General features: G+C 43.9%; 1 long non-coding RNA gene across 1 annotated transcript; it reads left to right on the top strand.

Moving 5' to 3' along the window:
• The first annotated feature begins 47,043 nt into the window (after positions 1–47,043).
• Positions 47,044–113,952, top strand: LOC123362838. The gene is made up of 3 exons (XR_006576594.1): positions 47,044–47,178; positions 61,989–62,089; positions 113,668–113,952. It is a non-coding gene; the product is annotated as an uncharacterized LOC123362838 (long non-coding RNA).
• Positions 113,953–144,179: the final 30,227 nt, after the last annotated feature.

Raw genomic sequence — 144,179 nt, 5'->3', positions numbered from 1 at the left:
AGTTAGATTTTAAGTGATTATAAGTCAAAGCACAAGAAGTCAGATTTGGTCAAATGAAATAAAAGCAAAACGCATTCTAAGCTGATCTTAACACTTCCAGTGACCTTACAAACTTAGATGCTTCTCACCACAGGCTGGCTGGTTGCCCTTCAGCCAGGCTCTCCCCATTGATAAGCGCTTCAGTCACTTGGTGGTGGTATCTGTAGATGGAGGTGGAAGAGAGAGGAAGAGCATGGCAAACATCTCTCCCTTTCATCATGTTCTTTCTTCCCTCTTAGCTTTGCCCCTCCACCCCCTTCAGAGTCAGGTGAGCATTACCTCATCATAGTCCCAAACTGACCAAGGGAAGGGTGGTGACTCACTTGAGAGTCCAACAGATCCTTTGTTGCTGCCTAGGCCAGTGTCCTTTGTGCCTGTGAGGCTGGGCTGGGTCTGTCCTGTACATGCCCTGATGAGGTGTGAATTGCCCCTCTGCTCCTGGAGAGTTTTACCTGGGCTTGTTTTAAACTATGAGGACACATTTTCAGCTTCATAACTATATACATGAAATTACAACCTATAACATTACTATAACAACAATGCTCAGTGCATCATGAGCCTTCCGAAGACACCTGACATGACAAACTTTGCACTGGATACCACACAATCATGAGGATGAACATGGGCGTGCAGGGTGTTCCTCCGAGGTACAGAGAGTCACCCAGGTACTGTGTCCCAATTCGGAAGGAAGCCATAATGCTTAGGATCAGGGTGTAGTAAAGGGAACTTTGAAAATGCCCCTTAGTCTTGCACTGGGGCTGTTTGTTCAGTTAAGGGCGGGAGCCCTCGCTGAAAGAACTTCAGTATCGGTAGAGCCCCCTAGTGGAAATGCCCTGCAGAGTCTGAGATACAGGCACTGTTGTCCCTTGCATGCATCCTGCATTTGAAAGAGGGAGGCGCTAGGCTGTTCAATTAACAGTGCATAGAATTAGGAAACTGGCAAATGTACAGCATTTCCCTTTGATTTGTTTTCCTTTCTCATTTTTCTGGCTGGGGCAGTGGTCCATGAGTCCCAAAGGCAAACTCCACTGCTTTGAATATTTAACCTAAAACATTAAAGTAATCTTTGCCTTTTGCCCCTCTAGACCTCAAGTGTTAGAACGTTTTGTTTGGTGCCCGGCTAATTAGCTCTCTAAGAGATGTTAATAGTTAAGCTAATACTTACTACACCTCCACAGCTGACCTTGAGGTAACTCTAATGCAAATACATTAAAGATTAATATAATTATTCCTGGAAAAATATCTTGTCAGAATAAAGTTATTAGCATATTTATAACTACTCCTTTCAGAAAACATGGGCATTCAGTAACTGTCAGCAGCATTAGAAGGTTGCTGAGTTCAAGCATCAGGACGGTGTGACTTGGTCGATAACATACCATCTTTCACCTGCGAATTTGCAGTTCAAATTCAGCTTGAGATCCTAAATGAATGAATCATGCTAGGTATTATTTAGTGCCATCCCTTGGTATGTATCTCTCTGGGGTCATGATGCATCCTTAGTCAGTAAGGACAAGGCAAACACAGGCACATGCTCTAAAATAGCTGTTTTTCTTTTTTAAGTTTTGCATGCAGTCAGATCAATGCTTTGTCCTGTACTGCTAGAGTATTGTTTTGCCAATAGGGTACGGTGGCCCTGAGAGGTGGAGGGAGGGGAGAAAACAACAGTGAAATCCCTTACAAGTACAGGAATAGAAAAACAAAATCCCCATACTACTGCATATCCAGAAGCCGCCTGATCAAATCCAATAGCACATAGAAATACAGAAAACATTAATTGTCATTGTTTTCTGCATTTGTCACCTGATACAGGTCTTAGAATATCAAGGTTGGAAGGGACCTCAGGAGGTCATCTAGTCCAACACCCTGCTTAAAGGAGGGCTACTCTCCACACAGATTTTTGCCCTGTCTCCCTAAATGCCCCCCTTAAGAATTGAATTCACAACCCTAGGTTTAGCAGGTTAATGCTCAAACTACTGAGCGATCCCTCTCCCCCATGGCTTAATCCTCATAGAGGATATAAGTATGTATTAGAACTATCCCGCTCTCACAAATGGGGAAATTGAGGCACAGAGGTGTTGACTGGCTTGCCAAAGTTCAAGCGGCAATATATTTTGCATGTGTGTGAGGGAGAGCAAAAGAGAGAGATCGTGTTACCATTATCCCAAAGGAGACCACAGGGGTCCTGCCATTGCAGCCCAATGGGGAAGATCTCCTTTAGATCAAGTGGTGGAAACCTGTGTTTCTGGAACCGCAGGACCCGTGTTCTTGTCACAGCTCCTGTGTGTGAGTGCATGAGAGTGCAAGTCATTGAAGGCCTCACTTTCAGAGGTGCAGAGCAGGTCAGGGATTTTTCAACTAAACTTTTTCTTGTTGGAAAATGCTAATTTATGGGAACCAAAACTTCCTGGGGAAACATATTAGCTTCAACAGGCCCAGTATGGAATTTCTGGTCCACACAAGACAGAAAGAAACCCCCAAATAGTCAACAGTCTATGCTTAGGGCACTCACCTGAGATATCAGAGAAGTGTGTTAAAGCCCCTGTTTTGAATCAAGCAGAGCAGGAGGTTTGACCCTGAGTCTGCTACATCCCAGCAGAGTGCCTGAACCAGTAGGCTAGTGGCTACTCTGATTTTTCATGACAAACTTTGAAAGGTCTCAGGTTCATCCTGTTGTGTAGTGAAATCAAATGCTGAAACCTCAACAATTATGGTGAAATTGAATTCTGGTCTTCTAGACAACCCGAGTGCTGAGCCTCTCCACTTCCCATTGATGCCCATTTAAGTCAATAAGACTACTTGGGCATGAAATTAATAATGGATTAAGTTGCTCTGTGGGGCTCAAGCCAGAGGTCTTAGCACCTTGCAGAGAAGAGCCCATAATAGCCCTTTAAGCGATATATTCCCTATTTGTTTCTTGTTAATTCTTATGATTTTAAAGTGGTAAGATAGCATGGGACAGTATAAAGTGATACTAAATAATTCACTGAAAATGGAGACTGACAAACTAAACATTTTCTTCTCGGACCAGCAAATATGCCAGCTTGCTGATCATTCACTTTATTTGATCTGGCATATCTGTAGCATGAGTCATTCTCTGCAGCCTTAGGAAAATTTGTTCTCTATAAGCATCTGAGAGTCATGAATGTCTCAGTGTTAGGGGACAGAAGGAAATTCCTTCTGAATATGTTTCATCAAAACAGAGTAGTTGATTTTCTTAAGGCTTGAAGCTTGCTATAAAAAGGGAAAATGGCACACTTGTATTACTACAAAGAAAGGGAGCTTAGTTTGCAGGCTGAGACACAGAGATAACGGAATCATGTTTCATAGAAAATGGAACACTGTACTAAATATGCCAGGCAGTAAATGATTTTGTGTACAGATAATAAGGGCCTGGGCCTGCTTCCATTGAAATTGATGGAAATTCTGCTGTTGCCCTTAAGAGTAGAATTGAACCTTAGATGATTTTATTATTCATATTATAGTAACAGTGAGGAAATCCAGTCAAGGATCAGGGCCCCATTGTGCTAGGTGCTAGACACCCCACACCCCAGAGCTCTCGCCATTTGCGGCAGGCAGAATGCTACCACTGGATGAAACAGCCAAACAGATGAGGTGGGTTAGAACAGAAACCAAGCTTGTTTAGCAGAAAAGTAGAAGTGTCAACTCACTACTATCATAGAATCTCAGGGTTGGAAGGGACCTCAGGAGGTCATCTAGTCCAACCCCCTGCTCAAAGCAGGACCAAACCCAACTAAATCATCCCAGCCAGGGCTTTGTCAAGCCCGACCTTAAAAACCTCTAAGGAAGGAGATTCCACCACCTCCCTAGGTAACCCATTCCAGTTCTTCACCACCCTACTAGTGAAAAAGTTTTTCCTAATATCCAACCTACACCTCCCCCTCTGCAACTTGGGACCATTACTCCTTGTTCTGTCATCTTCTACCGCTGAGAACAGTCTAGATCCATCCTCTTTGGAACCCCCTTTCAGGTAGTTGAAAGCAGCTATCAAATCCCCCCTCATTCTTCTCTTCTGCAGACTAAACAATCCCAGTTCCCTCAGCCTCTCCTCATAAGTCATGTGTTCCAGCCCCCTAATCATTTTTGTTGCCCTCCGCTGGACTCTCTCCAATTTATCCACATCCTTCTTGTAGTGTGGGGCCCAAAACTGGACACAGTACTCCAGATGAGGCCTCACCAGTGCTGAATAGAGGGGAATTATCACATCCCTCGATCTGCTGGAAATGCCCCTGCTTATACAACCCAAAATGCCATTAGCCTTCTTGGCAACAAGGGCACACTGTTGATTCATATTCAGCTTTTCGTCCACCGTAACCCCTAGGTCCTTTTCAGCAGAACTGCTGCCCAGCCATTCGGTCCCTAGTCTGTAGCAGTGCATGAGATTCTTCCATCCTAAGTGCAGGACTCTGCACTTGTCCTTGTTGAACCTCATCATATTTCTTTTGGACCAATCCTCTAATTTGTCTAGGTCCCTCTGTATCCTATCCCTATCCTCCAGCGTATCAACCACTCCTCCCAGTTTAGTGTCATCTGCAAACTTGCTAAGGGTGCAGTCCACACCATCCTCCAGATCGTTAATGAAGATATTGAATAAAACCAGCCCCAGCACCGACCCTTGGGGCACTCCACTTGATACCGGCTGCCAACTAGACATGGAACCATTGATTACTACCCGTTGAGCCCAACCATCTAGCCAGTTTTCTATCCACCTTACCGTCCATTCATCCAGCCCATACTTCTTTAACTTGCTGGCAAGAATATTGTGGGAGACTGTATCAAAAGCTTTGCTAAAGTCCAGAAATAGCACATCCACTGCTTTCCCCTCATCCACAGAGTCGGTTATCTCATCATAGAAGGCAATTAGGTTAGTCAGGCATGACTTGCCCTTGGTGAATCCATGCTGACTGTTCCTGATCACTTTCCCCTCCTTTAAGTGGTTCAGAATTGATTCCTTGAGGACCTGTTCCATCAATACTAACCTCACACATGCTTGGAAACTTTCAAAGCTTTGGCGGTTATATATTAATTTCATAGGTTTGTCTTTTTCAAGCTGAAGTCAACAAAAATAAATGAATTTATACTAGATGTACACTAGTGTAACTGAGAGAAGCACCTGTCGCCTAGACTATAAGATTTTTCTTATAGCAGCTCAGTTTCCCCACTACAGTTAGGGTCATGCCAAGTTTTCAGAACCCTCTTTTTCAGTCTTTTGTGTCTGCACAATTTCTCTTTACAAAGTGATAAACTGGGGGGAAGGGAGGAGTTGATTCTGATATTCTGGGCTAAATTTTCTGCCCCCAAGTTTCTCTTTTTGCACGTCTGTGATGTGAGGTTAAAGATCTAAGTAGGTATCCAGACATTTGTGAAATACATTAATTGAGTTTTGTGTGCGCTACAAAAACTGTGCTCTGCTAAAGTGAATCCATCTTTCTACACTTGATGTAAATGTGTCAAAAATCTACCCACATAGAGAAAGGAGGAGCTAGTTCCTTGAAGTATTGATCAGCTTTCCAAAGCTCCCCCTTCAGCCTCGATTCTTTTTGGCACCTCCCCTTTCCTGTTTGACACACATCAGCATGGAGCAGTCGGCCAAAGCAGGCCTCTTAACAGATTCAAACTGTTTCCCGTCCACTGACCTTCTCACCCTTGGATAATTCCTCTTGGTTAGGGCTGAGGGACAGTGCTGGAGAACTGGCACTGGTGCCATTCAGATTGTAGCTGTTCTGTGAATAAATAGAGAGTTTCCTTCTGCAGGGCTGTCATAAACAGTTAGTTAAGGGTTAAGGTTATTTTTCTACCTGTAAAGGGTTAACAAGCAGTACCTGTGAACACCTGACCAGAGGACCAATCAGGGACAAGATATTTTCAAATCCCTGTGGAGGGAAGTTTTTTTTTCTGTTCTTTGTTTTTTAGAGAGACTCTCTTGGGAGTTAAGGGAGTCCAGACATCTTACTCAAGTCCTCCCAGGTTTCTGCAATAAATTCTTCTATTCAAGCTAGTGAGTATTAGCAAGGAACTAGTATTCTTATACTTTTATTTCTGTATTTGCAATTCTGTGTTTTGCTATAGAATTTCTTTAATTCTGTACTGTTATTGCTTTTACTGAGAAAGAAAGGAGGGGGGATTCTCTCCAGAGATTGATAAGTTTAGACCCTGTGTATTGTTCCATCTTGGTATTACAAAGACAGTTACTTTCTTTTTATTCTTTAATAAATCTTTTCTGTTAAGGACTTGGTTGATCTTTCCTTGGGTAAATTCTCAGGGAAAGGGGAGGAGGGAGGAGGAAGGCATCCCTCTGTAGTTGGATCCCGGTATCTCTCCTAGGAAAAGGAAGGGGGGAGGAAGCAGGGGGGAATGATTTATTTCTCCTAGGTGTAAGAACTCCATGGATTTGGGGCTCTTGGGATCCCCAAGGATTTTGGGGAAGGACTGTGTCCCAATACACGTACATTATTGGGTGGTGGCAGCTTTTACCAGATCTAAACTAGGATTTTAGTTTAGGGGAGTCCATGCAGGTCCCCATATTGGAACCCAACAGCTCTAAGTGGGGGTGAGACCTATGACAAGGGCTGTTACTGTTTATGAAAGATGCTAGATTAAGAAGCAAATCCTAGTCTCTCTTGAGGCTTTTGAGGTCACCAGGGACAATGGAACTAGTGCAGTCTTGGGGGAGGGGAGCAGAGGAGCCAGGTATGGGCGGGGGCTGAAGAGTCCGCTGTTGTATGGATAGTCTGATCCTTCCCTCCCATGGAAGTAGGGGGTCATTGCACAGCACCCCGGCTTGCCATTCCCACTGGTGGTAGGAGTCACCAAATACACAACCTGACTTGCTGGGACAATTACTGAGGAGAGGATTTTGGTCTCGCTGCAACCGCATCTAAAACCAGTAATAATTTTGGTCTCCTGAAGGTAAAATCCAAGCTCCTATTCCCTTCTGTCCTGTTCTCCGGTCAGTGCTCTTTTCTCTTGCCGTCCGATTGCTATTCTTAATTTGTACTCTAAAATCTGTCATCTCCTTGGACCAGAAGTTTTTCTTTGAACTGCGTAGATCCCCGTTGTTGTCGAATGTTGTTGAAATGGGTGTGTTCTCAAGAAAGCGAAGGAGCAGATTTTTCTTCTCATTCCATATGTTTCCAAACTAGCAGGCCATATATTTTTCAAGCTGCACGGATAGACTCTGTTCATGAATTCTCAGTGCTGGGTCCTGCCCTCTGCAGTGCAGCTGGGGAAAGGAGCAGGATTCTAGTTTCTGTCTTATCTAGGTATTTAATTATAATACCTGGGTTTTGTATAGTACTTTTCCTCACTAGATCTTAAAGTGCTTTACAAAGGAAGTCAGTATCCTTATCCCCATTTTACATATGGGGCACAGGCTTGCACTAACAGGCTGATGCCAAAGTTGAGATGAGAACTTAGGTCTTCTGAGTGCTACTCCATTGAGCTACCCACTAGGCCAACAGTTCTCAAACTTTAATCCAAGGACTCTCATTTTGATTTAAAAAATTCAGGGCCCTCCCAAGCCCCCCCAATGCTCAGCCCCTGCCCCTTTCCCTGAGGCCACGCCCCTGGCCTGCCCCCTTTCCGAGGCCACAGCCCTGCTCAATAGATCCCCCCTCCCTCCATCGCTTGTTCTCCCCAACCCTCGTTCACTTTCACCAGGCTAGGGCAGGGGATTGGGGTGCAGGAGGGGATGTGGGCTCTGTGAGGGAGTTTGGGTGCGGGAGGAGGTGTGGGGTGCAGGCTCTGGGCTGGGAGTTTGAGTGCAGGAGGGAGTGAGTGGTGTGGGCTCTGGGCTGGGAATTTGGGTGTAGGAGGGGGTGCAGGCTCTGGAAGGGAGTTTGGGGGCTGGAGGGGGCTCGGGGCTGGGGCAGGGAGGTGGGGTGAGGGAGAGGGTACAGGCTCTGGGAGGGAGTTTGGATGTGGGCTCTGGATTGGGGTGTGGGAGGGAGTGAGGGGGGCGGCGCTTACTTTGGGCGGCTCTCAAAAGCAGCCAGCCCATCTCTGGCAGTGATTCCTAGGTGGGGAACATGGTGGGTCTCTGCACGATGCTCATGCCTGCAGGCACCGCACCCACGTAATTGTGGCCAATGGTAGCTGTGGAGTCGGTGCTTGGGCTGGGGGCAGCGCGCGGAGACCCCCTGCCCCTTTCCAGACCGCAGGGATGTGCTGGTCACTTCCAGGAGCGGGGCGGATTGTCCCCGCTCCTCCTTCTCCCTCCCAGTGCCTCCTTCATGCTGGGAGGCAGGGGGAGGAGTTGACGGAAGGAGGAGGGAGGAGTTGCTCAACGGGGACCCCCAGGGGACCGCAGACCTCAGTTTGAGAAACTCTGCACTAGGCCACAGTGTTTCTATTATGTGGCTTCCCTCATGAGAGAGCCTGAGCATCTCTCTAACACTAAGGAGTTTATCCTCAAAATACCCCTCTGACATAGGCACATATTAATAGCCCAGTTTTACATATGGAGAAACTGAGGCACAGAGAGACTAAGACCATGATCTGCAAATAATTTGCTTAATTTTAAACTTACTTATGTGCTTTGGTAGATCAGGACCAGAGTCCTCAGTGTCCTGCAGGCTCGAGCACTATATTAACACAATGGATGGTTGTTATTCATTTTAAGTATTTTAAGTATTGTTAGGGTTGGTGTCACCAGGTGGTGCTCTCGCATACAGTCTGAGTTCTCTTAGCATACCACAGTACACAGTTTGTGAAGACATGCTGAAGCATTCATTTGTCAGCATCGAACTTGATGTTGGTTCTTTGTTGCGGGCTTCAGCCTTCATTCCTCTAACTAGAGTAAATTCTTGGGACAGAGTTGCTTCCTTGGAATCAAGCATTGGTCTTTGGGCTGAGTTGTCTGAAATGGGGGGTTGCCTGCATGCTGTTTGGGATGATTGCTGTTCCAGGACTGGCTTACTTTGAGTAAATAAGACAAGCTACACTAAGAAGATACTTAGGGACTGTGTCTCTGATTTTCCTCCAATGGGAAGCTGATATGCAAGGCCCTGAAGTCAGGTGCTGCTCACCAGAGGGACAACAGCAAACTCCTATGACTAGGCCTTACTCACCAGGCTAAGAACGATTCATGTGAGTAATAGTTTGCAAAGTCATGCCCTAGAAATAGAGGCAGTATGTGTAAAATTCCTTGGGAACACAGGGCTGGTACAAGGCTCTCTGTACCACTTAATAGGGGCAATGTGGGGTTCTCTTGCCTGAATGGTAGCACAGAAGTACCTGTGTATCCACTATGCAGAGCAGAATTGGATGCCACACTAGTCCCCCCCAAAAGCCCTTATAGGGGTGGGGAGGAGCCAATGGAGGGGCTGCAGACTTGTATTTATGAAGATCCAGCAATCCTTGAGTTCTGAGAAATAGGCAGGGAGGAAATTTGGCTGTTGTCCAGCAGACTGAGCATGGAGCAGTGTAGGACAGCCTTGCACACGTGTGTGTGTATTTGCGTGCATGTGTGTGTGGTTCTTCTCTCCAAGCCCCTGCTCCCCACACAGAGAGCCTGGTTTACTAAGGATTTATTTTGTGGATGGAATAAATTTCATCCTATAAATATATTATTTTTGTTTTGTGCTCTTTGCAGCATTTCAAAGGATGCCTCAGCATGCTGCTCATTACTGAATCATTGAAAACATATAGAGAAAAGTATGTGGGCTGTGAAACATTTTGTTTTTGTAATGCTTGACTTCAATCTGTGCAGTATTTAATTTCCAGTTTAGAGTAGTTCATTTGAGGCATATAGGTTGTAATAATGTTTGACATGGGTGTCAGATCTCTTAGTCTAGCTAGAATAAATCCTGTTTTACTCTTCCATTCTTCTTTGCCAGTCCAAAACTATAGGAGGATTTCTGTCAAAAATGAAGACAAGGAGTTTTTGTCTTTGAGAAAGGACAAACTAGAATGTCAATTAATCTATTCTAAGGTCAAAATCACGGGAATAAATGCAATGTTATAACTTTGACAGCTGTGTTATCTTTCTGGTAACAGAAAAGAATTCGTAGAGAATATTATTCTGTTCTTTTTATACAATATATTTACATGCAGAAAATTATATTAGTAGTGGGATTATTTTTTGCAATGTTGTAATTTTTCTTTCTTGTGCTCATATGTCAAATTACTTTATATTGTCGGGGGAGGGGAGAAGCTGCAAATAAATACTAAAACAACTAGAAAAAAGCTCAGTTAATGGAAGTTTGGTTTTTAATGTTAATTACTGCTAATATTACAAACATATTTAGATAGGGATAGATGTTTCAATACATGCAAGTGACCATCCGTATGCTTGGGACTGAGGAACACACAAAGGAGCCAGAGGACACTATAAATTATGCTGCCCCCAGGAATACTAGTAGAGAGGAGGTCAGGAAGCTGGAGTATGGGTTGTTCTGGAGTTTTCCCTCACAATGTGTTTTCAAAAGAAAATCATAGAAGATTAGGGTTGGAAAAGACCTCAGGAGGTCATCTAGTCCAACCCCCTGCTCAAAGCAGGACCAATCCTCAGCTAAATCATCCCAGCCAGGGCTTTGTCAGTCTTGGCCTTAAAAACCTCTAAGAATGGAGATTCCACCAACTCCCTAGGTTACCCGTTCCAGTGATTAACCACCCTCCTAGTGAAATAGTGTTTCCTAATATCCAACCTAGACCTCCCCCGCTGCAACTTGAGACCATTGCTGCTTGTCCTGTCATCTACCACCACTGAGAACAGCCTAGCTCCATCCTCTATGGAATCCTCCTTCTGGTAGTTGAAGGTTGCTATCAAATCCACCTCCAGTGTATCTACCTCTCCCCACAGTTTAGTGTAATCTGCAAACTTGCTGAGGGTGCAATTCATCCCATCATATAGATAATTAATGAAGCTGTTGAACAAAACCGGCCCCAGATCTGACCTCTGGGGCACTCCACTTCATACCAGCTGCCAACTAGACATTGAGCCATTGATCACTACCTGTTGAACTCAACGATCTAGCCAGCTTTCTATCCATCTTATAGTCCATTCATCCAATCCATACTTATTTAGCTTCCTGGCATGAATACTGAAAAGCTTTGCTAAAGTCAAGGTATATTACGTCCACTGCTTTCCCCATATCCACAGAGCCAGTTATCCTATCATAGAAGGCAATCAGGTTGGTCAGTCATGACTTGCCCTTGGTGAATCCATGTTGACTGTTCCTGATCACCTTCCTCTCCTACAAGTGCTTCAAAATGGATCCTTGAGGACCTGCTCCATGATTTTTCCAGGGACTGAGGTGAAGCTGATCGGTCTGTAGTTCCCTGGATTCTCCTTCTTCCCTTTTTTAAAGATGGGCACTATAGTTGCCTTTTTCCAAACAACTTTTCCCCGCAATCGCCACGAGTTTTCAAAGATAATGGCCAATGACTCTGTCAAGGCTGAATCGCAACTCTGTCACTCCAAGTGCAGAAGTAGGGCCCCCAAGGATTTTAAAAATTAATACTGACCACTCCAGGCTTGTATTAAACTCCCAAGGTTACAGCTTTTCTCTGACCTTGGCTTGGTAAATGCTGCCACCACCCAAATGCAAAAAAAATCACTGTGAACCTAGGAAGGAGCACTTGGGAATTCCTCCCTGTGGAGTACCCTCAAGTCCTTTCACCCCCCCCCACCTCCAGGGAAGAGCTGAGAAAGAAATAAAGGAAATTAGCTGTCCTCTTAGGACACCAAAAATCCAATCCTGTTCTTAAAAAAGATAAATTTTATTAAAAACAAAAAGAAGAAAATACACCTGGAACTTAGGCTCTTGCTAGATTTTAAAAGAGCAATTCCAAAAATCAAACACCCAAAATAGCTTTCTTGGGGTTCAGTTTAAAGGTTACAAGCAAATAAAAGCATCTGGGGTTAGCACAGAGGAGTCCACAAGCCAATAAGAAATAAAAGAAATAACCCTAATAGCATTTAGCTAAGCATTCTGATCTACTTACACATTTGGAGTTCAGATAAGTAGTTCTAGGTGTGATCTGATGATTTATGATCATACTTGGCTTAAGTTGCTTACAGCATGGCTGTTCTCCCTCCAGCCCAGAGAACAACAGACAAAGGGAAAGTTTCTTTCCCCATTTTAAAAAGTTCTACCTTCCAATTTGCTCTTTTGGTCAGGTGCTCACTTTTTTTTTCTTTACCTGGGGGACTTTTTAACCCTTTACAAGTAGAGCAAGTAAAGAACAGCTACCAAGAGGGATTCTACAGCTAACTGACTGGCTGGGTGTCCATCAAAGGGAGCTATCCCCCACTTTATCTCTCACAGCTCTGCAATCACATCAACCAACTCCCTCAGCACCCTCGGATGCAGCGCATCCAGCCCCATGGACTTGTGACTGTCCAGCTTTTCTAAATAGTCCTTAACCTGTTCTTTCGCCAATGAGGACTGCTCAACTCCTCTCCATACTGTGCCGCCCAGTGCAGTAGTCTGGGAGCTGACCTTGTGTGTGAAGACCAAGGCAAAAAAAGCATTGAATACTTCAGCTTTTTCCACATCATCTTAACAGGTTAACAAGGTTGCCTCCCCCATTCAGTAAGGGTCCCACAGTTTCCCTGACCATCTTCTTGTTGCTAACATACTTGTAAAAGTCCTTCTTGTTATTCTTCACATCCCTTGCTATCTGCAATTCCACTTGTGCATTGGCCTTCCTGATTTCACTCCTGCATGCTCAAGCAATATTTTTACACTCCTTCCTAGTCATCTGTCCAAGTTTCCACTTCTTGAAAGCTTTCTTTTTGTGTTTAAGCTCACCAAAGATTTCTCTGTATCAGAGGGATAGCCGTGTTAGTCTGGATCTGTAACGTCTGTTAGTCTATAAGGTGCCACAGGATTCTTTGCTGCTTTTAAAGATTTCTCTGTTAAGCCAAGCTGGTCGCCTGCCATATTTGCTATTCTTTCTGCACATCGGGATGGTTTGTTCCTGTGCCCTCAATAAGTCTTCTTTAAAACACACTCCTTTCCCTCTCATATTAGCCTCTCAAAGAATCCTGCCCATCAGTTCCATGAGGGAGTCAAAGTCTGCTTTTCTGAAGTCCAGGGTCCGTATTCTGCTGCTCTCCTTTCTTCCTTTTGTCAGGATCCAGAACTCGACCATCTCATGGTCACTGCTGCCCAGGTTGCCACCCACTTCTACTTCCCCTACCAATTCTTCCCTGTGTGTGAGCAGCAGGTCAAGAGGAGCATGGCCCCTAGTTGGTTCCACCAGCACTTGCACCAGGAAGTTGTCCCCAACACTCTCCAAAAGCTTCCTGGATTGTCTGTGCACTGCTGTATTGCTCTCTCAATCAGGGTGATTGAAGTCCCCATGAAAAACAGAGCCTGTGATGTAGAATTTGTTAGTTGTCTGAAGAAAGCCCCGTCTACCTCATCCTCCTGGTGGTCAATAGCAGATGCCCACCACAACATCACCTTTGTTGCTCTCGCCTCTAAACTTAATCCAAAGACTCTCAACAGGGTTTTCTCCAGTTTCATACTGGAGCTCTGAGCAATCACACTGCTCTCTTATATACAGTGCAACTCCTCCACCTTTTCTCCCCTTCCTGTCCTTCCTGAACAGTTTATACCCATCCATGACAGTGCACCAGTCATGTGAGTTACCCCACCAAGTCTCTGTTATTCCAATCACATCATAGATCCTTCACTGTACCAGGACTTCCAATTCTTCCTGCTTGTTTCCCAGGCTTCTTGCGTTCGTGTACAGGCACCTAAGTTAACTAGCTGATTGCCCTACTTTCTTAGTATGAATTAGAAGGCCTCCCCTCTTGCGCCCTCCTCCTTGTGTTTCCTCCTGGTATCCCACTTCCGCACTTACCGCAGTGCTTAGGTCTCCATCCCCTGGCAAACTTAGTTTAAAGCCCATCTCACTAGATTAACAAGTCTGCGTGCGGAGATTCTCTTCCCTCTTTTCATTAGGTGGATCCCATCTCTTCCTAGCAATCCTTGTTCCCGGAACAACATCCCATGGTTGGAGAATCCAAAGCCCTCTCTCCGACACCAACTGCATAACCACACATTTACTTCCACAATTTGATGGTCCCTTCCTGGGCCTTTTCCTTCAACAAGGAGGATGGACGAGAACATGACTTGACCCTCAAACTCCTTTATCCTTCTTCCCGGAGCCATGTAGTCTGCAGTGATCTGCTCAAGGTCATTCTTGGCAGTATCATTGGTGCCCACATGGAGAAGTAGGAAGCGGTAGCAGTCTGAGGGCTTGTTCAGTCTCGGCAGACACTCCATCACATCCTGAATTCTAGTTCCAGGCAAGCAGCACACTTCACGAGTTTCCCGGTCTGGGCGGCAGATGGATGACTCCATCCCTGACCACCACCACCACCAATCACCTCCTCTTGGGAGTGGTGATCATGGAACCCCCATCCCTAGGACAATGCATCCCATGCCTTCTGGTCGATGGGGTCTCCTTCTGATCCTTTCCCTCAGATGACTTTTCCAAACCATTCTCCACCGTAGTATCTGTGCAAAGAGCCTGAAAACAGTTTCTTACCTCTATCTGCATTGGGGGTACATGGGTTCTCCTCTTTCTTCTTCTGGAGTTCACACGCTGCCAGTTTTCTTCCCTGTTCTGCACTTCCCTCTGTGATTCTTCAGCATGCTGTACTTGCAGTACCAAACGCTGGCTTCTAATCGGAAAGTCTTCATTTTCTCTGATGCAACACAGGGTTGATACTTGGGTCTCTAGTCCTTTAACTTTCTCTTCCAATATGGAGACCAGCTTGCACTTCATACAGATGAAATCTCTTCTATCCTCTGGGAGAAAGACAAACATGGCACATCCTGTGTAGATCACAACAGCTGATCGCTCACTATCCATATTGTCTTCCTTCTAAGAGCCTCTTCAGATGTTGTATTTACTGCTCACAGAAGCCTGAAAGGCAAAAACTCTATGGGAACTCCCAGGCAAACTACCTCTGTTTGCTTCTCCTCTGTTTGCAAAATGTGGTTTCACATTGATATTTTGGCTTTTCATATTGACTTGAGATAGAACTAATGTCAAAGTAGTGGCATTTCCCCGAATTCCTTTTTATATTGCACAATTGACCACATTTTCAACAGGTCTCAACTAATAGGCCTATGAAGTTTGTGGGCCTGCTTGTGCACTTAAAAAGGTAATTACAGACTGTAGCAAGGCAGTCACCCCACTCCAGGAAGGGGTTAAAAACAGCCCTGGGAAAGGACTGCCCCGGGGAGCCAATTAGGAGCGGGTTTAAGGCAGCCAATCAGGGCCGGGCTGGGCCAGTATAACGATAGCTAATGGAGGAGCTGGGTCAATCTCACTCCAGCCGTAGAGTGGGAAGGACCTAGCTGCCTGGGAGCACAGGGTACCTGAAGCAGAGCAGTGCTGGGGAGGGGCAGGCAGAGCTGGGGAGCTCTGGCCTGGCGAGTCCCCTGGCTGAGGCCTTGCTGAAGGCCAAAGGAGGTACTTGGGCTGCAGGGAGACAGCTGGGCCAAGAAAGGCAGCAGGTCCAACCCCCTTGCCAGTGATGAGTGGCCATCACATACTTCAGTTTGCCCCAGGGAATGGGGGCTAGATGATGACTGGCAGTAGACACTGAGGCAAGGTGGGGATAGAGGGTTGAGGGTTCCCCTGGAAGAGGAGACCCAGGGTTTGGAGGTATTGTGGTGGGCAGAACCCCAAGGGAGAAGGGTACCGGGGTCTGGGCGGGACATGGGGCCTGAGGCAGGAGAGACACCGGCCAGCAGGAGGTGCTCCAAGTGCTGGAATTGAGCAAATTCCCAGATGACCAGCAGGAGGTGCTGTGGTGGTGAGTGCTCAATCTGCTACACAGACAACTATGTATTTGCAGACCGGGTTGGTTGCCCGATATGGCCCTAATCCAACTCCCACTGAAGTCAATGGGAAATATCTATTGGCTTTAATGGGGTTCGACTGGGCCCTATGTGAAATAGAGATGGTTGCAAGATGGTGAAACATTTTCATAAAAATTGTTGAAAATTCTGCATAAGAAAATTTGTCACCTTTAAATTTGGAAATAATTTCCATCTCTAATGTGAACAGAGGAACCTTCACTTTTTGTGGGTGCATTAATGGATGCACTGAAGAGCCTGACACTGTCTGTTATATTTGATGTCATTGGAATAGGAAAGGCATTCAGACACCCAGAAAGAAGTGAAAACAGCTCATATATTTTTGTGAGTAAGAGTGAATGCCAAGAATTCAGCCACTGTACTTCAATTAACGCTGACCTTGGCCAGCTGCAAGTTACACAATCTTTTTTCTACCTTCTAATGCTTGAGAGCTTCTTGTCTATTGTTCAGAAGAAAGCAACCTTTTCTTGATTTTAAAGCAACTGTTACACAGACAGTTGTCCAATAGAGCCACCCAGGCACATTCATACATACAACCAATAGTAATATCAAACCAAACATGGAAACAATATCATGCTACAGGAAAAAATTAAGGTTGGGACTTTCAAAAGTGCTCAGAATTGGAATAACTCTGCTCTCATTGACGTTGTTACCATTGATTTCAGTAAGAACAGAGTTAGACCACAAGTGAGAGCTTCTGAAAATTCCACCCTAAACATACAAGATACTTTTCACAGTGCACGCCTCTTCATTCACGTTCTCCTTGAACCTGATGCTTAATTAGATACAAATGAGCTTAAGTTACCCATTACTTCAATACACTACAGAAATCACTTTACTTTGGAAATGATACAAGTACAATAACATGCAGGTGAAGTATGAGAAACTGATAGATGCAAATAAGCGAATCTCTAATGAACCATAAGTTTTGATGGTTACATGGGGCCAATATGCCTGGGTTCAGTTCTCAGCTCTGGTACTGACTTGCTACATGGTCTTTGACAGGCCACTTGGTTTCTGTCCTAGTTTGCCCAGTTATTAAATAGAGTCACAACCATTGTTGACTTCAACCCAGTGTTGTGGCTTGTGACGTTTAGTTAGTTAACAAATGGGAGGTGCGCAAACTGGGAAGGAGTGCACTGAGAATGCCCAAATTATTGATGCTGAGAACAAATCTCAGATTACAAACCCAAAACAAATAATATTTTAGGTAAAATATATCTGCCTTAGGCTTTTTTATTGGTAGTGCTGCCCATTACCCTATTGTCTGAGTACCTTCCATGTAAAATCAATTTGCAAGACCAGAAGTCCCTGGCAGGAATTTGTACATTAACACTGGTATTCATAGGCCATATCCAATACCCTATTGCCCTGCTGGGAAACATCACTTTGCAGTGATACAGAGAATAACCACCGTTTCCTGACAATCAAGGAAGAGTTAATACCTGAGTGTTCAAAAAAGAGCTCTTTAAAATGTGGTTGTACTCTGAGAAGTAATGGTAAAGCTGGCATTGTTTCTTGTCTCCCAGTGAATTCCAAATCAAATGTGCTCTCTCTACCAATAAAGATACAGGGTCAAATTCCAGTCTGACATAGTTCCATTGACTTTGGTTTTTTAGCATCCATCCCTGCAAACTCAAACTGGTTTGTCAGAATCAACCTAAGTTCTTTCCTTCTCATCCATCCATCACCTGCCGTAATGGTTCTGCAGGCCAAATTATGCTGTCAGTGCCTCCTGTGCAGCCCCATTGACTTCTGTGGAATTGCACAGCTGGAACTGATTGGAATTTAGTGAGCAATCTTGTGGAAGGTGCACAAGAAGGAATAAAATCCACCTGGCTTTTTGTCTCTTTATGCCATTTTGACTCTCAATGGTAAAAAAGCATTAAAAACTTGTGTTTAACACTAAAGCCAGCAGATGTGACTATGGATGCAGCTTAGGAACAGAAGTGTTGAGTAAGAAGGTGGCATTTTTACAGTCCCTTTTCAGAGTAGAACTGCACTTTAAATGCAAGGGCTATAGAAATTAAAATTATGATTATTATTTTATTATTACTAGAGTGGGTAGGCACGGTACTTAAGAAGGTTTTGGTAAACAAATCCTCTAAGATTGACATCCTCACTGCTTCAGAGAATCCTGAACAGATAGTATCACTAATGTCATCCATTCAAAAATCATGAGTCAGGCCCCCCAAAAATCACGAGATTGCTTTAAAATCATGTTTTGTTTTTTCAAAAAAATGTTGAGCTGCTTTCTGAGCCCTTTAGGGTGCACTGAGTTCACATATTCAAGATTTTTCTCTGCAACCATGAGAGCTAGAAAGTTAGTATTTTAAAAAAATAAAGCTGAGGTTCTCCTATAATCACTTGCAGCTGGGGATTAAGGGAAATGCCAAATATCGCGAGACTCGTAATAAAATTGTGCAAGTTGGCCATACTGAATATGTCAAGCACTACTAAGCTCATGGAGGATTGAAGCATTGAAGCAGGTCATTGTACATGTCCTATTTATTTCACTGGACCACGCATAAGGCTCCGGTATAGCAGTATAGCTCAAACTTACTCTTCATAGATCAGCCCTATAGGTTATCTTTTTTCCTCACTTTGTTTTCTCTGCTTCATCAAATGTAACTTAACAAGTTTATAACTATGAAGAAGCCAGTGTCATTCTTTTCATCTCTGATGGTGTTTTCCCAGCCTAAAAAATTCTTACCGGTATCACAAGCAGTGAGCGCAATTACCGCATCTGTTGCCTTTTTACACTAGCCTACCCACAAACTGTACTTGGAGAGCAGCTGGATTTTTGTGCCACCTCTTGTGTATGCACTTCATGAAAGCACTTCTCTCTTTTTCTTTGGAATAGAAGGACAGAGGACAATGCTTCTGAGCTAGTCACAGGTATGGAATCAGTTTTGTTTGCCTCTGCCTGGGATATAGATTCTTCTACACATTGATCTGTTTCATGTTTGCTTATGTTGGGCAACTCCTTTCATTGGTACGCAGTTGCTCACCCAAATGTCCCTATTAATGTCAGGGGGACTACTTGAATGAGTAGCCAGCACTGTGACAAAAGGGTTCATAATCTGACCCACTGCCATTTTCAGAACCTAAGACTGTGCCTTTTTTGATTGCTCCTCCATTAACTTTTAGTTGCCCAGTCTTTTCATGGAAATCACAATAGATAAGAGAGTATAATGTAGAAAGTTCTCCTTTTACATTGGCTTGAGATCTGTACTTAATTTTATTTCATTCATATACAAAAAGGTAGCCAACCTACAAGGTAGATCAAGAGCTTCTGTTCTCCCTGCCTCATTACACAAGAACAAGAGGAGTTTCAATGGAATTAAAAGGCGGCAAATTCAAAACTGATAAAAGGAAATATTTTTTTCACATGGCATGCAATTACATGGCAGAATTCATGGCCACAGGATGTTGTTAAGGTGAAAAATGTAGCAAGATTAAAAAAGGGACTGGATATTTATATGGATAACAAACATATCCAGAGTTGTTATAATTAAGAGCGACCAATTGTGGAAGGGATAGCAAACCTTATGGGATGAGGAGGAGGCCTGATGTTGGGGGCAGATTAACCCACATCTCCATAGTCTACTATGGAGTTTCTTACACCTTCCTCTGAAACATTTTATGTTGGCCACTGTCAGAGACAGCATACTGGACTAGATGGCCTGAGGTCCGATCCAGATGGTGATTTCTTTGTTCCTCATCTGGCCTGAAGTAAATAACTATAAATATGTGTGTATTATGTAAAAATGCATGCTTCCAGTCTCGGAAATGTACTCCTTATTCCACAATGAGCTGCAAGCATGCTTCTGCTCATTGACCAAGTGCTAGAGTGGCACAAAAATCGAACAGGGATGGTGAAAATGGACTATATATCACACATAAGAAAAATGAGTAGGTTACCTAAATGACACCACCAGCTGTTTAATTATGCAATGAAATTATTGTCTACCCTTCACTGTCTGTAAAATCTGGTTTACTGCAGTCAGATTTTACAGAGCGTCTATAAATCTAGGTCTAATGCCACAGTATGGCATCTTCCCAGATAATTCAAAAGCCTATCTCTTGAAAGACATTGTGACTGTCATTGTTACTTGACAAATTATATGTTTAACACTCAATGGCAGAGTCATGTGATATGCGCCATGCAGGGGGAGAACTCTCAAACTTTAGATGGGTCACTGCAGGGATCTGATGCTGATTTCCATAAAAATTCCTAAATTCAGTGACACCACAGGTTTGAATCATGACAGTGTTAGCTAACTCCATCCTCCTTACAGAGTACATAAAATGAGTATCATGTATCTAGCTCCTCAGCTGGTGTAAAGTGGCATAGCTCTATTGAAGTCAGTGTAAGGGTACGTCCAGACTACCCGCCGCATCGGCAGGTAGAGATCTATCTACCAGGGATTGATATATCACGTCTCGTCTAGATGCGATATACTGATCCCCGAACACATTCCCATCGACTCCGGAACTCCACCAGGGTGAGCGGTGAAAGCAGAGTCGACGGGGGAGCCGCGGGCATTGATCCCCTGCTGTGAGGATAGGAGGTAAGTCGAAATAAGATACGTCGACTTCAGCTACGCTATTCCCGTAGTTGAAGTTGTGTATCTTACATCGACACCCCTCCCCCAATGTAGCCCAGGCCTAAGTCAGCATAGTTCCTTTGACTTCACTAGAGCTCCATTGATTTACAGCAGCCGAAGATCTGGCCATGATAGTGGGTAAATTTAGAGAATTCCTTTAAAGATTGAACGAATATGTGGACACTTTTTATCAATATTTGATACTTTCTTTCTATTTAATCTGTTTATCTAATACATTTATAATGCCCACACCACCATGCTGATGACTAATGGAATGGATTGGCTCTGGTGTCCTTGGTAACAATTTCTTTTCCTAGTACAGAATGGCTGCTGCTTTCCACTTCAGAGGTGGCTGCATTTCAGTGGTGAAGTGATTCTTATATCCTGTTGGGATTCCTTAAGGCAAAAGGCACTGCATAGGGCATCATAGTATTTTCTTGGTCTAGGAGGACATGGAATATTGTTCAGGAGCATTTAAGGGATAAGCTTTATCATCTACAAGAAAAGAAAAATAATTCATTTAAAAGTAAACCTTCATTTGGAAGTCAGGGGTAAATTTTCAACACCGTGCATGGGGATTCACTTGCTAGATTCACGCAAATATATATCTGACAGAAGTTGTGTACCTCAGTCCTTAAGCTGTGCTGAGAACAGCTACTATTCTCCTTGAATTTCAATACACTCCAATGATTAAGCAACTTCGGTTTTGTTTTGTTTTTTGGAGTTTGAGTAAATCATGATGAGGTCCTGGGAATTTGGCAAGTGTGTTTAGTTAGGGTATTCCATACTGAGCAGTGCACACCATCTGCATATTAAGTGAATGGAAACATTTTTCTGTTTCTCCAACCTCAGCGTGTGCTAGTGCACTAATTACCACATGTGGGCAATCTGTGACTCCCAGGACAGATGGGAATCTAGCGCAGTAGCAAATTCACGCATTACTTGCTGTTAATACTGAATTTCTCCAGGACAACTAGCATGAATCCTGCATACTGATCAATGCAGAAAGATGAGGCTGACTAGGTAATGTTGGTAGCTCCTTATCCTCTGAGGTTGTTTGAAATTAACTAGTTGGCTTTTCTGGGTACAATCTTCTAAATCCTCTTTGAACTTACCACACAATAATTGTTTCTCAGTCGATAAGGACTATGAAGTGGATAGCAAGCTGGCTAGATTGTCCAGCTCAACGGGTAGTGATCAACGGCTCGATGTCTAGTTGGCAGCTAATATCAAGCGGAGTGCCCCAAGGGTCGGTCCTGGAGCTGATTTTGTTCAACATCTTTATTAACGATCTGGATGTTGGGATGAATTGCACCCTCAGCAAGTTCAAAGATGACACTAAGATGTGGGGAGAGGTAGATCTGCTGGAGGGTAGGGATAGGGTTCAGAGTGATCTAGAAAAATTGGAGGATTGGGCCAAAATAAAACTAATGAGGTTCAACAAGGAAAAGTGCAGAGTCCTGCACTTAGGAAGGAAGAATTTTCCTTCCAGAGGACCACCTGGCTAAGCAGCAGTTCTGCAGAAAATGACCTGGGGATTACAGTGGATGAGAAGCTGGATATGAGTCAGCAGTGTGGCCTTGTTGCCAAAAAGGCCAACAGCATATTGGGCTGAATTAGTAGGAGCATTTCCAGCAGATCGAGGGAAGTGATTATTCCCCTCTATTCGGCACTGGTGAGGCCACAGCTGGAGTATTGCGTCCAGTTTTGGTACCCCCACTACAGAAGGGATGTGAACAAACTGGAGATAGTCCAGCGAAGGGCAAGGAAAATGATTAGTGGTCTGGGGCACATGACTTACGAGTGTCCTTGCCCGCAGGTATATGGGATCTTGGGGAGCAATTACCACACAGGTGGGTAAACAGGTGGGTTTAATTAATTTCTTTATTAAAGGAAAAAGGAAGTGGTGGGAATTTAATAATGAAATACGATGGGATGGGGTGTATAGGGTGTTTACAATAGACAATGATGGGGGGGGGTTCTTCTTATTGAACAGTGTAGGGAGTTCTAACAGTGGGGTACAGTAAGTGGGGTTCAGCACAATGGGATACAGTACATCAATAAGCAACTCAACTTTATATAGGAACGACTTTAGATACAGTGTGGAATGCAAAATGTACCCAAAAGAAATGCAAAGTAAAATGGTAGCTTCAATGCAAATACAAGGTATATCAGGAAAGTGGAGGCAACCAATGGGGTGTTATAACCACAAGTAAAATGTGAATCACAGTGCAATGATACAATATGGGTGATAAGTGAAATTATGCAATGTAACAGTATAAAAGAAAATTAATGACTTAATCTGTGAGGCTGTGATAGCAGATAATCTGCAAGAGTGTACCTAAAGGCTGTGTTGAGAAACAGGAGTGGGGAGGGGGGTGAATGATCAGTGGCAACTGATGAGAGGAGAGTGCAGCTGCAAGCAGCGAGAGACTCTGAAGCCCTGCGGGGTGAAGCCCAGAGCAGTCTTCAGGAGCCTGCGGGCTGGACGTACGGGAGACAAGAGCAGCTGGAGCGCACTTAAGGGGAGTCTGGGAGCAGCAAGAGGGGAGGGCGCTGAACGTGCAAGCGATGGGAAGGCACGTGGAGAATGGGGGAGATGGCTGAGGGAAGAAGCAGGTTGCAGCAGTGGAGAGCACTTCAGGGAAGCTGCGGAGCAGTGGGGTGAAGACAAACGGAGCAGTGTGATGGTGATCTTCAGTAGGGGAGGGGCAGCGGAGAAGCGGGAGCACGAACACAGGGGATACAGGGAGAGGCAGCAGAGAAGTGTAAAGAAGGGCTAGAGGGAGGTTTAAGCAACAAGCGGACACCCCCAAAAAAAGGAAAGAAGTGGCAAAGGGTTTGGGAAGTTACACAGCGGGAGAAGCAGCAAGGGGTTTGAGAAGTTTGGAGGGTGATGCAGACGTGGGGGAAAAAGCAGCAAAGGGTTACAACAGGGAGACACAGAGAAGTTCACAGAAGGGGGAGATTGGAGCAGGGGAAAAACAGACATGGCAAAGTTCAGGGAGAGATCGGGACAGCGGGAAGACGAATTCAAACAGCAAAAAACCTTATCATCGTCTAACTTAATTAAACTTATATAAAATGACAAGCAGCTTATACAAAGTAACAAAACAGGTACAGAATACAACCAGGCAATGGCTTTTTTAAATCTATCTTAACCAATGACTAGGCAAAACAACAAATATCACAATTCTAAGCAAAACTATAACAAGCAACTATATGGAGCAACAAAACAGCAAACTATAGCAAGGCAGGTGAAACTTACAAGCGCTACAATCTTAGCAAACTATGACTTATTAGACTAAAAAGCAAAACCTATGGTGCACCTTATGCTATGGGGAAGTTACAGAGGGCAGAGTGGTATGTGCCCAGGATACAGCTCCCAAGGCAGCCCCCAAGGAAGCCAAGGGATGGTGGCTGCAGCAGTGGATACGGCTGAAAGCAGTGAGCCCCGAAGCAAAGCCCATTGGAGCAGAGCTTAGCGGCGGCACAAACTTATTTTTAGTGGCAAAGCGCCGCGGAGTTTAAGAGAGGTTTTAAGACACAGACCAAGGTTTAGCTTCAGTCTGTGTGCTGGGGAAACAGAGCCAGCAGCTAAAATAATAAAATAAAAGTGTAGAAAGTTTCACAGAGGGGTTCTTACCAGTCCCCAAGGCAGCAGCAAAGGCAGAAGCAGCAACAACATCAGAAGAAGCAAGGAGGACTCGGTACGGTCTCGATAATCAGGAGGTCTCTCAGGCAGCAATTCGTTCTTTGTGTGGGGGGGTTAAAAACGGGGGTACGCTCAAAAATAAAATGAGAGCGGAGAAAGGACCCCCCAGAACCCCTGGCTGATCAGACCAGGCAGCAATGCAGGAACCTTTCTGATGTTTGTTTCAAAATGCCTGTTTTTTAAAGACAAACTCAGGCAGTTTCCCGCCAGTAATCCTGATAGGCTCCCTCTGTCACAGGGGAGGAGAGACAGGGAAAAACTGCAGGTGAGCACAGAGACGTGCCTGGGCAGAGTCCTAGACAATAGGTGTGAGTTCACACCTCAGGACTCAAAAGCACATGAGGCCTATGTCTCATGCCCAGGTTCTCAAAAACACATTAGGTCTTGCAGCTCTGGACATTGCCTACCCTACACAAAGCCCAGGTTTAACAAGGTGATAACAGGACCAGCCCTTTGAACAGGGCAGTGGTCCCACTTAGCACGCAGCACAAGTGGCCATTCCTTTGAGAAGGGCAATGGCTTTTGGTAAACGACTTAAGGGGCCCTCCCTTTGAGAAGGGCAGTGGCCCTGGGAAACAACTTAACAGCCAGGGAGGAGCGGCCACAGGAGGAGAACAAAAACAAAATGGAGTAAGAAACAAAATGGAATAGGGGGAAAGCTGTAACAGACAACGAGAAGAGGCTGAGGGAACTGGGGTTATTTAGTCTGCAGAAGAGAAGAGTGAGGGAGTATTTGATAGCAGCCTTCAACTACCTGAAGGGGAGTTCCAAAGAGGATGAAGCTCAGCTGTTCTCAGTGGTGGCAAATGACAGAACAAGGAGCAATGATCTCAAGTTGCAGTGGAGGAAGTCTAGGTTGGATATTAGGAAACTCTATTTCACTAGGAGGGTGGTGAATCACTGGAATGGGTTACCTAGGGAGGCAGTGGAATCTCCATCCTTAGAGGTGTTTAAGGCCCTGCTTGAGAAAGCCGTGGCTGGGATAATTTAGTTGGGTGCTGGTCCTGCTTTGAGCAGGGGCTTGGACTAGATGACCTCCTGAGGTCTTTTCCAACCCTAATCTTCTATGGTTCTGTATATATTTGCTGCACTTATTCTTCATGAGGACTAAAAGCAACAGTGATGCCTCCTCTAACTGGTGACTGGTAAGGGATAGTTCTGATCTTTTGGATTAAAATGTATGCCTTCATAATTTCAGGTAGATTAGGCCTGAGTAGAAGCAAAATTTGTCACAGACAATACAGTGTCACAGGCATAGCTTCTACTTTTCGCCAGTTATAATGAGAGGGAAATCCATGTATGTGGTTTGACTGTTTAATTCCTTTATTGCTTCAGAATCATGTTTGAGTCTGAGTAATTTCTTTTTAGTTTATTCTGTTTATTCCTTCTTACATTGATGGATTCTCCATTATTTGAAGTCTTTAAGTGAAGACTGCATGTGTTTCTATAGGAATTCTCCAGATCATCCACAAGTATTGGATAAAAATCTATGGCCTGTATTATGCAGGATATCAGACTAGATGCTCAAAATGGTCCTTTGTGGCCTTCAGAGCTATGAATCCATGAATAGTCTATGTAGGTTGAATGTGTATGTCACACTTACAGGGCGAGCTGAGCTCTAGACTTCTTTTAATGCCTCTCAAGTACACCCCTTTGGGATCAAGTACACCCCTCTGTGAGCAGAACCACATGGTCTAACCATTCATATATTGGGTCTCTTGGCTGCAACACCCTCTCTGTTTACCAGTTGTGTTAACACAACAGGCACCTGTCAGCCCTTCTCCTCTGGGAGACTGTGACAGCAGCTGATTATGGTGACTTAAAAACAGCATCTTCAAAACAAAGCACTATTTATTTACCCAAAGGTACACAGCACACAAAGCAAAGGGTAAAAATATTAAAGGCCTATACACCTATTTCCCCTTACATTGGCCTTAATCTTATCTTGCATGGTCTGGTAAATTCCATTCAGCCCAGCTTCCTCCATCTCTGGATTGGGAGAAAGAGCCTACTTGCTGTAGTTTCTGTCTCTCTTTCTGACAGACTCCAGATGATGCTGACAGCCCATTCCACCGCCTTCTTCCCTAGGCTAGCATCTCTAAGGTTTTAGTATCCCCTTTGATCCTAGGTTTGAGATTAGGAAGAATAAATCTTGCCAGCCTCAGTGGAGAAAAGTAGGGGTATTTCTCATTTAATAATGTTCCCATTGTTTCCTCAAGAACTCTTGGTATTCTCTGGACTGTGCCTTATGTTGCCTTCTTTTGTTTTCTGTTTGTTTCCTATCAACTGCCTCCTGAGATTTAACTCTGTGCAGTCAGACAGATTCATATCAAACAGGTAAACTGAGCTGCATATTTATAAAAAATAATACACACAACTCCCTCATTCTCCACAGCGTATGTTGAATATTTCAGTGTGCATAATAATATTTTTCACTTATAAAGCATCGTTCATCTTTAGATCTCAGAGAACTATGAAAACATCAATTAACAATGAAAACTCACAGTACTTTTGTGAAGTGCAAAGGGGTATTGGTCCGAACATTTAAAAAAAGCATCCACTAGCTTTGATTGTTTCCATCTCTGGGTGCTGACTTTAGACAACCAGTACAGCCTGAAATGGTCTGTGCCTGCCTATATGAGAAACCATCTCTCTCCCTATGTAGGGTTGCCAGGTGTACGGTTTTTGGCTGGAACACCTGGTTGAAAAGGGACCCTGGCACCCCCAGTCAGAACCCTCACTTCCTCCCACATCCCAATTCCCTGCCCCAGCCTGGTGAAAATGAGCAAGTGAGTGAGGGTGGGGGAGAATGAGCGACAGAGGGAGGGGGGATGGAGTGAGCCGGGACGGGGTCTCGGGGAAGGGGCGGGGCAAGGCTGTTCAGTTTCATGCGATTAGAAAGTTGGCAACCCTATCCCTGTGTAATGCTGCTGCCAGGGCCGGTGCAACCATCTAGGCAACCTAGGCGGTCCCCTAGGGCACTAGGATTTGGGGGGGCGGCATTTTCTTCGGCAGTGACCGCGGCGGATGGATCTTCGGCCGCCCCGGTCGCCGCCAACATTTAGGCGGAGGGAGCTGGGGCAAGGGAGCGCAGGGAGGGCTGCCTGCAGCAAGTAAGGGGGGGGGGGTGGCACGCAGGGGAACTGCCCGCCCCAACTCACCCCTGCCCCGCCTCCTCCCCGAGCACGCGGTGGCTGCTTCACTTCTTCTGCCTCCCAGGCTTGCGGCGCCTAAGCTGGGGCGGGGGGGGGGAGCTGCCACGGGGGCGGGGGGCACCTCAGGGCAGGGGCTCGGGGACGGGGGAGGGCACAAGGTGGAAGTTTCGCCTAGGGCGCGAAACATCCTTGCACCGGCCCTGGCTGCTGCAGCTGTGATCAGTGGTGATGCTTTTTATTTCAACAAAAGGGGTAGAGGTGTTCTTCATTAGGGTCCTTCAGCTTCCATCATTAGTCTGAAATATTCCAGGATTATTGACCTTTAGGACCCACTGCAAGGTCCAGCTTTTTGTTTGGGCATCTGAACCAAGTGGGGCATGATTTAATGCTATTTAACATTTTTATCAATGGCCAGGCAGAAGACATAAAATCATCACTGATTAAGTTTGCAACTGACATAAAAAATTGGAGAGTGATAAATAATGAGGAAGACAGGTCACTGATTCAGAGCTATCTGGATCACTTGGTAAACTGGGCACGCACAAACAATATGTTTTAATATGGATAAATGTAAATGTGTACATCTGGTAACAAAAAATGTAAGTCATATGTGCAGGATGGGGGACTCTATCCTGGGAAGCAGTGACCATGAAAAGGATTTTGGGGTTGTGGTGGATAATCAGCTCCCAATATGACATTGTGTCCAAAAGAGCTGTTGCAATCCTGGGCTGCATAAACAGGGGAATCTGGAGTTGGAGTAGGAGTAGATTATTTTACCTCTATTTGGCATTGGTGAGACCACTGGTGGAATACTGTGTCCAGTTCTGGTTTTTCCCAGTGCAAGAAGGATGTTGATAAATTGAAGAGGATTCAAAGAAGAACCACAAGAATGATCAAATGATTAGAAAAAATGCCTTATAGTGATATACTCAAGGCATATAATCTGTTTAGTTTAACAAAGAGAAGGGAAAGAGATGACTTGATTATATTCTGTAAGTACCTACATGGGGAACAAATATTGGACAATGGACTCTTGAATCTGGCAGAGAAGGATCATTTTGCACCTAATGGCTGGAAGTTGAAGCTTCATACTAGAAACTAGATATACATTTTTAACAGTGAGGATAATTAATTATTGGAAACATTTATCAAGGGTCGAGGTGGATTCTCTTTCAATGACAATTTTTAAATCAAGATTGGATGTTTTTCTAAGAGATCTGCTCTAGGAATTATTTTGGGGAGGTTCTATGGCCTGTATTATATAGGAGGTCAGACTAGATGGTACTTCTGGCCTTAGAATTTATGAATCTATGATGAGCAAAATTGTCTATGGAAGGACAAGTTTGGTGGAGAAAGTCCCAGGTATTGGGTGGTGTTAAGGGTGGATTTTTTTTTTGGAGGGGTTACTGCTCATTTTGTTTGCTGTTGGTTGTATTTTAACTTTAAATAAAGTCAAAGGTGCCCATAGTAGCACACAGGTGCTTATTTAAGTGATTACAATAGAAAGAAATACAATAAAAATACTAAAGTTCTTGAGTCTGATTTTTTTTTCCAGAGGCTTTGAGCACCAACAGCTCTGTCTGAAGTCAGTGGGAGCTGCAGGAGCTCAGCATTTCTGAAACCAAGGCCCCAGAGGTATCAAGTTAAGTGACCAAAGACTGGGGCACATGGAAATAGTGATCATTTGAGAATTTTGGCTCAAGTTATTTCCCTAAAGTAGCCAAATGAGCAAAACAGACCCAGAAATAGAGCCTGATCCTCGACATTCTGTTCTAACACCTGCACAATGCTCTCCACTCTTATTTATACTGATCATTTAGGAATTATTGTTACAATATGGAGGTGAAATCCTGGCCCCATTGGTGTCAGTGACAAAATTCCCTTTGACATCAGCAGGGCTGGGATTTCACCCTAGATGTCAATTGCACAGTTATGGAAAAATTGATAGGCCCTTCATTACAGCCCTTCTTTATGGTGGTGGTAGATGTGTATGGGTTTATTTTTTTAAGATGTAACAATTGTGGCAAACCCAGGACAAATAGCTACCAAGGGAGGAGTAGTAATTAGTCCCAGAGGGGTTAAAAGGCCTCTTCCTATCCAGTGGGGAGAGATAGCCAAGGAGAAATTAGGTTCAGCTGGAACAGGGGTTACCAGGGAACTAATTAGGTTCAGCTGGCCCCAATTGCTGGAGACCTTTTTAAACCCTCCCTGGCAGGGAAGCAGGGGGGGGGTGGAGTGAGAGAAGCAGAGAAGCTGCCAGTGAGTAGGTGCAGCAAGACTCTACTCTCTTCCAGCAAGGAAGACTGCACTCTGTCCCCAGAAGGGGAGAAAAACAGCAAGGGACTGACTGAGAAAAGGATCAATCAGACCCTGGGTGACCGGGAAGGACTTTGCTTTGCCCAAGCCTGTGTCTCCAAGGCAAAAAGGGACTGAGTCAGCTGAGGAGAAGCAGGTACTTTGCCACACAATTTATAACTTGGTTTATTTGAAACATGTTCTTATTGTCTGAGAATTATTCTACTTGTGCTTTACATGTGTCAATAGAAAGACATCAGCAGAGTATTTCATTTTCTTGTGATCTGTATTGAATACTGATGTGCGAGAAGCAAAGTGTGAACAAAGAGGTAAAATTACACAGATAGAGACACATAAGAGTTAAGGGGCACAAAAGAGAAAGCACAAGCAGAAAAGAGAGAAGAATTACAGGAGATAGGGTAAGGACAACTGAAGTTGCCCACACATTCCAAGAGTGACCTATTAGCTAACACTGGGGAGAGAAGGCACCAGGGCACCCTTTAGTTTGTATGTACTAGAGAAGCACAGGGCAGGATTATATTTTCTAGTGCAGATGGACATACAGTGAGATCAAGGGCCATGTTCTTCTCTCTTACTTGGTGTGCATCGGAAATGACTCCATTGGTGTCAACAGAGTTACACTGGTGTAAATTCTACTTAATTTAGCAGAGAGCCAGACCCCTTGTGTTTCATTTGTTTGAATGAAAAGATACCAAGTGGAAAAATCTCCATGATGGGGTATAGGATTTAAAAGCAGAAATGAAGGGAAGCCAGCTCTTCAAATATTTCTGAGTAAATATGTGGGAGTGAATCAATCTACTGGGAGGTCAGAAGCTTGTGGGAATTGAACAGCCCAGCCTCTTAGAGACGCTAATAAAGCTGGCCTTTTAGTGAGGAGGATAAATATGTATTCAGAAAGCCTTGAATTAACTGACCTTCTCTTCAAATTTGAACTAATTTGTTAGTTTTGTGAAAGCCCTTCGGCACTCTCTCAATAATTATTTTTTCCTCATGGTTGAATTCTGAATGAATATTCATCCTTCTGAAGAGAAGAGAAATGACACAAAGCCTGGTCTACACTGGAGGGTGGGGGAGGGATCGATCTAAGATATGCAACTTCAGCTATGAGAATAGTGTAGCTGAAGTCGACGTATCTTAGATCGACTTAGATTGACTTACTTTGCATCCTCGCAGCACAGGATCAACGGCCGCTGCTCCCCTGTTGACTCTGCTTCCGCCTCTTGCCTTGGTGGAGTTCTGGAGTCGATGGGGAACGTGTTTGGGGATGGATGTATCGCGTTTAGATGAGACGTGATACATCGATCCCTGATAGACATACCCCAAAACTCCCTTCAATGGATGGAGCTGAAAACGACTCTTCCTGAAGGGTGAGGTAGCTCTTCAAGGAAATTTCCAGCCATGGGGCTTTTGCATTGTTCTTTTCTCACTTATTTTCATGGGGCTTTCCCATATTTTCTGCCCCTGAGGCAGGCAGGGGGAAGTCTTAGATAGAAGTGCAATGTGTGGCCACTGGTCCACCATGAGCAGAATTTCTCTTTTCTGCATGAGGGTCCCTTTTTAAAGCACTGTCCCAATGTGTGCCCACAATTACATGTGAACTTCAATGCTTGTGCAAGGCATTATAGTCACTTCCTAGAGATCAATGCCCTCTCTTTCTTTATGGAACAGGTACAATAAAGACAGCAATAATGAAAGCTTTCCCATCTATATGCCTTAAACCTTATGTAGAGGGACTACATCTAGATAGTTCATGCTTACTTTTGGCTGGTCAGTCATTGGCCTTTTTATGGCACAGAGAAATGAAAGTCCAGATCCACAAATTTACATTGAAATCAATGGATTGTGGATTTGGGCTGATATGACTTGCCTGAGTTTAGTGGCAAAAGCGGGAACAGAATAAAGGTCTCCTACCTCTGTTTCCAGTGCCCTATCCACTAAACTATGCTGCCTCTCCTTGGGAACCAATTAATGTCAGTTTTGTAGCCCAAACACCAGCAAAGGGACTGAGACTACCATCTATTTTAATTTAAACCAACCGTATCCCAAGCATCTCCCAAACAAAAAATTCAACGTTGAAGCAATATCATTAAGATTGTAAAGTCAAGCACTCAAAAGTTAGCAAAAAGTAGATTTAAGGTTGAGTGGACAACCTGAATTATTCATCTTTGTGCATATGCATTATGAAACATGATCACATATTATTGTTGCCACATCTCCCTTACCTTCTGTTTTCTCATTCCTTTTACACAGGAATTACTTTTCTTTGGGGAAAGGATACATTGCATAAACCTCTATCAAACTAATTTTTTAAATGAAATGTAAAATGAGCTATACTCTACAAGCCACTCCAATCTGTGCATTAGACAGCTATTGTTGCATTACTCGGGCAGGTGAATGCACAATGCTGATAACATGTGAGGCAGAGACAAAGGATTATCCAGTGGTTAGACCACTGACCTAAGACTTAGGAGACTCGGTTCATTTTCCTGCTGTGCCACAGACTTTTTGTGTCATCTTGGGGAAGTCACTTCATCTCTCTGTACCTCCATTCCCCATCTGTACAATGGGGATAAAGTACTTCCCTACTTTACTAAAGTATTGTGAGGATAAATACATTCAAGATTGTGAGGTGCCCCAATGCTATGGTGTTGGGGATGTGTGCCAATGGGCTAGTAATGTACACCCTAAAGTGGCTTATTGCTATAATAAACAATTCCTTTATATGATGCTGCTAAACACCTGGGGATTAAATAGGGTACTCTGGTATAAAAAGGGTTGTCAGTACTCACATATACTCATTCCAATTACAGCCATCGCTGTTATCCAAAGGTTTTTTTATTTAATTTTTACACATAAAGTGCTTTCCTTTGTGCTGGGAAGTTGTTGAAACCAACGCTATTACCACAATTGCTCGGTTACAAGCTTCTGAGAAATGAGAGTCAAAATCTTGTAGAAGATATTTGAAAAGAGCAGTTCCCCGCAGGTAACACTTTTCCATCGTTTTAAGCTTTTGTTGAATATCTCCACTGGTTGGCAACCAACACAATGGTTTTGCAAGAAGCCCTACTTTTAGTCAGTACTTTTTCTATAGATATCACTTTTAAACAATCAAAGGTTTCTTGTTTAATTGTAGAGTCATTCTCTGCTAAGAAAAAAAAACCTCAGCCATTTTATTAACTATGGTGGCAGTCAAACAACTATAATTGATTCTTATTCCCAATGTACAATTTACAGGCTAAACGCAGCAGGGGTGGGCAAACTTTGTTGTTTTGTCTAATTATGAACCCACTCAAACTGTGAGTATCCAAAAGATTGACTTGAACATGAGCATGATTGGGTTCATGTTGCCTTTAGGAGAGAACTTCAGAAAAAGGGAAAGTGGGGAGGAAAAAAATAGGGGGTTACATATTTATCTAAAGCAAAGTGTATTTTAAGATATGTTAAATGCATTTGTTGAAGTCAGGTACTGAGTATCAGTTAAACAATACAGAATCATAGGGGCTGGTTCTATTGTGTTACCCTGGTGTAAATTCAGAGTAACTCCAATTGAATTGAACTGGTGTATAACCAGCATGAATGTATTATTAAATTACCTACTATAGGCTTGAGCCTGTGAGGTAGTGGGCGCCCTCAACTCACACTGATAGCAGTGTGGTGGATGATGGCACCTCCCAGGAGCACTCAGCACCAGACTGAGCTCAAAGTGCCCCAAAGGGTGTTAGGTGCTTGATCAACCAACTAAAAAAAAAGACACATTACCTCCCCCAAGGAAGCTCCATAATTGGTAACGTGTGGGCAGACTGAGACACCTGGAAGGAGTCACAGTGGAGTCAGTGAGGCTCAGCATGAGTACAGCTATTAGGGTGGCCAATGAGGGCATCCCCAAAACACCGGACATTCTGGTACTTCTGGGAATGACCTGGATCTGCCGCGACCTGCATGACCCCACCCCTGCCAGCATGACCTGGAATGCTGGCAAGTGTAGAGCAGCGCACCCTTTAAAATGGTGTCCTCCGTCCCTTGCAGCATGATACCAGACAAAACCACGTCCATTTGAGATCAATACCGGACAGGGGACAAACCGTGAAAAAACAGGACCGTCTGGCTTAAAACTGGACAAGTGTACTGCCTAACCAAGACCTAGATGAAGACAAGAGACAATACAACGTGACAATGGAGATAGGAGGCCTTTCCTATAACTGTGTTGCCAGCTATATATATAGCAATGATTTAAACTGCGCCTGCCTAAACAGGCGATAGTTTCAAAATTAAAGCAGTAAATAATGGCCATGTTACTGAAGCAGCAATAACATGAAGGAGACATGTGCCATTTGCTTCTCAAAGGCATTCCAAACAGCAGCTGGGGAATGGCTACAGATGACATACATTGTTGCTACTAATATTGTATCAGTCTGCAATGCAGTGAAACTGTCCTTTAAATAGAACATGCCATTTAGAGCCACACCAAGAAGGCTGGCTGGAGTTAACATTGCTCTATTGGAAGCTGTTATTCATGAGGCCAAGCTGCCCTTTGAAGTTGATTGTCCCATTTGCTGTATTTATAGCTCAATCAAATATTCTTATTGATTTGAGGATTCAGTATTTTCTTTACTAAAGGCCTAATGAGGACGGGTGTCTGGTTGAGTCTCCGGAGAATACGGCTGCTTGTATGCTGATTAATGCTGATGCTGTCGGAATGTTGACCCAAGATTATGCTGCTCTACACTGGAGCATACTGTGTCGTGCCTTTCAATATCAGATCATGGCCTAATGAGCTGTTTTTAATTGAATATTACTGGCAATTAGCCTATCAGATGCAAGAAAAGATAGAACAGCTTTTCTTTCTAATTGTTGTAAAAATTTGTTACAGGCAATTGTTTAAATTTAATTAGGTTTTAACTCATCCGAGTTTTTGGAAAGGAGATACTTGTGCTTCCTGTCTTAAACCAATCTCAAAATTATAGGGGTTATGATGAGACCTTGTTGGGGGGCAGATAATCTCATGTTCCAACTGATGGGTTTCTTGCACCATCAGAAGTAAAATTTTCAAAAGTGCCTGTGTGACTTAGGAGCCTAAGTCCCATTTTCAAAAGCGACTTAGGCACTTAGGAGTTAAAGTCACATTGATTTTTTTCACTGACACTTAGGATCCTACAGCCCAGATCCTTTCCATGGGAGTTAGGTGCCTACATACCGTTGAAGATCTGGGCTTAAGTCATTTATGAAATTGGAACTTAGGCTTTTAAGTCACTGAGGTGGTTTTGAAAATGTTACCGCTGGTGCTGGCCGCTGCCTGAAGACAGCATACTGGACTCGATGGTCCCAGGGTCTGATCCAGTTTGTCAGTTCCCATGTTCCTATCCAATTGTCCTAAGCCTCTGAGCAGCAAAGGGATTTATGTATCAAATGTGCTGAAATATGCACATTACCAACAATGCTCAATCTACAGGAGGTCAGACTAGATGATCACAACGGTCCCTTCTGGTCTTGGGATCTTGGACTGTGAGTGGAAGATTCCGTTGTTCTCTTATGGGATGGGATGGAAACACTAAATTTTGAAACTGAAGTTGTAAGTGTTTGGGGTTTTTTTTCCTTCTAAGCTGTAAGACGCTCTCCCAAGGCCAGATTCTGTCATCCTTACTCATGCTATGTATACCGTGACCCACTGGTTGGTGACAGAATACATCCCCCATTTTACCATAATCATCCATCATGCAAAAGCCTGTAGTGAATGAAATGAGCAGGAGTCACTTGTTGTTTTGCAGCAGGAGAAAAAGTCATATGGAGCTGTAAAACACCATCCCGCCGGTAGGAGGGAAATGTGTCTGAAGATCTAGGGTCTGATTCTTACACCAATGTAACAGAATGAATGCCACTGACCTCCATGAAGTTACACAAGCATAACGGAGTAGTAAATGAGGTTCATGGCATTTGGATCTTCCCATATGATAAGGGTTGAAAAGAAGAAGCTTTATCTAGAGCTATTGGATTTAGTGCCTGTATTAAAATGATGCTGTTTTCTGTACCTAAATCATATAACCTAACTAGCTGTTTTTACCAATGACAAATCCGTGCTGTCATAAATGAACAGATCTCTGCCCTATTTGAAGACAAGAAAATGGACAATGGTTACAAAGGCTGTACATACAAGGCATGTGTTTATGCTGTTATGGATTGTTCTTCTTAGTGCTAGATATTTAATTTGTTTTTTGAAAATGTATTTATCATTTATAGCCCGGGGAAATATCCTGCTGCAGAATACAGTACATTAATTCACTCAAGTGGAGATATTTTGTAAGTGGATGAATCTTTGTAGAAATCAAACTAAAAACCTGAAATGATGGATTTAGCCACTAGAGGGTGTTTTGAAGAGAGGTCCATCCTTAGAATGTTTCTCTGGATGAATGTTTTAACCCAGTAGTTCATTCTTATAGCACAAGGTATTGAACATGAAGTATTTTGGCTGCAGAGTTGATGTATTTTTTTTTTATCCTCAGTGTTTTTGGCTGGGGTGAAGATTAATAAGGGCCAGGTCCAGTGAAACTTAAAGACTGGATGTTGCAGTGCAGAAATTTGTTAGCCAGAATTTAAGAGCTTCTGTGGCGTTCTGCTGACCTCCGTGGCATGACAACTAAATGTGATGGGCCCAATCCCTGGGCTGTGTCTGATTTCTGCTCAGAGCAGCTCAAGGATGGGCAAAAATAGCTATGAGTCTTAGGGTTGTTCTAATTTGCATCTGTCCGCCTACAGCAAGGAGCAACTGGCATAGCAACCAGCAATTGCCAGAGCTTGTGAATGGCTTGGCCAGACCCCTTTCTCGGGAAGGCAGGAAGTGGTATAGGAATTACACAGCTAAACCAGACCTTTGCCACTTGGGGTTCTCCCAGAATTCTCCCCTAGCTGAGCAGGGCAAAGATTTGTTGTGGATTAATTTGTTCCATCTATCTGTGTATTTTTATTTCTGTAACTACAGCTGCTTCAAAGCTGCCAAGAGCCCATCTGCTTCAATGCTACAAACCTAAGGAAATGCATTTATTGTAAGGTCACTTGTGTGAATATAAGCCAAGATTTATTTGTTAAAAATGAGCTCCCGAAGTTCCAAGTCTGCGGCCTTTGGGCAAACCCATGATATAAAGGTTTGATCATAATAATAAAGGGCCAAAGAGCAGCCCAACTTGCTGTGCAAGGACTAATGAGGCACAAGACTATGCTCCTGTGTGGACTATTCATGCGGTAGGTAGCTGTGCAGGGAAAGATGCAGTCTCCATGGCGCTATCACATTCCTTCCACACTGTGACTGTGGATGGGGTGAGGAAGGGACAGAAGCTAGGCAGAGTGACTCTGGTATTCCAGGATCTGTGCACTGCGCCACGTATCGAGCTGAGGCTGGTTATTTCTCCCTCAGAGCAAGGGGAAAAGTGGCAGAGTCTGAGTCACAATATGCCTCTCCAGTTCTGCTCCCAGGGCAGCGCAACAGTGCACAGCGCTTGTAGCAAAGCCTCAACTAAGCAAAGTCAGGCTCCTAAAAGTGTATGGAGGCACTTGAGTATGAGGCTTGATTTCCAAAATTGCTGAGCTCCGTTTGTTACTTTCTCCTCCCCCACCCTCTGTCAGGTTTAACAGGGCCTGAAAATAAGACACTGTCAAACCTGATACAGGCACGATTAGCCCCTGGCTACTTCACCTCTAAATTGAAATATATAAACAAAATACAGATGCAGCTAGAGCATTCTTAACACAAATAGCTTGAGGTGCAGTAACTTATAACAGAAGGGAAACTGCTATACAGATATATACATCGCTAACACCTTAACAAAAAAACAGCCATGTGCATTTTGAAGTGTATTACTGTGCAATAGAGAAGGCTTTAAGCAATCCTCTATCACTCCAAACAACAAGTGATCAATGTTTTACATGCCTTAAGAATTTCTCTCAAGCTAATTACCTATCATCTTATGTAGCGTTCGCAATAAAAAGCAAAAACAAAACAAAGTCTAAAAGTGCCCAGTGATAAACTACTCAATTTAACAACAAAAAATAATGGTCCTGGTTTTTCTTTTCTTTTTGAAGTATTTGCTTAGAAGTGCTTTTGCTGTTATATCATTAGCACAAACATAATGATATAATGGGAAAGATGAGTAATAGATTACTTACAGGACTGACTTTTTTCACTTAGAAAGCGTAAAAATGTGTATGACCTTCTCTTAAAAAAATTGTGTGTTGCCGAGGGTGATGTGGTATAATAAGGTTAATGAGTAAAGAAATAACAAAATCTATTTTCATCATTCTTCACAGAACCAAATCACAGTACAGGGGAAACAGATGCTTTGGAACCCAGCCGAGTTGCTGATCAGTAGAAGCTGATTATCTATTAATGAGAGGTTTTTAGTGGTGTACCCTGGTGTAAAAACCACTAGACTCTATTCAACAAGCCATCAGTTGCAAATTCCATGTATATGAATCACTTGATTGATGTAAAAAATTTGAAACAGATTTTCCCCAGTGCCCTGTGGGTTGTCATGCACTAGTGCTCTCTTATCTGTTTATGTTAATGAAACAGGATTCTTCAGTAAGTAAATATGTGTAGTATTTAATTAAACTCACTGCTGGGCTCAGTGTGAGAATGTAGCCTGTATATTTTTTTTTAGTATTATTTTACTGTAATTTTTTCTCTTTTTCCACCCACTTTTCCCTTCCAGCAGCCTCATTCCCTTGACAGAGGGAAGGTGATTCTCATTTTGGCTTTGTCTGTACTAGAAAGCTGTACTAGTTAAAGATCTGTCAGCAGAAAGCCACCATCACAACCCGTTAAGGTTGTGCTATATGTAGGAATGTAAGGTGCTACATGTAGGAAAGAAAAACCAAATACACAAATAAGAACATAAGAATGGCCAAACTGGGCCAGACCAAAGGTCCATCTAGCCCAGTATCATGTCTTCTGACAGTGGCCAATGTCAGGTGCTTTAGAGGGAATAAACAGAACAGGTAATCGTCAAGTGATCCTTTCCCTATCTCCCATTCCCAGCTTCTGGCAAACAGAGGCTACAGATACTTCAGAGCATGGTTTTGCATCCCTGCCCATCCTGGCTAATAGCCACCGATGAACCTATCCTCCATGAACTCATCTAGTTATTTTTTGAATCCTGTTAGTCTTGCCCTTCACAATATCTTCTGGCAGAGTTCCACAGGGTGACTGTGCATTGTGTGAAGAAATACTTCCTGTTGTTCATTTTAAACGTGCTGCCTATTAATTTCATTTGTTGACCCCTAGTTCTTGTGTTATGGGAAGGAGTAAATAACACTTCCTTATTTACTTTCTCCACATCAATCATCATTTTATGGACCTCTATCATATCTTCCCTTAGTCGTCTCTTTTTGAAGCTGAAAAGTCCCAGTCTTATTATTCTCTCCTCATAGAGAAGCTTTTCCATACCCCTAATCATTTTTCTTGCCCATTTCTGTACCTTTTCCAATTCTGATGGGGTTTTTTGAGATGAGACAACTAGATCTGCACACAGTATTCAAGATGTGGGCATGCCACGGATTTATCTAGAGGCAATATGACATTTTCTGTTCTATTATCTATCCCTTTCCTAATGATTCCCAACATTCTGTTAGCTTTTTTACTGCCGCTGCACATTAAGTGGATGTTTTCAGAGAACTATCCACAATGACTCCAAGATCTTTCTTGAGTGGTAACAGTTAATTTAGACACTACCATTTTATATGTATAGTTGGGATTATGTTATCCAATGTGCATTACTTTGCATTTATCAACATCGAATTTCATAGAATTTTAGAATATTAGGGTTGGAAGGAACCCCAGGAGGTCATCTAGTCCAGTCCCCTGCTCAAAGCAGGACCAATTCCCAACTAAATCATCCCAGCCAGGGTTTTGTCATGCTGGGCCTTAAAAACCTCTCAGGATGGAGATTCCACCACCTCCCTAGGTAACCCATTCCAGTGATTCACCACCCTTCTTGTGAAATAGTGTTTCCTAATATCCAACCTAGACCTCCCCAACTACAACTTGAGATGATTGTTTCTTTTTTTGTCACCTGCCACCACTGAGAACAGCCTAGCACCATCCTCTTTGGAACCCCCCTTCAGGTAGTTGAAGGCTGCTATCAAATCCCCCCTCACTCTTCTGCAGACTAAATAACCCCAGTTCCCTCAGCTTCTCCTTGTAAGTTATGTGCCCCAGCCCCCTAATCATTTGTGTTGCCCTTTGCTAGACTCTCTCCAATTTGTCCACATTCCTTCTGTAGTTGGGGGACAAAAACTGGAAACAATACTCCAGGTGTGGCCTCACCAGCGCCAAATACAGGGGAATAATCACTTCCCTCAATCTGCTGCCAATGCTCCTACTAATATAGCCCAATATGCCGTTGGCCTTCTTGGCAACAAGGCATACTGCTGACTCATATACAGCTTCTCATCCACTGTATTCTCTGGGTCCTTTTCTGCAGAACTGCTGCTTAGCCAGTCAGTCCCCAGTCTGTAGTGGTGCATGGGATTCTTCCATTCTAAGTGCAGGACTCTGCACTTGTCCTTGTTGAACCTCATCCAATTTCTTTTGGCCCAATCCTCCAATTTGTCTAGGTGACTCCAGACACTATCCCTACCCTCCAGCATATCTACCTCTCCCTCCAGCTTAGTGTCATCTGCAAACTTGCTGAGGGTGCAATTCATCTCATCATCCAGATCATTAATAAAGATTTTGAACAAAATCAGCCCCGGGACCGAACCCTGGGGCACTCCGCTTGATACCGGCTGCCAACTAGACATTGAGCCATTGATCACTACCTGTTGAGCCTGACAATCTAGCCAGCTTTCTATCCACCTTATAGTCCATTCATCAAATCCATACTTTTTTAACTTGCTGGCAAGAATACTGTGGGAGACCGTATCAAAATCTTTGCTAAAGTCAAGATATCACATCCACCACTTTTCCCATATCCACAGAGCCAGTTATCTCATCATAGAAGGCAATCAGCCATTTTGTTGCCCAGTCATCCAGTTTTGTGAGATCCTTTTGTAACTCTTCACAGTCTGCTTTGGACTTAGCTATCTTGGATAGTTTAGTATCATCTGCAAGTTTTGCTACCTCGCAGTTTACCCCTTTTTCCAGATCATTTAGGAATATGTTGAATTGTACTGGTCCCAGTACAGACCCCAGAGGGCACTACTATTTACCTCTCTCCATTGTCGAAACTGACAATTTATTCCTACCCTTTGTTTCCTATCTTTTAACCAGTAACTGATCCATGAGAGGACCTTCTCTTTTATCCCATGATACCTTGCTTTCCTTAAGAGCCTTTGGTTGAGGGACCCTGTGAAAGGCTTTCTGAAAGTCCAAGTATACTATAGTCACTGGATGACCCTTGTCTACATGCTTGTTGGTCCCCTCAAAGAATTCTAGTAGATTGGTGAAGCATGATTTCCCTTTAAAAAAAATTTTGACTCTTCCCCAACAAAGATAAGAATGGCCGAAGGTCCATCTAGCCCAGTATCCTGTCTTCCAACTGTGGCCAATGCCAGGTGCCTCAGAGGGACTGAACAGAGCAGGTAATCATCAAGTGATCCATCCTCTGTTGCCCATTCCCAGCTTCTGGCAAACAGAGGCTAGGGACACCATCCCTGCCCATCCTGGCTAATAGCTTTTGATGAACTTATCCTCCATGAATTTATCTAGTTCTTTTTTGAATAACTTCTCTGGCCTTCACAATATCCTCTGGCAAAGAGTTTCATGGATTTACTGTGCAGTTGTACGAAGAAATACTGATGAACATGATACGTGTCTGATAATTCTGTTCTTTAATGTAGTTTCAACCAATTTGCCTGGTACTGAAGTTAGGCTTGCCAGCCTGTAATTGCCAGGATCTCCTCTGGAGCCTTTTTTAAAAATTGGCATCACATTAGCTATCCATCAGTCATTTGGTACAGAAGCTGATTTAAATGATAGGTTACATACCATAGTTAATAGTTCTGCGATTTCACATTTGAGTTCCTTCAGAACTATTGGGTGAATGCCATCTGGTCCTGGTGACTTATTACTGTTTAATTTATCAATTTGTTTCAAAACGTCCTCTAATGACACATCAATCTGGGACAGTTCCTCAGATCTGTCACCTAAAAAGAATGGCTCAGGTTGGGGAATCTCCCTCACATCCTCAGTTGTGAAAACTGATGCAACAAATTAATTTAGTTTCTCCTCAATGGCCTTATCTTCCTTGAGTGCTCCTTTAGCATCTCGATTGTCCAGTGGCACACTGGTTGTTTAGCAGACTTCCTGTTTCTGATGTACTTAAAAAAAAATGTTGCTGTTACTTTTTGAGACTTTAGCTAGCTGTTCTTTGAATTCTTTTTTGGCCTTCCTAATTATATTTTACACTTCAATTGCCAGAGTTTATGCTCCTTTCTATTTTCCTCACTAGGATTTAACTTCCACTTTTTAAAGGATGCCTTTTTGCCTCTCACTGCTTCTTTTACTTTGTTGGTTAGCCATGGTGGCACTTTTTTGATCCTCTTGCTGAGTTTAAGTTGAAGTATACATTTAAATTGAGCCTCTATGTTGTCTTGAAAAAGTTTCCATACAGCTTGCAGGGATTTCACTTTGGGCACTGTACCTTTTTATTTCTGTTTAACTAACTTCTTCATTTTTGTGTAGTTCTCCTTTCTGAAATCAAATGCTACTGTGGTGGGCTGCTAAGGTGTTTTCCCCACAGGGATGTTAAATTTTATTATTTTATGGTCACTAGTACCAAGTGGTTCAGTTATATTCACCTCTTGGATCAGCTCCTGTGCTCCGCTTAGGACTAAATCAAGAATTGCCTGTGCTTTTGTGCATTCCAGGACTAGCTGCTTCAAGAAGCAGTCATTTAAGATGTCAAGAAACTTTATCTCTGCATCCCTTCCTGAGGTGACATGTACCCAGTCAATATGGGGTGTAACCGTGCCTTTGTGGGTCACAACTGAAAATACCAAATTCAGGACAAACGGTTGAGAAATAGGGCAGACACACCCCAAAACTGGAGGTTATTCTCCCATGAGATATACCAAACCAGCAACAAAATTAAACTTCTGTCTCACCACACTGGCCAACAAGAAGTCAGGAAAGCAGTTTCCTTAGATATTCCAGTCCTTGTATCACCACCAAAAACACTGGATTTAAAGATGAGTGGTTCTTTACGACCAGTCTCATCAAATACAGGGTTCTTCTGATCCCAAAGGACCAGCCACAGACCCAGGTCAATATATTACTCAGATCTTACCCCAAAATCACACTGATGCCAATCCTTCAGTATCTAAAATCTAAAAGTTTATTTATAAAAAGAAAGAAAGGTGAGACTTAAAATTGGTTAAAGGAATCAAATGCATACAATAAATGCGAAGTTCTTGATTCAGGCTTGTAGCAGTGGTGGAATAAACTGTTGGCTTAAGTCGAGTCTCTGGCTGCTTCCAAATCATTGAAAGCAGTCCCTTGGTTAGAATGCTCCCATTAGTATAAATTCATAGTCCAGAGCTTTGAGCAGGAAAGAGGCAAAATGGAGGTGTTTCCAGGGCCTTTTATAGCTTCAGCCATGTGGTGGGAAACCCATTATTTCAAACCAAGCCCTCAGCACAGCTAGTGGAAAATTACAGGTGACAATATGGGGTTTGGAGTCACATGGGCAAGTCAGATGTCCATGCATAACTTTGCTTAGTCACAGCAGCGGCCACCTATACTTCAGATGGAACATCCACAGGAAAGTCCGTTAAGTGTAGATGGGCATCTCCCTGGTCCATTGTGAGTTAAGTGTCCCTTGATGAGCCACTTAATTTGAATAGTCCCTTTAAGATGTGCTAGCTAACTACCTTGTGGGCGTTACTCTAGGAGCAAACATTTGAAATACAGGTATAGAGCCAATATTCATAACTTCAAATACAAAAATGATACCTGCATACCAATAGCATAACCATATTCAGCAAATCATAACCTTTCCATAGACATCTTACGTGCCACATTTTTTACAAGATTTGTTGTAAGTATATAACAGTGGTAGCAACAATGATCTATACGGTGCTCTTTTAATCAGATAATGTCACATGGGGATAATTGAAATTCCCCATTATTATGGAGGCTATTAAAAATAAAAAACTCTCTAATCTCCTTGAGCATTTCACAGTCATTATCATCATCCTGGTCAGGGGATCAGTAGCATACCCTTCTCCTATATTCAGAATGGGGGATAACAGGCTTAATAGCAGCACTGCTGAGAAGGAGTTGGGAGTTGTGGTGGATCACAACCTCAACATGAATCAGCACTGCTGATGCTGGGGGCGGAAAAAAAAAGCAAATGCAATTTGGGGTTGCATTAACAAGAGGAATAGCATGCAAGTCATGGGAGGTGATAGTATGCTCTACTTGGCACCGGGTAGGCCTCAGCTGGAGTACTGTGTCCAGTTTTGGTCACTGCTGTACATAAATGATGTAGCAAGACTAGAAAGGATCCAAAGGCGAGTGACACAGATGATCAAAGGGCTGGAATGCAAGCTATATGTGCAAAGGCTAAAGGACGTGGGTGTGTTTAGTTTGGAAAAGAGGAGATTAATGTGGGGATGAGATTGAAAACCACTAAGACTTGAAAGGCTGCCATAAAAAAGATGGAGAAAAATTGCCCTCTTGCCACAGAGGGCAGGACAAGAGGCAATGGGTTCAAACTACAACATACAAACTACATGCATGGGTTCAAACTACATGCATCCGACGAAGTGGGTATTCACCCATGAAAGCGCATGCTCCAAAACGTCTGTTAGTCTATAAGGTGCCACAGGACTCTTTGCTGCTGAAACTACAACATAGTAGATTTAGATTAAATCGCAGGAAAAGTTTCCTAAGTGTAAGAACAGTAGGACAATGTAATAAATTGCCTGAGGAAGTTGTGGAAGCCCCTTCACTGAAGGTTTTCAAAAGGAGTCTTGATGGCCATCTGTCTTAGATGGTTTAGACAGAACAAATCCTGCATCATGGCAGGGGGTTAGACTAGATGATCCTTGTGATCCCTTCTAATCCGATGATTCTATGTTGGTCCCAGGATATTAAAGAGAAAAAGTGGGTCCAACTTAAGTTGGTCCAATAAAGATATTACTTCACCCACCTTGTGTCTCAAGTGAACTTGGTTTAAAAATTCATGAGATTTTTTTTTCTAAGAGATTACATTTTCGGTTCATTTTATTTGCCCTCTGGCTTCTAAGCCTTTAGGGTTCATATTTCCAAACTTTTCTCCACAACTAAGAAAGCAAGAACAGCTCATTATTTTAAATGAAAGCTGAGATACTCTCATACTCAAACTCAAGAGCTGGAGCTTTAAGAAAACACTAAAGAGCATCAGACTAGCGATAAAATCACGTGTTGGCAGCACTGCAAACTTTCTCTTTGTGGATACAAGTGGAAATCCCCTGGGGTGAATCCTGGTCCCACTGAAGTTAATGGAAAAACTCCTATTATCTCCACTTGGTCCAAGATTTGCCCCCACCCCCACATGAAAGCAAATGATCAGTCAAAAGTTAATAAAATGAGAGCAGTTAGTCAAACAACCATCAGGGTGAAATTTTTTTATCTAAACTTTTCAACAAACATTACCAAAAAAAAAAAAGTCAAATATCACTTTAATTTTTTTATGATGAGTGAAAAGGGACACGTTTTGTTTAATAATAAAACAAACAATGATTTGTTGCAAATGGATGACCCAGTTGTGTTGCTAACTCATTCTTCTGCAGAGTGGAAGATCTAACCCTGCAACAGAGATAGAGAGTCACAAGCAGTTGGCTTTTTAAGAGGAGGTGGATCTTAGCAGGGCCGGCTCTAGGTTTTTTGCCGCCCCAAGAAAAAAACATTTTGGCTGCCCCCCGTCCCAGCCCTGGGCTCCCCCCTTCCCTCCCGCCAGTGTCCCCCACACACACCTCCTGCTGCCCCAGCCCTGGGTTCTCCCCCACACACACACCTGCACCCTCCTTCTGCCCCAGCCCTGGGTCACTGGTAACTCGCTCCCAGGGCGGGTCATTCAGCAGGAATTTTGGATGTGCACAAAATACAGACAGGATTGGGTCCCATATGGTTACAGAGCTGCATTAAAGTGGAACAATTTTCAGCTTGTGTGATTGGAGGATATCTGGATGCATATTATAGGACTGTCCTCCATAAATGAGGAAAAGTTGAGGTGCCTTTATTATTCTTTTGTTCCACTCTTTCTTTCTATGGGGAATTTGCCAATGCAATATCACTGTCTTCCTTTTAAACAAACAAACAAACAAACAAAAAAGGCAATGGCTGTTGAAAATAGCAATTCCAGTCCTAATAACCACTGGGAAGCATTTCTTGCTCAATTTTATCCTACTTTTTCTACAGCAAGTTACAGTGGATCAGTATATTTGATTTGGGAGAAATGACGTAACAGCTGCCCAAACTGAGCTTGAGCACTCCTGAATTTTGAGGTGTTCAAATCTAGAAGGCAGGTGCTCGGTGTGGGTGTGGGGCTGTGGGCTCTGTGGGGGAGCACGGCAGCATGTATGCAGCAGCGTGTCTGGAGCTGCGCATAGCCAGACACGCTGGTCTGAGTGGCACGGTAAGGGGGCTGGGGGTTGGAGAAGGGGTAGGGGGTTCCGGGGGGGCAGTCAAGGGACAGGGAGCAGGGGGGGTTGGATGGGGCGGAGGTTCGGGGGGCAGTCAGGGGACAGGCAGCAGTAGGATAGGCATGGGAGTCCCAGGTGGTTGTCAGGGGACAAGTAGGGGGTGGGGTCCTGGGGGGAAGTTGGGAGGGTCTCAGGAGGGGGCAGTTGGGGACAAGAAGAAGGGAGGCTTAGATGGGGGGGGTCCCGGGAGGGGGCAATCAGGGGACAAGGACCAGCGGCGCTTAGATAGGAGGTGGGGTTCTGGGGACAGTTAGGGGCAGGGGTCCCAGGAGGGGGCGATCAGGGGACAGGAAGCAGGGGTGGGGGGGTTGGAGTTTCTGTGGGGGGCAGTCGGAGAGAGTGGATGGTGGCAGGGTGGGGCTTCCCTCCCCCCGGAGTGTCCTGTTTTTTGAATGTTAAACTATGGTCTCCCTACCATTCACAGCACGTTGCCGCATGAGGTCCCCCTCCTTCCTTTCCAGTTGGTAGTGGCCAAGGGAATGCTGGGAAATGTAGTTCTTTCCCTGCTCCAGGGCTGGGTCTATAGGCAGGGAGCAAACCAAGGAACTACAGCTCCCAGAGCCCCCTGTTGGTTCTCAGCTCCCATGCCGCCCCTGCAAATGGGCTGCCCCATGCAGGTGCTTGCTTTGCTGGTGCCTAGAGCCGCCCCTGGGTCTTAGGTTTATCAGGTGGAGATAACTTGTCCCCCCACCAGATGGGGAAAATGGGTCATGTAACTCAATCAGGCTGAGGGCTGCAGAGAGGAGGGATAAAGTCTTCTGCAGGAGACCCTATGATTCCAGTGGAGAAAATACTCCAGCAAGGTAGGGCTCAGGACTGGTCTGCCAAAGCAGGGAAAAGCTGTAGGCTGGAAGGCCTGGTTTGGACTTTGAAGACTTTATTCTCACAGATTATTCAAAACAATAAAACTGTTTTTTATATATGGAGATATCCTATCTCCTAGAGGTGGAAGGGACCCTGAAAGGTCATTGAGTCCAGCCCCCTGCCTTCACTAGCAGGACCAAGTACTGATTTTGCCCCAGATCCCTAAGTGGCCCCCTCAAGGACTGAATTCAGAACCCTGGGTTTAGCAAGCCAATGCTCAAACCACTGAGCTATCTCTCCCTGCTGCCTTGTGTTATTAGCCAAGTAAAAAGTCGGTGTGGAGTTTGAAGGGACCTGGTAACAATGCTGGTTCTGGTGGGACCCAACTGAGAGTGCCAATTCAGGATGAATTGCTTAAAGCAGGGCAGTTACAACCCAAGGCTGGGGTTTTTCCACCTCTAAAGCAAACCAAACCAGCCAGACAGCGAGGACTTTGGTTTTACCCCACTGGCTAACCACAAGTCACACAAGCAATTTCCTTATACACTCCAGTTTCCCAGTATCACCACCAGCGCCACTCGTTATGGATATAAATGGTTATGAAAACCAATACCCCAGTAAAAAAAAAGAGGTTCTCTCTATCCCAATGGACCAAGCCCCAGACCCAGGTCAATATACAAATCAGATCATGCCCACAAATCATGTCATTGTCAATCCTTTAGAATCTAAAGGTTTGTTCATAAAATGAAAAAGATACAGATGAGAGCTAGAATTGGTTAAATGGAATCAATTACATACAGTAATGGCAAACTTCTTGGTTCAGGCTTGTAGCAGTGATAGAATAAACTGCAGGTTCAAATCAAGTCTCTGTAGTACATCCACAGCTGGTATAGGTCATTCAGTCCTTTGTTTCAGAGCTTCAGTTTGTAGCAAAGTCCCTCCAGACGTAAGAAGCAGGATTGAAGACAAGATGGAGGAAATACATCAGACTTTTATAGTCTCTTGCCATGTGGTCTCTGCTTTCTTTGTCCCAAAGACAAGCATTCCAGCATATGGCATGAAAAAACCTTAGAGTTTTGTCCATAGGCATGTGCCTGCATGCCTGGCTGAGTCACAAGGTGTATCTGCCTTCTTTCAATGGGTCACTCATATACCTGATGGTCCTTAATGGGCCATCAAGCAGGCTAGGCAGTGCTGATGCCAAATTGTCTGGGGTGTCACCCAAAATCATAGCACAAGTTTGAAATACAGACAGTGTAGAGCCAATACTTATTATATAGACAGAATAATCATAACCAGCAAACCATAACCTTGTCTTTGGCACCTTATTTGACCCCCTTTATACAAGATTTGGTGCCACTACAGGACCTTGGTTGCAAAAATAATCTATACAGTCCCAGTTTATGTCGCTAATGTCACACCTGCATAGATAGATTTGAGAGCAGGGAGCCTGAAAGGCCTATGCGGGGGGGAGGGCTCTGGAGATGGTGAACCTGTTACCAAGAGTTTGCAGCAGTTCTTTTAGGTCAGCAGTTCTCAACCAGGGGGATGCAGAGGTCTTCTGGGAGTACATCAACTCATCTAGATATTTGCCTACTTGTACAACAGGCTACATAAAAGGCACTAGCAAAGTCAATGCAAACTCAAATTTCTTACAGACAATGGGTTATTTATACTGCTCTATATAACTATACACTGAAATGTAAGTACAATATTTATATTCCAATTGATTTATTTGATAATTATATGGAAAACATGAGAAAGTAAACCAATTTTTAGTCATAGTGTGCTGTGACACTTTTGTATTTGTATGTCTGATTTTGTAAGCAAATAGTTTTTAAGTGAGGTGAAACTTGGGGGTAAACAAGACAAATGAGACTCCTGAAAGGGGTCCAGTAGTCTGGAAAGGTAGAGCCACTACTCTAGGTGCTGTGCTTTTATTGGAGGCAAAAGGCAGGGAGAGGGTAGTGCAGAGGCAAATGCCCCAATTCCCCTGCAAGTTCCCCAACATCAGCAAGGCAAATGCACGTAACTGTATGGGGGTGTGAGAGAGAAATACAAATATGTGTGTGCACATTAGGTATTTGTGCAGAAATGACATGGATTTTTAAATTCCGTCCCTGCAAAACATCTAACAAACTGAAATCACAGTAGCATCTGTGCAAACCCACAAATAAAGCATTAAACCTCAAAGTGTCTGTGCGCTATAATCCACAGATCTGCCCAAATTCTGCCTTTGTTCACTGTATCATCTCCCAGTGAAGTCACATGTGTACATCCAAGTGCTCAATTTGTCCCTTGCTGGATTATTTTACTTTGGTGTTTTTTTGATTTGATATATAAAGGTAAAACCAGCAGGCAATGCACATGTCTTAAATCTTGATGCTCTCTTCTGCAAACAATGAAAAGGCTGTTGGCAAGCACTGTAATTCATAAAACAGGGAGAGAGAAATGAGAACCCTTTAGATCAGCATAGAAGGACATGTTAAATATTCCTTAGCATGGCTAGCAGTCACCAAAGAGTCCCTCTTTGCCTGATCTTAGTAGTTTTACTGTGCAGGGACTGCAGGATTGAATCTATATTAGGGCTGATACAGGCTAGAGAAATTCAGAATATTATTGTTTGCTTTATGGTAGCACCTCGAGGGAATAACTGAGATCAGGGCCCTGTTGGGTTAAGGAGCGCAAACACACTAAAAGACAGTCCTTGCCCCAAAAGGATTAAACAGACAAAGGCTGGAGAAGGAAAGTATTATTATCCCTAATGTAAAGCTGGGGAACTGAAGTACAGCCTGGTTAAGTGACTTGTCTAAGATGGCACAGGATACCAGTGGCATAGTCAGGATTTGAATCTAGATCTCCTGAGTCCCAGTCCAGTGCCATAACCACAAGATCAACCTTCTTCTCTAGAACTAGCAAAAATAAGGTGACTCCTATGCTCTGGCCCTGAAAAGGGCCCAATCCTGTGAGGTGCTGAGGTCTTCTTAGAAGACTCCCAGCACCATACAGGACCAGTCCTGAGAGCAGGCAGAAGAGGTGGCATGAAACGATGAAACATCAAAGACCAAATTGCTTTGCTTTTCTCTAACAGGAAGATAATACAATTACTTTTGATCCTTAAGCTTAGTGACTGTTGTGAAACTTTAAAAGGAGAATCCAAGATGATGGCTGCTGCATCACTTCTTCTTTTTTTTTTTTAAGGGAGTATGCTCCTTAATTCACAATCGTCTTGAATCATTCCTCCAGACTTTCCATAAGAGACGTAGCATAATGGTCTTATTTTTTTTCTTCTCTTTTCTGAGTGTTTTCTTATTCAATATAGATGCTACAGTATTTTAAGAGCTTAAATGAGAAGAATGACCTCTTTCAGAATGACTGCATTAGAGAATATGCCTGAGGAGGATGCTTCAAAACCAAGAGGAGAGAAGCAGATGTTTCTATCTATTGCTCAGACTGTGCCACTTTACTCACTTATGTCTTTAGGAAACAAAGATGCACTAGTTGTGAGATTCACAACGTAAATGTGTGTGTGTGGGGGGGAAGAAGGGTAGAAGAAATAGGGACACAGAGGCAAGTTAAGATTCTTCTCCATATAATGAGAAACTGCTTAACATTCCTTTGTGTGTTCTAGATAACATATACAGCCAGAAATATTCTGTCTAATCTTAAATATATACTGACATAACTCCATTGACTTTGTTGGTGTTATTCCTGATTGATCCCAGTGGAAACATTAATTACCTTCCCTGTTAAACATTTATACCTTATTTCCAGTCTCGGGTTTTCTAGCTTCAACTTCCAGCTGAAGAGTTATTATTAAATATTTGTTCCCCATGTTGGTACTTATAGGCTGTAATCAACTCGCCTCTCCACCTTCTGTTTGTTAAACTAACTAGATTGAGCTCTTTGAGTCCATCACTGTAAGGCATGTTTTCTAATCCTTTAATCATTCTCGTGGCTCTTCTCTGAAGCCTCTCCAATTTATCAACATCCTCCTTGAATTGTGGAAGTCATTAAAATGTGGCACAGGATTTCAGCAGTGATCATACCAGTGCCCAGTGCAGAGGTCAAATACCCTCTCTACTCCTACTCAGAATTCCCCTGTTTATGCATCCCAGGATCACATTACCTCTTTTGGCCTTAGTGTCATGCGTCACTTTCAGCTGATTAGCCACCATGATCCCCAAATCTCTTGTGGAGATTCTGCATCCCAGGATAGAGTTTCCCAGTGGACTAGCTTCACTTGTTAGTCACTGTTAAGCTCCTGTATGTTCCCTGCTTATTTTTACTTCTGGTGCGTGATAGAAAGGGTTCCTTTCTTTTAACATCCTTATGATGCACATGGTACAAAACTGAGGCAATGCATTACTTACTGTGCCCCTGGTTTTCAGCTGCCTTTCTCTTGATAATAAATATGACTATTATACTAAGATAAAGGAGAAACAGCCCTACCACAATGGAGTCCACTGGAGCTTTGTTTATACCTTCCTTTTCCTTCAGGATTAGTTTTAAACCTTGCTCTCTCTCATTTTTTCAGTCCCACTATCCATGCTGTACACATTTGGTGCCTGATGTGGTCCCCTCCAAAAATTACCCACTAAGGGCAAATTATGGTTGAGGGGGTGTTGATACAGGAGAGGAGAAGATAAAGATCCTTTTCCCCACTCCACCGTGCAGGAAGCAACTATAATCTAGCTGCGTAGTACTTAAGTAGGAGAGCTGGAGCCTGTAAGGCTCCATGCTGTAGAATCCTGGGCCGTGTCCCCATCTCCTGCTCCCCTGTACAGAGATGAGCCCTGACGGTGTTAGGCTGGGTGTGCTGGTACAGCTTGCTAAAAGGGTAAGGAAGGGCCATTGTATAGCATGCTCCCCTTGGTGCCCATTATGCATGCATAGTATCTTGCAGTACAGCACTCGCTCCTTGTGTTCTCTTGTTGTTCTAGAACTATAATTCAGCCCAAACAGTACGGGCCAAAATCCAATCAGAAATCCAGGATTCTAGTCCCTGTGTGGAGTGGTTGGGGGCCACGTTAGGATACTTCTATCAAGAATTCTTTCCGCATACTATTTGCTAGATATGTGATAATATAGTTCCCTTGGCCAGAGCAGATAGCCTCAAGTGTCCAAGCTGACCAGATGAATGTTCTAACCTGTCTCTGATGCTCACTCCTTGGTGTAATATTTAATATAGAAAAAGTTGTTACCTGGGAGGAGATGGCTTGAAAACCCAATTTGAAACGAGAATTTATGTAATCTCTCTCTCTCTTACACCAAATTAGAGTGAAGAGTAATTTCAAACTATTACTTCTATAACTAAAGCATAATGTGATGCCCCAGGAAACCTGCAGGGCTAGATTCTGTCATCCCAAGATATTTTTTTCACAGAAGGCTCCCTTAGTGCAAACCCAAATACAAAGTAATAATTATTTGTTTAGAGCAAAGTCAGGATCAGAATTTAACTCTCTGGGGAGATGTGTAATTTTCGTGCTAACTCAGAAAGACGCTTCTCTCAATTCTGCTAGTTGTGGTTTTGATGCATTTGTACCCTGAACACCTGACCTATGCTGATAGGTAATTTAGTCTTACTTCAGCATGGTACTTGGGTGTATCTAGCATACAAATAGTTCTTAGTGTACACTATTGATTTCAATGGAACTACTCACGTGCTTAAGGGTAGCCGTATGCTAAAGTACCTTGCTTAATTGGGGTATATATTATTAGGATGGGGTCATTGTAATGAAAGTATCTTTTAGGTTTTTAGAGAATTATTTTTTGTTCATTTCATAGACTCTAGAACTAATATTTTTGGCTTTGAGGAATAGACAATCCCTGAAGTTAGATTCTAATATGGCTGTAATAATTATTTGCTGTCCAAGGATCGCCAAAGTGCTTCATGAAGGTGGGTATGGCTGGATCACTGGAAGTCAGGATTGACTCCTGGGATCTAAAAGCAATAGCCTCTACTGCCTGAAGTAAATACCCATCCCTGAAAGCTTGAATCCAGTCATAAATCTCTATGCTTTCCAGCACTAGAGGAAGACACAGAGCCACGCCATTAGTGTGAGTTACCCATGGATAACTGAGGCACCAGGAGCTGAGAGTCAGACTCTTCCCTATTTTAACCAGGTTTCCATTCTCTGCCCACCCTGTACAGGTTAAAATAAGTGGCAGAGGTTTGCACTCATAATAATATGAAGACACAGATAATGTCACTTGCCCATCTGATTACACCCACAACCATAGGTACTGAGTTTTTTTTTTCCTGGGAGTGCTCTGCCCCCAACTCTGCCCCCTCCCTAAGGCCCCCTCCCACTCACTGCTCTCCATCCTCTCCCAGGCAACTCCCCCAGCCTCCAATCAGCTGGTTGGGGTACCCTGATCAACTAATGGGAGTGCTGCCAAACAGCTGTGGCTGGTGAGTGCTGAGCACCCACTATTTTTTTTCATGTGTGCTCCAGTCCCAGAGCACCCACAGAGTCGGCACCTATGCCCACAGCTCAGATACTTCACGCACAAAAAATAGAGGCCAATGTTTTGAAAATATGGCCCTAACTGATTTGCCAAGGTCACACAACAGGGCAATGGCAGAGTCACCCAGCTCTCCAGATGCTCAGCCTTCTAAGCATTAGCCTATATCGCCTACATGTAGGTTTGCACTAAGTAAGGATGCAGTCTTGCAAAAGTATCTATTTGGACAGAGTCCCTGTGAATGTGGGCATTAAAATCAAACACACGATTGGGGGCAATTTTTTTGCTAGGTATTTCTGAACTGTACTTGTATTAGCTCTTTGAAATATGGATTGGCCTGGTAGCATATGTGCACATTGTCTTTCATTGTTAGGCTTAAATATGCGTGATTACATTAATTACATTGAAAATGTACTTCTTGATTATTAAATAGATTACCTTGCGTAATACATTAGCTGCACCTTGCCTCAGATCAGCATATAGTTTGTGTGTGCCAAGCACAGGGACAATTAACCTGAAATTTATTTATTTATTTATTTTTGCTTAGGCAAAATGACATAGAGGGTCACATTCTCTGCCTATGTAAATCTTTGTAGCTCCATTGACATCAGTGCCAATTTGCACCAGCTGAGGATCTGGCCAAGTAACTTGTGTAGCTAGGAGCAGCCTACGTAGATTTGTCCCGGATAGAGTCCACACTGTTAAAGTGCCTCTGTGGCAGGTCCTGTGATATCGTCTATTGACTATAAAAATAAGTTACTTTAGGAAATTAATGAAGGATTATTCACCTTGAGAGGAGCTTCACTGTCAATAGCCTCACCTCTTTCAGGCCAATTTCCTCCAGGAGAAGCAGGGGTGTGAACTGTGTGCAGAGGAAAAGGGAACCTGGTAGAAGGGCAGAGGTGAAAGTAAGCCAGGACCACCCGGTGCGGAGTACCGGTTAAAAACGGGGCAGTGGTGTACTGGCAAATAAGTGGAGCATTCGGTATTGGCTCACTGTCACCTCTTTTGGCTGCATAACAAAAAGTTCAAACTCAAAGCTAATAAAAGCTTGGAAAGGGAAAACTCACTGTCACATTTGTTTGTTGTTTCTCTCCCTCTCCTCCTCCAGCCAGGCTGCCCGACGCGGCTAGGCTCCCCGTTCCCCTGACTCCCCCACTCAGCAGGGGCTGCAGGGGCTCCCCTCTAGCTTGTAGCAGGGGGACTGGCTGAGAGAGAAGCCTCCCCAGGTAGCCTGCTGCCTGCATAGGAACAGTTTAAATTTAACTGTTTGCTCCGTGACCTGAACCAGGATTAGGGGCTGTTTCTCGCACCCTTTTTAATTTCACTCTTGGTTGTTGGGGGTGTGTAACCAAAGCCGGGGCAGTTCATTTATATTCAATTAATATTATTGTAGATCACCTCATCCAGGGGGCAGAAAAGAACTGCCCTGGCTTTGGTCACCCCCCACCCCCTCACCAGAGTAATGTAATCTTTAAATCAAAATAATTTAGTTAAGTACAGTCTCTCTGTACCTTAACAATAATGCAGCCACAGGGGGCCAAACTCTCAGAATGGTGATGTGTCCATCTTTGGACACCTGTCTATGGCACTGACATGGTCCCCATTACCATAGTATCTGAATGCCTCACAGTCTTTCATTTATTTATCCTCACAACAGCCATATGAAATAGGGAAATACACTATTAATCACTATTTACAATCGGGTTGCCAACTGTCTAATCACACAAACCCAAACACCCTTGCGCCGTCCCTTCTCCGAGGTCGCCCTCCCCCTTCCCTCCATCCCCTTCCCTCCATCGCTCACTCTCCCGCCCTTCACTCATTTTCACCAGCATGGGGCAGAGGGTTGTGGTGCAGGAGGGGGTGCAGGCTCTGGGCTGGGGCTAAGGGTTTAGGAGTATAGGAGGGGGCTCCAGGCTGAGCCTGGGTAGGAGGTTGGAGTGAAGGGGGGGGAGTTTGGGTGCAGGACGGGGTTCAGGGCTGGGGCAGGAGGTGAGGGGTGCAGGCTCTGGCCAGGCAGCACTTACCTCAGGTGGTTCCTGGTCGGTGGTGTAGTGAGACTAAGGCAGTCTCCCTGCCTGCCCTGGCCCAGCGCCACTCCCAGAAGTAGCCGGCACGTCCCTGTGGCCCCTGGGAGGGGGGCAGGAGGCACTGTGTGCTGCCCGCGTTCACTAGCACTGTCCCTGCAGCTCCCGGTCAATTGGAGCTGCGGAGTCAGGGTGGGGGCAGTGCACGGAGACCACCTCCCCTACCCCAAAGGCTGCAGGGATGTGCCGGCTGCTTTCGGGAGCGGGGTGGGGCCAGGGCAGGCAGGGAGACTGCCTTAGCCCTGCTGCGCTGCCGGACTTTTAGCAGCCTGAAATCTCCCAGATTGGCTTCAGTAGTGTCCAGGAGATAGAGCCTGATTCCGGGAGACTCCCGGTGAAACTGGGAGGGTTGGCAACCCTAATTTAGAGAGACTAAGTGACTTGCATAACATTATACAGAAAGTCTGTAGTAGAGCAGGAAACTGAATCGGGGTCTCCTAAATTCCAACCTAATGCCCTAACCCCCATACCATTCTACATACCTACTAAATATCTGCAGCTCCTACTGAAGAAGGAGAAACATTGGTGGAGTAGGTACAGCTAGTATTCATGTGTGTAAGGCGTCTGACTTAAATCACTTTTGAATTTAGCCCAGTCTGCGTCAGACCCAGTGGTCTGGGGAGCTGCACTTGGGACATGCCTAAATGTAAAGTTAAATCCTAAATCTGCAATTCACTTGTTGAGAAGTTCCACTCTAAAATCTCTGGAAGAGGTAATGATTTCCATTTTTGTACTACCCTACTATAAAATGACAGTGACCTTGCCTTTTCTGCCCTGTTCCCTATGTGCTAGAGGGTAATTAGCAAGCAGCCGAAAAACATAGTCAAAGAGGCTGGCATAAAGACTTTATTTAATGCTGTTGTGAAACAGCAGAGTACAGAACTGCAGCTGCAAATGAACCTGTTCTTTGCAATAGCTAATGTTCTGGCACAAAGACAGATACAGTGAGAATAAGAATGAGTTGCACAGTTATGGTAATATAATACAGAAAGTTTAATGCAATTACCATTGTTTGAAACTGGTATTTGCAGCTCAGCTTTCACATGTGGACTTCTTAAAATGATGCCCAAAGCCCAGCTGGATACTCCAGTTGGAATTTTAGAAGCATAAAATGGGCATTTATGTCTAACTGTTGATTAAGAGCTGCTTGAAGATTGGACTATTTAAGTAATTACTACTAGGACTAACTAATGTTTTATATTGTGTGTGTGTATATGCACTGAATAAATAGCACCATGTTTTTGTTTACATAAGTGCAGAATTTTCACTCTTGTTAGCCATGTTCAAAAGAGTCATCCCCCGATGTGGTATCAATACAGAAAACAGAAGTATAATTAATGCTAGTCAACATGGTTTTATGGAAATAGATCTTGTCAAATAAATCTGATTTCATTCTTTGAGATTAGGTTTTGGTCGATGAAGGTAACTGTGTAGATGGAGTATTTTTCGGCTTTTGGAAGGCATTTGACTTACCGTATTTATCGGCGTATAACACGCACAGGCGTATAACACGCACCTTCATTTTAAGGGGGAAATTTCAGGAAAAATTTCAGGGTGCGGCGCCTTGGGTGGGGGCGGCGGGCGGGCCGCGCCGTTCGCGGGGAGGGGGCTCGGGCCGGGCCGCTCGGGAGGGGGACGGGGGCTCGGGCCGGGTCGGGCCACGCCGCTCGGGAGGGGGGCAGGGGCTAGGGCCGCTCGGGGGGGAGGGGGGACGGGATCTCGGGCCGCTCGGGAGGGGGTCGGGGACTAAGGCCGCTCGGGGGCTCGGGCCGGGCCGGGCCGCGCCGCTCAGGCGGGGGGATGGGGCTAGGGCGGTGCTCCGCGGGTTAGGGCCGCTCGGGGGGGGGGGACGGGGACGGGGTCTCGGGCCGCTCGGGAGGGGGGCAGGGGCTAGGGCCGCTCGGGGGGGAGGGGGGACGGGATCTCAGGCCGCTCGGGAGGGGGTCGGGGACTAAGGCCGCTCGGGGGCTCGGGCCGGGCCGGGCCGCGCCGCTCGGGAGGGGGGCGGGGGCTAGGGCCAGGGCCGCTCGGGGGAGGGAGGGAGGACGGGGGCTAGGGCCGGGCCGCGCCGCTCGGGAGGTGGGGGCTCGCGCAGGCCGGGGCTCGGGGCTCAGGCCCCGCCGCTGGGGGGGGGGGGAGAGGGCGGGGGCGCGGGCCGCTGGGGGGGGGGGGGCTAGGGCCGCGCTGCTCGGGAGTGGGGCAGGGGCTAGGGCGCCGCTCCGCGCCGCTGGGGGGGGGGGGCGGCGCTTTTCTTTTCTGCCTGGGGTGGTTATATCGGCGTATAACACGCACACATCATTTGCCCCCTATTTTCAGGGGGGAAAAGTGCGTGTTATACGCCGATAAATACGGTAGTATTGCATGACACTGTGGTTTAAAAACTAGCACGATACAGAATCAATAAAGTGGCTATTAAATGGATTAAGAATAAGCTAACAGACAGATCCCAAAGTAGTCGTCAATGGGGAATCATCACTGGATCAGGTCGTTTCTGTTGGGTTCTGCAGGGAATGGTACTAGGTCTGATGCCATTCAACAGTTTAATTGTTTGGAAGTAAATATAAAACCATGGCTGATAAAATGTGCAGATAACATGCAGACCGGTAGAAAGGTAAATAACGATGAGGACCGGCAGCTATACAAAGGGATCAGGATCACTTGTCAAGCTGGGCCCATTCAGATCAAATGTGTTTTAATACAGTCAAATGCAAGGTTATACATCTAGTGACAAAGAGAGCAGGCTGCATCTATAGAGCAGAGAACTGTATCCTGAAAAGCAGTGACTTGGGAGTTTGTTCCAGTGGTAAAACAACTTCACTTTTAAAAGTTTGTGCTTCATTTCTAATATGAATTTGTATGTGTTCAGCTTCCAGCCATTGTTATGACTGTCTCTGCTAGATTAAAGAGCCCTTTAGTGCCTGGTATTTTCTCCCTGTGAAGGTACTTATACACTAATCACATCACCTCAACAGATTAAACTCTACGTGTCTCAGAGAGTGGCTCTTTTCTGTACCCTCGCTGGTTTTTCAATGTCCTTTTAAAAACACAGACACCAGAACCACAGGGCCACACAGAGACTTTTGGAGGCCCAGGGCAAAATCTGAAACTGAGGCCTCCCACCCTTCCAAAAAACCCCAAAAATTTGGAGACAAAGTTTAAGAGGAAGGGAAGGGACTGGGGGTCAGAAAGGGCCCAGGCCTGTGGGGTCTAAGCTATCCCCATTGGGACAGCGGGGGGCTCTGTTCTGCATGAAGTCAGGGTCACATGCCATCAATATAATATCTATAGGTTTGCCTGAATGAATCTATTAGCACCGTTTTATATTCAGTATCCCACACAGCCTAGAGCACTGTGGAATTCTGCATTCATATGAATTAGTGCCTAAATTATGACAGTGTCATTTGTTATCGCTTATGTTACATGTCTGTAGGGTTTAAACGTTTCACTCACCTTTTCCTGTATTAATAATGACACTTGGAATCAAAAGTATTCCACTGAATTGTAGTCACTGTCACCATCAAATGGCTTAAGAAACACCTAGAATATACTATCATTAGCCTTTCGAGCTGGAGATGGGGTTAAGTAAGGTCACTGGGCAGGGTATAATGCTCAGTGGGCCCTTAGGCAGATTAGAGCACAAAGGTGATGCCAGTGACAGGTGTGAGGCTTCTGACAATGAATTCGGAGTTTCTGTCAGGGAGTGTGAGGATCATGTCTTAAAATGAGAAGAATGGGAATCAGTGAATATGGAAAATCCATGAATGCCAAGGATTTAGGGCCTACGTGCACATTTCAAATGGAGTTGTTTGCATGTTCGTTTTTTCCCTCATCCTAGAGAATCTAAGCTTTAATTTTAACGAAACTGTTAGCTCTTCTGCCGATCATGAGAGCCTCCAAAAGACAAACTGTTGTCTTGAAGAACCCGCAGAGACACTAAAATAATGCTAAGACGTGTGAAGTCCCCCACCCCATGCTAATGGGAAGTTGGGAAGTTAAGTTATGTCTACTTAAATACCATCTCTGTAATCACTTCACTCCTGATTGTCCTATTAGAACACGTTCAGTTAACACCTGGATATATGTCATGTCCTGGTGTTCCACTGAGATTAAGGTAGTTTGCCTAGCAGTAAGGCTGCAACTTTGGAATGTGCAAGCAGTTGAATACTTAAAAAATCAGGCAGATAGGAAAGATGCATTATGTGTACTGATGTGGCTCCCTAACGCTGAGGACCTAAATTTTTAATGCACTTGTCCTCACAACACCCCTGTGAGGTAGGAAAGAATCATTACTCCCATTTTACAGATGGGGTACCCAGACACTGAGAGACGAAGGGCTTGTCTATATGGTGCCACAGACCATCCCTACAGGGGGTGTGAATTACGGAGTGCTCTACCATGTAGCATTCTAACTGCCCTGTTTAGACTGCTAGTGGAAGCTGAAAAGTACCTAGTACACAGTAACATAGCCCTGTTTGAAACAGGACTACATTGACACAAACTAGACACCTTTTCATTTTTTTTCCAGCAGAGTCTACATAGGGCAGTTAGAGTGCTACATGCTAGGGCATTCTGTAATTCACACCCTCCATAGACTGGTCTTCAGTGCCATGGAGACAAGTCTTAAGTGCCTGTAACAGAACAGGGAACTGAACTTGAGTCTCTCAAGTCCCAGGCTAGAACCTTAACCAGAAGATTATCCTGTCCCTATTCTTTCTTGAAATGATGCTATTTAGTATTAGATATCTTAAGAATGCTTTGCAAATATAAACTGGACTGCATAGTATCCTTGCAAGATAGAGATGAGTAATTAGTTGTTCACATTTTACAAGTGAGTAAACTGAGAATGGAGGAATTGAAATTTACCCAAAGCTACATGTCAAGATTAGAACTCAGGATTTCCAGGTTCCTCGCTATAACTACTAGACACACTGGCTCTGATGATACTGCTTGTAGTTTATCACCCTGCCAGTGCAGTATAAGTCCTAAGGGCTATCCTCTAATGGGCGTTAACTTAGATTGAAAGTTGTGTGAGTTTTTTGGGTGTGTGAGAATAGCCTAATTCACAGGCCCACAAGTGCTGGGTGAGAAGAGGGTTCGCCAGAAATTGTTAAAATTAATCTTCTACAGATTTCCTGAAACTGAGGCCAAACTTGTAAAATGTAGATGCCTAAAGGTAGGCACCTTTAGACACCTAATTTAAAGGAGGTCTCGCTTTCAGAGTTGCTGAGCACAACACTAGCATAGACATAAAAATCTGTCCGCCTGGAAAAAGGCGTAATTTGCATTTTTACAGAGAATCTTGAGTTCTTATATTTTGTGAAAAAATAAAAACATATATTACCAATTAACTAAATTTTACTGGAATACCAGCGTCACTTATTCAATGTGTGCAACCTCCCCCTCTTATGGTTGATTTTTTGAATGCTCTTTGAATTTATTTAGCTAGACATCCTTCAATAAACTGCTTCCAGCATACAGAGGTTACTCAACGGCATACAGGGGGTTGTGTTTTAATGCATCTCAAATTTCACTTCAGCCTCCAGATGTGAGTAATTAAAGTTATAAAAATATGCCAAAAACCTTAAAAAATCATCCCTGAAGACTATGTCACTGAGTTTTGCAAGAACAAATTTCATGTTGATGGTAATGTGATGTTCTGTATTGTATGCAGCAAGGCTGTAGATTATGTTAGAAGGCAGACAATTATAGAACACATGGGAAGCACTAAACATAAAAGAAATGAAAACAAGAGGCTGTAACAGCAGGGCCATCAACAACCCTAAAGAAACAATGCACTGTGACTGGATCATTCCAGCGTTTTACAACCAGCATCTCTGAAATTCAAAGCACTTTTATTTAAGTGTCTAACTTATTTAGGTGTCTAACTTAGGTGCCCATCTCTAGAAAAACTAGACACACAAAAACCGGCTTCAAAAAAATGAACCACACAGTAAAGGGATAATTTCACAAAACGCTATCTGATCTCTCTAGATCCCCTTTATTTTTTCTGCTTTTGTATCCTGGTTTGATGTTCACACCCTTCATAAACTGAGCTGTCTGTTCCTACAGATGTTTTAGCTGCTTCTGTGTTCCTTTGCTTGATGTTTTATTATGAGATTCTGGTTAAAATCCTCTTTAAAATCAGATGCTCACTCCATGCATGACTTTTATATATATATATGTATATATTCATCAACAAAGACACCTTCCACTTGACCTTGTCATCTAGACATTTGTCTCTGTCTTCTCAGGATTCCCTGAAACGCTGTGCTTCTCACTTTTTCATTGAACCACGTACTTGAGGGGCCTGCCTGGTTCCTTGACACCTTCACAGCCAGCACAGATTATAATTGTAAGTATTTCTTGCACATAGTGAACCAACTCCCAAAATGTTTCCTTACATTCTGTCTCCTGCAGAGCAAAGCTACTGATCTTGTTATCAGTCTGAAGGCAGAGCCTCAGCTGGTGTAAATCAAAGTAGATCTATGGGCTCAGTAGAAGAATCACTGGCTGAAATGCTATGGCCTGTGTTGTTCAGGAGTTCAGACCAGATGGTCTCATGGTCCCATCTACCCTTAAAATCTATTAATTTCAATGGAGCAACCCCAATTTTCATCAGCTGAGGATCTGGCTAAATATTATAACATGTTTTCCCCCCATGATGTGTATTTCTGAAATTCACTTACTAGCCCAACCTTTTTTCGTAATTGGTGGAAAATGTAAAGCTTTTCCCCTCGATGAATATTAAAAGGTCAAAGATTTATCCTGTATTTACTCTTACATACACATAAAATGTGTCTAACTCTTTTGGGTAACTATTTTTATAATAGTCCACCAGTTTTATCTCAGTTTTATCTTCCCTTCAAATTATCATATTATTTTGTTCTGTTACAAAATTGTGGAATCTTAGAGTGGTACATAATAGAATACTTAGATTTTTTTTTAACCTGTTCAGATATTTGGAGAATGTTAAGAGTATTAAATATAGTTGTTCACAACACAAAATTTGAAAATCATTTCATCCTAATTTTATTCCTTAGCAGACAAAAATTGTTAATATGGATGTTAAGGTTGAGGGCAAAATTTTACAAATTAATTCAGGGTAAAAAACAAGTAGCTTTAACTCTGAATTTCCTGAGCTTAAGTTAAATTTAAAAGAAATACAAACCTATTAAGATATGGAAGGGCACAGTTAAGGCACCCAAACAACCTTACTTCTGCTCTTTAGAAGCATCCTGCAGTAACAATACACTTATAATAAATGCCTTTACAGTGTGTGGTCTCAGGTTAGATTAAGCTGACTTTCAAAAACACATTTGATTACCCCCCATCACTCAGTGTCATTACAGGGCAGAGTTAAGGTTATTTAAATACCTTAGCTGTCCAAAGACTTGATGCAGCATTGTGCTGCACCCTATGCAATCATGTACACCATTTACACCAGTGCAAAGTAAGTGTAAAATATCAGTCAACTACACTAGACATGGGCAACAGGGAATCGGGCCCAAAGAGCAGAGAAGGATCAACTCTGGAGGGAGGATAATGATTGGGATCAAAGAAGAGAGGATGAAGAGGAGTAAATGTTTGACATTATGATGCACAGGGCCGGCTCTGGCTTTTTTGCTGCCCCACGGAAAAAAACAAAAAACGAAAAAAAACCTGTGGGGCGGCTGGACCAGTGAAGCGCAAAAAAAAAAAAAACCTGCGGGGTGGCCGGAGCCAAGGTGCAAACTTTCGGCTAGCGGGACTCCCTGTGCTGCAGACATGCCCTGGGCAGTGGAGTGTGCGCCCCGGCTAGCAGGGAGGAGGGGGAGGAAGTGGGGGGGAGAGAGAGAAGGGGAGCGGCCAGGACTTCCTTCAGCCAGGGCGCTCACCACTCGGCCCCTCCTGCCACCGGTCGGCAGGGAGGGAAGGACGCGGGCTGCCCGGCTTGCTGCAGACCTAGCATCAGCTGGGGCAGATGGAGCGTGCAGCTGGCTCCCAGCATGGCACTCCCCTCCTCCGTGCCGCCGCCCCCTACAGGGCGGCCAGAGCGGTGAACAAAAAAAAAGGGCGGCCGTGCCGCCCTAGGATTGGACGAAATGCCGCCCCTTAGAATCTGCTGCCCCAAGCACGAGCTTGCTTGGCTGGTGCGTGGAGCCGGCCCTGATGATGCACTTCCCTCATTTATCCCCCTCCTCCAAAAGAAATCTTTCTTCAAAAGTACTGAGGAGGAAGGAAAGCTCCTAAATCACTCCAATCCCCATACAAGAAAATATGAAACTAAAGTTCTAGGTGTACAAAATATATAACTAATAATCTTCTTACAGCTGATTGGAGAGCTCTGATTTAGATGGTTCCCAGATATATAATTGTGACATTATCCAAGGTACAATCTGGGCTGTTGAATAGCTCTGTCCCCTCAATTCTTTATCCTGGGATGCCTTTTACACTCTTTTGCAACCACTCCTGGTCTGCCCACACAGAGCTTCCAGCATGTAAATTACTCCCAGCTGTATTGTATGAGTGCTATAGCCAGCCACTCCTGAATTACACTGCAGAGCAACACCAGCGAATTTCCAGTTCCAGACTTCCCCCAGAAATGTGTCTTGTTCTGCCTACCATCTTCTGGACAACACAAGCTCCTATGAGGTCTGTCGTTTATTAATAGAAAATCCTGCTATCTCAAATGGAGTTTCCCAAACATTTCAATCCAAACACATTGGTTTAGCTAAAACAATAAAACAAATTTGTTAACTGCAGAAAGATAGATTTTAACTGATTACAAGTAATGAGGCATAAAAATCAGAATTGGTTACAAAGAAATAAAAGGTAAAATACAACTAATTCAACAAGCAAAGTGAATTTAAAGCAAAGGTGTCCCTCACCACATGTTCTAGCAGCCTTACTGGCTGAATTCCTTTCTGCCAGGATCCCTCCCCAGTCCAGTGATGCTTCCTTTGTTCTTCAAGTGTTATCAATGCCATGAGGAGAGATGAAGGGAGAGAGATTTTGGGGCATCTGACCCCCGTTGTTTACACCTTTCCCAGGGCTGGTGCAAGGATGTTTCGTGCCCGAGGTGAAACTTCCACCTTGTGCCCTCCCCCTTTCCTCAGCCCCCCTCTGCTGTGAGGCACCTCCCCCCGTGGTAGCTCCCCCCCTCTGCTCTGAGGCGCCTCCCCCCATGGCAGCTTCCCACCCTCCCTCCACCCTGAGGCACCCCCCCTGCGCCCCAGCTCACCCCTGCTCTGCCTCCTCCCCGAGCACGCCATCATCGCTTCACTTCTCCTGCCTCCCCGGCTTGCGGCGCCTAAGCTGATTGGCGCCGCAAGCCTGGGAGGCAGGAGAAGTGAAGCAGCCATGGCATGCTCGGGGAGGAGGCAGAACAGGGGTGAGCTGCTTCACTTCTCCTGCCTCTAGGCTTGCAGCGCCAATCAGCTTAGGCGCCACAAGCCTGGGAGGCAGGAGAAGTGAAGCAGCCACGGCGTGCTCAGGGAGGAGGCAGGGCAGGGGTGAGCTGGGGCGGGGAGTTCTCCTGCATGCTGCCCCCCCTTACTTGCTGCAGGGGCCCTCCACGCACCCCCCTGGCCCAGCTCCCTCTGCCTAAATGCCGGCGGCGACCGGGGTGGCCAAAGATCCACCCACCGCGGTCGCTGACGAAGAAAATGCTGCCCCCCAAATCCTAGCACCCTAGGCGTCCGCCTAGGTTGCCTAATAGGTTGCACTGGCCCTGACCTTTCTTCTTTGAGAGTCAGCTCCAGCTGGGGTTCAGGAGGCAGAAAAACTGTGAGGATGGAAACCTCCAGCTGTTTCTTTGCCAAAATGTAAATTTCTCTCTCACACCCTTTCTCCTGCCAAAGAATAGCTGCTTAACCAGGTGATAGTCCACTTGATTTTGCTGACACCTGGCTGAGGTATCAGTTTGCCTTTTGTCACAGAGGAACTAGTTTGTGGCTGTTTTCTAAACTTGGAGCATGTTTCAGTATGGTCATACAGTAGAATTTTAAAACTTTACATACAATGTTGCCGCACATATTTTACCAGGACAATAATGATCAGCAAATCATGAGTTTTCAGATGATACCTTTTATAAGGCATAGTTTCTACAAAATGTATCATAGCCCTGAAAAAGAGGTAGACGTAGGGATAAAGACTGTCACAACAATGTGCACCATAGTTAATAACTTAATTAAACATAACATCTCAATTCCCAGGGAGGACGACCTTCCTTTTAGAACACACAGAGAAGGAAGGCTTGGCCATATCAATAAGCATCTCCAAGGATTTATAATACCACTAAAACAATCAGTAAATGTTACCACAACCCGAAATATGTCTTCCAGAGGTGCTAAGAATAGGACAAGGACATCCATTAAATCTAAATTTTTAATCATGCTTAGCATGTTTCACCTTTACCCCAGCAACTATCCTATCTTCTCTCCTGGTTTACTGTGAAATTTAAGGCACAGCTTGATAGCTGTTTGGCCACCTGTTGAACTGTAATAATGCATAGCATTTATGTGGGCTACCGGGTAGGAATATTACACTTCAGCTCACAGAAGGGTTAGAATTTTGCTAAACAAATCATTTGTGCTGCTCTGGTCGCTTTCACGTTAGTAATTCAACAGCAATTTGTTCTCTTACTAGCTAGATGAAATTTTTGTCACCAGCTGCAATCTTCCCTGTTTGGGCTCATAAATAATAGGTTACGGCAGTGTAATATATAAATATTTTACTAGCCAGAGAGCTTATATTATTTTTTGTAAGCTGTGGAATTAAACCGGTACAGAAGAAGTTGTCTGTTAGGAATAAATTCTGTGAGTATTTAGAATATTTTTACAGCTCGATGCTCTCATTAGATTGCTCAGGAAAAAGGTTTGGGGAAAAAACAGGAATATAAATGTGCGCATCATAATTCTTGACAATGCAGATTAACCCCCCGCCCCCGTCATGTGAATTTGCAGAGTGTCACACATTACTCCCAGGCCTTATTTTAATTCTTTGACTGTCTCTAGTATCACAGCCTTGTGGGCAAACCTTGAACAGCTGTAGAATAGCTAAATTCTCTCTGAAACGCTGCTGGTTGGTGAGTCACAACAACAAGCAATGAAAGAAGAGAACCTAAAATATAATTATTCATTCTCTCCCCACCTCCCATCCTTCCCTCCTGCCTTTAACTCCAAATGCTTTCTTAAAAATGTATTCCCTCTGACCTGAAAACCTGTCTTCTGTGTCCTGTGGTTTAAATTCTGTAGGTGCCTGGTAATTAAATGAGTATTTAAAAAACCAAAAACCTCCAAATTTGTTGACAGCATAGGCAACCATCTCTTGCACGTTACCTAAGAGGCTCTTAATAATTTTTAATAAGCTTACTGCTGTTCCTGGTCTTCAAGATTACAATGCCACGGGTAAAGAAAAATGCCATTTTGGCTTCAAAGGAATGTAAAGAATGAGAAAGCAAAGAAGTGAAATGGTCTTTTATGAAATAACTATAATGTTTAATCAAGATAACATTGGAGAGTCATTTGCAAAGCCATTTTTTTCTGCTTTTAGGGAAACTATGAATGAATTTTTGTGTGACAATGCACTGAATAACAAACATAATAAGAAAATTTGGATTCCATCATCAATAACTCTCCATTTTCCAGACTGACACTTCGCTACAATATTGCTAGGCAACTTTGGACTCTAGATAGGTAGCACTGCAAAGCAGAAATTATCTCTTTTGTTTTAATTACTAACCAACTATGGTCATCTGTCATAGATAAGAACTGTGAGATGGGGACTCCTCATGATGCGAGTGAATGGATTGGCTATTAATATTATAATGTCTCGAATTTATATTACGTTTTGCATCCAAAGAGATCCCCAAATGTTTTGCAGACTGGGGTCTTAATTTTAAATCTGAGTAAACAATTCTGTATCTGAGAATGCAAATCAGTTCTTGGGGCCCAAACATGAGTCTTCTGTTATTATTTATTCATTTTTTTATTGCAGCAGCACGATGGAGCCCTAGTCATGGACCAGCACCCCATTGTGCTAGGCGCTGCACAAACACCGAACAAAATGCTGAATTCAGCACCCTAACTATGTGTCTTGTTGAAGCAATTAAGCCCCATCAAGTATTGTGTCATTGGCTGAAATTGCTATAGGCTCCATTTAGTAGTCCCTATGCACATAACCTCCATTGACTTCAATGGGAGTTCTGTGCACTTGTAGATGCAGCTCATAGGTAGATTACAAAGGAGAGAAGTGTCATTATCCCCAATTTATGCCAAATAAAATACTTTGAGATCTACTGATGCAAAGCAGTATATAAGAGCTGGTATTATTATTTATGCAAATCTCAGAGCATTCTCTTTGTTTCTAAATCAACTTTATTATATTTAAATGCTCAGATTTAATTGCAAAACTGAACAGCGCCAATGTAGGGGATACCGATCTAAGGGTATGTCTATACTACCCGCCGGATCGGCAGGCAGCAATCGATCCAGCGGAGGTCAATTTATCATCTAGTCTAGATGCGATAAATTGACCCCCGAGCACTCTCCCGTCGACACCTGTACTCCGCCGTCGCTAGAGGCGCAGGCAGAGTCGACGGGGGAGTGGCAGCGGTCAACTCACTGCAGTTAAGACACCACGGTGAGTAGGTCTAAGTACGTTGACTTCAGCTACATTATTCACATAGCTGAAGTTGCGTAACTTACATCCCCCCACTCTGTCCCCCCAGTGTAGACCAAGGCTAAGCGTCAGGCAATCTGGACTCAGTTACCTGCTCTGCCACTGACTTACTGCGTAACCTTGAGTAAGTCACTCTACCTCTCTGTGCCTGTTTTGCCTCCCACCCATTGTCTGTCACAGCTGTTTAGACTGTTAGCTTCTTTTAGGGCACATACTGTCTACTCTGTGTACTGTATGTGCATTTCCTAGTACAGCGGGGCCCCAGTCTTGGCTGGAGCCTCCAGGAGCACTTTTATACTACTCACAATAATAAAGATAGGAAAAAAGATTGCAGTCCAGAAAATTCAGAAGCCAATATCCTTCAAAATATGAATGCATTCCATAGCTTTATTAGCATCCTAGGTCTAGAGCATTCTAGCCTCATGCCATAACGCAAACCAACCTTCTCTATAACTGATGCATCCTGAATTCTGAGAGGTCCATCATCGACAAGCGAAATCAATTACAAGCTAAAATACACATTAGTTCTTGGCACATTCCCTGCTCCTCCCCACCCCTTACCATGGAACTGAACTTGGGTTGACCATACATAGGAGATGGGGGCATGTGGTGGATTGGAGGTCATAGTGAATCTTTGACTCATCAGTAGTGCTGGAAAGAGCCTCAGATTTGCTTCAAGCATCCCAAGTGTCAACAATATCCCACTGGAAACCGTAACGTTCATTGCATCGTTTTCGCTGCCGTCGATGCCTGCATGGGATCTCCAGACCAGAGACTCTCATGATTAGTATGCTCTAGTGATTTTCAAATGCTACTTTATTTATGACCCTACACAGTGTGCCCTTCTCTGTTTTCTAGTCCTTCTGTTTTGGAGTTGTTGGGTTTTGTAGTTTTGGGTTTTTTTTTCTGCATTCTGCTCCTACCTCCCTTACATTTACTGTGTAATAAGACACATCTGCTTCTGTTTGTTATGCAGTTCATGTCAGCTGTGTTGTGCTGTACATTTGTTGTTGTTGTTGTTTTTTGGCTACTGCCCAGCCTCAAACACAAAGGGGAGACACACAGTGCCTGATATATAGTGAGCCAATTAACATTCTGTCTGGGGCACTCAACAGACAGTTCTGCTGCATTACTCTGAGTGTTGTATAATGCTGAAAATGCCACCTAATCATTCTCTTGGATAGAAGAAATGGCTAGTACAATGGGAAAAAGCTTTCCAACTAACACCAGAAAACTCTCAAATCATGTTCTTCATTACTGATTTTTCCCAGTTCTTGCCACAGAGTGTTAAACTATAATTCATTACTATAATTATTGAAGGCCCTTCAGCTGGTTCTCAGTGGTATTAACCTGGAAGCTATCCAAAACAGGAATGTAAGAACTTTACATCTGGGTAAGTTTCTGTTTCATAGTCAACAGCTGTCAATGTCAAATCATTAGGGACATATTTCTCTGCTGAACTTCTTCCCTGCGCAATGATTATTCCAATTCCCTCAAAATTGATTTAAAACATGGTTTATAGGCAATGTTCCCGCCTTCTGCTGTGACTTCCATCAGAGCTTGTAAGCTCACGTGATCAAGCCTGATAAGGACTTGGAGGGGTATGCTCTGACCTTAACCTGATACACTACTGAATGTGCATTCCAGGACAGCGTTAAGAGTAAATAGGATTAGTCAGGCCTAATATAATTTAATGGTCATATCATTCTATCTGTCTACACCAGGGATCAGCAACTGTTAGCCCATGGCCCGCCAGGGAAATCTGCTGGCGGGCCGGGATGGTTTGTTGATCGGCAGCATCCAAAGGTTTGACTGATTGCAGCTCCCACTGGCCGCGGTTCGCCGTTCCAGGTCAATGGGGGCTGCGGGAAGTGGTGCGGGCGGAGGGGTGTGCTGGCCACTGCTTCCCGCAGCCCCCATTGGCCTGGAACAGCGAACCACAGCCAGTGGGAGCTGCGATCAGCCGAACCTGAGGACGCTGCAGGTAAACAAACTGTCCTGGCCCGCCAGCAGATTTCCCCGATGGGCCGTGTGCCAAAGGTTGCCGATCCCTGGTCTACACACACATGCACAGGAAATAAATGGGCTATCACTTGCTGAAAATGCTGGTGAGGCTTCATTGTTTATCAGGAAAACATTGCTCTATGAGCAAGTTTATCGGGGAGGGAGGAGAGAGAAATAGTGCTCAATGCACTACTTGCCCATACCAGAGATAGTGACAATTGGTTTTGATTTATGCTTTAGTAAATTGAGCTCCTGTGCTCAAATGTTCTAAACTTACAGTAATAACATTTACAAAAACAATAGGCAGTGGGCAAAATGAGTCTGGACACACTTTAAATTAAGGGTGCATTTATAAAAAGTTAATAAATGATTAATAGGCATTAGCATGTTACTGATATGAATATATGTTTATAGATGATTATAGTCACATCAGTAGAAGGGGTTATAGATGGCCATAAGCCATGATTATAGGTGACCTGTTGGATTCTGCAGCAGTCTATAATAATTGATTAACCATTTATTGAAACAGCTCTTAATCATTAAGTATTTTTAAATATACCCTTAATATAAAGTGTGACCACAAATCAGAAAATTCCACATCATATTTAGGGTATGTCTGTCCGGCGCACCTCTTGTGGTGGTGTGCAGGGTTTGTGTGAGTACATGGTGCAGTGAAAAGCAGGCTGCGTTCACACTGTGGTGTGTAGTTACATGTGTCAGTGAAAGGCTCTGGCAGATGGGGAGTGGGGAAAGACTTGGCAGTGGGGAGCTGCTGGAACCTTTTCCCCTCTGCCTTCTCCCTGCTGGAGGCTTTCCCCGCTGCAGGGCAAGACTCCTGCAACAGAGTTATGGCAACTCCTTGAGGTGGAGAAAGACTCCAGCAGCGAGGAGGCAGTGGGACACCACACTACTAACAATAGCAGTAGATGGGGGAGTAGAGAGCCTTGTAGGGTACATACCCACAGGGTTCAGGTGTGTCTTTGCTCACTTAAGCAGTGCCTGATCATGTACACTGCTGTTTATACCTGTGCTGGGGGGGCTAGCCAGGTATGTACTCTACATGCTGCCAAAAGGAGTGTGCAGTGTAGACGTACCCAAAACGACATCAGATATTTTGCAGAGCTATATTTATAGCTTTCTCGTGTGTGTGTGTATTATCCCAGAGCTATATGACATGTTACTAGGGTCTCCAGTGTACTTATGTGAGCAGTAAAAAATCCCATGCTAAATCACAGATTTAGAACAAATACAGGTGTACCGCAGAGACACAACGGATTACAGCTGGGTAGCAACATAAAATAGGATGATAAGGTTTAATGCAAAGTTCCAGAAGTTTGGCACATCTGGCTGTAAAGAAGAGAGAACAAATGGCTGCACGTGATGTTTTAATTCCAAACAGCGACTGAAATTATAATAATGAACAAACCACAGGTAAGTGCGTAAATCCTCCCCAGATGCCGAGACACTACTCCAGATCCAGGATTTTTCATTAAAATCAGGATGTGCGAGTACATGTAATAAAGGCTACTTTATCAGATGGAATGTTATTTCCTGTTAGGTACTTACATCATCTTCACAACATCAGTCCAAACCTATTGACAGCATCTAGTTTGTTTTAGAGTCAACATTATGGCAATTGGAAGAAAAAGCGTTGGTGGCTTCTGAAGAAAATGTGATTTGTGAAGCTCACAAGGTTTCCGTTCATGGTTTATGTAGTAAATGGGCCGCCACCGACACTTTGAATCCTCAGATGAAAACAAAGTGCTCCTTTAATGTGACATGTCATTTTCTATACTGTTGTTTCAGGTCCATTGCTCTTACAGTTGTGTTTCTAGGACTAATACAGGTGCATTGTTTCAGATACAGGAGATTAGCATTAGCAAGATAGTCAGCTGTTTCATGATACTTAAAATACTTGATCTGTCTGCTGCTTAATCCATGTTTATAGTTTAGGTATCCAATATGCATCCTATTACTGAGGCTACGCGGTAAAGAAACATATCAAGGGAATGCTTTAGATATAGTGTCATCTGTCTCTTCCACACATTGACGAGAAAGCAGTCCAGGCTCTTGACAGGTAAACTATGTTACAGTGATATTGTCCATCACCAGTGACAAGTTTGTTTCGGTCTCCTGATTCAGAAAGAAGCTCAATTCTACAATAGTAGTGTCTGCCCTCACGCCTCACCTCTTGGACTGGAGGGTGGGGATGGGAGGTTCTTAGGCATGCGGACGAGGAGAGAAGACCTTACAGGACTTAGACATGTTTTAGTTAAACTTCCAGCCTTTATGCTTATCATAAATGACACAGAAACTTCTGCAGTTCTAGTAATTGTGACTGTGATTTTTGAAGAGCCAAAGAGATTTAAATAGTGTTTGAGCACCTATTTCGGCTGGACCCCAAATCTCAAAGCCCCTGATGAAAGTCCCAGGCTTCAAGACTGCGTCTCGGCTTCACAGTTGGACGAAGACTGAACCCTGTTTAGTTTAGTAACTTTTGACTTTGTGGTGATTTTTGCTTTGTTTCCTCTGGGCTTGAAGGAAATACTTTTCATGAAAACACTTTAAAAAGATCATGAGAAAAATCATAGCTAAGTCCAAAGTCAAATGCAGTAAGCAAGGTGGCTAGGAGCAAAGAAAAGATCAGTAAAGGTGTAGAACAGTGGGAGTTTATGCGGAAATGGAAAATTCTTAGTTCCATAATAGATCTTCAGGAGGAGAGAAAACTATTGTTACTCAGTCATTTTTCTCTGTTCTGCCTTTCCAGTTCCCATATCAGGCCCTTATTGCCAGGTTCTGCCACCTAATATGGATTAACAATTTCCATTGGAGTGACAGTGCCTTTACGTGTCCTGGAGTAGAATTAGGTTCTTGAGTTGGATGCACAGAACTAATTATCCCATCCCTATCCTGTCAACTCTTAGCAACTTTTGCATTGCCAAATTTTTGTCTCATTTCACCATCACACACACTTCATATTTCCCATGCTTATATCCATTTAATCAGAGACGAACAAGGCTAATTAATACTACTGCACTTGTTTTCCTCTCTGTAATAATTTGTTCACTTGTAATGTACTGTTCAGCCACTATATGTCTCTGTGTGCTGTACAACATTCCAGTGTGGGCACTGGTAAATAAGGCAAATGAAGCTGGGACTCAAGCTGTGTGGAAGCTGTTTTTGTGTGTGTCTGTAGTTGTCTGTTTTCCATGATAAATTCCCCCTGTTTAACAAGATATGTGATTCCATATGGCATTCTCCCTGAATTCATGTCTGAGCACATGGTTGACAGCACATGATTTCTACAATATAATCTGAAATGCAGAGGAAGTTTCTTAATCAATAAATCAGAAATTAGTGATGGAAAAAGAGATTTTATATCATCTAGTCCATCTTTCTGTCAGAAGGATGCTTTCCTATATAACATATCACCAGTGCCTTGCCATACACTCTAAATGACCCAGGTGTTGGGACTTCCATCCTTTCCTTTGGGGGCAATTATTTGCAATTTGTTCTGGATGCTCAATCCAAATTTCCCTCTGCTTAATGTTCAGTACTTGAATTGGAACAGTTTCAGAACTGTCTTATATCCTATTCTGCAAAAATGTGTGACCACTATTCCACTGGCAGCTGACTTCAAATGCAATTTGAATTTGCTATTTTTGGTTCAGTAAATTTGTGCAGCTGTTTCTTCTGCGGTGAGATGTGCTAAATAATTAAATCTTAAAATGCTTCCCAGATGTTTTTCAATAACAAAACGTATCTGTTACATCTTGTAGAAAATTTCTCTAACAGATGTTCCTTTTTTGCTTGTTTGTTTAAGTGTGGTAAGGACATCTTAATCCTATTCTGGCTAAGACTGATAAAGCTAATCCTCATTATAAACTTGTCATCTTCTAAATGCATAGTCAGGCAGTGTTTTCAGTATAGTTAAACTCACTAGTGGTCCTTTATTGGTTTAGTAAGGATCAGAAGTGTGTTAAATCCTCAGGACTGACATGAGATCACAGTGGAGGGTATTGGACTGCAATAGATAGTCTTGTCACTGTTAGACATTTCTGTATACTTCCTGGGGAACACTGATGCTCTGTAGTTAGGCTGTTGAATGGGAGCTGAAGAGTTCTGGTGGTAGCTCCATTGGTGCACCTGCACTGGCTAACAGTGATGGTAAGTAATAACTGGCTAATACTGAGGCTGTGGTTAAGGTGCTGGCCTGGGACTTGGGAGAGGTGGGTTCAATTCCAAGTTCTGCCACAGGCTTCATGTGTGACTGTGAGCATGTCATTTAATCCCAAATCCTGCAATTTACTTTGTACAAGTTAACCCCTGCACTCAACTCAAGTCCCATTAGAGTCAATGCGGTTCCATATGGGGCCATGTTTCTGCCTCCCCAGAGTCGTTTATAGGATCAGGGCCTTGACCTTACTAAGTCTCAGTTCCCCCTCTGTAAAAATTGAGATATATTGTTTCTTGGCTACTTAAATTGTGAGCTATTTAGGGCAGAGTCTCTTATAATGTGTATGAACAGCACCTAGCACAATGGGACCCGAATCTCAACTGCTAGCATAATACTAATCAAATAAGTTGAGTTGAGAAAAGCTGTATTCAGCTGGGATCTTTGTATCCTGTGTGGATTTGCATAGAATAATAAACAGTCTACTTTAAAAAAAAATATAGGATGGTACCAACTGTTTTTAATCTGCCCCAGAGTTTGTTGGTGGCCAGCCACTGGTGTTTTCAAACCTGTGTTAGAGTCTACTTAAGAACCAAAGTAAATAGGATGAGCATCAAGAAATGTTGCTGGCCTATTGCTTTTCACTACTTGTAGGCAGACTGTAGGCCATCCACCTCTCCCAAACACTGCGGGTATTTGTGGATATCTACACGTGCATGGACGTTAGCTCTTATGACACAGGGACCACTAGACAACCAGGAGTCAGAGGGGTGGGCTCTAGAATTCTATGCCAATTCAGCATAAACTTTCATTCTTGCAGCAGCCTTTGATAAACGTGGTGGTGGATTTGTGCCTGTAGCATTGTGGGGTTTGCTGCAGAATTCCCCAAAACTACAAAGCAGCAACTGAATCTTACCGTGATAAATACTGATAGAAAACATTCTTTTCTCTGCCTCACTGATATAGAATCCTTTAATCTCTGTACATTATTTGGAGCAAGTCTTTTGCTATGCGTTTGTATAGCATCTAGCACAATGCAGGCCCCAAATTTAGTTAGGGCTTCTGGGTATATGTGTAATAATCCCTGGTGTAACTCCACTGATCTCATGGGATGAAAATGGATCTCTCCTAAAATATGTCCATATCTCATGCCCATTGAGCATATATATATAGTTCTCACGCCTAATATTTGACTGTTTTTTATTATAATGATAGCAAACATGTCATGATACGCAACTGGCATTTTAACATTACAGGACATATATTTCTCACGGCCCCATTGATATCAGGATGACACGCATTAGCAATCTAGAAGGCCCTGTGATGTTAATTTCCAGAGAGGAGATTTTTTTCCCCTTAAATACCATGAAGTTAGAATCAGCCTAAGGGGAAATGTTAGCAAATTAAAATTCCTAGAAGCAGCATGGAAGCTGCTTAAGATGCCATATTAGAGTCCAAGAAGGTATGCAGTACCATCAAATGGGAAAAGAAAAAGTTTAAAAAACAAGTTAAAAACTGTGTGGTTGAATGGAAAGGTTAGAAGAGTTTATTAAAATGGAAATTCACCCCTAGTGTCAGTGGGAACAGAATGCATACTCAAGTGAGAGATAGAATGGGTGTAGGGAAATCTAATGGACAAATAGCCAAAAAACAAATGAGAAATTCTTTAAGTACATTAGAAGTAAGAAGAAACAATGAGAGTCAGTGAATCATGTACATCACCAGGCTGTGAATGGAGAAATCAGAGAGAATATGGAGACTGGAGAGTTGTTTAGCACTCTTTAGCACTTCAAGAGACAGAGGAAGATACCTGTACAACAAGTAATCTTTACAGGAGAGTCGCAGTCAGAAGTATTTTCTGAATGGCGATGATGGAATACTGAGGAAATGAAGCTGCAACAAAGCATCTGGACGAGACAGGATTAATCCAAGAGTTCTAGAGGAAGTTAAGACTAATGTAGGGGTAGCTAAGCTGCTACCAATAACAAGCATTCTAAGAACAGCTAGAGGGAGTGAATGTCCCACGGGCCTGATAAGGAAGGTTCCATACCCCATTATCTTCACACAATAGCTGCAGTGCAGGAAATCTGGCTGGCAGAGGAATAATGGCTTACGATAGGGAGAAGGGACAGAACCAGGCTGGTATTGATTTATATTTCAAGAATGGTGCTTTTCTATTTTAAAGTTTCGTTTAAGAAAGAATAGATTTAATTAACACCTACAAGTTCAAGAATTGCAATATCTGCCGTTACAACTTAATAAGCACTGAGCCGGGCTAGGGGCTATCACTTGAATAATCTAGATCTAGAATAGGTACTCAGGTATGAAGTCCTGATTGACAATTCTATCTTCTCCCAGCTCCTCTCCCTTTGACTTCAGATAAGCAGTTCTCTTCACTTTGCCATATTCTTCTTACAGCCCTCCTCCTAAAACCCCTGGCTTATTTTCCCTAAACTCTATTAAAACAATAATCCCCTTTTGCCCTTTCTTGCTGTAGAAAGAGAAAAGAATATTGACACTCTCTGTCCAAGCAAAGAAAACAGGGGAAAGGACAAGAAAATTTTAACCAAGATAAAGGGATACTGCAGTTTCTGCTGCAGTACCACATTTCTACCACCATGAGGTACCATGTGATACCAGAAAGCCAAAGCACTCTTGGCCTCACTCATTTGATTTAAAACAGAATAAGCAAGTTCTGATAGCTTCCTCTGCCCCTGGCTCAAGAAGAAGATTGGACCCAGAACATTAAGGGGATTTCCTCTTTAAGTTGATACTTGCCTAAGATTAAAGAGTGCCCCACTTTCTATTATTATTTACAGAGCACACCAAGTGTGCTATTTTTATAGACAAATTGACAAGATCTGTCCTCGGAAGAGCTTGCAGTGTAAGGTATAGATTCAACAAATACTTAATCATATGGTTGATTTTAGTGTTGTGTCCAAGGTCCCTCCCCCACCTATCGATTAAGGGGTAGAACAGGATAACATTTGTATACTGACGTAGAAAATGAAGGATTGCTAATGGTAAGGCTAAAAACTTCCATAGCTATACTTAAATAATCTGTAATTCTGGATGTTGAATGAATATAGATTAACACTTACATGAAGGTCTTGCATGGCATGAGAGTGATTTTGTCAGTTCTTCTCTGATATAAATTGATGATTTGTTTAAAATGGTATTATTGCTGACAAAATCAGTAATGTGTCGCGTTGGAAGATGTAAATGAGAGGTACACAAGTATGTAAAGATAAATTAAAAACCCCTTTTTCTGGGAAAGCTCAGGACATGGGTGACACAGAACGACATGATACAGAAACTCCAAAACCAGCAGCAAGAATGCAAAAGTTGGGTGCTTGAAGCTTGTGCATGCATAATGTACAGGTTACATAAAACTAGCAGTGGGTAATGTGGTGAATGCTGATTGGAGAAAAGCTGAGTACTGGAGAATGTGAAAATGTATCACGATCCAAGTGAACATGGGCCCAGATTGGAAAAACATCAGACCAGAAACTGAAGGACCAGACCAGAAGATCAGTGTCAACCATCATGGAAGTTGGACAGACTTTCTAGTGCCCTGAAATGCAGTAACTTGGGCCCATTTACCTATTTCATCATGTTCATTATTTGTCTGAAATATATGTTCAGACACTATGTGACAATAATTCTGTGTGACATTGTATAAGTAAAGGCAAAAATTGATTTAAGCCTAAATTGGGTGGATTTCTCTATATTGAAACAAAGACCTAGGAAGTGAAAAGGGGCTAGGGTCTTCTTAGTAGCAGACTGTACCTTGAGGAAACAACATCTCTTGGGGAGCCAGTCATCCAAATAAGAGAATATTATCCCTGACCACCAAAGTTGAGCTGCGATGACAGAGGACCTTTGTAAAGATCCTTGGGGCAGCTGATAGACCAAAGAACAAGATCCAGTAAGAGTTCAGTGCCCACTATGAATCTGAGGAAGCACCGGTGCATGGGTATATGGTTACATGAAAGCAGGTATCCTGGGGGTCAAGAGTAACGAAACAGGCCCCAGGATCTAGTGGTGGAATGATCGCTGCTAGGATGCCCACCGGAAAACCGTCTGTGTGAATAAAAGTGTTTAGAGTCCAAAGGTCCAGAATCGGTCTCCACCTTCCTTTTTTCTTGGGGACTAGAGAGTATCTGGATTGTAGAATCCCTTCCTGATGAAGTCCAAGAGAACAGGTTCAGTTGCCCCTAGTTGCAGGATGGATTTCACCTCCTGGTTTGGAGCCCCTCATACGAAGGATCCCTGAATAGGGACTGGGGGTGGGGTGAAAGGGAGGCATAGAGCCGAACTGGATAGAGTAGCTCATCAACATCACTTCCATTACTGATTTGTCTGAGGTGCTGCACTTCCAGGAAGGGAGAAAATGGGCAAGATGGAAGGATGGGGTTGAAGAGAGCTAGTGATCCTCGACCAATGGGTCAAAACGGTAATGTGGATGAGGTAGCTGGTTAGTGGGCAATGAAAGCTGGGAATGTTAGTGGAGTGAAGGCTGGGGTTAATGGCACATTAATAGATCTAGTAGGACGGGAGGGGCTAAATTGGGAAGCACCTTTAAGGTAAGGACAAGCTGCATGCAGTGGAAAATGGGCTCCCCCCTCTGCATTACTTCAGCTGTACACTACTTCTTCTCACCTTTAAGGAATTTAACAGAAGAGAGCCAATAATCAGAGGAATTCCTATATCAGCACAGACCCGGTGCCCATATAGTCCAGTGTCCTGTCTCTGACTATGGCCAACATCAAATGAAACCCTGTTGTAGGCAACTGTGGAATAACTTGTCCCCCAGGAAAGTTTCTTCCTGACCCCCTTTCACTAGAGGTTGGCTTATGCCCTGAAGATTGGGAGTTTAAATCCCTTCCAGATTTACCATTTTTTTATTCCTTGCAGATGAAACTCTGCATGTTCTTGTTATCCACACAAATATCCAATGCTGTCGAAAATCTTGCTAAACTCTTTTCCTTGATGTTACCTTGGAGTGACAGTCCAACAAGTTAATTGTGTATTGTGGATAGACTCCACCCCTGCGCAGAGGACCAGCATAAAGCCTGTGCACCACTGAAGTCCCATGTAAGCTCTGAAAATAAGGCTAGAGGACTAAGCAGAGTGTGGACTCAGGCTGGCTTACTTATCAGGAAGTACCAGACTAACACGGCTACCCCTCTGATACTCTGTTACTTATCAGGGTTAAATTTCACCCTGTGTGAGAAACTTTCCTTTAATCCATTTGAGATTTGCTGCCTTTCAATGTAATCAATGTCCCCTTGTTCTTATGTAGTAAGACCCATTTATTTTCTTTATACTGTCTTTAAGTAAAGCTTATGAGTTCCATGACATGCCCTCTGATTCATTTCTAAACTAAGCAGGTCTAACCTTTCCCTTCAGAAAGAAGTCTCTCTCCATTCTTCTGATCATTTGTGTTGTCCATTTCGGAAGCACTTCTCTTTCTGATATATCGTCAGTTAAGATGGAAGGAGCAGAACTGGATGATAGTACCTTCCTCAGAAGCAACTGGGCCCAGACAGGATACTGGTCTAGATGGACTTCTGATCTGTGTCAGTACGGCAGTTCCTATAGCACTATAACATCTTCAATATTACCTCCATCCTGTGTTTAAACATGCAAATATTTTTCAGAAGCCAGAGGGATAATTAGTTAATTTACCCAAGGGCAACATTTTATCATTTATGTCTGGCCCAAGCTATACTCTTTCAAGAATTAACCCAACTAACTCTTATCCTCTTGATGGTAAATTCATTCTTGTGTAAACAGTAAAATTCTCGAGGACAGAGCAGAATGTCCATACATTTTTATTTTCTAAAAACAGATCCAAACATGCTTTATCACCGGGTGTAGGCGGTGCAAATTCTTTGCACAGCTGTAGTCTGCAGAGACACACTCCTAAATACAGACAGATTTTTAATTGTGCAATGAATTATCCTTCCTTTTCTCTGTTCACAAGTCAGTCCTGATTTCTGCACACATGTTTGTAAAGATTCATCAAATAGTTTGGCTGCAAATTTTGTCTTCAATTTTGTTCATGGGGATAGGGTGTTGACTTATTTGGGAGTGGTCACTAAGGCCTTGTCTACACTACAAGACTATTTCGAATCTACTTAAGTCGAATTTGTGGATTCGACCTTATGAAGTCGAATTTGTGTATCCACAGTAAATACACTAATTCGAATTTCTGAGTCCACAGTAACGGGGCTGGCGTCGACTTTGGAAGTGGTGCACTGTGGGAAGCTATCCCACAGTTCCCGCAGTCCCCGCTGCCCATTGGAATGCTGGGTAGAGCTCCCAATGCCTCCTGGGGGAAAAATGTGTCGAGGGTGCTTTTGGGTAACTGTTGTCATTGAACCGTCAATCACGCCCTCCCTCCCTGAAAGCTCCGGCGGGAAATTTGTTCGCGCCCTTCTCTGGTCGGTTACAGCGTGGACGCCACAGCACTGCGAGCATGGAGCCCGCTGCGATCATCGCTGCACTTATGGCCGTTGTCAACTCCTCGCACCTTATCATCCACCTCTTCCACAGTCAGCTGCTGAGAAATCGGGCGAGGAGGCTCCGGCAGCGCGGTGAGGACAGGAATTCACAGAGTGGCGCAGACCTCTCACAAAGCAGGGTACGCCGCGCCGTGGAGATCATGGTGGCAATGGGTCAAGTTCATGGTATGGAACGGCGATTCTGGGCCCGGGAAACAAGCACGGACTGGTGGGACCGCATAGTGCTGCAGGTCTGGGATGAATCACAGTGGCTGCAAAACTTCAGGATGCATAAGGGCACTTTCCTTGAACTCTGTGACTTGCTGTCCCCTGCCCTGAAGCGCCAGGACACCCGGATGCGAGCAGCCCTGAGTGTGCAGAAGCGAGTGGCCATAGCCCTCTGGAAACTTGCAACGCCAGACAGCTACCGGTCAGTAGCGAACCATTTTGGTGTGGGCAAATCTACCGTGGGGGTTGCTGTGATTGAAGTAGCCCACGCAATCGTTGAGCAACTTCTCTCAAAGGTAGTGACTCTCGGAAACGTCCAGGACATCATAGATGGCTTCGCCGCGATGGGATTCCCAAACTGCGGTGGGGCTATAGATGGGACTCACATCCCTATCCTGGCACCAGCCCACCAGGCCAGCGAGTACATTAACCGAAAGGGCTACTTTTCAATGGTGCTGCAAGCACTGGTAGACCATAGGGGACGTTTTACCAACATCTTCGTTGGGTGGGCGGGCAAGGTTCATGACGCGCGTGTGTTCAGGAACTCTGGTCTGTTTAAACGCCTCCAGGCAGGTACTTTCTTCCCGGACCACAAAATAACGGTTGGGGATGTGCAGATGCCTACAGTGATCCTCGGGACCCAGCCTACCCGCTAATGCCCTGGCTCATGAAGCCCTATACAGGCGCCTTGGACAGAGAGAAGGAACTCTTCAACTACCGGCTGAGCAAGTGCAGAATGGTGGTGGAGTGTGCTTTCGGACGTCTCAAGGGGAGATGGCGGAGCTTACTGACTCGCTCGGACATCAGCGAAAAGAATATCCCCGTAGTTATTGCTGCTTGCTGTGTGCTACACAATCTCTGTGAGAGCAAGGGCGAGACCTTTTTGTCCGGATGGGAGGTTGAGGCAAATTGCTTGGCTGCAGTTTACGCTCAGCCAGAAACCCGTGCCGAGAGAATATCCCAGCGGGAAGCGCTGTGTATCCGGGAGGCTTTGAAAGCAAGTTTCCTCGGAGAGCAGGGTAACCTATGACTCTCCACTTGCTTTCAAGAGAAACTGACCCTGGGCCTGTGTCTGTATGTGTCGATTTCGATCTGCGGTTACATACCCCGTTCTCCAAGTTTCCCCCACTTCCAAAGCACGTTTTAAAGCAAATTAATTGTTACACTCATTATTAATAAATTTTTGTTTTACTTTGCATTTCTGTTCAGGTGTTGAAACATGGACGCATACTGTGCTGGGCACGGTGTGCACTGATGTACAGACCGCTTGTTCCATAGAGGAATGACATCCTCCTGCTCCTACATAGGTCTCTGGGGTGGGGGACGGTTGCAAGTGGTTGTGCATGAAGGGGAGGGATTGCAGGAAGGGGTGGGTTTGCAGGAAGGGGCGAGTGGTGCCTTCTTTGGATAGGGGTTTGGATGACGGCAGTGGGCTGCGGGTTTGGGCGTAGGAAGGGGTGAGGGGTGTGGGGAAAGGTGAGTATCTGTCCGTGGATGAGGGCTCTTGTTGGGGCTCAGGGCAGCGGAGAGGCTCGTTGCTACGGTGGAAGTGCATGGTAAGGGCAGCGTGCCTTAACATTAAGGGGGTGGCAGGCGCTAGGACCCTGGACAAGCATACACATCACAGAATGACCCGGGGCAGCATACACCACACAAAGTGACCCTGGTGCCTACTGACTGCAGTGTGTGTGTGCCCTGCAGTTGATCATGCCCCCAAGTCTGTACCCTGGTAATGTAGGCTATACCGTGCAATTATAAATCCCCTCCCGCCCCCCATACACAAAAAAATCCTCTGACACGAAAGACGTGACCGAAACAGTGAATAACAGCAAACAGCTTTTAATAATCTAATACACAGTGGGGGGATGAAACTTGGATTTGGGACTGGGTGAGCCTGTAAGGGAAGCACTTCTACAAATTTATAGCGTGAGAGGTGTGTGGTACATTAGCGCTATGCAGTGGTGCAGTGACAGTTCTCACGGCCCCTACTGCCCCTCCGTCTTGTACTTTTGGGTGAGGGGGGGGCAGGACTTCTTGGCGGGGGAGGGCGGTTGCAGATACACTGCAGGGGGGCTCTGTCCTCCTGCCTGCGGTCCTGCAGAACATCAACAAGGCGCCGGAGCGTGTCCGTTTGCTCCCTCATTAGCCCAAGCAGCGTTTGAGTCGCCTGCTGGTCTTCCTGCCGCCACCTGTCCTCCCGTTTGATGTGTGTGCGATGCTGTTGACATAGGGTCTCCCTCCACTGTCTCTGCTCTGCCGCCTCGGCTCTGGAGCAGGCCATCAGTTCCGCGAACATCTCCTCCCTAGTCTTTTTCTTTCGCCGCCTAATCTGCGCCAGCCTCTGCGAGGGGGATGCCGGGGCAGTCCGGGAAAGAGCCAAAGCTGTGTGATGGGAAAAGTAACTGATTTCCTTGAACAGATACATGTTTGCGAACAGTGAACACAGTCTAGTCAGTTTCTCTGAACAAGACCATACAGGGCAACAAGTCTCACGAGATCTCAGGACAAGTTCGAGATTTTGGAATACGCTCTCATTGGCTGCGGCATTGCACAGGAGAGCGGACAAGTGGGGAGAGACAGCTGAATCCGTCTAGCAGACAGTCCTGGTAAGCCTTACAGTACATTCTGCTTATCAGTTAATGGATAGCTGTGCCCTCCCGCTAAAGGCAATCTGGAAATCATATACTCTGACCCTTTTCCAGCCACTCCCGCCAGTGCACGGGAAAGATCAATGTATGCTTTTCCTACGTGGCCTACAACACGTGGCTGTTAAGCGAGGGTCATTGTTATGCAAAGTAAAAGTCAACCATTCACAACAGTAACAATACACTAATTGCCCTAATTAGATGCAGCATTTCATGAACGAGATCACCCTGATGCGGGTCCCTCGGAGTCACAAAGAGCGGATGCTAAGGGAAGCCCTGCAGAGACCAAGACCATATGCGGCCATGCTTGTGGAGGCGATGATTCCCATCTACATAAGGATGTCCTGGCGCGGAAGAGTGTGCTTCCACGGAGCACCCAACAAGGCACCTCTCCCCAGGAACCTCCTGCGGAGGCTTTTCGAGGACCTAAATGAGACCTTTCTTGAATTGTCCCTGGAGGATTATTGTTCAATCCCTATATGTGTGGACCTACTTTTCATATAGTTTTTCATTGAAAATTTTATATATAGTATTTCTATTTTTTATACCTGTTTTATAAAAAATAAATGTTTACATGTTTATAGCACTTACCGCCTGATCCTTCCCCTGATTCAGAGTCCGGGTTAACGGCCGGGGAGGGTTGGTAGGGGATCTCTGTGAGGGTGATGAAGAGATCCTGGCTGTCAGGGAAAGCGGTATTGTGTTCGCTGTCGCCTGCGCCGTCCTCCACAGACCCTTCCTCATCTTCCCCATCGGCGAACATCGAGGAGGAACTGTCCAGGTTCACTATGCCATCCACTGAGTCCACGGTCACTGGTGGGGCAGTGGTGGCAGACCCACCTAGAATGGCATGCAGTGCCTCGTAGAAGCGGCATGTCTGGGGCAGGGCTCCGGAGCGTCCGTTTGCCGCTCTGACTTTTTGGTAGCCTTGTCTCAGGTCCTTGATTTTCACGCGGCACTGCATTGCATCCCGGCTGTATCCTTTCTCTATCATTGCTTTGGAGACCTTCTCGAAGGTCTTTGCATTCCGCTTGCTGGAGTGCAGCTCCGACAGCACAGACTCCTCGCCCCACACACCGATCAGATCCAGGACTTCCCGGTCTGTCCATGCTGGGGACCTCTTTCTATTCTTGGATTGGCCGGACTCCTCTGCTGGAGAGCTCTGCATCGTTGCAGGTGCTGCGGAGCTCGCCCCGATGTCCAGCCAGGACGTCAGATTCAAAGTGCCCAGACAGGAAAATGAATTTAAATTTTCCCGGGTCATTTCCTGTGTGGCTGGTCAGAGAATCCAAGCTCCGACTGCTGTCCAGAGCGTCAACAGAGTGGTGCACTGTGGGATAGCTCCCGGAGCTACTAAGTTCGATTTGCATCCACACCTAGCCTAATTCGAGCTAGCCATGTCGAATTTAGCGTTACTCCACCTGTCGGGGTGGAGTACCGAATTCGAACTAAAGAGCCCTCTAGTTCAAATTAAATGGCTTCCTGGTGTGGACGGTTGAGCGGTTAGTTCGAATTAACGCTGCTAAATTCAAATTAAAGTCCTAGTGTAGACCAGGCCTAAGTCACATTGGGTTGTTTCTGTTCCCTGATTGAAAGAATAACAAATAAAAAGTAGAAAATAATGAATGCACCTGTAAAATATTTGTGTGAGGTGAAAGTATTCATGCAAAAAAATCTAACAACCCTCATTGGTGCAAATGGATGTGCCCAGTTTCATTCACTGTGATTAATTCATTAGTCACTTGGAATGTGAAAGAATTTCACAAACAGTTTCTGCCATGTTTAGCCAGCTCGGCTCCTCAATCTTTTGAAGGAAGAGGCACAAATGACATTTTTACAGGCCTGATCCAAGGCCAATAGAAGTCTTTTTCATTGACTTCAGGTTGCTTTTGATCATGCCCTAGCTGCATAACATAATAAGAAAAGGTTGAACCTACGTGCTTCGGAACATACATTCCAGATCTGAGAAAGCAGTCATATGCCGTAAGGAATGCTGGATGAACTTTTGGCGAAACACTGATATGAACAACTTTAGAGGTAGATGGTCTCTCTGGAATAAGTAGCCCTTCACAAAGGTTAAATTTAAGCATCAGTTGTCCAGTAGCCAAGTTTAAAACTATTTAATGAATGCTGAGCAAGCTTTTTACCTGTGCTCTGCCTCAAGAAAACTGGAATCAGATTGAAGTAATTTCTGTAATGGAAGAAAGATGGTGCTATTATAAAATATGACAGATAATGATGTCCTGTTTGGGGGAAATAGAGATAGTAACTAAATTACCTGACTTTGCACAAGAAATTGCTGGTTTACATTATGAATTAATAAACATTATGAATTAATAATTGTATTGGTTACCTTTCACTGAATTAAATTAAAGCGGGGAATAGGGGAAGGGGAAAGAAAATTATTAAGAATTACTTTCCATCAGACTCCTGGGAAAAACAGAGCAATGTGAGGTGGAATACATTGTTCTGTATTTCTAGTTTCTATTTCCTTTGTATGTTTGTGTTAATAATTGAAATGATTTTGATAACACCAAAATATCAGCATTAGACAAAGTTGGCAAAGAATTTATCAACCACAGAATAAATAGGTGTCTTTAGTACAAAGAGATCTTTCCACATTCTGCAATAATGGCCCAGCCACTAGCTTGTACTAGGATTGTCTGGGTGCGTTGGTTTAGTATCCAAGAATAATCTACTGTTCTGCTCTCTACATTTTTGTTTGTTTATCTCAATTTATTTTAATGTCATTGATTGATTCTAAACTAAAGCTGGTCAGGAATTCTCTAACAAAACACATTTTACTGGGAAGGTGTCTCAGGATGGAATTTCTGGCCAGAGAGAGCCCTGAATAGCCAACAGCCTGGTTCAGTCAGGCACTTCCCTGCATTATGGGAGATCTAACTTCCACTTTCTGCTCTGGATGGGACCTGAACCCAGGTTTCCCGTACACACAAGGTGAGTGCTCCTAACAGCTGGGCTACACAGTTGGCATTGATTGCTAGCCCAATGAACATTAAATGAGTTATACAAAGTGCACCACCTCCAGAAGGAGAAATGAACTCACTGGTTGAGTAAGAGCAGAGCAGTGACTTCAACTGAATGTCTCCAGCAGCTAAGTACCCTGACTCTCAGACTGTTGATGGGGGGTGCTTTCTGACTTCTGAGATGTGGGGGTATGACACATTTTGAAAGGTCTCATTGTTGTTCCAACATGCAACAAAAAAACACTTCAAAACCTTGACATGTTTTGTAAATTGGAATTCTTGTTTTCTGGCCAGCCCTATTCAAAGCCACCTAGCTCGTCTCTCTCTATAACCATATGTTTTTGCTATTCTCATCATCCTTCCCCATTTTCTCTACTGCATTGTAATGAGACTGTAAGCCACTCGGCACAGGGACACCCTCTTACTGGGGTATGTCTACGCTTCAAAAAACCCCAGAGCAGTGAGGCTCAGAGCCTAGGTCAACTTGGCTAAAAATAGCAGTATAGCGAATCTGTTTTGGGCTGGAGCTGAGGCTCTGAAACCTGGTGTTGGGGGGTCTCAGAACCCAGGTTCCAGCCCGAGGCAGAACATATATGCTGCTATTGTTAATCCTGTAGTGTGAGCCCAAGGCAGTTGAGCCAGGTCACAGCATTTGGTGGTGGTGGTGGTTGGTTTTTTGTTGTTGTTTTTTTGCAATGTAGACTATCCACTATGGGCTAGATTCACACAGCTGAATTAAATTCACATTGAATTCAATGGGACTATGCACTGGCTTATTAAAGTTAAGCATGCATGTGCCTCTTTGTAGAACTGGGCCTTAAAAACCAGCATAGCAGGGAAAGGCAGTAAAGCAAGCCAGGGAGGGCAGGGTTAAAGGAATGATGGATGTTTTAGCATCAAGTGCCTGCACATGTGATTTGTGGGCATGGATGGCACATGAACTGCTGGCTCGGGGAGGCTAGCTTCTGGCCCTGTCCCTTCTGCCCAAAGCCACATCCCTCCCCTGCCAGAGTCCAGAGCTCCCCCACTAGGCTGCTGCACCCCGTCCTTCGCCCCAGCCCCAGGCTACCTAAGTGGCCACAGCCCCACAGCGCCAGATGGGTGGGTGACACGGCCTCCAGACCCCCCAGCCCCGGAGCACAAGGCCAACCTGTAGCATGGCCCCAAGTCCCGGAGCGTAGGGAGGGCAGCGTGGCCCCAGCCCCAGAGCACTGGGCAGCATGAGCACCGGCCCAAGCTGCCCCTATTCCCAGCCCAGCCATGGGGAAAGAGCACCAGCAGGAAACAGGAGGGGGTTGGGGTGGAGCATTGGTGGGAGCATGCAGGGCTGTTTGGGGGAGGCTAGCCTCCCCTGGCCTGTGATACCCACTCCTGTGTTTGTAGGCGACGTGACTCAATCGGTATCCGTAGTTTTGATGCAGCTGGGGAATTATCAGCCACATCAAATTAGTCTTTAGCTTTTCATTCTGGGCTCCATTTATTGTCCAAATGACCACAGTCTCACAGAAGGAAAACAATCTTCCAGCTGGGGCTTTCTACTCAGTCATAACTCCTAGGGCTTAGCAGCTGCAGCCTTCTTTCCTCAGGAAGCACTGCAGGAGACTCTCCCTTCCTGCAGTCCCCTCTCAGCTGAGCCACTGCTATTTTTTATAATCATTCCCTTTCCAGCTGGGTCTAGTAATTGACCAGGGCTGCAGACCTCTGGCCCTTAAAGGGGTAAGCTACCTTGTTATAATAGCCCTAGTCATTGCAAGTTGTCACCTACCTGAATGTAAATCTAGGATATTTCCTTTGGGTTTTTCCCCCTCCCAGAGTTTTGTAGTGTTTGTAGAAGGTGGCAGACTAGATAATCCTGGAGACTGAAGACATCAGTATGCCACAGAACATTAAATGGACAGCAGGAGTGGAACCAATAAGAATGATGGCTTTAGTGGTGATTTTTGTGTTTCAGCTTAGATACCACTGTTAAGAGTGCCTTATAAATACCTTAAATAGGTAGCTATGGATTTCTCTCCCCTAGTAATTGGGTTGAGACCATATTTCACACAGGTCACTAAACCTCGATCAGATGATGTCTGTTATCAGTCAATGGGTTGGGATGAAACCATTATCCTGGAGATGAAAGGCTCCATTTTCACTGAGGCAAGGACATGGTTTAGCTTAGAATCTACTTCTTTGCAGTCTATACCACTGGTTTGAAAAACCAATGGGAGGGGAGGCCACTGATGTTCTGTAAGCATGCTAAAAGTCAATGTTATCAATTTTTCTGTCATGTTCCCCATAAACAATTTAGTCTCTTCTGGCTGGACTCACAAGGGAATAGATAAGCAGTGTAATGCACACTGGCTCTAGTCATCTCTGTGGGACCAGTTCTGGAGTCTTACTCAATATGTGTCCTCTTTAAAATGGTCTTTTTCCAATGTACTGGTGGTAGCAGAGGAAGACATGTAGGCCTTTGGCCCTTTGTTATTAGTTGCTAGGTTGTTAGCTAGCAGTGTGGTGCTATCACATGCTTTGAGTATCTTTGAAGTAGACAGCACATCACTGACCTTTGATTGAGCAGCAGTGGCAGCAGCACGAGCACCAGACATGGCTGCATGTCCCTCCAAATCCCATTCAATTCACAAACCAGAGGAGTCTGCGGTGGATGGAACCACCAGTTGTTGTTGTAGTCAACTTCCTCTTATTGTGAATTTTTTTCATGATGTTAGATGCGTTTCAGAGAGAGCTATAGACCAGCAGCTGATGGCAACAGGCAGAGGAAAGGCAGGGAGAGGGAGAGAAGGAAACACGTAGGCAATGTCAGAGCAAGGTTGAGTTGTTGGCAGCACGTTTGAAGTCGCTAAGGCAGCTACTTGATAACCGTATTCAAATGAAAATGCACAATAGAAAGGCTACTTAAAAAGAAATCTTCTTTCTTTCCTAGTAAGGAGATATCTATGCTGACAGGGTGGGATTGCTGTAGCTACAGTAATTGTAAATGATGTATGAAAGTTAAGTGGAATATCATGCTCCATGTAGCTGGGTGTTTCTACACTTGTAGCTGTACTGCTGCTATGTGCAGTAAGGTACAATACTGAGTCCAGTTGCCAAGGCTTGGTGGGAGATAGACACTCAGGCATCTCCAATGTTTATTTGTGTGTCCTCTCTGCTACATTAACTCCTCCACTGCCTCAAAATGTTTAACATAGAGCTAGTGGCATGCATATGTATGTTGGTCCTGTGTTCATACTATAATAAATCAATGGCTCTAAAGATGCATATAGTATAGCACGAGGATCATCTATGCCAAACACGTGGCGAGGGGAGGGGAAGAGAACCCAACTTTGGACTCTGATAAGCCACACTTCTATCAACTGAGCTATAGGCTAACTCCTCCTGTAGTGGTTTGCTAGTAGCCAGCAGACTTCAACTTCTTAAGCCAAGCACTATGTGGCCATTATATATGCTCCTCTTCCCCCCCTCCCCACCATAACACTTTATTTTATTAAAAAAAAAAGACCTCAACTGAAATGTGAAGATTGCTGTTCAATTAAAAATGTTATAATTTAAAAAATCATCTAACAAACAAAATATGCCTGAGAAAATGTTGAACAGAGTCAGGATGTGACATTAGAAAAAAATCACATGGAGAACAAAGGGCGTGTCCTATACAGGGGCCAACAATAACCAAAACACGGCTGAAAAGCTGTATTGTCTGAGGGTTGTTTCCACAAAGTGGGGGGAGGTGGCTTTAGCTAGGTGTCCAGTGAGTGCAACTTCCAAGTGGGAAGCCACAGGCAGAGCTTGATTACACAGCCGAGCAGGCTTGGTAGTGGAGACCTTAAGAGTCTGACCGTATCAAAGGTCCTGATTCACAAGAGCACTCAAGCGTAAGTGCTGTACTGAATAGAGATGCTTTCCTGAATAGGGATCAGAGTGTAGATACCTTTCAGGCTCATAGAGGAATTTCTGAATATAACCAGGTATCTCCCCATCAAGGATTTTAAAAACCAACAGGGTCCGCTTAAAATAAAATTTCTATCTTATTTTCTATCCCTTTCCTAAAGGTTCCTAACATTCTGTTGGCTTTTTTGACTGCCGCTGCACATTGAGTGGATGTTTTCAGAGAACTATTCACAATGACTCCAACATCTCTTTCTTGAGTGGTAACAGCTAATTTGGACCCCATCATTTTGTATATATAATTGGGATTATGTTTTCCAATGTGTCTTACTTTGCATTTAGCATATAATGCAACCCCTGTGTAAATTACATGGTTCAAAGAAAAATTTTTGTACCATGTCCAGAGACATGGATTTGCATGGAATAGGCATAGGTGAAAATAACACCCAGGTTCTTACCCCATCTTCCTTCTGAGCTTGCCATCTGTGATGCAAAGGAAGCGAACTCGGTCATAATGAAGCCAACACCTTTTCACTAGCATGCCTTTTGTTTTCCCCAGGTTGAGACCGAGGCATCTCTGATGCATCCCAATGTTAATATCATCCAAGCATCCCTCCAGAGCTGAGAATGAGCTAGAAAGGGCCACAGAGCAAGAAGTGGACAATTGTATTATCACCATCCTGAAGATACTCTCCTGCACATTTAGGAATATTGCCATGGGGCCTCATGCATGAGTTGAACAACATGGTAGATGGGACAAATATGGAGGGATGCTGTATTTGAAATATCTTGGTGATAACACATTATCCATCAACACGAAAGGGGCACTCAGAATGCATCAGCAATTTCCTCTAAACAGTGAAGTGATAGCTCTGGATCAACTTGAGTCATCTCAGACTAGATCATCTGGTTCCATGTATGCAAAGGGGCCAAATGACCCTGATCTGAAACATAAGGGAATCACTCCCAACCAGACCAATCACTCCCAACCTGGTCTTGAGCTCAAGGGAAGAGTTGTTTGGTGTTCAGTGGTCACTCAGGCCAGAGCCTCAAAGGTTTCTAAATACCTTTGAGGATATGGGCCTCAGTGCTTAAGCTTCTTTATTCTGTGCCTTGATCCTACCACCTGTATATAATAATGAGAGCACTGCAGCTCCCTGCTCAGATTCTGTCTAGGCAGCTCAGACTTTAAAGGCACAGTCCTCAATATCACATCTTCCCTTCCAAGCAAAAACTTAACAGCAACACTTAAAAAAAAAGTGCCCCCTGCTCCACAGAGCTTACAGCCTAAATTTAGACTAAAGAAAGAGAACAGCAGGAGGGACGTTGGTTGTCAGCATGTTCTAAGACTGCTAGGAAGTCATGGTGAGATGTTCTGAGATATAAAAGGTGACCACTGAATCATTGGAAAACCTTAAGATTAGTTCTTCTTGTGCCAAATGAAGAAATAGGTAATTTCTTTTAAGCGTTTTATAATCCCTGTATCTAGGTGTAAAGGTGAGTAAATTCTTCTATATCTGTATTATTATTAGATGAAGAAAAAATGGTGAAATTACAGATTCTCAGATTGAGTTTAAAGCTTTAAGGCCCAGATCCTCAAAGATAGTTACCTAACTCCCCTTGATTTCAGAGGGAGTTAGGTGCTTAAATACCTTTGAAGAGCTGGGCCTTAATGCCTGTTTGGATAAGGTACAGTAGACATAACAATGGATACTGATGAGTTACATGAAGCTATGTTACATGAAGTCAGAAATCAAATAGATGAAGAATTAAATACTTTTAGGAAGAGTTTTGTCACTGAAGAAAGTAGTAAGCATCTAGAAAAGAGTAAATATAGTTCCATCACTGAAAATGGGAGATTCTGGGAAAGAGTCTGAAAGGCAGACCTGGTAAATCTGACAGTTATATGATGACATATTTTTTGTGATTATATTTATGGATAGCTTAAGGATACATTTGGAAAAGTAAAATGTAATAAGTGCGAGTTGGCATAGATTTGTGAAGAGGTAATCATGACAAACAATTTTGATTACATTTTTAAATGGAATAACGATTGGCCTACATATAGGGGAACCCTGTAGACATTTTATATCTGGATTTTCAGGAAGATTTCAACAAAGTTTCATGTGCTGTATTACTACATAAGCCCTCTAAATATGGCTTAGATAATAAGTGTTAGGATGGCTAAGGAATTTATTATTAGAAAATTGAGGAGGAACGAGCTGGACTGGATATATAAAGACAGGAAATTGAAAGCAGAGGGGCTGCTGGGAAATAGAAAGGAGTAGGTGGAGGCTGCAGAGACATGTAGCCTGCAGTTGCACCGTGGGAGGAGGAAATAGTGAAGCTGGGAAACCCAGAAATGGTAAGGTAAGGGCCCAGGGAAAGGCAGTAAGGTCCAGAAGGGAACAAACTTTGACCCCTGGCTAGAGGGTCCCTGAGTACAGGGCGGGCCCGGGTTCCCCTGTCAGCCACTGAGGGAGTGGCACTACGCGGCAGTGAATGGGAAGATTGCCCAGGGTTGCTGAAGGAAGAATTTGGTACCCTGGAAGGGGGAAACACATAGGGCGACCTGGCCGGAAGGCAGGAGCGGGGCAAGCTCCCTGAAAATGTGGGGCCACTGGCACCCGAACCATTCACTGCCCCCATTCTTGCCGAAGCCCTGCCTTCATGCTGCCCCTTCCCCCGAGGCCTCGTTCCTGCGCCCCCACTTCCTCCCAAGACCTCTGCTCCTTCCCCTCCATCACTCACCTTTATGGCCAGTAAAAAGTGATGGGGCCGCGGCCCTCTGGCCCCACTGTGATGTGGGGCCCCTGCCGGGAGGCCAAGTCGGAAAGAGGAGGAGGCTGCAGCTCGTGGGGCTGCAGACGGAGAGAGAGAGAGAGAGGTGGAGAGACAGCCTGCAACTGCGGGAAGGAGTGTTGAGCTTGCAAAGCTATTCCCCAGAATGGACAGAAGGAGGCACCGCCCTAGGGGTGAGTCAAGCACCCCGTCACAGGCTCCTGAGGCATCAGTGGAGTGACACTGATTTATATCAGCTGAGAATCTGACCCCCTACGATTAGAAGTGTAGCTGGAAGAACTAATCCCTGAAGTAATCATAGTTTAAAGAACGGTGAATTAGCTAATATGGAAGAACAGAAAATGTGATCTGATTGCTACGTGTGCTGCACGGAGAAGGCCTACAGAGCAAAATTTTCTATAGTCCCGATGTCCTCTTCTTCATAAAGCTTATACCCACGAAATGTGCACCTGCCATTGCATAGCAGCTGCCAAAATGGAGGCTGAACCCTCAGTCCTTCTAAAAACGTATTCCTCAGTATTTAAATGTTTGGTCCAATATGTAGTAACTGAAAAGGATGAAAATAGCAGCTAGCTTTTACATGGCACTTCTAATCAGCAGATAGTGAAGCACTTTAAAAGGAGGTCAGTATCACGGTCTCCATTTACAGGTGGGGAAACCAAAGCACAGAGGTGAAGTGATTTGCCCAAAGTCAACCAGCAGCCTAGTGGCAGGGCCAAAGACAGAACCCAGCTCTCCTGAGTCCCACTTCAGTGCTCTAACCACTGGCATCCTCCACTAGAGAATAATATAAGAATAATCAGCTACCACTTGGAATCTAAACACACTTGGCACTGTGACAGACTGACAATATCCTGTAATATCCTGAACAACCCTCTGGAATTATGATAGACTTTACTGAATTAAGTTAAACCTCATTGAATTAGGGTTAATACCTTTGGGCTACATTGTATACACAATTGCATTTTAAATGTATTGTTGTGGCATTGTGTGTATCTTCTCTAGTAGGGAGGAGGGATGCTAATGTATTTCCTGCATCATCAACCTTTGAAGCCATCACCCCTGGAGAGAGAGATGCATATATTAGTTCAAACTGGAGTCTCCAGAGAGAACACAGAGAGAACAGACTTTTGAATAAAAAGCCTGGGTTTAAACAAACTCCGGGTCTGATGCAGCAAATGGACAGGATTCCTGGTCTATGGAGGGCCCTAATCCTTAGGGTAGACTTGAAGGGACTGGGCCTTTGAGAATCCATAGGGTGGACTCTGCTGAGCTTATTAGCACGTATGTAGGTTCTTTTATTGATTTTAATGTTTTCTCTGTGATACTTTTCACCTTAAGAATAAAGGAGGCTAGCTTAGAAAGAGCTGTGTGGCAACTTAGACTGATTGCTACAGGTATGTTATCGGTATCTGAAGAGAAAGCAAGCAGGTCGGTTTAGGCAGGGAAATACACAGCAAAGGCAGGGAACTGTTCAGCCTGGACATACCCCAGTTAGAAGGGAGTGAGACACCAGTTTCCACACAAGAGAGGCAACAGCTGAGAAGGTAGAAGCTGAGAACGGGTGCCCTTGCAGAACCACGGAGGGGAAATACAGGTGGCAGACCCTATGCTGTATGAGAAATAGAACTGACAAAACTGGAGTGACTTAGGCCTGAGTGACGACAGTTGAGGATGTGACTGAACTATTTAAACTGGCCAAGGGTTACAACACATTATTATTTTTTACTGTAATTGCAACAGTGCCCTGAATGTGCTAGGCACTGTATAGACAGTAGAAAATGTATCTGCTGGGCTGAACTTACATTTAGAAAGAGATACAAATTACAAGGAAAATGATCAGGGCCTGGGCTGTCACAGCCCTGGTGGTTAGCCAGGCACTTGTCATGTGTAACACAATATAGCTTTTTGTCCCTCTCTCATGGCAATGCCACATATAACCACTTGTGAGTCTGCTGCTGCCCTTGAGCTAACAGATTGAGTCCTTTTATCTCAGCCAGCAGGTGCTCAGAGTTTTTCGATTCAGAGGGTCAATCCCATCTCAGATGTAGGGGACTCAACTTGTTGACCAAGATGGTACCATCCAGTTCTATTTCCGTATGCCCTGAGTACAGGCATTGCTAAATATATAAGTCCTAATAAATTAATCAAATACATGGCTACCTTCTTACCCAGCCTCATTTTATTTAACCTGTGTATATTTTTTTAATAGAGAATGATTAGGGGAAGCTGGTAAAACCCAATCGGAATTGGGTAGGAGGGAGCAGGGGCCATGTTGGGGATGGAGGAGGGGCATATGTGGGTTCTTCATCCTAAAACCTACAGAAATACTTGTTTAAGTTAGAAAAAAAATTCAGGTGGAGAGATGGGAAAAACTATTAGAAATAGTTTGCTCAACCGTCCCTCCAAGGTGCCCACATGGTTACAAACTGGTTTGAGGTATGTCTTATTTCTTGGGTAGGCACCATCTTTTTGTTCTGTGTTTGTACAGCACCTAGCACAAGGAGGTCCTGGTCCATGACTGGGGCTCCCACATGCTATTGCAATACAAACACTAAATAATAATACATCAAATTTGCCTTCTGAAGCGTTCAGCTGATGAAAACTGCTTGCTCTACGTGCAGTGACTTTCCGTGGGTAATGACATTGCCTTAAAGCAATGGAGCTCTGAGTGAGCCACAAAGAATGCAGCCACCAGCAAAAAACATGGTGATGCTGAGCATGTGAACACTAAATAATGAGCTGGCAGTGAAAACAGAATAGCCCATGGCCAGTGGCTGGTCTCCCATAATATGTTCCTCTGCAAAGGGTAAGGCTGCACATGCTTAAATTTCTCCTTTAAAATAAACCCCTCTGTCCCTCCAAATCCTACCTCCAAAAAACTGAAAATCATCTTGTATTTCCTTATTATAACCACTTAAGGTAAGTAATATTAAACATCAATAGCAGTCAAGAATACAGATTTTTTTTAAAATTGCTGTTAGAGACATTGAGTCAAACGTCTGTAGAATTATCTACAAGACTCTGATGCTTGAATCCCTCTAGACATGAACTTTAGAAGAAACCCTTGCCAAATTGCAGCAATGATGAAAGTTTTAAATGATATTCAGTTTTCACAGGCTAGCAATAAATATAGCGTTACACTGTACATTGACCTTGCAAAGGCATCTGATAAAACGGCTTGTAGTCAACTGTAGGGATTTACTTGCTTGAAAACAGAGTGCAGCAAACTTGATTTATTTATGTACACGAGGCAATGTTACAGCATATACTCCCCACTCTAGTTTTTAAATAGATTGAAAGGAATTATGGTCAGCATTCAAATGTTTATTTCCATGCATATTAAAAGCCCAAATAAAACCCTGCATTTTTTTATTGACCACTTCTGTAGATAGTGTTATTCTCCATCTAAATATATAAAATTATATATCGTGTCATCATTGCATTAATCTGGAGTAGTAGGAGAATGTGAACACAAAGCCGATATTTTCTAATCATCACTTTTTTAACAGTCTATTTTTTCTCAGCTTGACAAATACAAATACTTACACTTGATAGTAATTTAAAATTTAAAATTCATTGGCAGCTAGCTGATAAGACATATATCAAATATTGGATTTCACTACTTAAACAGGCATTTCCAGAAGAACAAAGAGAATTCTGAGGATGACTTTCATTCGTTGCAGTGCCTCGATTATCAAAGTTCCTACTAACCAAAACTTTTGGTTCTGCTGTGTCCTCCGTAGCTTTACATATCAAAGGTCTGTTCTGTAGATAGCCTCTTTCAGACAGAAGAATTATACTGTATGTGTGGCACTCACAACTCAAATGCAATGTTGATTTACAATTTTGCACTCTTTAAGTGCAAGACTTCAAGGATAAAGGAAGAACTAACAATGTCTGAGAGTAAGAGAACAAACTGCTCTTGCCACTTTGAGACATGATGAGGCAGGACAGAATGGAGAGTCGTAAAATGCAGTGACAATACCCCGCTGGAGAGTGCTGTTTGGTAATGTTAAGATAGGCAACCAAGAAGACCATCCCTGTCTAAGAGAATTTACAATCTACATGACAGAGAGGGAGCAAGAGCTGGATGAGACAACGAATGAGGATGAGGGGGGTGGAGCTGTGTGGTGAATTCACAATAAAACAAACTGAGTTTAGTGGAAAAACAACAATCACAGCTCATCACTCCTCTAACTAACATGAGGGAATTCTACTCATGGTAGAAGGAAGTTTTTAAGAGGGATTTTAAAAAGAATAAAGTGACAGCTTTATTATTAATCATATTTATTATGCTAGTGCCTAAGGCCCAACCAAGAATGGAGCCTCATTGTGTAGTCACTGTACACACAAGAGTAGTAGATGGTTCCTGCCCGGAAGAGCTTACAGCCTGAATTGCGAAGACAGACAGCGAGAGGGTGGGAGGAGGGGTAGAAAACATAAGCAGAGTGACCAATATGATGGCAGTAAATGTCATTAATTCCATTATGTTTTTCTGGGTGGGGGGAGAGGTTGGGGACTAGGGAGAGACAGGCAGGAAATGAATTTAAACTGGAAGAGCTAAGAGCAAGCCAGATGCTAGCTGGTTGTAGACGCAGTAGCACAATGCAAGATGTTTTGGACAATGGAGTTCCAGGCACAAATGTAATGAAAGGCTAAGGTGCATAACTGAAAGTGATCGGTGGGGAGGCTGTGCAAATGTGAATGCTAGACTCATCTAGGCATATTTCACCTAATCAATTCCCTATCATTGCAGGGGCCTTGGGCATTAGTGGCACCTCAGTGTCTCCTGTTCTCTGCCTGTGGCACACAACAATTTAGGCTCCCGAGGACTGAAAAGTTTAGTTAGAACAAAAGCTATTGGGCTCAATATAAGGGTATGCAGGTGAAATTTAATGCTTGTGATATACAGGAGGCCAGACCTAGATGATCTAATGGTCTCTTGTGGCCTTAAACTTTGTGAAACGATGAAAAGTAAAGAGGCACAGTTCTGAGATGCATAATGGAAGCGCAATAAAAACCTAATCATTGTGAGGACAGAAGGGACAGGGCTAAAATGAATAGGGTTTTCAGTGACTACATGGAGACTATTTGGGAAGAAGACGTTGGGTTGAGAGGCCTGGAACAGATAGCAGTAATTGTGTAGTTCTGATCTTTTAACATACATCAGGGTTTATTTGCCATCTGAGCAGTAATTGCCAACTGAACTGCTCCATCAGAGGACTTTGCAAAGCACAATAACTATGTCAACACTCTTGCCCTGCTTTAAAATTAACTCAGACCCCTGGGTTTGCAACAGATGTTGGTGAAGGGGAGAAAAGGCATTAACAATACTTATTTTTAACATTAGTTCTGGAAAATAATCCTGACTCACATTAAGTTTTTCAGACTCAGAAACCAAAGCTAGCTCTGTTTTATTTGAAGGATGCTGACTGATGATTGTTTTTTTGAGATGATAAGGGAGATTTCATGTTAATTTGGAAGCGTTATTAATGTTAGTAATTAAGAAACAGTCATCTTTCTAAAATCTCAGTTGCTTTTTAAAACAACAACAACAAAAGGACACAGTTTGCTAATCAAATTGTTCAAGTCTTGAAAATCATATTTACCCACAAGGGGTATTTTCCATTTGATTTAATGGGATTAGGGCATTTGCAAATGGCTTCCTTGTATAATAATTATAACTTCTAAAACCTAACTTGAGGATCAGCTGCTGCTCAAAATGACAAGTTTCTGGCAGCGTTGTCTGTTCTTGTCTTAGGGATGGTGGTAATTCAAATTCCTCGTATCTCCTGGCAATTAGTGTAGCTCCTCCCCTAAATCACGGCTCAAGCCTCCTCCCCGATGCTTGCTAATCAGAGTAGCCTCTCCCTGCTCCTCGCATGGGTTGGGGCCTGGGTTTTTTGTTGCACCACCTGGTGCCTCCACCCAAGGTGACTCCATTTTGTGCCTGGGACACAAGGGGTGCTGTCCCTTGGGAAAATGACCAGTACTACCACTCTTAACAAGGAGTATAACCTAGTACACAGGAAACAAAATACAAAAATACAAACACCAACAAACAAATCGCAACACCCCAAAAATAACAGTGTAACAAAAGGGGACAGGAAACAGAGACTCTAGCGAAGGAAAGGGTTAAGGTTAACTAATAAATGCCAGAACAGTAATAATATAACAACTTCCTCACCTTCCACCATTGTGCCACATGTCCCAGCTTCCTTCCTGGCACCTTCCCAGGCAGATGGAATGCCTTGGAGATGAGTGTAACAGCACTGCAAATGGTGGCCAACTTAAAGAAAATGAAAGGGGACTCAGTGGTTTCACCCCTGGATGGGGCAGGGCCCTTTGTAGGTATGGAGTTTTGTTCCCTGCCTCTCTGGACACTGATCTGGAGCTGTCTGACCACACACCAGATCCCGCAGCAGTTCACAGTCTCCCTTTGTGGGGATTGGGAGCTAAAAAGAGACTCCTTGAGCTATTCTCCTTCTCTCTCAGCTCCAAACTCAAACAGCCCCCCAACAAACTAACCCTTGTCCCTTTGTCTCTGAGTCAGGCTGTCCCCTCCTACCAAAGGGGCTGAGCAGCTCACGCTCGTCATTGGCTCAGGAAACTGTCTGTATAAATCACCGCATCAGAAGCCTCCCTATTTGAATTTGAAGGTGTTTTTCAGTCTATTCTGTCCCTGGCCTGGACACTCAGCAAGCTCAGAAAGTCCATAAGGTAGGTCCCCCAGAGTCTCAGTCCAGTGTTCCAGGAGATGTCAAACTCCAAAGAAGGTGTGACCCTAAGAACCCCTCAGTGCCAACTGGCAAAGTGTTCACTATTCTGTAACAGTTACTCCTGACAGGCCTGCCAAAACTCAGTGCTTTAGCATTGCTTTCATAATATTTTATCCACAGAGGGTCAAGTGAGATCTCTAATAAAAGCTTATGTCATACTGATCCTCATAATCATTGTGACATATATGTATGGATGATATTTAAGGAGTTATGTATATATTCTGGGAAATATGTTTTAAAGTCTGGCTCACAGAAGATTGTCCACAGGCTACCTTCTGACCACACAAAAGATGTATATTCAGTGGTCTGCCTTACTTCACATGTGAAATAGGCATTGTAAAGCCACACAGTGGAAGCTTGTTTGCATACAACATCAACATGAAGACAACTTGGAGCCAGCGCATCAGGGAGTAAACCATGGGCTCATCCTGATTCTGGGAACAAAACAATGAACTTTGGAGATATAAGGAGAAGGCAAAAAGACACCTCTTTATTCTTAACCAAGGAAGCAAAAAATGCTGTGCTTTTGCATTGATGAAAGAGGGTCCCAGCCATGTTGGTTGGAGATGCTGGGAGATTGCTTTAGGTGGAAGAAACTAGGAAACATGTTATTTTTTGTTTATTTTAGATATATAATCATTTCTGTTTCCATTATTATTCTTACTCAGTATCTTTTCAATCTTAATCTTTGATAATAAATGTATGATTGTTTTCACTATAGATATATCTCAGTGCAGTGAGATATACTGGAGCTGATCCAGAGTTGAATTGAACAAGCTGGTATGTGCATTATTCCTTTGGAGACAGCTTATCTGGTAATTTCTGTGAGTGTCCAGTGGGTAAGACTGGACACTGCAGAGGAACACTTCAAGGTGACCTACTGTTAACCTGTAAGGCAAAGGAAGGGCTGGCAGAGCCCTGAGGTTGTATGGATAACTAATAGACTGGTGATGTCAGGGAATTGACACGCAGTTAAGCAGAAGAAAATTTTCATTTTGCTGGAGGCAGGCAGATAACAAGGTGACTTGCAGTACTGGGCACCCCAAGAAAGCATCACAGGTGGTACGCTAGACTCTAATGTCTTTGGTAAAGTTGGTAACTATTATCTAAAACTATCTGCTGGAACCAGCACTGATTTTTCAAGCTGTAGACAACTGTACACATCACCATCATCCATTCAGCAAAAGCAGGAAGTGAAGAAGTATATCCTATCTCGTTCAAACTACAGCAGCAGTGTTAGATCGTGTTGGTATTATTTGTTTATGGCGAAATCCATAATCTACTGGGATCTTTCCAGAAGTTCAAGAAGGGATGATCCTTGCTAGACAATCATGCAGTTTAAAGACAGACAGACTACGACAGCGTGTGTATCCCATACAAGCAAGAAATTGGTTACTGTGGGCCTAAGAAGCCAATTAACATACCAGGCTCCATCTGAAGGGGTAGCCAGGCTTAACTGATGATGAAGCCCAGCTGGGAAGGGGTTGCGAGAGGACTATAAACAAAGGAAGTTCAGTAAAGAAGCGGGCTGTCATGCAATCTTGCATGAGAGTAATGGCGAAATAGGACTAATATGGGAATCTCAGTCTTCGGTTGGAATGTGTACCGAAGACTGAGATTCCCATACTAGTCCTATTTCGCCATTACCCTCAGTTTGATAGCACATGGGCCAGGAAACATGGTTTGTTGAAAAGCTTGCTGTTAAAATTCCACTATATATTGCCTTTCGGCAAGACCAAAAACTAGATAGAGGTAGAGATGTTTGTACTTTCATAAGGGGAAGTGTTCTCTGCTTCTATGTAGTTTAATAAGTGCTGTTGAGATCCACATGTGGCAGAAAACTTCTCTAAGAATTTATTATATCTATAACCTATGTGGGAAATCAGAAAGCTTGGAATGACAAGAAACAGTGAAGAATGCTAAAAAACATATATTATATGTAGTGACCTAAACAATCATAATAAGCTGTGGGGAAGTAGGACAACAACTGATATTAATGGTGCATGCCTAGTAATGCTCATAGATGAAAACAACCTAGGGATTTTAAATGATGGCTCCCCAAATAAATGTAATGCAGCAGATGAAGGTTTTCTTGCTTAGACTGAGGAATTATAATACAAGATATTGAAAGCAAATGCAACTGGGAAATACACAAGGAAGAAGGAATGGGGTGTGATCATTTCCCTATACTTATTACTTTTCAAGGACAAAGTAAGGTTGAAGGTAATGGAAAATTACTCACCTGGAATTTTAAGAAAGCTAACTGGGAGCTATTTTCAAATAAATGTACTGAACTGGTGAATGTTTCCTGTGAGTGATAACATAGAGAATTTCAATGATTATGTAATAAAGGGGATAATAGCAACAGCTACTATAGCCATTCCTAAGATATTGAAGTACCCCAAAACCAAGATGGAATGAGGAGTGCAAAATGGCAGTTAAAGAAAGGGGGGGAAATTATATAAGGAAGCAAAAAATATAATGAATAGTGAAGAGGGGAAGGGGCTAATTTCTGGAGAGGGGACTAGAAATCACAACTGGCAAGAAGAAAAGCAATCTGCAAAATATCTTTGATGCCTGTATACAAATGCAAGGAGTACGGGGACCAACCTGGATGAACTGGAAGTCGTCATGGTATATGAAGAAAATTATAACTAACTTGGCATTACAGTGATTTGGTGGGATAACCCCCATGATCGGAATGCCAGCATTGAGGGGTAGAGCTTGTTTCGAAAGGCTAGGTAACGGGGAAAAGGAGGGGGTATTGCAGTGAATGTGAAGAACGTGTACACTTGCTTCAAGATCCAAGAGGAAGTGAGCAACAGACCTACTGAGAGCTCTGGGTGAGGAAAAAGAACAGTAGCAATGGTATGGTCAGAGTCTATTATAGACCACCAAATCAGAAAGAGGAAGTGGATGATTCATTCTACAAGCAGGTAACAAGATTATCTAACACACATAAGCTAGTATTGATGGGGCATTTTAACTTCCCTGATATCTGTTGGAGGACTATTACAGCAAAACTTAATATGTGCTGCAAATTCTTTGCATGTGTAGGGGACAACTTTCTGATTCAGAACATTGAGGAAACGACTATGGAGTCCTCGATTTTGGATCTGGTTTGGACCACAGGGATGAATTAGTTGCATGGTTGGAAACTTGGGAGGAAATGATCGTCATTGGATAGAATTTAAGATCCTCTGGAAAGGAGGACATGAGAAAAACAAAACAAAGACTCTGGACTTCAGAAAGGCAGATTTTAATCAACTCAGAGGAATCATAGGCAACGTCCCATGGAAAGACCAATTAGGAAGAAAAGGAGTCAAAGGGGGTTGACAGTTCCTAAAAGATGTCATACTAAACAGCTCAACATCAAGCTATTCTGATGCAGAGAAAAGGTAAGAAGGACCACAGGAGGCCAATGTGACTGCACAAGGAGCTTTTTAGCTATCTAAAAACCAAAAGGGATACATACAGGAAAAGGAAGAAGGGGTGTGTCATCAAGGAAGTATACATGAGAATAGTATGAGCATATAGGGACAAAATCAGGAAAGTCAAGGCAAAGGATGAGTTATATGGAATGTGAGAGACAAGAAGAAAGTGTTGTTCAAGCATGTCAGACAAGAAAGAAAGATCAAGGACAGTGTGGGTCCGCTGATGCAATGGGCTGGATTCATGTAACTTCAGAAGTGGGTCATACGAAGCAAGATGAAGGTGAATATTTAATGCAGTACCATAAATCTAGAAGGTGCCTTACAGAGAGGGTTGAATATGCCTCCATGTCCTTAAACAGAATCTGAAATTGCCTAATGAAATGATCATAGCAGTCAATTGCAAAAAGATCCACTTGTGACTTAAAACTAACAATATTAATAACAAGGAAGATAAAATATCTCTGATAGGGACTTCTCCCCTAGTCCACGAGAGGCAGGATGCTTGAGCAACTAGGGTGCTAGGCTAGGCATTGGGAGATGCAGGTTTGATGCCACAGACTTTGGACAAGTCACTAAGTCTTTCTCTGCCTCAGTTCCCCATTTGCAAAAGTATATATAGCACTTCCCTACCTCGCAGGGGTGTTGTGAGGATAATTCAATACAGTAAAGACTATGAGGTGTTCAGAAACTACAGTAATGGGGCGCCATTTAAATGCCTTAGATAAGATCCGTTCCCACTCTTCAAAGACAGAGCTTTCTGTGTGCTTTGGCCATAAGTGAATTACTCTGTGAGAACATTAAAGAGAGGAAAGCTCCCTTTTGCATTCAATGCCACTAACAGAAGGGCAGAAAAAGAGTGGGGGGAGTTGAATTTCAGTGTTGCATAAATACAAGAGAATATTTGTCTTGTGCTAGTGATACCATTTTCCCTCCTTAAGACCTACTTGCTATCATAACACCTGTAAGAAATTAGCCAGCAATTACCCTGATCTTGCAAACATGCATATGCTTAACTTTAAGCTTGGGTAGTCCCCCTGAAGTCAATCAGGCCCAGATCCTCAAGGGTGCCCAACTACCAGTGATGTCTTTAGATGAGTAAAGTTAAATATGTGCATAGCTGTATGCATGATCAGGGCATAATAATAGTAATATAGAGCAGCAGCAGGGAATAGTGAAAACTTCAAGACATACATACTTCTTAACCCCTGTGTATGTCTGGTTATTCATTTTGGATTGTAAACTCCTAACGTCTCTGTGATTTCCTACATGTCTGGAGAGCACATAGCACATTTGGGTTTCTGCTTTATAAGTAATAACAAAACAAAATATTGTAATATGCATCTTGAGACTAAGGGTGGGCAACTGGTTCAGAGAAAATACAACTTTAAAAGTCTCATACCTCTGTTCAGATTTTGGGCAGCACCTGAGAATGTATCGAGGTTGGAAAGTTAACTCTTTTTGGCTATATTCCATCCTTTGCCCCCCTCCCTGCCTTTTGCTAGCCTGGAAGTAGAAATAATGAAAAACAGATGGATGCAGGGCCGGTGCTACCATTAAGGCGAACTAGACGGTTGCCTAGGGCGCCAAGATTTGGGGGCGCCAAAAAGCAGTGCCCCCAATTTTTTTTTACAGTGTTCCTCCCCGAGCGTGTGGTTGCTGCTCCACTTCTCCCGCCTCCCAGATTTGCAGCACCAATCAGCTGTTTGGCGCCGCAAGCCTGGGAGGAGAATTAGAGCGGGGGCGGCGTGCTTGGGGAGGAGGCGGAACAGAGGTGAGCTGGGGTGGGGAGATGCCGCATGGCTCCCCGGGGCGGGGGAGCTGCCGCGGGAGGGGTGCCTCAGGGCTTTGTTGATTGATTTGTGAATGATTTGAAAGCCAGTCCTGATGTTGACAATTAATTCAGCATTTGTGAGAATCGAGAGAGAAGTTTGAACAAGCAATTTTTGGATGATGGGGTATGTGTAAACTGTTGGGTTTGGGGTGTATAAAATGATATTAAACAGAAGAGAATAGCAAATGACAAACAGCAAATAACACACTTCTGGTACAAACCTGTGATGCTTTAGGCAGTTTAACATTTTCATAAATCCTCAGGGTTGATCCGAATATTCACAAATAGCAAACAATAGGACTCTATAAATAGCAACCAATCAAATCTTAACAGTTTATTTGCAAATTTTTCCCCCATTTTTGACCGGTTCGAGTGCACCTATACATGACCCAATTCTTTCCAATGTGGGCCTCAGATCAGGGGTTAGCCCCATAATCCTGCCTTTGTCACTTACAGATTAGACTGCTGCAACTGCCTTTAGGGGAGAATGCAACTGAGTTATGGAAGGAGAAGCTGCCTCAGCACAAATCAACCCATTTCTGTCAATGGAAGCTGCTGCAACCAAATCAGTCTTGTGGTCTGCAAATTCAACTGTCTCCCTATTTGTTTCTGTTCCATATTCAAAGTCCTGGTCCTAGTGGTTTAAGATCTAGATGCCCTCAGATACTCGTTGTCCATCTCTGATTTATCTAGGCACTTGTGCTCCTCAGACACTATGCAGTTAGGGGAAACACAGGCTGAGACTCAGGCACTAAGTCCTGGCACCTGATTCCAAGCTTAACTGTGTTCAGGTAAAACTAGAAGATCCACATTTCCAATAATGCCTTTCACCCGTAGTGATACATTCAGCATTAAGGTGACCAGCTCTTTGTGCTGTAAAGGTCAGGGCAGTCAAGTTTGCTAGCAGAACAGACCAGTCCAGTCGTATATACCAATCCAAGACACAGCCACTACTTTGCATCTTGGAACAGGTCTCTGATAAGAACACCAGTGCTCTAATCCTGTAACAGCAGAGCACTAATATTTTAACAACCTAGGGATGCAAAAGGAGTTTTCAGAACAGGACTTCCCAGACAGTGGCTGTTCTTCAGTTTAAAAATGTTCATTACCTGTGCTAAGGCCCAGTTTTGCAGCCCTTATGCAGGACTTCAGTGGGAAGTTGAGCTGAGAAAGGATTGGACAGTTTGGCTCTATTTTTCTTGCTTCTTATCCTCTTGCAATTTTATATAAAAATAATTGTCCTACTACTTCCAAAATGGATGCTGAAGATTCTGAAGGCTACATCCTTTCTGGAAATTCCAGAGTATGTTCTGTTTTAATTTTCAAGACCTTGTTTTCATCTTCAGTAAATTCAATTACGATGGCAAAAGCACCAACCAACCAACACAGCAATATTTTCACATGGAGAAAAAACCTAAGTCAGAAACCAGACTGTTATATTTCGGTTGAGGAAGTTGTAGAATCTAAGCAGGTTATAGAGAATGCACAATGTAAAAGACTAAACAATGATCTTGGTGGGAAAATAGAAGAAGAAAAAAATTTAACATACAGAATTTGGGCTGTGGGTCTGTAGAAGGGCTCAGCTGAGGCTTGTCCCTCCGCGGGGCTGTGGGGTATCCCACTGCCTCGCACTAGGTCACTCTGGGCCCAAGCCCTGGGTCAGGGCGGGCCAGTAAACAAACAGTTGGGAGCTCGGGCCCTTAGGCAGGGGCAGAGCCAATAGTTCAATGGGAGCCCTGGCCCTAGGTCAGGGCGGGGCAACAAACACACAGTCAGGAGCTTCGGCTTCTGAGTGTCTGGTGCGAGGGGGAAACTGTCATCTGTGAGTGGGGTGGCAGGGGGGATGCAGGCCCACCCACTCCACTGCATCCCAGCCCAGGGCCCTAGCAGTGGCAGAAGACACGCGGCTGCGTCAGTGGGGATTCTGACCGCAACACACTGACAGTGGTTCTGGCCCTGCTGTGGCCAGGCCAGGGTCGGCTGCCCCCGGGCTACTTCCGGACTCCCCGTCGTAAGGTACCTGGGCTTGGCCGGTGTCCTCGGCGGTTCCCAGCACCATCAGTTCCTCAGGGTAGCTGGCAAGGGGTAGGCTTGGCTCCTCCTCGGGGTAGCTGGCAAGGGGTAGGCACGGCTCCTCTTTGGGGTAGCTGGCGAGGGGTAGGCACGGCTGGCCTGGCCAGTTGTCGGGTCGGCCGCAGCCTGCCGGCGTCCCCCAACCCGGAGCTAGGCCACAGGCATCTGGCCTCTCTGGTGGCTGGCTCTCAACTGAGCTTTGCAGCGAGGCTTTCCTACTTCCTGTCCTGCGCCGTGACCTCTGGGGGGCGGGCGCAGGATCCATGGGCTCTGCCCACATTGGTGCTAGGAGAGGCTCGTCCTTCAGTGGGCTGTGGGGTATCCCACCACCTCACTATAGGGTCACATAGTTATAAACTACAGAAACCTCCAGAAACGCTGATGGTGCAGGAGCAGGTTCTAGCAACTACTCATGCCAGTCTCTGGATTATAGATGTGGCAATGATCCACGAAGTCCCTTTAGAAAGTACATTGGCTTGATAGCAAAATGCCCATCATGATGCTTTTAGACCAATTCCCTGTGGACATATCCATAATACACAAAATCAACCATTATTATGGGAGGGGCTATAGCACTGTTTATTATGAAGGTTGCTTGACACTTCCCATTATAAGACCCTGTTTTAAGTTGCTTGTAACTTTTTCAAACTTTAACTGAAAGTTAACTTTAGCTGAAATTTTTTTCTTTAGTATTTACTATTTATAGTACAGTCGCACTTAGGAGGGACCAACAATAGATCAGGGCCCCATTGTGCTAGACACTGCAAATACTGAACAGAGAGATTATCCCTGCTCTGAAGTTCTTATAATCTAACCACGACTGCTATTCTTATTGCCAGACACAAAGCCTGAAAGAAATCCCATGGATTGAAAGGTTATGGAGACCGAACAACACACGACATGGTCCGTCTGGGTAAGGGTTGAGGCAGAGTAGCATAGGGAAGTTAATATAGCCACTGCCTTTGCTGCACACATCTATTCTTTGTTTCATCTTCAGGGCTGTCAGTACCAGCATGCAGATTAAACAAGAGCTGGATAAAACACCCCATTACATAATAACCTCATTTTGAGAGTATGTGAGTATTGTATGACACAACTGACACAAGATAGTAAATTGAAAACTATAAGGTTGACATTCCATTGTCCTTGGAGATTTGCAACACATACATAGACACACTGATCGCGCTCTGCTGTGAGCGCTCCAAAGTTGTTGACATATCAGTAGGAGGTTAGCAGGAAGTGTCATTCTTTTGTTTCACTGCTTTTTTAAAATTCAGTTTGTATCACAACCTTTATGTTGTTTGTGGAAAGACAGAACCTTTTTATCCTGATGGTTAGAAAACACACACTAAACATTCTTGCTGTGTCAATTGTGTCTGTACCTCTTTAAAATAAATGGCCTTATTCTGCCACCCCAAATCATATTGACTATTATTAATAATTATTTCTATTTTGGTAGTGCCTAGGAGCCTCAGTATAGCCTTTCTGCCAGGTGGAATTGGCAGCAACATGGTCCGGGTCCAATATCTTGGGGTCCCTCTTAACAATACAAATCAGAACCGGCTTGAGCTTCCACCCAGTAATCTGGGAAAATTAACCACCACTCCAGGTGCTTCAAAGAGTCAATACCTCCCCACTCGCAAGCACGGAGTCTGTGTATAGCAAAGAAAACTTTTAATAAAAAGGGGAAAGAGTCCAGCATTAATTTGGGAAAATGCCACAACCATGATTTGGAAGCAAATGACCAAGAACAAACACCCGTCCTTTGCCTCAGTTTCTCACCTTTCGGTGTGAAATTCCAACAAACAAGTGTTCCTTTAACATGCCACTCCTCCCTCCCTCCACTGCACCCCATTCACAGTTGCTGCCCTGGGTCAGCGAAGACCCAGAGTTCAGAGGTGCGTTCACTTGAGTTCAAGGGGCTGGGTGTGGGGGGAATGTCAAGGAATGCCTGAGCTGCTGTGCCACCACTGCAGCTGGCTCACAGTTGCTGCCATTCACTCTGCTGCCACCATATCCGCTGCTGTGACCCTCTGATACCTCTGCCTCTCTGCTGCAACATCACTGCCTGAAGTCCCCCCGTAACCCAGTTTTTAATGTATAAGGGGGGTCGCACTCAGAGGCTTGCTGTGTGAAAGGGGTCACCACTACAAAATTCCGAGAACCCCTGGTTTAGATATTAGTATCCAAATATTCAGGTATATCACTCATCAAAGGTTATCTTAAGAGTAGCTTGTGGAAAGCAAATGTAGCAATGAGCATAATTGTCCCTCAGTAATTGAGAATTTAGAATATGTTGTCCCTTAGTAAATACAATTAATCAGAGAAGTATTTCAGTTACTTTCCCGACTTCACTTCTCAGTGGCACTCCAGCTCATCTCTCCTCGTATTGCCAATTGGTAACCCAACACCAGCCAAAAGTGATCATTTTGGCAAAGCAGCTCCATCATGCTGTGCATCTAGGCAGAGTGGGAGTGTCTGTGCAAACAAGATCTGCTCCTGAAGTCTTTTCCCACAGCTCATCACTAGATGTCAGGGGAGAACTCTTTCATGCCTGGCTTACATAAATATAAGACAACAGATGGAGACAGGAAAACACAAGGAAATAATGAGACAATGTTGGCCAGGTGATGGGCAGTGTTCTCATTACCCCCGCAGCCTAGCCATTATCAAGTTTTTCATAGGCATTGCAACAAAGGTGAACGTTAAGGCGGGTTTTGAAGGAGGATAATGAGTTAGTTTTGTGGATGGTAAAAGGGAGCTCCTCCGAAACAAGCATGAGCGGCAGAATGGAAGAAAGCATGAAAGAGCTTGTTTGAAAATTTAACTTGTGGGCAGCGGAGGCTGGCATGATGGGCTGATTGGAGGTGGAAGTTGACATCCCAGTAGTGAATGAGAGATGATAGGTAAGAGAAATAGAGGGATGATAGTGGGCACAAGGGAGAGCTGGCTTTGGAATGGGATCACTGGAGCAAGTAGAGGGCTATAGGAGGAGAGCAGAGGAGATAGGGTGACCAGACGTCCCGATTTTATAGGGACAGTCCTGATACTTGGGGCTTTTTCTTACATAGGCTCCTATTACCCCCTGTCCCAATTTTTCACACTTGCTGTCTGGTCAGCCTAAGAGGAGATATTTTGTGTCTGTGAAAGGGAAGAAGGAGAGTTGTAGGAGCAGGAAGGGGAGAGAGGTCACTTTACCCAGGCAAGTATTCCCTGGAGACTCTCTATTGTTGGTTCATGAGTGGCTGGCAAAAGAGATTTACAGTTTGTCACAAGATCACAGTGTGAGAGGAAGCCCAGGTTGTAAACCAGAGGGCTCAGTGGTACCCCAGTTCCATGCACCCCGGAGGTACTTGTCACAAATGTGACTCATTAACTTCACCAGGATTGTGAGGGTAAAGAGTGTACTGCTGAGTAAGGGTCGCAAAACCACTACCAAAGTCATTATTTCTTAGGGAACATCAACACCAAAAATAACCCTAACATTATTTAGTGTTTTGGAGCAGATATAATCTCTTGCTCAAATGATCTTTGTTAGGCTATTATTCTTAAAACATGTAGCTAGAGCGGAAAAAAACCCTCACATGATTTACATGAAGCAATTTCAGCCGCTTGACTGTATGTAATTGCAAAATCTGGTTTCTGGATTGGTATTGTGCATCTGATAAACCCGTTCTTGTCTAACGTGTAATTGTGCAATTATGTACCATCCTATTCATGGTTTTAAAAGGATGTAGAAATTGTAGGATAATTTAACATGCATGTTGATTACTTTACAGTTCAGCATCATAGTTATTTAAAGGGCACATTTAGGCTGTGTTAGTTTAGGCGGATTTAAGCCCAGCATTTAGATTTTGTGAAAACTAAATTGGAAATGGAAATGTCTCTTGGGTTTTTGTTTGTTTTTTGAAATGTCTGTGAAAACAGTTTTTGGTTTAGATTTAAACATTCCCCTCACAGTATGTGCAACCAAACATCACAGCACTAGGTGAGTGTAGGAGAGACAAAGAGAAAAACTGAATAGTCTATTTCCATTGTTACATGCTAAATATAATGCAAGATGTAAACAAGCCACAAAAAAACCCCAACCCTTCAGTCTGCTCTGGGGGGATGGATCCCTGCACGGAGCCCCACTGACGTCAATGGGGAGGTATGGCAGCTGGAAGGAAAGGGCCCAAGAGTGAGAGAAGTAAATAAGATTTTTAAAATTCTGTCACACTCTAAGCTGCTGGTTGTAGTTCAGGGACAGATATTTGGGGATTTAAATGGCTGTTGTGAACTTCAAAAATTACACTCTGAAAACTTGTTTCCCTACTATTGGCTGGGATAATTTTCCCCACATTTGCCCATAAAGAGTCCCCTCTCCCTCCTCCCAGCACAGAAAGGAGGGCCCAGGATGCTGTTGCCACCCCTCCAAACCTGGCAGAGCATGCACCATTGGCTCAGAGGCTGGAGGCTGGCCAGACTTGAAGTAGGAGCATGTACATCCTCCACCAGCCCGACAGAGATTCCAGTAAAAAATATTTCCCTTCATCAAACTACATACACATGTACAACTTTCAAGTGTAGACATAACGGGAAAACTCTTTTCTTTCCACTCTAGCCATTACTATTTCTTTCTCACTGTGGCAAGAAGCACATTGCACCGTCCCATGAAACCCCACCTAGTCCTTTCCTACCATTTTAAAATAAAGCCGTAACCGTGGACTCTTATTATCTGAACAAAAACAAACACTGCCTGTTTTCTTTCCAGCTCAGGGTTTGAAAGGATATAAGCTTGCTGTGGTCCTGCCATCTGAGGAATTGGCTCCCAGCAAAATCATAATCTATTCTGTTTAAAGGAGTTCAAGGAGCTTGGAATCACAGATACAGACCGTTCCAGAATAAATGAGGCAATGTTAACAAAACCCTCCATCAATTCTGTGCATTGTACTGGCACTAAACAAAGAGAGAAAGAAAGACACCCGCCCCCCTCAAAACAATATCCTGTACAAATACTGCTTGATGGAAGGGGCCCCTTTTACCTACCCACCCCTTCTGTTTCAAACCCCAAGACATTTACTTTGATGTCTCCCAATCAATTTTCCTGGTGCACAAAGAGGTCCTTTAAAGTCAACTAAATGGTCTTTCTTTCTCCTTGTCCTTATGGAATCACAGCAAGCAGGATCACATCACTCTGAGCTCCCTGCACTGTTCCTGGTAACCCCTATGCACTAACCTCTTACACACTACACCTTCCTGCGTCATTCTACTATGTCTATACTGCCACTTCAAAGACTTAATGTCGCTTCAAGGGATACTGCCTTTAAAGAACTTCTCATCGGTGAGAGGATTTTCTCGTCATATCACATCCAACTTTTCAAGTTTCTTGTTAATAGGGGTCACCTTTGAAGGTCTGCAAATTGCTGAAAAGGTTCTTCTCCAAGTTCGTCATGTGACTGGAGTGGCTCTCTGAAGAGCTCTTTAGCATTCCTCCAGAGGAGTCTTTTATCTTCAGGAGCATCCCTGAGGAACTTCTTATTGTCTGGGTCTGGGCTTCCTTGAAGAGTGTTGATGCCCTCTGACAAGTCACTGCTTATGGGCAAATTTGTGATTCGGTGCCTATACATTATTGAGTTCAAGGGGAATTCTCACCTGAGTAAACTGAGCAGGATATGGCAAATACAGGAGTGAGTACAAGAGAACAGATTTTTTTGTTCATCACTAATAAATCTAATTGCTGTAAGAAACAAATAGCAAACCTTGTTAAAAATGAAGACAGACATCCTGCCAGGCAATACTTGGCATTTTAAATTAGTGATGGGCAAATATTTGTGTATGACATCAGAACCTAACTCTTCACTTTAATCTTGAGCCTTTTTGTTTGTTTATTTGAAAAAGTTTGATAACTTGTTTTCTTCCCCTATTTATTTTTAGTGCCCTCCCCAGAGTGCTGCACTTCCTTACACACGCTGGACAGTACCACATGCACTTCTGAAGGCCTTACTGCAAAGAGGAAGTACCAAAAATCTCATGGGAAAGCCTCTCCTCAGGAGATCTGCATACCTAAAGGAGCTACTTCAAGCTTTCCTGTGCCAAACCTGTGAGCTTTTTGAGGTTTGCTCATCACTAAGTCAATTTGCCAGAGTAATGATTGCAAGATAAGTTTTAAGTTCTTCTAGGTATTTCTTAGTGCCAATTTTTTTAGTGTACAAATTTTAAATGGGTTCTATTTTTCGCACATAGAAAATTCCTATTGCCTTGCCTTAATGTTTTAAGCATACAAGGAATGCAAGCCCAGGCCCTAAAATTCATTCAGTATATATGACCTTTTAATACTAAACAGTGTGTAACAAGCACATCCATTTTCCCACTTGCTATCTAGTAAAGTACTGTGCTTTCAAAATCCTGCTTTTTGAAGTCTGTTTCTTTATGTAAATTTTTAAAGGGTACTTATTTGATTTGGGGTTATGGTCTCTGCTTCTATGTGATTTCTGGAAGGGAGTTTACTTCTGAAAGCAGGGAGCCATTACAGAAACACCAACAATATAATCAGACCAATTGCTGACACTCTTAAAAATGATGTGAAAATGCCTGTGAATCTCAGTGACAAAAATAATATAATTTAGAGTTTAAGTAAAGGAGTAGATTGGGCAATTATTTACAGACAACCCAGAAACAACAATTACTGTCACAGGGAGAGCTAGATCTTCCCAATTACTGTCACTAGGAGAGCCAGATTCAAGTTTGAGTTATGACCTGGGCCTAGTGTAACCTTTGGGTTGGCTAGAATTTACTTCATTGTGCTTCTCCAGTGCCTAAAAAACCCAACTCCCATAGAAAAGCACTTTGAGACCCAGAATTCAGTCACTGAGGATATTCAGCAAGGATTGCACAGGGTCAACCTCACCACAATCAGATCCAAAAGAACAAAAGAATTAACTTATTTTTAAAGTATCAACTTTATAAAATCTTATGATAAAGAAACATTAATAATAATAATTTTTACAACATAATATGGCTGCTTTATAAGCCACATACATTATCTTCACAGTTATACATAAACATAAGAAAACAAATTAAATCTTAGCAGGTCAGTCCCCACAGAAACACACTGCGAAGAAACTCAGAGTTCCCAAAAGCTTAGGTTGAGTTCATCTGTCTCAGTTAGAGTCTTTAATCATCAAATCTATACAGTCTGCTGAGTCAAAAGCAACATCTTCCCTCCACTTGCTAGCAGAAATCTGCAGTTAGAATCCAAGCAGATTCTTCCTCCTCTGCTGAAATCATTCAGTTAGCTAGTCAGCTAATCAATTAACCAACCACTCAGGTAAGGGTATCGATCGGAGTGGCCAAACTTACTGACCCTCTGAGCCACATATGGCAATTGTCAGAAATTCGAGAGCTGGGGTGCACCTGCCGGGGCTTGGGGCTTCAGCCCTGCTCCTGCTGAAGCCCCAAGCCTTAGCACATGCGCCCCACAGGGCAGAAGCCCTGAGACCCCTCCCTCCCCACTGGGATGTGTGAGGGCGACACATGGAGTCACATACCCACCCCCCCAGATTTTTACCAGGGTTTGCTGGCCCTGCTCGGTCACATGGTGCTGTTGGGCTTCCCTCCGTACATGGCAGCTGCTGGAGCCAGCAAGCTGGGAGCTGAGGCCATGGGGAGAGGCAGTGGCAAACAGCTGAGAGTTGCAGGGAGCACTGCTGCTTTTGCTGCTTCCTTTCCTCCCAGAGCTAAAGCAGCAACTCCTCCCTGCAATTCCAAGTTGTTTGCCGCTACCTCTCCATGCAGAGCAAACAGCTGGGAGGTGCAGGGAGGGGCCACTGATGGTAAGAGTGGTGTGTGTGCCGGGGGAGGGGGGGACGTGACTCAAGATGTTGGGGGGGCGGTGAACCTTTACACTGTGCCCCCCCCACTCTCAGCAGGCACAGGTCATCTCTGATAGATGCAAATAGCCCCACCACAGGGCAGAATCCCCAAGCTCCCTCCCTCCAGTATGGCAGACGGACAATGGTGGGGTGGGGGGGGCTATGGGAGCTGCACTTGAACTGTAAAGGAGCCGTATGCAGCTCACGAGCCGCGGTTTGGCCACCCCGATGTAGATATTTTTAAATCCTGTTTCAAGACCAATACAAAACTGAGAACAGCAATGTGAATGACCCTTTCCCCCTCAACATATTTAAATAAGAGAAAAGTTGGCGACTCAGACAAGTTGAGACAATTTAACTAAAACAGTTTGTCTAAAATCAAACAACATTCAAAGTGTACAATTAAAATACATTATTTTTCCCTCCCAATTTTCCCTTTCTATAATTAACACTGCCTGGCCTTCCATGGTGGAGGGTTAACAATATCACTAACATGCTGCAAAGTGCTTCAAAGTTAGGGACAACAGCCTGCTTCCTGCTCCTGGGCTCAGCTTCTCCCTACCCACCCACTGCACATGGGCTTTTGCAAAGCAGCTGCCCTGTCTACTTGCCCTCATGGACTCTTGAGTCCAGCAACAGGAAACCTATTGAGCATACCCAAAACTACCACACCCAATTCCAGAAACTTCTAGTTCTGAGTGTGGAGAGCTAATTGTGCATCTGCCTAGCAACAATGACCCAGACACAACTCATTCCTACCCACCCTCCCAACAGAGCTCTTAAAGAGCTATCCCCCTATTAGGGATGTTGGTTACGCTAGCTTCCTCTTGGGCTCTGGGAATTCTGGACCCTGGAGTTTCAAATAACTGAGGCCTGCTTGAAAAATCTTCCTGTTCTCAGTGGGAAGGAGAGCAGCGACTGGTGGTTGAGTTGTGTCTCCAAGCTAAGACAAAGAGTGAGGGCTTCCCTATGGAGAGAGAGAGAGAGAGAGAGCTAGGAATGGAGCATGCAGGGGGCTTGGCTGAAAAATGTCTGTGGAAGAGGATAAGAAGAAATAGGCAGAAGTAGGAGGTAGCCCTGTGAATTGCAAAACAAAGCAGTTTGATGCTGAGAACAGATAGCTTCTTCAGAGAGGAGTCCAGCCCTGGAGCGCTACCCAATGATGCCATCTACTGGTGGTGGGGAGAAATCCTTGTAACTAAAGGGAAGAACTGAGAGGAAAGGTGTGGTCCCAGGGTGGGGAGGACAACTTGATTTTGAGGTAAAGGGAGAAGGCGACGTCTGCAGCCAAGGGGAAGGACTTATAGGTTGGAGGGGGCAGTGACCCCAAGGAGGGCAAAGGATTTGTCTTGAGCAGCTAGTCATTGTGCTTTACTTTGGACTTTCCTTGCCCTCGAGGGAAGGACTTCTGATTTGGCTCTCTGGCCAAATCACATACAAGCCTGAGGAAGGCCCTCTTTGGCAGGGAAGCCGAGGTATGGACAGCCTGATGCCAAACTTAGTAAGCTGAGCCTGTTAACGCCATTTTTTTCAAATATCCACAAACTTTTTTCTGTCTGTTTCAATTTACAGGCAGCAACCTTCATCTTCTCCATTCTGAAGGATGTATCTACCAGGTTTATTTAAAATCTGTTTGCCTGTTATCATATTCATATCCATTATGAGAACAGTGAATTAACAGGTCTTACAAATATGCCCCTATTAGTGTCCATTTTGCAGTCCTGTCTCTCACTTGGTGGCTTATTAGGGCTGCATCCACATGTGACTCAAACATGCTCTTCTGTCGCAGTGTGACTAGTTTCCAAGTCTCAACCCACAGTCTGCAATTGCTGGTAACATGGTTGCTACCATTGGGAATACTCATGCTCCCTTAACATCTGACAGTCTTATCCTGGAGGGTAACTCTGAATTCTACTGGAAATTGAGTACTGCCTGTTACTCATCAGTTCTCAAACTTCTGGAGACATCTTTCCATCTTTCCTTATAAATATACATCATTTTTCATCAGTAATATCCATTTTACCAAAATTATCAATCAATGGCAATACTATCCTTCTATGCTTTAACTTATACTGAAACCAACACTCCTCTGATTGAAAATGGGCCAGATGCATGCTGTATGCAATAAATGGTGGAGTTTTCAATTTGTAATAAGAGATTATTATGATTAATATCAAATATGACTTTGAATGATTAAACTCCTAGCCATACAATGCACACTCAGTGAGAGACCCTAATGGCTCCTTTCCTACTGACAGCTCTTACGTGACATTATTACTGCATCTAAAAACAGTTACAGAATCATCTCTAAAGCAGGATCCAGTTGATATTTCTGCTCCAAACTATCTAGCTTTTTAAAAAAAAAAGCAACAATGGTTCCTCATAGCTTTTATCTCAGGCAGTAAAAACCTGCTTGTCTAAGGGACCAGTTAATCTTGGAGCAAAATGCAGCTCAAGATACATAAACGAACAGCAGAAAATAATCCTTGCTGAAGTAAAACGTATATTAATTAGGCAGCCATTGTAAGAGGCAATAAGCTTCCCTGCTCTCCCTAACAATTCCAGTAGGTAACCAATAACTTTGCGGTAGAATTCTGGATCTTTTGCACTAAGTGGTTGGAGTTTATCTCACTATATATAACTTGCCACATCATCCCCTTAATAACTCATGTACTAATGTGTTCAACCAGTCTTTGACCCTGTAGATTAACACTGAAGATGTCTTGACTCCTAGAAGTTGTGGTCATTTCAGTTTGAAGCCTAGAATTCGCCAGCAGAACTTTTAATAACACAACAGAGGAAACGGACTTCACACACCAGGAATTGGCCACATCCCAGCTTTACTCTGGATGCAGGCACTGCTGGCGTTCTGTAGCGGGAACAGTGATTGTGGCTGGTTGCTCCTTGTTTTGGTACAACTGATGCTCTGCCTGTATTTTATTGCACACAATACTGTAACAAATGCAGAGCCATCCAGCAACTTTGTGGCTGTTGCTATGTTACAAGCCATGGCCTCCTGGAACTAGACAGTGACAGCTGGATGCTGTGCTCCGGAAAACATGAACCCCTTGAGCTAAAGCCAAAGCAACAGTTCCTCCGTCTGCAGCAGTGATGCAAATATTTCCCCCAAATATTCCGTCACATTTTCCATGGATTTTGCTCTCGACCCTTTGTGACTGCTGCTTACAAATTCTAGGCCTTTAATGACACCTTTACTTACATTGAGTAATGTCTTGCTCTGAGAGTAATTCCTCTGAAGACATTTAAATTAGCATATTTAACCCTCTAATTAGATGAATGGAAGCAGGTCACACCTGTCAAAGTTATTGTTTCAGGCTCAGGCAAACATCACTGCATGTGTTTGTACTTAGTTCTCATTGTGAAGGTTCTGTCAGCAAAGGATCAAAACTTATATTTTTTAAGAATTAAAACCTAAGATTCTGAAACACAAAATGGCACCCACCACAAAATAAGTGCAAAATCACAGTAGGCCAGCTCAAATCGGGCTTTGGCCCTGACTGCAGAATACACGTGTCAGTGCTGGGGTTAAAACTTGAGTTTCTGTTGCCAAGTCCTGGCTCATTGTATTAGACTGTTTCATTAAGTTAGCCTATATTTTGGCTGTTGAGCCCCTACTTGCATTTGGCAGCAGTGGGCAAATATAAAGCAAGAACTGATAATAGTGGGTGACTCACTAATGGGTTATAAGATCAGTTCAGATAACCAGCCAGAACTTCAAATGCTTACCCAAACTTTTGATCATTGAACAGCTCCCTCATTTCAATTAAAAAACAAAACAAAACAGAAAACTATTCAGTGGTAACCGGGTATTATTATGTATCCTATTTTTAGGAAAGTTCTATTATGAAAATTATATATCAATTTATTTTACATCATTGCATTCCATTTATGAGTCAAATGTACAGTGTGTTTTTAAACATGCTATGTATTAAAATGCTATTCTTTACCAGTGTCACGTAGTAATTTTCTGAATTGGGGGTAATTTATAATTTCATTGAGCTTTCCAGATATTTATAAAAATTTGAGTAATAGAAGTACTGTCCCCTAGACTCAGAATATTCCTGTAGAGGCCACTGTATATTGTTAGGTTTCAGAGTGGTAGCCGTGTTACCTGTTTTGGTACAACTGTACGTGGTAGTCTTTGGTTACGTGTTTTGGTACAACAAGTACGTGGTAGTCTGTATCAGCAAAAAGAACGAGAAGTACTTGGACCTAATCAAATCAGCCACACCATCAGAGGCTCATTCACCTGCACATCTACCAATGTGATATATGCCATCATGTGCCAGCAATGCTCCTCTGCCATGTACATTGGCCAAACTGGATAGTCTCTACACAAAAGAATAAATGGACACAAATCAGACGTCAAGAATAATTCAGATACCAGATGGAGAACATTTCAACCTCCCTGGTCACTCAATTACAGACCTAAAAGTGGCAATTCTTCAACAACAAAAAACTTCAAAACAGACTCCAATGAGAAACTGCAGAATTGGAATTAATTTGCAAACTGGACACCATTAAATTAGGCTTGAATAAAGACTGGGAGTGGATGGGTCATTACACAAAGTAAAAACTATTTCCCCATGCTAATTTTCCCCCTATTGTTACTCACACCTTCTTGTCAACTGTTTGAAATGGGCCATCCTGATTATCACTACAAAAGTTTTTTTTCCTCCTGCTGATAATAGCCCACCTTAATTGATTAGTCTTGTTAGAGTTGGTATGGCAACACCCATTTTTTCATGTTCTCTGTGTATATATATCTTCCTACTGTATTTTCCACTGCATGCATCCGATGAAGTGAGTTTTAGCCCACGAAAGCTTATGTCTAAATAAATTTGTTAGTCTCTAAGGTGCCACAAGTACTCCTCGTTCTTTTTGAGTATATTGTTAGACTCATTGCTCTAGCAACTCCAGTAACACAGGATAAATTGTATTAATCAACTATTCACTTAGCAGAAGCTCTTTCTTACCACCTTTCAGTTCCATTTTTTAAAGGAAACATTAAATCATTAAGTAGCTTTTCATGATCAAGCAGAAAGACTCTTGCAGAGCTGGGAATAAAACACAGGTCTTTAACTGCAAGGCCATCCTTCCTCCCCATAATTGATAGCAGATGGACTAGTGGACCTAAGGTCTCTTCCGTTTCTAATGTCTACGATTAACATGTCAACTTGTTTTTTAAATCAGTGCTTCATAGCCTGTGTTCTTGGTTACACAGAGCTTTGCCTTCCAGATAATATGCATGCAGCTAAATATAACCAACTCAAAAGCTCATTGTCCTCCCACTAGGCATGACTCAAGGGCTTTTTCCTCTGTGATAGGCATAGACAAAGGTCATATAATGTAGATATATTTGTACCTCTATGCAAATAATGAACTGAACATGCAAAGAAGACCCATTGGTCAGGAAACGGTACAACTGCTACTGAGATCATATTTAACAGAGAACCCATTCTGTGTTTGTCTGTTGGTGGTGGAAATATTACAAACATAACATGAGAAGGAAATTCTTTACTGACCCAGAAACCCCTGCTGACTCCCTAACAACCAACCAGGCCTTTGGTCCCACAGGAAAAGTATCTTGTGCAAGTGAATTTCAGACTAGTGCAATTCATGTACAAAGCAAAATCTTGGATATAAAGGAAATTTGGCAGTATATAAGTTTTGGAAAGTCACTTTTTTTGTTATTTTGGTATGTGGAACATTCAGTGTTACAGCCGGAACCCCTGCAGCTTTCTGTTGCTGCTGCATTATTGTGGTATTTCAAGCCGTGTGCTTGGTCTGTGTAATTCCTATTCCACACTCCTTTTTTTTTTCCTTTGGGGGAAGGGGCAGTAGTAAGTGAAATGCATGGTTTCCATTTTGTGCTGGATTCACCTCTTGCCTTTCTCTCCAGTAATCATGGCAACAATAGGGAGCTGAGGAATGCAAGGTGGGCTGTCAGCTTAGAACTGCTGATCTGCTGTGGGTCACAGGTGAGCATTTCTGCTGGAATGCCAAGAATTGTACTGAGCTTCTATGAAGACATTTTTGCAAAATGCACACTGCCATGATTAATAATAGCAGAGAGTCATAGAAATATAGGGCTGGACAGGATCTCCAGAGGTCATGTAGTCCAGCCCCCTGTGCTGAGGCAAGACCAGGGAAACCTAGACCATCCCTGACAGGTGTTTGCCTAACCTATTCTTAAAAACCTCCAATGATGGGAATTCCACAACCTCTCTTGGAAGCCTATTCCAGAGCTTAACTATCCTTATAGTTGGAAAGTTTTTCCTTATTTCTAATCTAAATGTTCCTTGCTGTAAATTAAGCCCATGACTTCTTGTCCTACCTTCAGTGGCCACGAAGAACAGTTGATCACTGTCCTCTTTACAACAGCCGTTAACATGTTTTAAGACTGCTCAGATTCTCCCCTCAGTATTCTTTTCTCAAAACTAAACATGCTCATTTTTTTAACCTTTCCTCATAGGTCAGCTTTTCTAAACTTAAGGTAATAAAGGTAATAATTGGAGACATCTCCTAGAACTGGAAGGGACCTTGAAAGGTCATCAAGTCCAGCCCCCTGCCTTCACTAGCAGGACCAATTTTTGCCCCAGATCCCTAAGTGGCCTCCTCAAGGATTGAACTAATTTGTCCACATCTTTCTTTGAGTGTGGCATCCAGAACTGAATCACAGAAGCATAGAAGATCAGGGTTGGAAGGGACCTCAGGAGGTCATCTAGTCCAAGCCCCTGCTCAAAGCAGGACCAACACCAACTAAATCATCCCAGCCAGGGCTTTGTCAAGCCAGGCCTTAAAACCCCCTAAGGATGGAGATTCCACCACCTCCCTAGGTAACCCATTCCAGTGCTTTGCCACCCTCCGAGTGAAATAGTATTTCCTAATATCCCACCTAGACCTCCCCACTGCAGCTTGAGACCACTGCTTCTTGTTCTGTCATCTGCCACCACTGAGAACAGCCCAGCTCCATCCTCTTTGGAACCCCCCTTCAGGTAGTTGAAGGCTGCTATCAAATCCCCCCTCACTCTTTTCTTCTGCAGACTAAATAACCCCAGTTCCCTCAGCCTCTCCTCATCAATCATATGCCCCAGCCTCTGCTGGACTCTTTCCAATTTGTTCACGTCCTTTCTGTAGTGGGGGCCCCAAAACTGGACGCAATAGTCATGAGTCATGGTCGTTCCTAGACATTGTGATCCCCTACGCAGCCCCTCCATGGAGGGGGCTAGCCCCAGCCCTCCACGGGGGGGAGGAGAACTGCACCCAAGGTCTGTGAGAGGAAGGAGCAGGATTGGGGGACGGGGGGAAACCACCCCCCAGCACGAGCCAGTGGAGCGGAGCGGGTTGGGGCCAGGTTGCTCCACTTCCTGCCTCTCGGTGATTGTAGGGCGGGCCTACCCCGCACTCATGGGGTGGTGTGAAGTGAAGCAACCTGGCCACAGTCCGCTCAGCCCAGCTCTCCTGACTCCCAGCCTTGGACTTGGGGGGCACGGGGGAACTTCCCTGCAACTCTCACTGGCGGTGCAGCTGGGAGCTAGTGGAGTGGAGTGGGATGGGACCAGGTCGCTCCACTTCCTTCCTCCCAGTGAGTGCAGGGCACACTCGACACCTGCTGCAGTCCCCTGGGATGTAGCTCAGAGGAAGGGGTGGAGTGGGGGCAGGGCTGGGGCAGAGCAGAGGTGGGGGCAGCTTTCATGGCCAGCTCAGCTGGCCGGGGGAATCAAGCTGACCACTGGAGGCTGGAGCAGCACACAGCTGCATAGGGCACCAGGAAATTTGGGGCAATTTGGTGCCCCAAATTTCCTGGTGCCCTACAGAGCTGCGTAGTTTGCGTATGAGTAAAGACAGCCCTGGCACTAGTCCAGATGTGGCCTCACCAGTGCTGAATAGAGGGGAATAATCACTTCCCTTGATCTGCTGGCAATGCTCCTACTAATGCAGCCCAATATGCGGTTAGCCTTCTTGGCAACAAGGGCACACAATATTCACTTATAGCCAGCTTCTCATCCAATGTAATCCCCAGGTCCTTTTCTGCAGAACTGCCGCTTAGCCAGTCAGTCCCCAGCCTGTAGTGGTGCATGGGATTCTTGCATCCTAAGTGCAGATCTCTGCACTTGTCCTTGTTGACCCTTATCAGATTTCTTTTAGCCCAATCCCCCAATTTGTCTAGGTCACCCCTGGACCCTATCCCTACCCTCCAGCATATCTACCAGTCCCCGCAGCTTAGTGAAATCTGCAAACTTGCTGTGGGTGCAATCCATCCCATCATCCAGCTCATTAATGAAGATGTTGAACAAAACCAGCCCCAGACAGATCCCTAGGGCATTCTGCTTGATACCGGCTGCCAACTAGACATTGAGCCATTGATCACTACCCATTGCGCCCAACGATCTAGCCAGCTTTCTATCCACCTTGTAGTCCATTCATCCAGTCCATACTTTTTCAACTTGTATCAAAAGCTTTGCTAAAGTCAATCTATATCACATTCACAGTACTCCAGCCGAGGCCTCACCAGTGCCGAGTAGAGCAAGACAATTACCTCCCATGTCTTACATACAATAGTCCTTTTAGCATGTTCCAGAATATTTATCTTTTTTTGCAATTGCATCACATTCTTGACTCATTAAATTTGTAATTCACTATAATACCCAGATCCTTTTCTGCATTACTACTACCTAGCCAGTTATTCCTGATTTTGTATCCATGCATTTGATTTTTTTCCTTTCTAAGTATAGTACTTTGCACTAGTCTATATTGTATTTCATCTTGTTGATTTCACACCAACTCTCCAATTTTCAAGGTCCTTTTGAATTCTAATCCTGTTTTCCAAAGTGCTTGCAACCCCTCCCTGCTTGGTGTCATCTGAAAATTTTATAATCATATCCTCCACTCGTCATCCAAGTCTTTAATGAAAATATTGAATAGTACTGGACTCAGGACAAACTCTGTAGGACCCCACTAGGTAAGTCCCCAAAATTTGACTGTGAACCATTGATGACTACTCTTTGAGACTATTCTTTCAACCACTTGTGTACTCACAATATAATAATTTCATCTAGACCACATTTTCTTAATTTGCTTGAGCATGTTGTGGGATTGCATCAGAAGCCTTCGCAAAATCAGGATGTATCACATCTACGGTTTCCCCACTATCCACTAGTCTAGTAACTCTGTCAGAGAAGGAAATTAGGTTGATTTGGTATGATTTGTCCTTGATAAATCTGTGCTGGCTATTCCTTACAACCCTATTATCCTCTCTGTGCTTACAAATTGTTTAATAATTTGTTCCAGGAGCTTTTCAAGTATCAAAGCTAGGCTGTCTAGTCTATAATTCCCTGGGTCCTCTATGTTTCCTTTTTTAAAGATAGGTACTGTTTTTGCCCTTCGCCAGTCATCTGGGCCCTCACCCATCCTCTATGAGTTCTCAAAGATAATAACTAATAATTCTGAGATTGTTTCAACTAGTTCCTTTAGTATCCTAGGATGAATTTCATCAGGCCCTGCTGACTTGAATGCATCTAATTTATTTTCATGTTCTTCAACCTGTTCTTTCACCATTCTGACTTCTGTTCCTTCTCCCTTGTTGTTAATATTATTTGTGTTATTTGTGTGCGGTTACAATTAACCCTTTTAGTGATGACTGAAGCAAAATAGGCATTAAACACCTCAGCCTTCTTGCCATTGGCTGTTGTTAGCTCTGCTTCCCAGCTAAGTAGAGGACCTACACTGTCCTTCATCTTTCTCTTGCTCATAATGTAGTTACAGAACCTTTTCTTATTGTTTTTTATGTCCCTTTCTAGTTGTAACTCTCCGTGTCTTGGCCTTTCTGATTTTGTCCCTATATGCTTGGGCTATTCTTTTGTACTTGTCCTTAATGATTTGTCCAAAGCATCTTGATGTATTTGGCAAACATGAATGCATTCAGCCTCACAGCATTTTATGCATGGCAAAATAATACAGACGTCTACTCTCCACTGGTTTTGAGACAACTGATCATGGAGGTATTGTTAGCAAAGTTCTGTGTATAGACTCATCAATAATGCCCTAACATAGACTCAGAGGCCCAGATCCTCAAAGGTATTTAGTCTTCTAACTTCCACTGAAATCAGTGGCAGTTAGGACGCAAAATACATTTGAGGATCTGGGCCAAAATGGCTAAAATGTATACACACAGCTCAGTCCTGCAGGCTTTAATCAGGCAATATTCCCACTGACTTCAGTGGTGGCTCACATAATAAATATTCATAGCCTGCAGTCTGTCCAAATAGTTCTTGATTCATAAGGAGAAGTTGCTGTGTGGGCAAACTGTATAAAGGCGTATTGACATCCCCCTCAAGACAATTCACGCTGCTGCCGAACCTGGTGAAATGTTTCATTGTCTCACAGAGCAAGACCTTGAATAGGAAATGCAGAGGTCTGATTTACTGATAAATAAGTACTATCCCTTTGTGTTCTGAGAGAGGGGACTAAACAACCACGGGAGAGAAGTGACACATCAAAACATGCTGTTTTGGCTGGATTGGACAGTGCTGCTCAGAGTGGAACTACTTGCCTCTCTTTTCCCTGCTGGAGCAGCTGTCACTTAAGAAAAGATACAGCCTGCTGGGTCTAAAGTTAATTTATGCTCTTGCAGGAAAAGAAGAGGAACATGAACTTCAATGTGCTAAGAATGGAGGCACAGCTTCAAAAAGTAGACTAAAAATAAAAAATTTTGGGTTTGAGCCACCAACTCTTAAGGTGGAATCACTTATTCTCTCTCTTCAGTGGAACCACTGTGACGATTTCTATCCAGCCCCATCCTAGTACAAAAACTTAGGTGTACAAGAATACAGAACAAACTACCCATCGAGCCAGTAAAATTGCATTCTCTAGTAGAGTTGGACTTTACTAGTTACATTGGATCCTTAGAATCCTTGGAGACATTTTGGGTAACCACTTAAGGAGGCTGTCTAATTCAAGTGTATGTAGTGTGTAATATTAAGCGTGTACTTGGGCAATCTAGCTTCAGTTCTTGCCTCTGCGACAGACTTCATATGTGACCTTGGGCAAGTCACTTAATTTTTCTGTGCCTCAGTTCCCATTTGTGCAATGGGGACAATAACACTTCACTACCACCCAGGAGTATTGTGAGAATGAATCCATAAATACTTGTGAGGTGCTCAGATACTAGGATGATTGAGGATATAAGTACCTAGATTAATAAGAGATTGGGTTTGCCAAGAGAGACGGCATTTGTTAGCTACTTGAGGATTCAACTCAGTTTGACTCTGCTCAGATTTCTGGAATCCTCTAACTCACCCTGGGCAGGCTCACACTTATATCAGCATAGTCATACCCATGTTAACATTAGATAGTCTTATTTGTACAGCGTGACAATCTGCTTGGGTTCCCAGAATTGTGACTTACTGTGTTACCCCTCTCAGCTTCAGCAAGTGAGAGGCTTGCTACTGCTAAACTGTGAGACAACTCCCTGACACACAGCTTGTCTGCCTTGCCTGCAAACTCTTCAGGTCTCTGCCAGTTCAAACCTTGCCTTGCAGGTCATAAACAGTGAACCGCAACTCCCGAGTTCCCCAGTGATGTCTTCCAACTGTGCCCAGCCCCCCGTAATGAAGATTCACAGAAGTGATTAAGCTCCTTTAAAGAGACAATACACTGCAGCCTGTTATCTTAACTAGCGTTAACAAACCTCACCCTTCAATCAGTGCACTGAATTGGTTTATAGTAAAAGCAAAACAAGTTTATTTAACAAACGAGCATAGGATTAAGTGATCCTAAGTATAAGGAATAAAGGGTTATAAGCAAACATACAATTGTAAAACTAAAACCTGAATTAACAAATTAGACTCTCTTGTTCAAAGAAGCGTTTCTCACCAAGTCTCTTTCCAGCATGGCTGACCCGACTCTCTGGCTAGGACCATTCACGGAGCTCAGAGTGCTCGGTTCTTTTATCTCTTCAGGTGAGGGATGCCAAAACAGCTTTTTTTCTCTCTCTCTCCTTATATTTTCCCAAAGTTTGTTGACTCTGCTTCAAGAGGCAGGAAGGCTTCCTGGGGGTGTTGTCTCCTTCCCCCATTTGAAATTGTTAAGTAGTCGTCTTTCCTCACTTGTTACCTGAGGTTTTTTTAACCCAAAGCTTTTGATAACTTTTACTCTGTGCGAGGTGGGGTCAGGAAATAAATCGGGGAGACAGGGCCGTCCGACCCAGGGCCGGCTCCAGGGGTTTTGCCGCCCCAAGAAGCCAAAAAAACACAACCGATCGCAATTGCGATCTGCGGCAATTCAGCGGGAGGTCCTTCGCTCCAAGTGGGAGTGAGGGACTCTCTGCCGAATTGCCACCGAATACCTGAACCTGCCGCCCTGCTCCGGAGTGGCCATCCCAAGCAGCTGCTTGCTAAGCTGGTGCCTGGAGTCGACCCTGGTGCATGTACATGAACGCAAGAAGCCTGGGAAGCAAGCAGGAAGAATTGGAAGTCCTGGCACAATCAAGGAACTATGATGTGATTAGAATAACAGAAACTTGGTGGGGCAGTTCACATGACTGGAGCATTGTCCTGGATGGGCATAAACTGTTCAGGAAGGACAGGTACGGGAGGAAAGGTGGAGGAGTTGCATTGTATGTAAGAGAGCAGTGTGATAGCTCAGAGCTCCAGTATGAAACTGGAGAAAAGCCTGTTGAGAGTCTTTGGGTTAAGTTTAGAGGAAAGAGCAACAAGAGTGATGTCATGGTGTGTGTGTGCTATAGATGACCAGATCAGAAGGCTGAGGTAGACAAGGCTTTCTTCAGACAAGTAACTGAAGTTTCCAGATCACAGGCCCTGGTTCTAATGGGGGACTTCAATCACCCTGACATCTGCTGGGAGAGCAATACAGCAGTGCACAGACAATCCAGGAAGTTTTTCGAGCGTGTTGGGAACAACTTCCTAGTACAAGTGCTGGAAGAACTGACTAGGGTCTGTGGTCCTCTTGACCTGTTGCTTACAAACAGGGAAGAATTGGTAGGGGAAGTAGAAGTGGGTGGCAACCTAGGCAGCAGTGACCATGAGATGGTTGAGTTCAGGATCCTGACAAAAGGAAGAAAGGAGAGTAGCAAAATATGGACCCTGGACTTCAAAAAAGCAGACTTTGACTCCTTTAGGGAACTGATGGCAGGATCCCCTGGGAGGCTAATATGAGGGGGAAAGAAGTCCACGAGAGCTGGCTATATTTTAAAGAAGCCTTGTTGAGGGCTCAGGAACAACCCATCCGGATGTGCAGAAAGAATAGCAAATATGGCAGGCGACCAGCTTGGCTTAAAAGTGAAATCTTTGATGAGCTTAAACACAAAAAGGAAGCTTACAAGAAGTGAAAATTTGGACAGATGACTAGGGAGGAGTATAAAAATATTGCTAGAGCTTGCAGCGGTGTAATCAGGAAGGTCAAGGCACAATTGGAGTTGCAGCTAGCAAGGGGTGTCAAGGATAACAAGAAGGGTTTCTACAGGTTTGTTAGCAACAAGAAGAAGGTCAGGTAAAGTGTGGGGGAGGACCAAGTGACACATGATGTGGAAAAAGCTGAAGTACTCAATGATTTTTTTGGCTCTGTCTTCACAGACAAGGTCATCTCTCAGACTGCTGTACTGGGCAACACAGTATGGGGAGGAGGTGAGCAGCCCTCAGTAGTGAAAGAACAGGTTAAGGACTATTTAGAAAAGTTGGACATGCACAGGTCCATGGGGCTGGATGCAATGCATCCAAGGGTGCTGAGGGAGTTGGCTGATGTGATTGCAGAGCCATTAGCTGCAATTTGTGATGATCGGGGGAGGTCCCGGACAGGGCTGGCTGTAGGCACTGCGGGGCCTGATTTGAAGGAGCTGCTGTCAAAGTCCCACCGCTGTCTTCGGCGGCAGCTCAATCACTGCGGTGGAGGAAGGTCCCTTGGCCAAAATGCCATCAAAGACAGCAGCAACGATTGAGCTGCCACCGCCGACACTGCCGGGACTTCGGCGGCAGCTCAATTGGCTGCCGGTGCCTTCGGCAGCATTTCGGTGGAGGGACCTTCCTCCGTGGCAGTGATTGAGCTGCCGCCAAAGACAGTGGCGGGACTTCGGTGACAGCTCCTTTGGGAAGGTGCAGGGCCCTATTAGGGGCACGGGGCACGATTCTGGGGAATCGGCTGAATCGCCCTAAAGCCGGCCCTGGTCCCAGATGGTTGGAAAAAGGCAAATATAGTGCCCATATTTTAAAAAAGGAAGAAAGAGAACCTGGGGAACTACAGACCGGTCAGCTTCACTTCAGTCCCCGACAAAATCATGGAGCAGGTCCTCAGGGAATCCATTTTGAAGCACTTGGAAGAGAGGAAGGTGGTTAGGAACAGTCAATATGGATTCACCAAGGGCAAGTCATGCCTGACCAACCTGATTGCCTTCTATGATGAGATAACTGGCTCTATGGATATGGGGAAAGCGGTCAATGTAATATACCTTGACTGTAGCAAAGCTTTTGATACGGTCTCCCACAGTATTCTTGCCAGCAAGTTAAAGAAGTATGGATTGGATGAATAGACTATAAGGTTGAAATCTGACTAGATCATTGGGCTCAACAGGTAGTGATCAATGGCTCGATGTGTAGTTGGCAGCCATTATCAAGCAGAGTGCCCCGGGGTCGGTCCTGGAGCCGGTTTTGTTCAATATCTTTATTAATGCTCAGGATGATGTGATGAATTGCACCCTCAGCAAGTTCGCAGATGACACTAAGGTGAGAGGAGAGGTAGATATGCTGGAGGATAGGGACAGGGTCCAGAGTGACCTAGATAAATTGGAGGATTGGGCCAAAAGAAATCTGATGAGGTTCAACAAGGAAGAATCCCATGCACCGCTACAGGCTGGGAAACAACTGGTTAAGCAGCAGTTCTGCAGAAAAGGACCTGGGGATTACAGTGGATGAGAAGCTGGATATGAGTCAGCAGTGTGCCCTTGTTGCCAAAAAGGCCAACAGCATATTGGGCTGTATTAGTAGGAGCATTGCCAGCAGATCGAGGGAAGTGATTATTCCCCTCTATTCGGCACTGGTGAGGCCACACCTGGAGTATTGTGTTCAGTTTTGGTCCCCCCACAACAGAAGGGATGTGGACAAATTGGAGAGAGTCCAGCAGAGAGCAACAAAAATGATTAGGGGGCTGGTGCACATGACTTACGAAAAGAGGCTGAGGGAACTGGGGTTTTTAGTCTGCAGAAGAGAAGAGTGAGGGGGGATTTGATAGCAGCCTTCAGCTACCTGATGGGGGGTTCCAAAGAGAATGGAGCGGGGCTGTTCTCAGTAGTGGCAGATAACAGAACAAGAAGCAGTGGTCTCCAGTTTCAGTGGGGGAGGTCTAGGTTGGATATTAGGAAACATTATTTCCCTAGGAGGGTGGTGAAGCACTGGAATGAGTTACCTAGAAGTTTTTAAGGCCTAGCTTGACAAAGCCGTGGCTGGAATGATTTAGTTGGTGTTGGTCCTGCTTTGAACAGGGGATTGGACTAGATGACTTCCTGAGGTCTCTACCAACCCTAATGTTCTATGATTCTATGATTTTCACTACATTGTCCATTGCAGTTTTCCCCAGGCCTAGCCCTCTCTTCTTGATGGCTTTTTTAAATCTCCCTGATTGTGTTGTAGAAGTTCTCTAGGACATATAGTGGAGTGGTGGACACTGATTCACCTAGTCTATACACCAAATTACACTTACTCCTAGGTATTTAATATGGAAAGCTTTTTGACAGACTGACACTATCCGGGGCAACCCTTATGGAATTAAGATAAACTTTATTTAATTAAGTTAAACCTCATCGGATCAGGGTTCATACATGTGGAGTACATTGTATTCAAATGCAATTGTGTATGTGTTTTGGGGGCATTGTATGTACCTTCTCTAATAGGGAGGGGGTTGCTCATGTACTTCCTCCATTATCATCTCTTTGAAGCCACTCCCCTGGAGAGATCCGTGTATATTAGATCAAACTGGATTCTCTAGGGACAAACAGACAAAGAAAGGATTTTTGGATAAGCAGCCTGGTTTTAAACTGGCTTGCAACCTTCTTTCTGGTCCAGCAAATGGACAGGACCTCTGGTCTACAGAGGGCACCAGTCGTTAGGGTAAGGGTAGAAGGACAGGACCTACTGAGGGCTTGTAAGGTTAAGTTCTTGTTCTGAACTGAAACTTTGATGAACTTGTAACCACAGGGAATCCCCTTGGGTGGAGTGGCTGAAGGACTTACCCTGCCAGAACCCATGTTAGAGTGAACTCTGATAAGCTTATTAGCCTGTGCAGATTCTATTATTGTTTTTAATGTACTTTCTTGATAATGCTTTTTACCTTAAGAATAAAGTAGACTTGCATAGGAAGTGCTGCGTGGTACTTTATAACTGTAGCAATTACACCTGTTAACTGTCTCTAAAGAGAAAGCAAGTAGGTTCTGCTTGGGCAGCATGTCTCTGCTGGGGATGACACAGGGTAGGCAGAGAACTGTGCAGCCTGGAAGTACCCCAGTCATAAGGGAGTGGGACGTGTGTATCCACCTAAGAAAGGCTATAGCAGGAGAGCTGGAAGCCTGAGAGTGGATGTCCTTGCTGGACCACTGAGGGGAAGTACAAGTGCAGTTACCTGAACTGTGACAAGCCCTGTTCAATTTGTGTCATGGGTGAACATGAAGGTGGTGGCGGTGAGGAGAATATTAATGTTTATTGAATCACGTTGCCTTTTAACCTGCAATATCTGTTTACTAGGTTATCTTGTGTAGGACATGAGGGACCTTTCTAATGTATTAGTTCTCAGGGCTTTGACACCAGCATTGCTATGACATACTTACAAACATATCTATTTTATTAGGTGCCCAAAAGTCTTCCAGTGCCTGACTCAAGACACTGTAATTCACTGTAATAAATATCATTTTACTGGAGACTGACATGATAAATCTAAAACTCAGTGCCTGTCGCTACCCAGAATGCTTTGGCAGTCTTTGGCAAAGAGCTGGTGTGTGGGCTCTGGGAACAAAGCTGAAAATTGTATGCTGCCTCTACTTATGCACTGAGTTCTCTTCTGCAGTGTGCACTTACATAAAAAGGGGAGTTCAAAACAAGCATCCGCACGCCCTGTTCTAGTCCACATGCCTCAGCCTCCTGATTCAGGCTGCTGCTTGGTTAGCAGCATTAATAAGTCAGTCTTCCTGGGTGGACAGAAAAAAATATTCTCAACCAGCAGGACTAAAATCTAAAACTCAGCTTGAATTGTTTATAAATAGCATGAAACAGAGTACTAGAAAATAAGCCCTGTGCATTTGGTAGGTTTTAATGGCTGGTAGATTAGACCCGTCTGCAGGAAACAGTAAAAGCCCAGTCTTCTTGCAGTTCTTACCTTTGTGAGTGGGCCAAATGACTAATGTAACCAGAACTACTCACATGAGTAAGCATTGCCGGATCAACACCAAGAGTTGAAGTCATAAAACCCATAAGGCTATAACTGTAAAAAAATAGCAATTTGTAGCCCATTTTACAGCACTTACTAAGAAATGAACATAGTGAAACTGGCAGGAAAGGAAACTTGGCACTGGTGAGTTGGCAACGGGTTGGTCCTGCTAGTGAAGGCAGAGGGCTGGACTCGATGACCTTTCGAGGTCCCTTCCAGTTCTAGGAGATAGGTATATCTCCAATTATTAATTATTATTATTATTATTTTATTTTATTTTATTTTATTTTATTGTGTTTGACAAACCAGCGGTAGCCAGACAGTGAAAACAATGCCTGGTCTGGCCACCAGGAAGATCAGCAGGACTGTCACGCTGGACTTTCCGGGAGATCGAGACCCCTAAAAAATAACTGGTAGTTGTTTAATTACTTTCAATTGAACCTCTGAGTCAGATCTGAATTATTATTAAACAAAAAATTGAGCTTCCATGCCAGCATTTTCTAAACTAGCGTAGAAGTCTTTTGCACTATCTGTCTGGGACAGACAGGGCAGAAGAGTACAGATTAGAAGGAATGCTAATCATTGTAATTCTCAGCAACACCAGCAGGGAATGAAGAGTGCATGTTAATTCTGCAAAGGAAGTGCAGACCAAGAGCAATGGGGTAGGCTGAGGAAAAGACGGTGCCTGCAGTGAACATGACCAGTGTCTGAGTTGCCAAAATTAAGGACCTCTATTGTTTGCTTCAGCTTATGGATCTGTGCCAAGGCTTCTAATCACAATCATACCGGCTGTCCTTAGCTGGAAAGGAAAGGTCCTATTCTTAGCAGGCACAAAAATGTAATACAGGGCCAGCATTCGGATGACCTTGTATTGTGATCTTATGCCATCAAAAACTAAGTGGGTTTATTCAGGATCACTGCTTGGATAGGAAGGCTTCCAAGAATCATCTCTGTGGTGTCTGTGATTTGGTAGGTGGCGTTCTTCCTTCTGATTCCATGGGCCAGCATGGTCGTAGAAAGGTGTCTCTCAGATGAGAGGTAAAACCAATATCTTGACCATCTATGTTCATGTGAGGCCATATTTCCAAATTCTCAGCATTCAGAACTGGGCCCAGGTTTATCAAAAGAGCTCAGCATGCAGTAACTCTGACTGTGACACTTATGGCCACACGATCAGAGTTTGGCACCCAATATTCCAAGGGTTTCTTTTTTTTTTTTTTTTTTTTTTTTTGAAAATCTGACCCTCAGTGAAAAGAATAGGGGTGTTAACTCCAGTGTCCTAGCTTCAAAAGGGGGTTATGAACATTCATCCAAGTGCTTTTGTTCCCCCTCCACTTTCAATTGGTGTCAGAGCCTGATTTATTTCTGCATTTCTCCAGTTTTACGACACTAACTCTATTGACTTCCAGGAGAATTACTGGTATCAAATTAGACTAATGCAGTGGTGAAGCAGATGAACCTGTCTTCACATCATGCCCTGCAGTGTGATCCTGTGATCACACAAATCAATGGAAAGACTCTGACTTGGGCTTTGGCTCAGGCGCCTACATAGTATTGCTGTGCCCTGTTGAAGAGCTGCTGTATTTCATTAATGCCTGAAAATATCCCACTGCTTTTCTTTGAAAAGGATGATCCAAATAAATCTACATTAGTAAATATCTGTGAAGCATTTTCACATTCTCAAATTAAAGGTGACAGAGAAAGGCAAAGAATTTTTCGTCTTTATGCTCCGTCTCCAAAGCGTTCGCTGAGGTCAGTGCATTTCAGCGTTATTAAAAAGCGCGTCCCTCTTTCCCCTTCCACTCCCCCATCGAAGTGTCTTTACAAATCTCTCTCGACTGCTGGTCTCCATGCCGTGCTATAGTTGTACGGTAGCTATGGGGTTGGGTGAGTTCACCTTAGCGAAGTGACATAAAGTAGTGGTGGCAGAAATAAAGAAGTTTCATTTTGTTGCAAATGGGTGAAAAGACAAAATTCATTGCTTTCCCTGTCTATGAAGATGCTCACGTGCTGGCATTCTAACCAGGCTTGTATTTTTGTAAGGGATAAACTCTTTTTCCCTTGGAGGAGCACAACCATGGCTTCTCTGATCTTATTTCTGTTTGTTCAGAGACGTACAGAAGCAAGAGGGCTCAATCCTGCAAATCCTCACATGACTGAGCCGTTGACTTTGCTGAGACAACTTGGGTAAGGCTTGCAGCCGTGGCCCCTTATTTTGTTGTTCTAGTTGAGATTTAACTCTTTATTGAACAGGTATAATCAGCAAAGTCTTCAGGGGCTGGAATGGAGATATCTTTGCCTGGCGCATCCTAAATTGGCCTCAGGTTCGTTTCACCTGAGATAAGCAGTTTCCCTTTTTTGAAGCCTTTTCTGAATTAGAAGTGGACCCAAATCAAGATGCTAGATGCAACAACATCTGGATCTGAGCGTTGTGGCTGAGGCCCATCTCTAATCTGAATAGTTATGAGGCTTCTTCTTTACAAACCCTCCAATCATTCCCTAGCTCCTCCATCCTACTGGAAACCTCCAATTACTACTTTGCTTATTTCTCCTCTCCGACATATCGATAAAACCTGACTATCCCCCCTCCCTTTCCACAAACCTTCAAAAGCAACTGGGCTGCAAACAGCTATTGAAGTTTCCCATCACGGGGCCCATCAATTCTGCCAGGGGCTCTGGGGGGTCTCTGATGTTGCTTACTTCAAATCCCACTTGCTGTGGGTGTTTTGTACCCCCCAGAGCACACTGTGCATCCCAGAGTGAGTATGATTTGAACTGGCTAACAACCAGAGTCCAACAGAGATGTTGCTGGCTCCTATAATGGAAGCAACAAAGACGGTTGAGGTAATAGCCTAGGAAATGTGGGAGGGAGGAGAGAGAGAGATGGTGGATTGGAGTTCACTGGTTGGGAAGAACATCCAGTCTCTATTGGTTGGATGCTCCTTACGTATTACATTGAACCCTCATCCAGACATCCTGACACACATTCCATAGCAATCTACAACCAGTGCAGCTTCCAGAAGGATCAAAGTTGCTTAAAAGTATTGTCTAGGGCAAGCATGCAGGAGGAACTCAGTCTGGGTAAAGATTAAGAAGTTATCTTTGTTTTTCTTCCTGTTTTTCTGGGGAACTGTCTGTATTTAGTTAGCTAGAATCAAACAACTTTCTTTCCTGTTTTAAAAGGTGTTTCCAGCTAAGGAAGGGCCTTTGAACAGAGGCAAGACCACTGAAATATACCAGGGTTAGGTGGAACAAGGGAGTTACTGGAGGCATTATGAAAAGGTGAGTGATGAGCTGTGGGACTTATAGTTAGAAACAAAAGAAGATCAGAAATTGCTTTAAAAGTGATTTTTTAAAAATGAATTCAGTAGTCTTGGACTAGCTCTTCACGGCTGTTTCTTCCGCACTATAGAACCATTGCATAATGTCTGATTGTACACCGTGGGCCACACCCTCAGCCGGTGTAAATCAGCATCACCCAATTGACTACGATTACACTAGCTGAAGATGTGGCTGAAGATGTAGGTACTCTTCTATAACTTGTGGAGAAGGACAAGAGCCACAGAACTGTGCTTCTGATTCAAACTTCCTCATAGCCTGGGGGTGTTGGGAGCTGGAGTTCTATTTCTCTACTGGAAAAGTAGCCCTGAGCTGTAGCTAAGTCTAGAGAGAGGGAGAGCTACTCAACATTGTACATAAAGGAGCAGGAGCTGAGTGCAGCCACTTCTGCTGAAAGGAACCACAATATACAAATGGCTTCACTGAATAAACACTGAGAATCTCATGAATCTCATGTAATCACCTGACTCCAGAAGCTGGGACTTTAAAAAAAGAACAGCAAATATTGTGAAACTCATAATAAAATCACAAATTTTACAATGCTGTGTTGCCTGTATTGGTTGCTGGTAGACCATGTTAGGAGTGCTGGTGATAATGTAGGATTCAGGCCACGCTGCTGAGAATCTGGGATTTTATCTGTGAGGCAGTCCTTGTCCATCTACGAGGGTTGGTAGCCTCTTCAAGACATTGGCCCTGATTTAGCACTGTGGTACTATAGTGGTAGGTCCTGATTCAGCAAGGTACTTAAGCACATGCCTAATTGTAGCCACATGAGTAGACTTCAATAGGCCCAGTTTTGTGAGATGTGTTTGCAAGCTCATGTATTTACAATTAGGCATGTGTTTAAGGGTCCCGTTGTGCTGGGGTTTTCATACTTCTCAACATTTGAATTACTGTCCCCAGGTGTTGGGAGGCCCTGGTGGAGGCCCAGGTGCTGCCCTCCGGTGGGGCCTGCAGACTGAGCCCACTGTGTACTCATCCTGCAGCAATAGCTCCTGTCCCGCAGGGCTGGCTGGGCTCAGCTCTCCACACCTTGGGTGTTGTGACCTGGCCCCTGGTGCATGGGGTTTCAGCATTGCTCAGATTGGGCCCATCCACCCTTCTGCCTCCATCTACAGAGGGGAGGATGGGCCAAACATGAATGACGTTTGTGACCTTGTGTGCTAGGGACCAAGCCATGATGCCTGGAGTGGGGAGTCTAGCCAAGCCAGCCCCTCCTTACATGGAATTTTGGGGGGTCAAAGCAGAACAGTCCCAGGTTTCATGGGAGGTCTGGGTTTTACACCAATGTAACTGGAGTAATGCAGTGGCTATTCAGGCCTGCAAATTGACTAGTGGTTTCGAGTGTCAAGTTTTGGAGCGCTCAACTTGAAGATGCTGAATTTCAGAATGTGCTTGGCATGTTCATCCTCTGAAAATCAGGCCCCTTCTTGGTCTCAAATTGAGCACCCTAATATCAAGTCACCTGTAGTGTATAGGAATAGGGTAAGATCCCTTTAAATAGTGTCCCTCCCTGTTTTCTATTATAGAAGCCACCAGAACCCTGTCAGAGCAGCAGTGCACAATTGGTAGCTTGGTCTTGTATATCTGTACCTTGTTAATAAATATGGTTATTTGGAATCCAGCTGTGCCAGAGTGTTTTCCCCAAATTCTTAATGTTGTGTGGAGCGCAAGGACACAACAGGACCCATTTTTATAAATGGGGCATTTTAAATTGTGCTTTATGTTTTGGGGCCTGTTATCCCTGACACTGCTTTGTTTCCATTGTTTTTCTCTTTTTCAAATTTGATTGTAGTTTGGTATCAAAGATTAATAGAAAATATATGGAAAACAAATGTGGAAAATTGCATGGTTAGGAAGATAAACTGGTGTATTTTCAGTGAATTACCATTCTTCATTATGCTGAGCGTAATGGTGATCCTTAATGTGAAATACTGTAGATGAACTGACTCATTTAAAGGAGAAACATACGCCCAATTATCATTCAGATGTGTAGGCATCTCATTAGATTGCAACAATTTTTCTTTTGTCATAATGCAGCAGAAAATTTCTATTTGCAATAGAAAATTAATTATTCTAATTATGGCCTGCTACAGATATTATAATGATTTGTTATTAACATAAATTATCAAGAGGTGTTACACAGTGGAAGATTATTTAGTACGTAGTCATGGTTTATAGAAAATACAGTATCTTCACTTATCATTTACCATCATATCACTCAAGAGAGCTTTCATTTATTTGTTATATAACAGCAGAGGGAAGAGGACCTATTGTATTCTTTTAATTTCGGATCCATTTATTCCAAATTACTGTCACTCCAAAGAGAAGTTATTTTGCACCTTTTCTACCACTCCTGATTGAGGAAGGTGCTAAGACCTCTTGAGGGGTTTTGAACACATTCAGCTCCCATGGAAGTCATCATCTTTTGACGGACTTGATGAAATGCCTATTGAAGTCAACGGGAATATTTCCACTGACTTGGCCCTAAACTGTAATTTAAAAAATAATAAACAATCAAGCAGGAAAACACCATTTGTCAGGTAAGATGGCATAGTTTGAGTCATAGGAAATGAATTTTAGTAATGACCCAAGGCACCAAAGCATTTAATTACATACTTAAATTCAGGTTATGGATATAAACTGGCCATCAACAAGTTTGGCTTGAAATTAGATAAAAGATTTCTAACCATCAGAGGAGTGAAGTTCTGTAACAGCCCTCCAAGGGGAGCAGCGGGGGCAGAAAACCTAACTGGTTTCAAGACTGAGCTTGCTAAGTTTATGGAAGGGATGGTATGACGAGACTTCCTATGATGGTATGTGGCCCAACTGCAACTGCTGGTGATGGGACACTAGATGTGGAGGACTCTGGGTTACTACAAATAATTCTTTTCCAGGTGCCTGGCTGGTGGATCTTGTCAGGATGCTCAGGCGCTAACTGATTGTCATATTTGGGATTGGGAAGGAATTTTCCCTTGGTTCAGATTGGCAGAGACCCTGGGTTTTTTTCGCATTCCTCTGCAGCATGGGAAATGGGTCACTTGCAAGTTTAAATGAGTGTAAATGGTGGACTCTCTGTAACCTGAAGTCTTTCATTCATGATTTGAGGACTTCAGTAACTCAGCCAGAGGTTATGGGTCTATTACAGAAGTGGGTAAGTGAGGTTCTGTGGCCTGCAATGTGTAGGAGATCAGACTAGAGGATCATGATGGTCCCTTATGGCCTTAAAGTCTATGAGTCTATGTGGTTCATGAAAAGGAATTGTACTATGGCTCAGGAACTGGGGCCTGATCCTGTATCCATTAAAGCCAATGGAAAAACTCACATTCATGTAAATGAGGGTTGGATTGGGCCTTTGATGCAGTACGTTTTGCTAGTGTATGTAATATCTCAAAGCAAGACAAGAAAAGGTAAGAGGAAGCTTCAGGGTACGTCTACACTACGGGATTATTCCGAATTTATATAAACCGGTTTAACAAAACAGATTGTATAAAATCGAGTGTGCGCGGCCACACTAAACACATTAAATCGGTGGTGTGCGTCCACGGTCCGAGGCTAGCGTCGATTTCTGGAGCATTGCACTGTGGGTAGCTATTCCGTAGCTATCCCATAGTTCCCGCAGCCTCCCCCGGCCCTTTGAATTTCCGGGTTGAGATCCCAGTGCCTGATGCGGCAAAAATCATTGTCGCGGGTGGTTCTGGGTAAATGTCATCAGTCACTCCTTCCGCTGGGAAAGCAACGGCAGACAAGCATTTCATGCCTTTTTTCCCTGGGTTGCCCTGGAAGATGCCATAGCATAGCAATCATTGAGCCTGTTTCGCCTTTTGTGACTGTCACCGTATGTGTACTAGATGCCGCTCACAGAGGCGATTCAGCAGCGCTACACAGCAGCATGCTTTTGCTTTTGCATGATAGCAGAGATGGTTATCAGTCATATTGTACCATCTACCATACCATAAATTGGTAATAAGAGGATCGTGGCTACCAGTCCTTTTGCACTGTTCCATTTGCTGCTGTCATAAGTGCCCCTGGCTGCTCTTAGCCAGGGGCGCAAAAGCAAAAATTGGGAATGACTCCCTGAGTCAATCCCTCCTTTTTGGTATCTAAAAATAGAATCAGTCCTGCCTAGAATATGGGCAAGTGTACTAGAGAACCACTGTATCAAAGCTGCTCTGTGTCAGATCCTGCAGAAATTATGAGCTGTATTCTATTCACAGGGGGTGCTCCTGAAACAACCCCACCTGTTGATTCCGTTCTTCCCTCAGCCTTCCTGGGCTACCGTAGCATTGTCCCCCCACTTGTGTGATGAAGTAATAAAGAATGCAGGAATAAGAGACAGTGACTTGTTAGTGAGATATGAGTGGAAGGCAGCCTCCAGCTGCTATGATAGTCCAGACAGGACAGTAAGGAGTGTGTAGGAGAGGAGCCCAGCATCTCTCTGCTAGTTCAGGGGCAATTGAATCTTTTCTTTACACATGAAGGGTGGGGGCTGATGGAGCTCAGCCCCCTGTTGCTATGATGACGATGGTTATCAGCCATACTGTACCATCTACCAGGAAAAATTAGGACCAGGCGCCCTTGATCGACCTAACAGATGCTAGTCAGCATGGTTACCAGTCCTTTTGCACTGCCCCATGTGCCAATAGGCTGATGATGAGGACGGATACCAGTCATTTTGTACCATCAGCCATCCATAGCGTGGGGGGAGCAAGGATGTTGGTGTTGAGTGCTGCACCATCGCGTCTATCTGCAGCATTCAGTAAAGATAGGGTGACATGTAAAAGAGTCAAGAGAGGATTGTTTTCCCTTTCACTTCTGGGGGTGGGTGGGGGGGTGCGTAAATTGCCTAGCTATGCCCTGACCCACCGCGGACACTGTTTTTGACCCTAGAAGCATTTGGAGCTCAGCCAAGAATGCAAATGCTTTTCAGAGACTTCAGGAACTGTGGGATAGCTTGAGTCCTCCAGTCCATGAGCGTCCATTTGATTCTTTGGCTTTCCGTTACGCTTGTCACGCAGCAGTGCGCTGAGTCCCTGCTATGGCATCTGTCTGGAGATATTTAAAAAATGATTTTGAATTTCGTCTTCTGTAACGGAGTGCTGATAGAACAGATTTGCCTGCCCTTACAGCGATCACGTCCGCATCGTCCATGCGGGAGCTCTTTCTTTATTTTGATTTTTAACTGCATCACCACCCGTGCTGATCGGAGCTCCACGCTGGGCAAACAGGAAATATTCAAAAGTTCGCGGGGCTTTTCCTGTCTACCTGGCCACTGCATACGAGTTCAGATTGCTGTCCAGAGCGGTCAGTGGTGCACTGTGGGATACCGCCCGGAGGCCAATACCGTCGATCTGCGGCCACACTAACCCCAATCCGATATGGTAATACCGATATTAGCGCTACTCCTCTCGTTAGGGAGGAGTACAGAAACCGGTTTAAAGAGCCCTTTATACCGATATAAAGGCCCTCTTAGTGTGGACGGGTGTGGCGTTAAATCGGTTTTACGCTCCTAAAACCGGTTCAAACGCGTAGTGTAGACCAGGCTTCAGTTCTGGCAAAAGTTCATCAGGGATGTGAAATCAAAGGAAATGGTGCATTTGGTTATTATATTTGTACCTATCTCAAAACATGAACATTTTTTTATTTCAGACTGCATATAAACCAGCAGGGGTGGTATACTTACCTGTGTACTCCTAGAGAGTGGAAGGCAATGAATGAGTTCTGGCCACACACAAGGAAGAGGAAGAGACACTTGTTGGTTAAACATGGTCTAAGGACAGGTATGTGGATTATTACAGGCTATATTGTGGAGGTACCCAGAGGCTCCAATCAGAATCAATCTTCAGTTGTGCTGGGCACTAACAAGGTATAAATTATATGGATTTTTATTTACCTCCTGTATTGTGGGACCTCCCAGAGTCCCAAATAGAAATCAATCCTTGAGTGTATTGAGAGACAGTCCCTGCCATAAAGCGCCAAAGGACAATGGTGTACATGAAATGATAGTGGAATATTCCTGGATCGTGATGACCTGTGATTTTGTTTCTTAGGTTTTTTATATTAAAAACAATGAAAACATTTAAAAGCAAAAATCACGGCCAATGGTTTTCAAACCTTTAGTTTCTTTTAACTAAAAGCTCAATAGACAAAAGCCTCCAGTTTATATTACAGCCTAATGGAGCGCACAATTTCATTTGCTACAAATAACTCAGAAGATTGGGGTGGGAGAAAGAAAATAAACTAGTTTACTTGCAGATTTTTGAGATTCAGGTCAGTTTAAAACTGTGAAATGTGTTTGTTAGAACATGCCTAGAGAAGAGCTTGAACCAAATCCCACGTCAGTTCCTGGAACCAGATTCAGGACCACATTCACAGCTCAAAACTACCTCTGCAATGGACTGAATGGAATATGAAGGGCCAGATTCTCAGGTGGGGTAAATCGGCATAGCTCCATCATCTGAAGATCTGACCCCAAATCTATACTTGCTTTGCTTAGGGGAGGTTTGAGCTTGGCAATGGATTTCAACCCCCCCAAGTGCAGAAGTGGTTGGATCCAGGGGCTGCCCCAAGCACGACGGCATGCCACAGGGGGTGTGCTGCCAGTCGCCGGTCCCGCGGCTCCGGGGGACCTCTTGCAGACGTGCCTGCGGAGGGTCCGCTGGTCCCACAGCTCCGGTGGACCTCCCACAGGCATGACTGCGGAAGGTCCGCCGGAGCCGCCGCCTGCCGTCCTCCCAGTAAAATGCCGCCCCAAGCGCGCGCTTGACGCGCTGGGGTCTGGAGCCGGCCCTGGTTGGATCTGAGGTTATGGCTGTCACTTGTATAGATACTAAGGTAAGATCTACAATTCAAATCCATGATTTTGGTTCTGCTGGGTATAGAAATACAAAGTTTATATCTAAATCTAGTCCTGTTTCTGCCCGCAAATGATTTTACTAGGACAACTTTGTGCTACATTTCCAGCCACAGTGACTTTTGTAGTCCTTTCATACCTCTAAAATTAAATCTTTCCACATTCGGGCTTATATTGGAAACAATGGTAGAGCCTTTGCTAATGCTAACGGGCGTCTGTTGTAATACTGCAAGAGAAATGTACTTTATTTTCAAAACACTGGCAGTTCTCTTTCCATTACGTATTAACAATATTTATGTAGCAGTAGTGATGAGGAGCCCCGGTCATGAACCATGGCCATATTGTGCAAGGCACTGTACAAACGCAGAACAAAAACACAGTCTCAGCCCCAAAGATTAACATCTAAGTATAAGACAACAGGTGGATACAGACAGGCAGGAGAGCACAAAGGAACAATGAGATGCTACTGCTTAAAATGATAAGTGCTGGTCTCAGTACACCAACTGCCTGAAAGTTGTTAGCCCTACTTCCAGGATCGCCCTCTTACAGTCTTTTAATAGCAACACTACTAGACATTCCTTATAATATTTAAAGTGTTCTTCAGAATTCCTTTTGCTGTTTATTTTAAGATCTCTCCCTGGTCTTGAGACTCTCTTATTGAAGGGGAAGTGGACTTTGGAAAGCACACAAGGTACATAATGCAATACTTTGCATTGCAAAAGCAGATATTGCACACGTTTATTTTTCAAGTCCCCATAAGTGTCCTGTCTTGAGGTCTTGGCAATTTGTGCTCATGTTCCAGACCAAACAAACAAATTAAAAAAACCAACCAACCAAACAAAAAAAGAACCCACAAAAAAACACAAACCTAAGCTAAGCAACAGTAAAGACTGTAAATGTGTACCAATAACTAAAGTGGGTAAAACCCTTACAAG

The sequence above is a fragment of the Mauremys mutica genome, chromosome 2, assembly GCF_020497125.1.
Source record: "Mauremys mutica isolate MM-2020 ecotype Southern chromosome 2, ASM2049712v1, whole genome shotgun sequence".
Classification (NCBI taxonomy): domain Eukaryota; kingdom Metazoa; phylum Chordata; order Testudines; family Geoemydidae; genus Mauremys; species Mauremys mutica.
This window is presented reverse-complemented; position numbering and strand designations above follow the sequence as displayed.